The 138,745-nt window shown below is 41.4% G+C and overlaps 2 protein-coding genes across 2 annotated transcripts; one reads left to right on the plus strand and one right to left on the minus strand.

Moving 5' to 3' along the window:
- Positions 1–702: 702 nt before the first annotated feature.
- On the plus strand, positions 703–119,008 carry MCU (mitochondrial calcium uniporter). The gene is made up of 8 exons (XM_087932344.1): positions 703–1,105; positions 99,921–99,990; positions 104,548–104,718; positions 106,050–106,154; positions 109,578–109,738; positions 111,286–111,489; positions 114,708–114,824; positions 117,057–119,008. The coding sequence occupies exons 1-8, from the start codon at positions 920–922 to the stop codon at positions 117,132–117,134; spliced, it is 1,092 nt and encodes a 363-aa protein (XP_087788470.1). The 5' UTR covers positions 703–919; the 3' UTR covers positions 117,135–119,008.
- Positions 89,471–90,817, minus strand: LOC148125765 (uncharacterized). Its single transcript, XM_087932072.1, has one exon. It carries the CDS (start codon positions 90,815–90,817, stop codon positions 89,471–89,473), a length of 1,347 nt encoding a protein of 448 aa, XP_087788198.1.
- Positions 119,009–138,745: the final 19,737 nt, after the last annotated feature.

The following is a 138,745-nucleotide window of genomic DNA, read 5'->3' on the forward strand; positions in this document are numbered from 1 at the left end:
GTAGGGGCTACATCACTGGAGGTTTTTAAGAGAACATCCCAGGGAACCAAAATGAACCTTTGGAGCGACACCACATATTATGCAGGCACCTCTGGCACCTCCTGCCCAGCTCTCAGGTATGAACAATTAACCAGTGAGATAAGTTGCCTCTGGAAGCTGTGGTGACTCCATCCCTGGAGGTTTTAAAGAAGAGAGCGGACAGCCATTTGTCCAGAAGGCTGCTTGAGGAGGGGGTTGGACTAGAAGCTCTCCAAAATCCCTTCCAACTCCCTCTGCTATTCTGCATGCTGCAAAAGGATGGACAGCCCCCCTATATGAAATGGTCCAGGCGGGGGTCTCCCGCTCGAACAGGGGGCTGGACTAGAAGACCTCCAAGGTCCCTTCCAGCTCTATTCCGATTGAAATCAGTGGCGGGACTGACTTCCAGGTCAAAGTTTAATCAGGGAAGTCCGAGGTTCTCGCATCGTTCCACACCTTTTCACGTCCCCCGCCCATGTGCGAGTCTTGCGCGTCCCCCCCCACCCACCCGGTCCTCCCCTCCTCCCTCGCTGCTTCCACAGTGGCTCCTTCCCCACGGAACCGCTTTCTGAGGGAACCTCCTCGCTCGCTCGCTCGCTCTTCCTTTCCCACCAAGCGGCGTTTCCCCGGCTCTCCCGCAACCGCTGCAGCCCGGCGCCTGAGCGAGAGGGCGGGAGAGGCAGAGGGGGGCGGGCTCGGGCCTTGGGATTGACACGCCGGGGCCCCGCGCCCTGAACGCGGAGGGCCTCCTGATTGGCTGGCGCGCGCGCGCGGGGGGGGGGGATCCTTTCCCCACCCTCCCTCCCTCCCACCCCTTCCCCACCCCCACTCCCACCACCCCACCCCTTTCGAGCAATCCCGCAGCGCTGCCTGCCGGAGAGCGGCGACTTCCAGTGGAGAGATGGCGGCCACCGCGGGCAGATCGCTGCTGCTCGTCCTCTCCAGGACTCCCGGCGGCGGCGGAGGAGGTGGCGGCTGCGGCGGCGGCGGACCGGCGTTGACCGCCGCCGGCTGCTTCTTGGGACTGGAGAGGCGCCGTCACCAGCAGCAGCAGCAGCACCACCACCAGCAGCACCGGCACAGGACGGTGAGTCCCCGGGGCGGAGGCCAGAACCCGGGGACGGGCAAGCGAGGACGCCCGGTCGGGGCTGCGGGGCTTCGGGTCGTTGCCCTTCAGCTGAAGGGCTGGGCAACGCGCGTTGGGGGCGGGGGGGGGAGCCGTCGGGCGGCGCGGCGCGGCGGGGAAGCCCTTGGACGCCGGACTTCCCGGTGCCGCCCGTCGGAGCCTGCTTCCCTCCCTCCCTCCCTCCCTCCTTCGGGGCCGGGAGCCCTGCCCAGTCCTGGCTCAGGGTCCGCCCCGCCAACGGAGGGACCGCCCGGGACAAGGACGACCCTCTTTCCCGAGTCCCGGCGTGGAGGAAGGAAGGCGGGCGGGCGGCTGGAGGAGAGGAGGAACGGGGGGGGGCGGGCGGGTAAAAGAGGCGACCCCGCAGGCTGCGGAATAGGAATGAAATGCCGCCGCCGCCGCCGCCGTGGCTGCTGCTTTTGCTGCTTTGCTGCTTTGCTGCAGCGCCTTGAAACCTCTTTTTCCCCCCTCTCCCCTCGCTGCTGCTTTGGCTGCTGCATCTTTTTGGGAGTTATTTATAAAATAAATTATAATAATCTTGGTCGAGGAGCTCCGAGGAAGCAGCAGGAGCTGCCGCCGCTGAGGAGAGCCGGACGTTGGGTCCGCGAAGCGGTCGTAGCTGCGAGGAGCGCAGAAGGAATTGTGGACTCTTCTTTCTCGCCCTCAGCCCCAACTTGAGGGTGGGGGGGGCGCAAAAAAGGGGGGGGCGGGACGGGGGGAAATCCTTTCCGAGAAACACCTCGGGTTGGACTCCGGTGGGTTTGTTTTTTGTTTTGGGGGTGTATGTGTGTGGAAGTGAACGGTATTCAGACGTGCGGTGGGGTCTCCGCTTTCCCCGTCTCTCAAGCGAAGATGCGGATGAGAAAGCTTTGCCGGGAGCGATTTTTGCCCCCCCCCTCGCCTCCCCCCCCCCACCCCCAAGGCGGTTTGGCTTGTCGCGTCTGAAGGCTCCAGAGGATGACAGCGGGTCGAGGATATGTCAGGATTTACAAGCCACCTTGAATTCCAGCCAAGCGTTTCAGAAAGCCCGGCTGCTCTGCAAACCCACCCCATATAGGCTGTGGATCACAGTGTTGTGTGAACCCAGGAATCGAGTCAATAGAGAAAGCCAATGAGCAAGGGTGTCTGTCCTTCAGATACAATGAATTGGTGTGTGTGTGTGTGTGTTTATTGGAATAAAGCCCTAATAAATTTGCAAGTTGACAGAGTCATGTCACTCACAGGTGGTCTGGTACTACTTATGCTTTGGCTTGCATCAAACTGTGTAGTAAAAGATGGGCTCGTATTTAAGTTGGTAAAAATTCACTCATTTTTATTCTTTTGGCTGCTGCCCTTAATCTTCTTGAGAACACTGTTTGCAGTTTCCTGCTATCTTGCTGTGTCTTAAAATTGTAAAAGTAAAGAGTACATGTTGTACATAATATTTTGTAGAGTAAAGAACCTGGGGTGGGGTGGGGGGGGGCTCTTTGCCAACTCAGACTTTTACTATGTTTTAGCTTATTCATTCTTTATTCTTCCCACTTTAAGTTTTTTTCTTTTAGTTTCTTTACTCAAAACAAATACATGTTATAATTCGCTTTGTGCCAGAGTAACTTCAGCGTACTTTGTGGTGGTGACTTCTGCTTTATTTTTATTTTATTTTTTTCGTGACACTCCTCAAATGAAACACTGTGTGAGGCTACTACAGGTAGTCCTTGACTTACAACAGCCTGAGCTCGGAACAGAAGCACAGAAGTTACAACAGTACTGAAAAAAGTGACTTATGACCGTTTTTCACACTTACAAACCATTGCAGTATCCCCGTAGCCACATAATCGAAATTGAGATGTTTGGCAACTGATTCATATTTATGACGGTTGCTATGTCCCAGGGTCATGAGATCGCCTTTTGCGACCTTCTGACAAGCAAATCAATGGGGAAGGCTGATTCATTTAACAACCGTGTTAGTAACATAACAACTGCAGTAATTCACTTGACAATTGTGGCAAGAAAGGTCATAAAATGGGGCAAAACTCACTTAACAACTGTTCTGTTTAGTAACAGAAATTTTGGGCTCAGTTGTAGTCGTTAAGGACTACCTGTATGTAGCAATGAATTTTCAACAAGAGTCATAGCTGTAAATTTGTAACGCTTTGAATGGGCCAGAGAATATAAACTTTTTCAAGAATCTGTTACTTTAAAAAACAAACCAGCAGAACTTCTGGCAAAGTTCTAATGATAAAAAAACTGGCAATAAATTGAAACTTATATCACTGTAATTTGTGTGTGTTAAAGTTATTTCAATTTCACAAAAATCAATGCATTGTTCCAGAAAGCTGTCCACTTATTTCAAATATAAAAAAAGTAAACTGCAAAATTAATATTTTGGTGTAAAAAAAATTAAACCTTGAATTTCAAAGTGACATGACAATTCAATATTTCAGTATTTAATATTTTAACAAAATTAATATCCACTGAGCTGCATTTCATTAGAAAAATTGCTGTGGGCATTTTTGGCCGTGTTTACTTTACTCTTATTTTTACTTATCGTAGACAATAGTTTTGATATATAGAGGCCAAGGTGGAGAAAAAGAACTTTTGCCAGCGTTCAGGCAAAAAAAAAGTCTTTATAGTGCTACAGATGAGTGACTGTTTTGTCTAATATAATTTATTTTAGCAGAATATTGGTAGTCTTCCTTATCCTAGCTGAAACATACTCTGAAATGAATATTTTTCAGTCTGAAAAAGTAGAAATGATAACTGCTTATTACAAAAATAAGTTAAATGAAACACTTATTGACATAGATTTATGAATATGGTATTGATATAGTCAGTCATGAGGTCAGTTTTGTACCAGTTTGTTTGTTGAAAAATAAAATAATTTTCAGGTGCATAATAACCATGTGAAAACATTCCTTGATTCTTATACAGACACCCAAATAAGTTATATTTCTGTAACCAGGAATTATTAATGCCATGCTCAATTCTGTCATTGTGATAAGCATATTTGTTCATCCTTAAGAATTTTTTTTTAAAAAATGTTCAATGTTGCATTCATTTGGTTTGAAGGTTATGGTATATTTCACTGAGCAATCAACCTGTGCGTGCAGTAGATGGCACTGCACGATTCTGGTGGATTTCATAAGGTCAGAAATCAGGTACTTTTCACTTGTTTTCACTCCTCTGCTATTCAGTAAAAGGCACATTGAATTAAGACAGACAGTTCAAGAATCACAAGTGTAATTTATGTACAGTATGTAGAACAGTGCCCTGCACTAGTCTGGCATGCTTTTGGTGACAGAAGCATGTGTGGTCTTTTAAGCCTGTTTTATTATTTATTATATAATTTGGCCTTGTGCATATGTAAGCTTTAAAAGCCAGGCCACTCGAGACATGCCTCCATGTTCAGTTATTCATGGCACTTTTTTTTTTTTAAAAAAAAAGCAAAGTTCTCTTGCCTCCTTCACAATGAATAAATGAACTTCACAAAGAACTGGGTCATCTGAAACAGGGCAAGTTTTCTGACCTTCCCTGATGTTTACTACGATTGCTGCTATCGTTGTGAGATCTCCCCCGTGTCGTTGATCATCATCTTCAATCTTGTAGAAAGGTCAGGTGGCGGTGAAAGCATCTTAATTACATGGTTATATTACCATCATAATGATATTCAAGGTTGCCATGGTGGTAATATGATGTTTGTGTCTTAATCTGGCCCCATCACAATGGTTGTGTAGATATCGTTGCTGCTGTTGCCAGCATTTTAAAGGAAGAGCAGGGAAAGAACAGTTGCAGTAGAGAGCTTTGTGCTTGTAGAACATGCTTTTTGTTTAAGAAATCAAACAAAATAAGAAAATCTTCCTTGTCCCTGTTGTTCCTGGGTTCAAAAACCCAATACTTGATGGAGGAAAAAAATCAGTACGATTACATGGAAAATGAGGCCGTGGACTTTAAGAATTATTTGGCCTTCCATGAGTTAGTTCATGAATAAAGTCTGGAATTCCTTCCACATACTTATTGCAGAATGCATTGATCCCAGTATAAATATCCTGTGTATTAGTCCCGTCATTCAAGAAACAGTAACCAAATTTTTGCATGAACATTTCTGTGTGGTATTTTTGCCCAATTAAAGACATCACTCAAAATTTGTGCAAAAAACAAAAAAGGATTTATTTTCCACAAATTTTACAGTATTGGTGTATTGTCTAGCTTGGATCTTTACAACCATAATGTAGACTTCGTAGTTGTAAAGAATTCTTTTTGCAGGGCTTTTTATGTGTGTGTGAGCAAGTGTGTATGAATGTGCATGTACGATTGAATACCTTCCCATTTTTTCCTGTCTAGTTACAAAATTGTACCAAAAGTGAAGCTGTCGTGCAAACATGTCCTGTATGTTAATATTTTTCTAATTTTGCAGATGATTATCAAAAGTTCCACTTTACTAGACTGTGTTGCCTTTTGTTTGTCCTGTGAGTCAGTCTCCATTGCAGCCTAGTCCTTGCAGTTTCCTTGGCAAGGTTTTTTTGAAATGCTTTGCTTGTTTCCTTTTTCCTAGGGCAGAGAGAGAGGGACTGGCCTACAGGTAGCCAACTAGCCAGGTGCTTTAATCATTAAACCAAACTGGCTCATGTTGTCCTTTACTGTATGAAATGAACAATTTTGAACTACATTTGTATGAAAGATGTAAGTTGTTGTTTAAGACTATTAGATACAATTCAAAAGCCACACTATTGCTATGATTTTTTAAAAGTTCAATAAATTGGCACAAAACAAGCACATTTGCTGTTATTTAATGCCAGTGGTAGGTTACTTAATCATTTATGGATATTGTGCAGCCCTTATTTTTTCATCACTCCTTATCACTTGTGGTTGTAGGACTGTAACTTTGTCGCTTATATCCTTACAATTAATATTGACTGTTTCCTAGTATGACTTGATTGCTGATTGTACCCTATGACTATCATTAAGTGTTATACATTATGATTCTTGATTCTTAACGAATGTATCTTTTCTTTTATGTATATTGAGAGTATTTACACCAAGACAAATTCCTTGTGTGTCCAATCACACTTGGCCAATAAAGTATTCTATTCTATTCTATTCTATTTTTTTTGCACTGAAACAATTCAACATCAAACTGCTAAAGAACAGAGGCATGATTTCTTATGAAACTTTGTGGGGGAAGGAATTTGAAGTGGTAAACCTTAGATATTTTTTAGCAAACCAAGCTCTTCAAATAAAATATTTGTCCGGGGTGAAAAAAGTGTTGCATCAGCAATCTTGACATTGTTGCTCAATAGCAGTCGCTAAACAACTGTAATAAAAAGTGCAGCCACTACTGCAAGAGAATTGTCCATCTTATTTTAAGATAAGAGGAAATATTATTCCTTCTATTTTTTAAAAAATTGATCACCATATACATTCCCCTGAAGATAATTAGTTTATGTTTTTAAAAGATATTTATTGAAGTTGCTGAACAAACCAAAATAGCTTAGAGAAAAGGATTATGTGTTTCATATAAGTTCAGTAAGAAAACTGTAATGTAAACCTAGTTATATTGGTGATGGTGCATTGTTGGACAACTTGAAAAACCAACTTATGGACAGATCGTCGTGGAGAAAAATCTGTGTGGCTTCGACGTGATAGCACATAATCTGCTTAATACAATCTAATACACTAAAAATATTCATAAAAACTTAACAATAATAGCCAACTTCTACAAGGAAAAAACATTGAAGGTACAGAAGATTAAAAACAAAAAAGGCATGTCCATCCTCTGTCTAATGTAAGAGCCAGAGTGGTATAGGGATTCAAGTGTTAATATTGGCACCAGGAACATTCAGCTCCAAATCCACCCCTAATCACCAAAGCTCCCTAGGAGATTTTGTTTACTTTCTCTTTCAGTTCAGTTTACCTCAGAGGTTTATTGTGGCGGGCATAAAGACAGAGTGCTGGGTATCCTACCTTGAGTACCTGAATAATAAATCTAATATAAAATCTAATTCATACATAAAGTCTTCTTTGCTACTAAGACTGCTGCTAACCCCCCGAGGGCTGTTTGTTATTTAGCTACGTTTGATTATAAAACAAACACTAGGGATGCTCCATTTTAACATTTGAATGAAGTGCTGCTTTGAAGGCCCTCTGATGTGGTACCCTATTTCAAATTCTGAGAATGCAGCCTCCTTTTTTTACTTAGCTGTGCTCAACCCCTGGGATCAAGCTGTCTTGCCTTGCCTTTATACATTTACTAAAGTCTATTATCCATTTTTCTAAAGACTTCCAAAAGCTGAAACTCCTTTTATGCTGTATTACCTTGAAATGATTTGTCTAATGTATACTCTCCTGGCATGGCTATTTAAAAGATTTGAAGAGCTTTATTACACATGGAAACATAAGTATCCCTGCTTGTTCTTAACAACAGGAGCCAACACATAAACAAGTTAAAAGTTAAATTTTCCTTCTGGAAAATCTTTTTCAGTCTTGTAAGTTGTAACTTATACTCTACAACAGCGGTCTCTAACCAGTGGGCCACTGGTGGGCCATGAGAAAATTTTGGTGGGCCACAGAGAAATCTCACGCCCAGAGCACCCCGCCAAAGCAATTAATCCAGGCTGCGCAAAAACACAAGGCACGCCACCCACATGGCCCACAGGAACCCTCCCCGCCCACTCACTCCTTACCCGGCAAACTTGCCTGCTAAATTGCTATTTTTCCTTTTTCCGACCATCATCTGTTCTGCTGTGCCGGGAGATTTAGATTAGCTAGGAAGCAGAAATGGTTGGATTTCTTGCTTTCTAGCTAGTCTTTAGATCTTTGGCTCTGCTTTTAAGCACAGCCGAACCACCCTTAGGACTGAAGGTTCTGTTATTCAGTGCAGAAGACAAGCAAATTTAAGAGACTGAGCTAGCCAATGGCAGATAGATAGATCACTGAATGATTCTGTGAGCAACGCAATCTTCCTGTCTGCTTTGCCTGATTTTGGGTAAACGTTGCTCTTTTTATATTAAAAAAAATCAATATTTATATAAATATTTATAATATTTACATACAAGCCATGCCCAGCCAGTCACATGACCACCAAGCCACACTTACAAATTAGGCCACACGTACAGAACCAGTTAGTGGTCCCTGGGATTTAAAATTATGAGTTTGGTGGTCCTTGAGGTCCAAAAGGCTGGCGACCCCTGCCCTATAATATATCATAGCTAACTGGTTTTTAATACTCTGTAGGTACTATTGGGTAGGTTCAGATGTGATTTTTTAAAAGTTGACATCTTAGGACCAAAGAAAGAATAGTGAGATTCTGGTAAATTCAGGGTTTTTATGGATTTACTTGTCAATAAATATGGTTCTTTTAGGATTGCAAGACTTCAGGCTTGTGAAACAGGGAATTTTGATGAATAGAATCAAGTTTTATTGCAATCGTTGGCCAGGTTTTTGACTTTTTGGCTAGGATCAAATGAGTTTGAATGGGTCTGTTCATACAAATTGTTTAGCAGCAGGTCATATGAAGGCATGAGAAGTGCTACAAGTGTCGTGAATATACTGTTTATCACTGCTCTTACAGATGTAGCAACATGCTCTTGTAGTTATAGTTAGACCAGGAATTGGTCTCTATGAAGTGTTGATAATATGACAAATTGGTTTTGAAATAGTGCTGTTAGCTTTGTGTTGGTTAAAATTATGACAGTCAAGGAGGATGCGTATATTCTTTATAAAAAGAGGAACCATGAATGTATTAGAAAACTCTCTGATGTTCATGATATAATTGATTTGGCCAATTGAAGAGAATAAATGTCTTCATGTTTTTAGTCACAGCACTTCAGATAAGAAGGATGGCATCTAAAAAGCTTAGCAGTTTCATTAAAGTACATGGATCTTAATAGAAACCTTTATAGAATTAAACATATGATGCACCCAGCCCGCAGGCTGCGAGTTTGACATCCCTGACTTAGATCAAATATGATACATTTTCTATATCTACATGGATATTGAATATTTTTCATACTATCATTGGCCACCTGTGGGAACAGAGAAATTTAGATAGAAACCTTAGCTCTTTTACTAGCAAAGCTGCATATCAAACTAGAGAATTAGAAGAGGGGGAAAAAGCATTAAGTGTATTAAGATAAGAGACGAGAATGAAATCCAGGTTGTGCACCGCCAGCAACTTGCTGTATTTTGCACTTAAAAACTAAGAGGATCAGTTGAGAAAATCAGAAAGTGAGATTTGACACTTGAAGATTTGTCACAATTTTATCATAATGGCTGTTGCGGAAAATAGGAAGAAATTATGTTCGTTTGCTGCCTTGAGTTATCTATAAAAATAATAAAAGCAGGATATAAATAAATAAGCATAATTGTGAATGAATCCTACAACCCTATTCACACATCCTCTTCAAAAAATATTTTCTGTAAAACCCAACCCCTGTTATTAGATAGAACTATTATAACAAACCAGATAAAAGAAATAGGTGTTGTATTTCAGAATAAAAGCATGTAGACAGAGTAGAGAAGACAAATATATAAGACTTTATTATGATAATAAACTAAGAGAAAGAACCGTGGTAAAATATTGCATAACCATTTGGAATTATAGCTGCTCGCAGGCCAGTATTTACACACAATAGAAGAATGGGCAATGTTTAAGACACAGATTTTACCTTTGTTACCTAACAGGTAATGCAAGTGGAATAAATCAGAATGCCCTGGGAATTTAGAAAGAAGAGGAAAGATCAATCTGCAAACGAGTCTCCCTGTAGGACTGGCTACATAACAAAACACGAGCCACATTTTTTTTATTGTACCTGCCTCACAAAGGCATCATTGTTTAGCAAAGGAGATTTTCTGTGCTTCCAGCCTGCTGTAGGTAGGGGGAAAAAGACAGAGTTTTAGGGACAATGTCTGTTTGTCAACCTGCAACTTAATCTTAGAGATGGATGAATACCTTGGCAGATCCTGTTTACACATTATGTTAAGGCATGACTTGTTTAAGCGTTGAGTTTGCTGAATAAAACTTAGTTGCTAGGTTCACACATCATTGGAAACAATGCAAGCATTGTTTGCATGATATAATTATTATGGTTATTTCTTAAATTGAACACATAACCTTCCACTCTAGTGGACTCTGGGCAGCTTACAAAACACAATACAGGTCCTCGACTTTCAACAGTTCATTTAGTGATCATTTGAAGTGAAGTGAAAAAAGTGGCTTATGACCGTTTTTCACACTTACGACCATTGCAGAAGCCCCATGATCAAGTGATTAAAATTGAGACCATTGGCAACTGACTCGTATTTATGACGGTTGCAGTGTCCCGGGGTCATATCATCACATTTTGCGACTTTCTGACAAGCAAAATCAATGGGGCAGCCAGATTCATTTAACAACTGTGTTACCAACTTAACAACTGCAGTGATTCTCTCAACAAATGTGGCAAGAAAGGTCATAAAACGGGGCAAAACTCACTTAACTGATTCGTTTAGCAATAGAAACTTTGAGCTCAATTGTGGTCATATGTTGAGGACTACCTGTACAAGGTGAAAATAATTTTAAGAATGTGAACAAGATGAAATAAAAAATTATTGGATTCACACTGTACATTAGGAGCATGTATAACAGTAGTTTGGAATACAGGTAATCCTCAATTTAAGACAGTTTATTTAATGACCATTTACAAAGTTACAAAAATTTTAACTGTCACGCTTATCAACATTAATTTTGGGCTCAGCTGTGGTTATAAGTCAAGGAGTACCTGTAGTTATAAACCTAGCCTGGGTTCTCTTCTTTTGATCTTGGGGTTCTTCTGCTATATGCTGGTTTAAAGTAAAGAGATCAGGATAAACAAGCGGGATCTGCAATGCTGATGTTTGCTAAATTAGAGTTCTTCCGTTGAGATGTCATGCAAATTGAAACCTTAACCCACAAAAAAAAAAAAACCCAATATATGATCAAGAGAGAAGGTAAGAGAGGGATTCATTGATTATGTCATAAACCATGGGCATGATGCAGAATTAATTGGATTCTAGTCTCTCTTAATCAAGAGGAGTTACATGCAACTTCGACAACTTGATTTGCATCTATATCCAAATTAACAAATAAAAAAAAACCCCTCCATTTTTACTAGGCTAACATCTTCTATATTATATGTTGTATAGAGGAATGGCCATTTTCACTCATTTTCATACGTGTAGACAAAAATATTCCCTTCGAACAGGGAATTAAAATGCACTGTGTATGAATGTAATACACATTTAAACTGTTTGCTGTGTACAATTAATTTGGCATAAAAACCCTTCTGAAATGAGCATTAACTATGAAATGCTCAATTTTATGATCCTCATAAAAGTTGCAATTGGAGTTTTCTTCATTTATTTCTATATCCCAGTTACAGTATCTGCTAGATATTTTTGTAACTTTATTTATTCTATTTATTCTATTCTGTAATAGAACACTGTCAAACCAATTCATTTACACACACACACACACACATGCACATATAAAAGAAAACTCCAACTTTTTAAAAATTAACACGATTCATACAAATGGGAAAATATAGCAACTGAAAAAAGAACTCCACAATAAAAAAAAAATCAGCAAGGGTGTTTTTATATTGGAAAATCATCGTTGCGCTGAATGATTAACTAGCAGGTAGAAAAACTGCAATGTTGATTGGCAATCTCTGCCAGCTAGCATTATGCATCATTTAAAACTGCTCAAGCTGTAGGAGGAATTATCTCTTCAGGAGCTAGAACTAAAATGAAATTGAAATGAAACTTAAGCTGTACTGTTTTTAAGTCATTCTTATTTTGGAGAGGAGTGAATGCTGTTGTCGAACTTGCCACCACTTAGACCTCTAAATAGAAGTGAACCTTGACGCCATTTGTTGAGAAAGGTATAGTTTATTAGAAGCCAAGTATATTGCAATTGCAGTATGGCAGAGGCAGAACTGAAGAATCGTGTGCCAAAATCCCTTGCTCCTTTATCTATCTCCCACTGCCCACCCCGGTGTAATCAATCAGGTTCAGGCAACATGGTTTCATAACGTCCAAGCGCGTTTGGGTATTCATCTCCGTCCTTCTTCCCGCTGGGTGATCTTGAGGCACTTACTTTCATTTCCCCAAGCCTTCCCTCCTTCATTCCCCCTCCCCACTGTTCAGGGCAGTCTGTCACTGCATAGCAGCAAAGCACAAGAAAAAAGAGGGGCAGCTGACAGCTGTTCTACTGACTGACTGAGGATACCAATGCAGTGAAGTGGGCGTTGAATTTGATGACTTAATAAGAAGAGGGTTTTACAGTGACCTACTTATTTTGACCAGGTATAGTTAAAACACAAGCAACCATGTCCCCCCCAAAAAACAACTTTAACCAAGTACTTCATTGACCAGTAACACCTGAGATCCATATTTATAAAGCCTCTTCAGAAAGATTTAGAAAATTTCTGGGAATAAAAGTCCCCATTTAATTTGGCAACTCCTATTTTTTAATTTTATTGGTTAAATTTATATGCCTCATGAAATGTATATGCTTATTGAAAATAACCTGATTTCATTGATCTATAGGTCATGAAATAGATAGTTCCATCTGTCCAATGAATTCCAGAATGAAAGTCATTAACAAGAGTTGCTCAAACCAACCTAGATATCATTAGTTGAAGTGAATTACAACTGCAACTCGTAAGGGCCCCAATCAGTAATTTTCTTTTAAACTGATTCTCTGAATTTCTCTTTTAATTTAGACAATACATAACAGAGATGGTATTCAGCAGGTTCTGACCAGTTCTGGAGAACTGGTAGCGGAAATTTTGAGTAGTTCCAAGAACCAGCAAATACCACCTTTGACTGGAGATTTTACAGTATCCTTCCTCTGCCACGCCCACCAAGCCACGCCCACAGAAACGGTAGTAAAAAAGTTTGAATCCCAGCACTGGTACATAACCCTGAATTTAGCTGAATAAAAATTGTATGGACATAAAGTCAGGTGATTTTTTCCAAGTTATTAAAATAGGAGTTGAGAACACATTAACACCAGAGCAGGTTTTACAGTATGGAAGAGAGATCTGTCAGTAATATCATTACATATACTTTATCTCTTGGTAATGATGGGATATGGGTGAGAAATTGTATCTATTCTTGAAGCTATCTGCTCATTTAACTATTTAGGAATTTCCTAAAGCTTGATATGGAGCCATAGCATTGTGAAAATGTGGGTGCGATTCTCTACAGCAGGGGTCCCCAAACTTGGCAACTTTAAGACTTGTGGACTCCCAGAATTCTCTAGCCAGCATAGATGAAATCTAGGTCACGCAGCTGGTTTTGTGCCGAGGGTGGGAATAAAATCAGGGGTTGGCTACTGGGGGTTCGGGAGAGTCCCAGCTATGATTCTGTGCAGTTTGGACAACCCCCAAATCCTTCTCCTGGCTGGCCCCACCTACCCCACCCTGCCCCTCCCAGGAGTCCCCACACGCCCATTTTGGATGCAGGTAAGTGCAGGGTGTGCACAGAGGCTCGGGGAGGGCGAAAAATGAGCCTCCAGGAAGTTTGGGAAGGCCGGAAATGGGTCCGTTTCCAGCTTCCAGAGAGCTTCTGGAGCCCAGGGAGGCTGTTTCTGCCCTCCCAGAGGCTCAAGGAAAGCCTCTAGAGCCTGGGGAGGGCAAAAACATCCCCCCACATGAGGCATGATGCCGACTAGGCCACGACCACCATGGCCAAGCCCACACAGCAACCAGGCAGAGAACCCTTGGCTAAAATTTTTGAAGCCCACCTCTGAATAGAAACTTACAGTCTCTGTTCTGACCCAACCGGGTTCCCAAAGACCAAACACAGACAAAGGCAGCAGCCCCCACCTTTTAAGGCTTAATAACAAATTCTTTTCTGAAGGCTGCTTTCCACTAATTAGCTCTGACAAGAAAGAGCCTTGCCAAGTTGTTCATCAAGGCTGCCAAAAACCCAGAGATAAGAACTAATTTACAAAATTCTCCAAACACAAACTAAGATGTCCACCAGTTGAGCTTCAGAGCTTCTTTGCTGTCTGCAAAGAACGCTTTTCCAAACCTGGCTTTTATCCTCTTGAGGGAGGGGCCATTACCTTGCAGCTTTACTCCCGAGTCACCTGTGCTGCTGTAATTGTACTTTCCTCTGAGCAATCCTTTGTGCACATGCACTTGACACAGGCTCCTCAGGAACCTCCTCATCACTGCTGCCAGCCCTCACAATCTCTGAAGGCAGCAGTCCACTCCCTGATGGTCCTGGCCCCTCATCAGAGTCATCGCTCTCCTCAGCCATCTGCACCTGCTGCCGGCTAACCACAACAGTCACTCTGTTTCTAACCTGATACTTTAGCCACTATACTAAAGTGTCTCTCAATAGCATTTGGTGTACTGGTTAAGGGTCCAGGCTAGAAAGCTTGAGACCATGAGTTCAAGTCATGCCTTAGACATGAAAGCCAAGTAGATGATCTTGGGCCAGTCACTCCGTCTCAGCCCAATCCACCTCATAGGGTTGTTGTTGTTTTGTAGGGAAAGGAGGAGGAAAAAGGTATTGGATAGGTTTGCCACTTTGAGTTGTTTGTAAAAATAAAAAGGTGGGATATAAATAAATAAAATTTAGTAAAATTTCAATAACATTCATCAAAAGTAATGGTAGCGTTCATCAAAAGTAATGGTATGAGGTATATGTGAATACAATCAACAAGATGGAAATAGAACTTGGTAGTCGATTGATATTTTAGAACTGTAAACTTTTAAAATACTTTAAAAGTTATTAGAATTGGTACCTAAATCCATACCTTCTCTGGTGTGCTAAATGGAGAATCCAAGGCATGGGGTAGACTCCTCTTCTTCCGCTCGGAGACTGTGTCAATCAGGTCTTTGGACACGCCTCCTCGGTCTGAGCATGCCCAGTTTTGACTCAGTCTTTGAGCAAAGGAGATGCATGTGAGAAGTGCTGGTGATCAGAAAGTCTTTGGATGCTTCAAAAACTGTAAGACCAACTCCACGCAAAGCCATTTGCACGCTGCGAAAAGCTAATTGACTTATGTATTGACGGAGCTGCATTAAAGCAGTTCATCTACTCATTTGGGGGTGGGGCTCCTGAAGGGCCGCCTTGGCAATGTAAAAGCGCCTAGAAATTTTCGTGTCAGTATTACTACTGATACTACGTTACAGTCTCTAAAGCCTCTCATTTCTTTAATCTCCTTTGCTTAGGTGAAAAATGAAAAATGAGATTCAGCTATCCAACGATGAGACTAAGAAAGCAGATAGTTTCTTAAGGCTGACTCGGGATGGTCTCAGGAAAAACGGAGGATCAGATATAGTTAATATTTTTGTGGGAGAATTTTGTAGGTTGGACTGGGAAGTTGGAAGCACATTCTTTAATAGGGAGATGTCCAGAGCTGGCTGAAAAATGGACAGCTCTATAAATGTTTTAAATAAATAAATAAAATTTAAAAGAAAACAGCAACAAACCTCATCCATATTGTTAATGTTGAGCTTGATTTGGAGGAAGCTTTGTTTTGTTTTGAAATAGAAGTTGCAGGGCTTTATTACAGAAGTGGCCGGGTTTAATTTTTTCTTGTATCTAGTATTTCAGGCAGAACAACTGCAGGTTCCAGTCTTTTCCATAAAAGGGAAACTTTGAAATTTAGTCATCCATAATTTGGAATTGAACCATATGAAGAAACCGCTCTGTTAATGCAAAGTTTTTATTATTAAAATAAAACTTAATCTTTTTTTTTTAGAATATTTATACAGTTAGGTTCATTTAAATTCATTCACATAAAATGTACACTTTTACCTCTTGACTTTCCCTAAACCTTTAGTTTAATTAGAGAATTCATACTTTCAAGATGAATTTTGACATTGCCCATGTGATATGTTATAAGGAAGCTCAGATGCATTATGTGAAAAAAATAATCTTTCCAAGAAAATATTTTATGAGGATATTTAAAAACACGTACCTAAAATTCTTTAGGAGGGAAAGAAGGCTTCTTGTTGAAGGAATTGAAGAACTAAAGATTTGCTCAGATCTTAAGCATTACGTTTGAATTATTCAAAATGGTATTTTAAAATAAAAATTGGCTTCTTAAATCAATTAGTGGCTGCAAGCAGCACTCTGGTTTTCTTTTTCCTAACATCTTCATGAAAAACATTATGGCTGTTGAGTGCTTTTAGTACATCTTACAGTTATAATGCCAAGTTTATGCCCAGTGCCTCAGAATGTGGGAATACAAATAGTCAAAACAGAGTTGATTGAAGTGATTTTATATTATACCTAGCCTGTGCCATCTTTGCTGACAGTTTGTTCTGTTTCAGTGAAAGATTGCAGCATTGACCTTAGTCGCCTAAATAATGCTGCTTTTGTACCTTTGTCTTTGATCTAGGAAAGTTCACTGCTTGAGTTTTTGGATTCTATCCCTGGGTTGCCAGTAAAGTTTCCAAAGCTGATTGTTCTTAGAGGTATCAGCTTGCCTTTCTTGGGAGATGAGTTAGAGGTGGCTCAGTAATTCATGGTACCCATGATAGCCATGGACCTGTTTTAGGTCACATAGGACCCAAAAAGAAATAGATGTGGATTATTTGATGTGATTGAAGGGTTGGCGTTGTTAATATCTCCCCCTTATCATAGTCAATAGCCTCTGATTACTATAGAGCAGGAGGCTCCAACCTTGGCCACTTTAAGCCTGGCGGACTTCAACTCCCAGAATTCCCCAGCCAGCTGGGGAATTCTGGGAGTTGAAGTCTGCCAGGCTTAAAGTGGCCAAGGTTGGAGACCCCTGCTATAGACCAGTGAGGTGCCGTTAACCTTCATGGAGAGGATACGCCTTTAGTAAAGAATATCCTTCTCTTAAAATGGAGTCATGGATCATTCCTGCTTAAGGTTTGAGTTGAGGCAGGTGACAGTTGCATGCCAGTTTGGTATAGTAGATAAGGAACAGAGCTAAAAACTGGGAGACTGTGAATTTTAGTCTTTGTCTTAATCACAAAACAAATCGGGTGACATTGAGCCAGTCATTCTCCCTCAGCTGCAGAAAAGAAAATTTTGCCAAGTAAATTCCAAAGGCTTATCCAGGAAGTCACCAGAAATCGAGACCGATTCTAAAGGAGGGAGTGGGGGAAATAGAGAGAGAAAACATTTTTTTCTTTAAACTCAAGCAATATTTCTCTGCCCACTTGCAGTACCCTCTTCAAAAATATCCTTTTTGAACTACAGGTAGTCCTAGACTTACAACAGTTTGTTTAGTGACCATTTGAAATTACAGCGGCACTGAAAAAAAGTGACTTTTGACCATTTTTCACACTTATGACTTTTGCAGCATCTCCACAGTCACATGCTTTACATTCAAATACTTGACAGGTGTTCATATTTATGACAGTTGCAATGCCCTGGGGTCATGTGACCTCCTTGTCACGTGACTTTCTGAAAAGCAAAGTGAATGGAGAAGCCAGATTCATTTAACAACCGTGTTATTTTAACATCTGCAGTGATTCGCTTAACAACTGTGGCAAGAAAAGTCGTAAAGTGGGATAAAACTCAACAAATGTATCACTTAGCTACATAAATGTTGGGTTCAATTGTAGCTGTAAGTCGAGGAATACCTGCATTGCAATCGAGAGGGAACTGTTGTATGGTTCCTACGGTGCACTGTATGTGTTAGTGAAAGTATGATCTCAATTTAAGGTTTAACGATGCTGGAGAAAAACGGCTACAATTGACCTTTTTTTGTGGTAAAAGAGTTTGCTCTTTTTTTGAGTTGGCCTTATACTTAATGCAAATGTTAATATGCCCCCTAATATCTCCTACAAACGTGCTCAGGTAGTCCAGTTAACATGTTTTTAGTTGATTGAAACTAGAGAAGGGGAATTTTCCAGTTTGGCTTCTAGACTAAAGAATGATTTTTCCTGCGAAGTTTCTTTGTCCTTCATTTTTTGCTTCTTGCATGCTTTTTAAGGCTGATGTGCCCAACTCAGTGGTGGGATTCAAATTCTTTTACTGCCGGTTCTGTGGGTGTGGCTTGGTAGGCGTGGCAGGGAAAAGACACTGTAAAATCTCCAGTCAGAGGTGGTATTTGCTGGTTCTCCAAACTACTCAAAACTTCCGCCACCGGATCTCCAGAACTGGTCAGAACCTGCTGAATATCCCCTCTGGCCCAGTGAGACAGTAATATAACCTAACTTAGCTGATGTTAGTTAGTTAGTTTACTTTATTGTCATTGCACCTCGTACAACGAAATCAAACACCATCTTCAGTGCACATCATGACCATGACCATGAAAATAAACACAAACACACATTCTTCACACTCCACACATTGAAACGAGAACCCCCGACACCACACCATCACTGCACTATACAGCGGAATTCAACAGAGCGACTGCCCTGGGATAGAAGCTGTTTTTCAGCCTATTTGTCCTTGTTTTTATTATTCTGTACTGTCTGCCAGATGGTAATAATTCAAAAAAAGGGTGCCCAGGATGAGATGGTTCTTTGAGAATGTTTTGAATGTCAACATCTAATACGGGTGAGATCAAATTAGCATTCAGATGGCTGAAACCAGGAAAACCTAGGCTGTAGAAACAAGCCAGAAGTTTCTATATTGTCAAGAGGGCCACATGGATGTAGCCATGAAACCATTGAGAGCCAAGCTCAGTTCATGAGGTTGTGGTGGTTTTAAAACAATTTCAGAAACCATTTGGGAAGAGGAAAAGCATGCAGGTAGTTCTCAACTTATGAGCATTCTTTTAACAAAGGTTCAGAGTTACAACAACTCTGAAAAAGTTACTTATGGCCTGTCTTCAAAGTTACGACTGTCACACCATTCCCTGTGGCCATGTGATTGTGATTTGGGCACTTGGCAAATCACATTCGTATATCCAGTTCACATTTATGATACTTAACAACATACAGTTATGCAATCATGATTTTAAATTGTCCAGGCAGTTTCTGGCCAGCAAGCAATGGGGGAAGCTGGATTTAATGACCACCTAATTCACTTAATGATAGGAATGACTTTTTTAAAAAATAATTGCAATAAAAATGGTTATAAAATTGAGTCTGGTCATCTGATGATTTGCATAATGGTCAGTCACATCATGTAGAAATTGAAATTCCAGTCCCAAATGTGGTTTTAAGTCAAAGATTACCAGTTGTTTTGTTTGCCTCTATTGTATTATAGTTTTGGAGTGGCATTTTTTTATTGAATGCTGCTTTGTATCAACTCTCAGAAAAGTATGTTGTAAAAAGAGAAAGTGTGAAAGATTACAGCTTCCCAACCCTGTGGCACGCACAATATTCGTTAATAAAAAACCTGGGTTTTTCTCTTTCCTTCTTGTAATAGCAGGACCAAAAAAAGAGCAAGATTTCCTGTCCCATAGCATTTCATTGCATTAGATTACTTCTAACAATCAGTTATTCAAAACCATAGAACTCATACTTTTAAAAGGAACAAACTGAAACATCCTTTAGTCATTTGAAAGCAACATTTAATCTCTAGGGCAGGGGTCCCCAACCACCGGTCCCCAGACCGGTACCGTTCCGTGGAACAATTTCTACCGGGCTGCCAGTTTGCTGGGCGCCGCCATCTTGTTTTGATAAAAAAGTGCTTCCGGTGAGCTTTTCCGGGTAGAAAGCGGCGTTTGGGTGCTGAAAGAATCCTCGCGCCTTAGTTTCATCGAGGGGGGGCGGCTTCAAACAAAACTAAGGCGCGAGGATTCTTTCAGCATGCATGGCAAGGCGAGCCGAGCGACCGTCCCGAAGCTGTCCCGAAGCCCATCGACACAGGTACAAAGGAGGAGTTGAAGGTGGTGGGGAGAAGCAGGGGACGGCTAGCTGGCCGGTCACTCGGCTCTCCTTGCCATGCGTGCTGATGCCGGTACCGGGCCGCGGCACAAAAAAGGTTGGGGACCACTGCTCTAGGGGACTTGAGGCATGTGACAAATAGTTGCAAGAATTGAGTAAGTCTAGTCTAGTAAAAAGGACTAGGGGGAACATGATAGCAGTCTTCCAATATTTGAGGGGCTGCCACAAAGAAGAGAGCTCAACCTTTTCTCCAACGTATCTGAAGGCAGGACAAGAAGCAATGGATGGAAACTAATTAAGGAGAGGACCAGTCAAGAACTATGGAGAATTTCCTGATAGAACAATTAACCAGTGGAAAAACTTGCCTTCAGAACTTGTGGCTGCTCCATCACTGGAGGTTTTTAAAAAGAGATTGGACAACCACTTGTCTTAAATGCTATAGGGTCTCCTGCTTGAGCAGCGGGGTGGACTAGAGGATCTCCAATATCCCTTCCAACTTTGTTTTTCGGTATTCCATTATCTTATCTCTTGAGAACACATTTTAAAGTAAAAATTTAAATTTAAATGCCTTGTATAGTTGGGTTTCTTCAGTTGAGTTTTCTCATTTATAAGGGACCATGAGATTATTATTTTTTAAGATGAAGGATGTTTAACACAGCCACCGTTCTTCAGTTTTAATAATTTCTGATATGTTTTCAGAGTATTCTGCATCATATTCCTACTTGGATAAACTAAATTACTTGACACGCATCATTGAATGGAAACTGTAGTTTATCCAGATGGATATACTGAAGGAATGCAGTTCTTGAACAACTTGGGTCTTGTTGAGATTACCAAATATATAAAGAGCATAATGTATTGTAATGTCCTTGGGAATGAGATGCTGTGGAAACTTTAATAGCTTTGATTGCTTAGGCCTTGAAGGTTTATATTTACTTTTAAGCAATATAACTGCTTAATTTTACTGCTGTCAAATTATTAGTTCCTGCTCATTTCCTTTTTAAAGTGAATTTTTGGAAATAAATCACCATATTTTTACATTAAAACTTAAGTAGATGATTATAATACCATTGAGTTGTAAAAACAAATCTTTGAACATCAGTATCCAGTTTGAACGAACCATAGTTAGGAAACTGCAATTCTGCCACTGATTTTTTGCTTGGATTTCTGGACTTACAGGCTATACTAGATTAGTTTTAAACATAAGTCTAACTCGGGTTCAAATCACACTAGCTAAGTATTGCTTTATTTAATGAATGTAGAAAAAGCAGCATTCTTAGGCAAAGGAAACACATTTTTAATAATTATGATATATGGCTGTTTTTTAAATGAGAGGGCTCAAAGCATTCTTATAAAACTCTTCTCTTTTTTTTTCCTATGCAAAGAAATGTAAATAGTCTGATCCATTAATTTACAATGCAAATCACTTAATTGCTTATGTTTGGCAAATAATCTGAATATAAATAGTAAAGTAGATGGAAAATATCTGCCAGGCAATTTTTAATTTAGACAGTTAAAAATATCATGTGAAATAAATTAAACATAGGGAAATTTCTTGCATCTTAACCACTGCAATTCACCGAATCTCAAATATATTGAAATGAGGTTCAGAAGCAGCCATATCTATTTTAACATTTTCTTTTTGGAAAAAAACCACCATCCAAATGATATTTTTGGCATTCTTGGGTGTTTAGTTACAATGTTACTAGACTAGGAGTGCACTTTGAATGGTGTGAGAGATGGAAAGAAACAAGTGAGAGGAAGCAACACAATCTCACAAATGTGAGAACCAAACAAAGAAAATGTTTCTACTTTAATTAGCTCACTATAATTCTAGAGATTCAGTCATTATGGGGTTTATTTATTCTTTTTTTTTTACCTCTGCTAGGATTAAAGATACCTTCCTAAAACTTGTGTTTCTTGCTTTTTAAAATTTTTGCTGTTGGGGCAATATGCTGACTCTCTAAACCGCTTAGAGAAGGCTGTAAAACACTGTGAAGTGGTATATAAGTCTAAATGCTATTGCTATTGCTATTAAAAGTTAACAATAGCAGAAGCATTTAGACTTCTATATCGCTTCACAGTGCTTTACAGCCCTCTCTAAGTGGTTTACAGAGTCAGCCACAACAATTTGGGTCCTCATTTGAAGGCTGAAAGGCTGATTCAACCTTGAGCCTGGTGGGATTTGAACTGCCAAATTGCAGGCAGCCAGCAGGCAGCAGAAGTAGCCTGTAAAGTACTGTACTCTAACACTGTGCTATCATGGTTCTTATGACAAAACAAATGGCATGACAAAAAGTGAATTACAACCAGACCTTGTACTTATGACTGTGACAGCATCCACACAGTCATGTCATCAAAATTGGGGTGCTTGGAAATTGGAAATTCTGCTTCCAATTGTGGTTGTAAGTTGTAGGCTACCTGTATACAGAATTAGCTTATCAGAGAAGAATTTTCTGTCTTGCTGTGCAGTTGATATTTTAAAAAAAGTATTTATATTGTTATGAAACATTCAGATCCTGCATACTAAATACTGAACTGTATGTTTACAACACAGCTATATTTCCTCTCAATCCTTCCCGATTATAGGAAAAGGCACCAAAAATGAAGGTTTAGAATTTTTTTTGAAGTTTTTTACATTTCTGAAATCATCAGTGTTAATGTTTCCTGATGTGAAAATTAGTTTTTAATACAAGACATCTAATTATTAGCCCAGTGTTATATGATTTAATAGCCAAACAGGAAGTCTAAACTATGAGTGATATTGTTCTATCTTGCTATAATTGTTAAAGATATTTGCAGTCCTGAGTGCTTAATCCTGTTGAGAGTAATCTAGGAACTTAAATTTTTAAGAAGGATGACTACAATAAGTCTGAATCATTCATAGATTGCATTATTTTTTTATTTGTTCATTGACAGGGCTTTTATGGCTACCTATGTATGTAATGACTCTAGTGTGTGGTGGAATCTGGCACCGAGTTGTGTGAGAGAAGAGTAAAGATGATTAGGGGAATGGAGGCTAAAACATATAACAAATAGTTGCAGGAATTGGGCTTGGCTAGTCTAGTGAAGAGAAGGACCGGGGGAGACATGATAGCAGTCTTCCAATATTTGCGGGGCTGCCACAGGGAGGGAGGGGTCAAGCTATTTTCTAACGCACTGTAAGCCAGACAAGGAATAATAGATGGAAACCAAACAAGGAGAGATTTAACCTGGAAATGAGGAGAAACTTTCTAGCAGTGAGCACAATCAACCAATGGAACAGAAGTTGCCCTCGGAAGTTGTGGGAGCTTCATCACTTGAGACTTTCAAGAAAAGATTGGACTGCCATTTGTCAGAAATGGTGTAGTCTCCCGCTTGGGTGGGGGGTTGGACTAGATGACCTACAAGGTCCCTTCCAACTCTGATTATCTGTTTGGTCTGTCTGTTTGATCTGTCTGTTTGTCTGTTTGAAAGAGAATCATCAGCCTTGAATCATTGCTAAGCAAGAAGAATCACAGGAGGGATTTTCCTTAATTTCTTCTTAGGATTTATCAGATAGATATGCAAAAGTATGCTTTAGTCTGTCAAGATTTTGTCTGACACCGGAAGCCAAGAATAACAACCGTAAAAGTTCAAACGATTTCTTTAGGGCATTTGCCCATAGACAAAATAGATAGATAAATATAGTCTAGCACTAGGGACTCACAAAACCCATTAAAGTATATTTAAAATAAAAGCTCCTTTCCCCAGGTGCCAAACAATCATCCTCATAGCTCAACCCCAAGCTCAATCCAACCCATAGCTCAATCCAAGATCCTATCAGATGGCAATATTTAAGGGAGGGTATGAGGAGATGCCCTCAGGGAGAGGCAGTCCTGCAAACAACCGGCCCTCTGTTAGGTAAGGCTTTGAAGGCAATAACCAACATCTTGAATTGCTTCTTCCAGTGGTTTTCAATGGGACGCACAAGTTGTGAGCCTGTAGCCAAACCTGTAGGATGCTACTACATTGATTTTGCAATACACCATTGAGCAACAAACAGCAGCAGAAAAAAATGCAGTAGAAACTCTGAACTCTGATGAAATTACAGTGTGCAACTTGGATTTTGATTCTTGTTCGTGTTCTTAAATAGATACCTGGGTGGTTAGCTATCACAAATCTGACCATAGAAACACCTTATGAGCAAAATATCTTTTTTTGTTTTTAGTTTCTAAACAGTTGTCTTCATACATAAAACACAAAGGAAAAAAATATTTCTCTATTGTGAGTTTGACATTAATTCAATAATTATATTCTATTATTGTAGGATTATGAATTGCCCTCACTAGAAGTGTGTTTTAGTAGCAGTGAACTCAAGGAATATGTATAATGAAATTGACAGTAGAAAGTAAGTCATTATATTGTATTTATTAATCAGGACTTTTGTTGTTACCTTAACTTTTCTTCATCCTGTCTTTTTAAATCTTTCCTTGTCTATAATTCTCCAGCTATTTGGCTGATTTTAACTGGACTCTAGAAGATGACAATGTCTTGATTATATGAATGCTTATATCTTTTTTTTGGAACTAGGAAATAGTGAAACCATCACTAGCAATAATGTCCCATCTTATTCCCTTTTCCAGGTTGGCAATTGTAAGCCATTGTTTTATATGGTAATATTCCAGAATAAAATATAGCACATGAAACAGGATAGACCATTGCAGAACAGCAAGACAAATGTAAAAATACTTAAAGTGTTGGGTGTGAACTAAGCATTTGTACCAAGATGAAGTGATACTTGGATAGCTTTAAAAAATAGAGTTATTTAACATTCAAATAGGATATAAAAATAGTTGACAAGAATGTTAATTTGGTAGCTAGTGACCTGTTTTTGAGAAATATAATTGGTTCTTTTAAATTGGAATGTAAATTGCCCCAGAAAACTATAAATAATTAATCTTGCATGCAGTACATATTTATTTTGCTAAAATATCTTTTCCAATCTGACTTGCTAAAGATTTGTCTTAGTTTGGTAAGAGGAAGAAGTAAAGGTATGCATATACAAAATCAGACTACTATTTTCTTTTCAACAGCAATTTTCTTTATTCATCTATCTGTGAAAGAATTTTCTCAACAGATATTGGAAAGGATTTTAAGGGCATATATTACTTAATTGTATCTTGATTGCATTTATACATGTCTCAAAGGAGATATATTGAATATGATACTTCAGCAGCAAAAGATAGCATGGCTTGTTTAGAAATTTCCTGAGTTGAAATTGAGATTGTATCCTAAACATTCTTTCAAATTATTTGTTTTTGCACTTGAATCCATTTTTTAATTGTGATTTTTAATCTTGTAATGCAAAGGACTTTATTTATTATAAGTTTTGGTAATTATTGTTTCAATTACATATATAAATTTATGAAAGAGAACACTGCTGAAGCCACAGCACTGTAATATAACATTTTATGTGACCAGTTTGTAAGAATAGTTAGTATAGAAAACAGTGGCTTGACACGATGGAAAGTAATTAACAATATATTTTTTTCTCAATGTTGAATAGTCTTTTAATGTTCTTGGTGTTTAGAAATTATGTTCTGGTTTGCTGCTTTAGGGAGGGTAGCTCTGTTAAGAAAAATTGGTTCAGAAAAGGCCTTAGTTGTAAACGATATCTGTGTTCTTCTAGATCAGCGGTCGCCAACCGGTGGGCTGCGAGAAAATGCACTCCCCCAAAGCAATTAATCCAGGCTGCGCAGAAGCATAAGGCTGTGCCGTCCACATGGCCCGCAGGAACCCTCCCCGCCCACTCACTCCTTACCCGGCAAACTTGCCTGCTAAATTGCTGTTTTTCCTTTTTCCAACCATCATCTGTTCTGCTGTGCCAGGAGATTTAGATTAGCTAGGAAGCAGGAAGTGATTGGATTTCTTGCTTTCTAGCTAATCTTTAGATCTTTGGCTCTGCTTTTAAGCACAGCCGAACCACCCTTAGGACTGAAGGTTCTGTTATTCAGTGCAGACTCAAGGCAAGCAAATTTGAGAGACTCAACTAGCCAATGGCAGATAAATAGATTAGTGAATGAATCTGTGTTTCTGTGAGCAACTCAATCTGCCTTCCTGCTTTGCCTGATTTTGGGTAAAAGTTGCTCTTTTTTATAAACAATTCAATATTTATATAAATATTTACAATATTTACATACAAGCTATGCCCAGCCAGTCACATGACCACCAAGCCACACCCACAAATTAGGCCATGCCCACAGAACCAGTTAGTGGTCCCTGGGATTTAAAATTATGAGTTTGGTGGTCCCTGAGGTCCAAAAGGTTGGTGACCCTCTGTTCTAGATGTTGCCAATCCTATAAAAACCCTGAATCCCTCCACCGTAGCCAAACAGTATTGGGTGTTTTAATAGAGAAAATCTTGAGGGCAACAGACCTACTCCCTGACCTTTCTCTAAAGATTTATTTCTTTAAAATATTTATTTAATAGCCGGTAGCCATAAGTATTGCTCAGAGCTGCATCTGAGAGGAACTTGTAGCTGAATCAACAATATTTCTTAATGTGGAAAGTCTTGTATTAGAGACTAGAAGGAATCAGCAATGTAATATTTTTTAGCCATGCAGTTCTAAGTGGAATCATCAGATTACACAGGAATAAATCTAAAAACATGATTTGCAGAAAATCAGTATATAACAGAGATGGTGAACCTTTTCAGCACCGAATGTCCAAACCGGAATACGTGTGAATGCCTGTGCACATGCCAGAGCACCAGAAACCTGAAGACTAGCTGGCCGGTGCATGCATGCCAGTTTTTTGAGCATATTTGGGGCATTTTCCAGGCTGTTTTTAGCCTGAAAATGGCCTGAAAAATTGCCTGTTTTGGGGCTGTTTTGGAGACATTTACACGCTGTTTTTCGGGCCATTTTCAGGCCATTTTGGGGCGTTTTCAGGCACTCCAGTTCCCGTGAAGACCAGCTGAGCGGTGCACATGTGCATGCCAGAAACCAGAAGAGCAGCTGGCAACGGGATGTGTGCCCAGAGAGAGGGCTCTGCGTGCCACCTCTGGCATGCTTGCCAAAGGTTCACCATGACAGGTATATGAAGGGGCTATTTTCAGGTAATACCATCACTCTGTTGTAGAAGTAGACAGTTAAATGTCTCTGGAAAGTGGTGGCAGCACAGGGAGGTACTTTTGTCATTTATTACCAGCTATATTTTTGAGAAAAAGTAAAATGCATACTGCTGAAAATTGGCAATATTGCTGCCAAAGTTCAGCCATGCCCTCTCAGTGCTGGAAGGCTGCAATGATTTGTGATATATACTTCTAAGGACTTTCGGTGCAGCTGCTTTTGATATGGGCTGAACTTTCTGTTTTAATTTGGCACTGGGATTAATAGCTGTACTGCAGTGTTATGCAATAGAAAATGCTACTGTTAGGACTTTGAGTGAGCATGTATACGTTGCCCATTTTCAAACAATTGTTGTGCACAAAATGTGTGGCCATATACATTTGATTAATAAATACAATAATATATGATATTTCATATATATATATATGTATATGTATATGTATATGTATATGTATATGTATATGTTGTGGCTCCAATTCCCGAGCCTGTGCTGTTAGAGGAAGAGGACTCGGAAGATGAGGAGGAGGAACTGGGAATGCCTTCCTCCCCAGGACCTTCCTCCCTGATAATGCCTCAGGTTTCATCAGACAACCGAGAGGAACAGCCTGAGATTAATCAGGAGGAAGGCATATCGGAGCAGCCTCTGACAGGGAGTCAAGAGGAAGAATGTTGGCTTGATCCTAGGCAGCGTCGTAGGAAGAAACGTGAGCAGCAACGTAGGAGGCGTGGGGGGGTCAGAGAGTGAGCTGAGACATTGAGCCACACCCCACAGGGGATAAAAGTGAGAGTGCTGTCGGCTGGAACTTTGTACGGGACAAAGTTTAATCTTGCTTCAGGTTTTCTTTGTGAATGATTTTATGGTCTGCCTTGTAATTTTCTGGAAGTAGCTTTTTACTTGTTATCAGTTCAGACTTGGCAGGCAGAGCATGTTGGAATGCCAAGGACATTATCAGTTCCAAAGAATTAACTCTGTGAAGTTTGAGCCAGCCTGCCTGCCTGTATTTGTGTGAGTTTGTACTCTTTCATCTTTTGGAAAGAAGAAAGGTGAGACAGAACATATATATACTGCTATAAATGGGGCAGTTCTTTGTTTTTTTAATGAATGCTGACAAAGCTACTTAGTAAACTTATTAATTTAACTTAATTTAAATTAAATTAATTTAATTTAAATTAATTTAAGCTAACTACCTTGTTTTTGAAGTATTCTATTCAGAGTTTTCAGTGACATTTAAATGTGACAATCTTATCGCCAGTGCCCATCTGTTTTTCATTTGAGGAAAAAACTTCCAAAGCTTTTCATAGCTGATAAGTTTGCCCAAATTAATTGGAAAATAGTTTTACTTCCTTGCTGGAAGTTCTCAATATTGACATGCAAAGGTTGCCCTTGACACATGACCTTCAATTGAGCCCATTTTTATTGCTAAAGTTAGACATTCATTAAGTGAGTTTTGCCCCATTTATGATCATTCTTGGCACAGTTCTGAAGAGAATCACTGCAATTGTTAAGTTAGCAGCATGGTTGTTAAGTGAATTTGGCTTCCCCATTGACTTTGCTTGTCAAAAGGTCACAAAAAGTGATCACATTACCCCGGGAGACTACAACCATCATAAATATGAGTCAGTTGCCAAGTGTCTGAATTTTAAACCCATGGATGCTGCAATAGTCATAAGTGTGTGAAAAACAGTTGCAAATCACTTTTTTCAGTGTTGTTGTAACTTTGAATGATAACTAAATGAATGGTTATGTCATGGAGACTGACTCTGAGGGAGAGGAGGAACAGCCAACAGGGAGTGGAAGCGTGGCTCCAGAGATTGTGGAGGAGGCTGGGGAAGAGGCCGGCAGAGGCCGGCTGAGCAGTCAGAGGAGGACCCAGGCCCATCCCCTCTCCATCCTAGGGCATGCAGGGAGGAGAGGATAAGGGAGAGACGTGGTCTACGAGGGAGGAGAGAGCCTTGATCCTCTTCATGGGCTGCAGCTGTGACTACTGGATAAGAGGACAGACATGCATACGGGCCACTGCTGGAAACAAAGCATGGAAATATCTCTAGTTTATTGTTCCTCTCCAAGTTTGGCAATCCTTCCCAGTGTGTGTTCTGATATCTGTGGTCATCTTCAAGCCCTTATCTTGCCTGGTTTGTGTTGTTTTTCATTCTTTATAATTTAAACGGCATTTCCTCCTTCTTGTAACTGCTTGTGTGGGAGTTTTTTGTCTCCATTCAAGGATATTTGGAGCTTGGAAGCAAAGTGAAGGAATAAAAGGGGCTTCACCTGTTTTTTGTAACTGTGTTTATTTTGTATCCCACCCTGGGTCATCACAGCTTGTAAGTTGAGGACTACCTATGCTAATGACATACTGCTTAGAGCAGGGGGCCCCAACCCCCAGGCCGTGGCCCATCACTGGCCACAGCCCATTCAAAACTGAGCCTCACAAGCAGCAGGGGAGCACTTGTGGGTAGCTGCCCTCGCGTGAGCAGTGGGGAGCACACATGCATGAAGCTCCACATGCGAGTTGTGGGCGCTTGTGCTCATGTGCAAAGTTCCACTCGAGCGCTTGTGAGCGAATGCTGATTTGTGCAGGCATGGGCATCCTCCGCTCACACAAATAGAGCTGTGTGCATGTGTACATGTGCCTCAAACTCGCATGGAGCAATCCCCTCTTTCCCCCACCCTGCACTGGGGTGCCAAGCCAGAAAGGTTGGGGACCACTGGCTTAGAGAATTTACTATGATAGTGACAATTCTTACTAGACCTGCAGGTAGCTCAAAAGTCTTGAGAGAAGCATCCAAAGAACTGATGGAACTTCTGTGGTGATTCTTAATCTTAAAGACGAGTTTTAAATCATGATTAAAAACTTCAATTAATCCTGTATTTTTGCAGGTGCATTTATGTACTGAATTATCTTGATATATCTATCCAAGGCATTAATCGGACTTATTGTCTAGTATGCCTGACTGTTGGATATTTTCTACTTAACTAACAGTTGTATAAGGGTTGGCAGAATCTGGCATTGTAGATAGCTGGGCTGTTACATTGTCTAGACCAGGGGTCTTCAGCCTTGGCAACTTTAAGCCTGGAGGACTTCAGCTCCCAGAATTCCTCAGCTGGCTGTGGAATTCTGGGAGTTGAAGTCCTCCAGGCTTAAAGTTGCCAAAGTTGGAGACCCCTGGTTTAGATGATAACACAAGTCTTTTGGACTTTGATGCTCCAACATTCACAATTTTATGCAAATCCACCAGTCCAGTAATGTCTTCGTCATAACTTAGAAGAAAAGGTAACATTTACATTGATGGAGCATTGACAGTCACTGAATGCAGAACTCTTTTTCCTTTTGTTTCACAATTGCTTTATTTTCTCTCAAAGGCACATTAAAAATCCACGCTATCTGCACAGAACCTTATTTTTTCACATCTTGAGTAATCTCTGAAAGACAACTGATTAGCCACCAAAAATTAAATTATTTCAGCAATGCAGTTTACCTAGTAATTTGATTTTTTTTAACATCTCCGGTAGCGATTTTTCTTCCATTTTTCCCCCATTAATGTTTTCTCTCTTTCAAATAATTGTGGGGGGTTTATAGGGTTTGTAGCAGTGCATAGTTGGAAGTCCCTTTGTTTCACCATGCGATTCCAGACAGTATATCATGTATTTATCATGTGTTGAATCAAGAGTTTGCAACAAGAGATTTTCTACAAACAAGCCAAAAGGAGTACGGAGTAGTCAGCATCTTTGACATAAAATAAGCCAGGAAAGACGATGCCTTCAAATATGCTCAACTATTGTAGTAACTGTTCACCAACTACCATTCTATATGTAACATAAGATGAGTCTGTAAAGTTTAGTGTCAGCTAGATCGTAAGCACCTAGAAGACAGAGTCAGAGTAATAAAACAAACTTCAGCCTCAACTGCCAATCAGCTCCAAGGCCTGGGAAACTAACCAAGTTTTCAGTTACTTTCTGAATGTCACCGAATTGCACAGATTTTAAAGAGGAGATATATTCAGATGGCTGGTACTGCAACAGGGATGGTGTGTCTTCTATCCCAATAGATAACATTGTTTTATTGATTCTACCAGCTGGATACAGAATTAAGTGATTGGTAATCCTTCAGATAGCAAATCCTTAGTTCAGGGACAATTTTATATGTGGTAACCAGCACCTCAAATGGCACCTGGAAGCCAAGGAGTAGTGGAAATGGAGCTTGTGAAACTGGAATTACATGCTCCGAGCACGGCATGCTTATCACTACCCACACTTCTGTGTTGTGGACCAACTCTGTAGCTTCCGAGTGATCTTCAAGGGCAGCTCCCTATAAAGTGCATTGCAGTAGACCAGGGGACTACCAGGGGCATGAGTGACCGACTGACTGAAGAGTCTCCCAGTGCAAGAAAAGACTAGGTATTCTTCAGAGGCACTGCTGGCAACCTTGTGCCAACCAGGTAGACAAACATCATACAGATATGTAATCAACTATTAAAAGCTCCAATCCCAGGAAAAATAGCAAATAAATGATTCCCAAATGCAGATGGAAAGGGCAATCTTTTTCTCTCAAAACTTCCAATGGATTAAATCAGTCCTCAGATAAGTTTATCTATATTGGCTTGTTTCATTTACATTAAAAAAATCTCCTGCTTTTTTTTCACTTTTGTTGCCCTTTCCTTCCTTTCCAACAGGACTGTCTTAAATAGGACTGTATTCTTGTGATGCAGTAAATACAGGGAACAATTATACTTTGCCATTCTTATTGCTAAAGTCTTAAATGTGGGTTTCTCATAATTGGCGCAGGAAGAGGTTGCTCGTGAAAAATCAAATCCAATGCTGTAGACTTCTCTGAATTTCAAATAAGACTAGCCACATGGTAAAACTGTCTGGTAAGTTATACCAAGAAAATATAGAAGTTCTCGTGGGAAACCAGAGAGATCCATTAGGTTTGTAGGATAGGCCATATTAATTATAGACCCTAGTTCTTGAAAGTCCCAGGTAGTAATAATCCATACATTGACCGAGAAGTCATTTAGCCACAGTAAAGAGCTAAATATTATTATAATAGGGGAAATTAAATAGGTATTTGAATTCAGAACACTGTAGTGATAGCTGACCACTTTGGGAATACTAATAACTATAAGCAGGACTTTGTTACCTTGTTTAAAATCAAGTGAGATAATTATGTGCAGAGCTAGAAAAACATCAAAAATCTGATCAACCAACCAGGCAAGTCGTCTTTCTGTTTCTTCAGTGCTGAGATCAGGAAATTAGATTTTTCTTTTCAAAAAAAATTATACCTTTATCGTAAAACATTTTTCATATCGTAAAACATTTGTCACACTTTCATTGGCAAGCCAGATTCACTTATGGGGATAGTGTATAGTGGGAACGACTAAGCCGATCATCAGCACAACTAATTTTGACATAAATCCACTGTACCAAGTGCTGTTATGGAAGTTATGCTGGAGATAGTAAATTTTGAGTGATTTTGTGTCATGAAACTGACACTAGAGAAAAGTTTTGGAGAACTTTGCTGTCAGGTGCAAGAAATCAGGAACCCAGGTTATTCAATGAATATAAGTTTATTCCATGCTATGCCTCTCCACAACCCGGTCTGCCAAACTCATGGCGCCATGTTTCCATCATGTGACGTTTTTCCTCTTCATGGAGCTGGGGTGGGCGTGGCGTGCACATGATGCTTCGGCCCATGGGCGGCCAGTTTGACATCCTTGCTCTATAAGAATCTGATCTAATAATGATCAAGAAATTATTGCGGTAAATAACGGTCAGTGGAATTCAAGGATAGCTGAAGTTCGATCTCTTGAGAGCATGAAGGGACACCAAACTGATGACCCTCTTGATTCCTCCCTTGGGCTCAACCTGGTCATCTTCTACGTTTGCTTTATTTTGATTTTGATTTCAAAATCAATGCAAAATCCAGTGCTTGGCTTTTCTTTGTCAGCAATGCTAGCAAGCCATTCTGTTAGTTGTACATTGACTAAGAGAGGGATACCAAGAAGCCCTAGAACGTTAAAAGAATTGGTTTGTTTCTCTGAAAATAAATCTAATGATTTCATTGGGATTACAGCGGCCATGGCTGAGGATGCCTGTGACCTGGTTTTTCCCATTCCTAGGTTCAGAACCTAAACCATTATATCACAGTGGCAGTCATTTCTACCTTCTCACAGTTCTAAAATGAAGACTGGAGGGGGGGAGAATTCAGACCAAAATTTGTAATGTATACAAACATTGTGTGAGCTTTTTCCAATAAGCTGTTTTTTTCATTGAGACTATGTAACATTAAATGGATTAATGCAGTTTTGCGCTTTACTTGAAACAAACTCTGTTTAATCAATTGCCTGCTAATACTTACATTTACAGTGAGTTCATGAAGCTATCCCTGGAGATTTCCTGTTCTGTTTTTTTCTTTTTCTTTAAAAGGAAGATAAGTCTTTTCGGTTTTGCAAACTTTCCCTGTTCAAAGTTCATGCTGCAGCTGTGCCAGCAGAAATGACTGAAAGTCTGTTGAAATTATTTCTCTCCTTCTAGACTAGAGAAAATGCATTGTTTAAAATCCGTTCCCTCTTCATTTTTGTCTCTTGGATGATTTATGGAGTTCTGTGCACCAAAGAGTTCCGTCCGGGGAGGTTCAGTGCAACATTTTCTTTTCTGAAGATGAAAATTGAGAAGAACTTGCCAATATGTAGAAATAGGAGCTAATCTTTCACATCAGGTCCTAGTTCCTATTGCTCTGATCTGTCTGATCTCTTCTGATCTGTCTCAGAAACTTTCCTCTGACTTCCTGCCAAATGCTCAGGAAAGTCTTCCAAAATTATCCAAGCAACATTGAGCTGAACCCATCAGTAGGGAAATAAAATTCATTCACACTCTGCTCACCTTGCAAATGGATTTCTCCTTGCGGTCCTTTGATACTTCCAGATGTAGCTGAGGAACTCTTGTCACCATCCCAGATGAAGAAAATTCTCCTTTGTTCAGCTCAATGAGATTAAATACCTCAAATAAAGGGGTCATTAGGACCTCTGCTGTATCACAAGATAAGGTATATCTGTCTTTTGGCTTATTACTTCCTACACAGAGTGGAACAAATGGCTCTTAGAATTAATTCAGTTTTAATTCAATTGTATAAAATTGTAGCAGTAAGGCTAAAAGCAAAATATCTGTTTATCAGTTGCAACAGCTTGTATCAATCATATTTAAAAGTTTCATATGAGTAATATGACCTTAGAGTTCAGTTATGACAATAATTTCAAACATCCATTTTAACCTTACGGCTTCACTTGCTGAGGATTTTTTTTAAAAAAGAGAATAGAATAAGACGTCAACAACATGCCCTCTAAGTATTTTTAGCCACTTCAGAGTCCAATATCTATACAACCTGTATAACCAGTAACCACATTAGACCTCAATAAATGTTCACATTCTTGCTGCTTATGCAGTAGGCTGCTTTAATCATTTTATTTTCAGTTTAACCCACCCTTATCTTTTGGATTTTGGACAAGGCACATCAAACAAAAGGAAATCACTAAATACAAATTAACTTCAGAAACAAAAAATCAACTGCCAAAGAAAAACCAAGATAAAACCAAAGATTGGCACCAATGATTAGTGAGTTGGATCCTTCAGTAAGTTGGAATAAAACAAATTTATTTGTTTATGAAAATGAAATGGAGCAAGGGAGCTGGATGTACTTCTAAGAGGAGAATATAGGTAGCCCTTGACCTATAACCACATTTGAGCTCAACATTTTTGTTGCTAAGTGAGACAGTTGTTAAGTGAATTTTATCCCATTATATGACCCTTCTGGTCACAGTTGTTAAGTGAATCACTGCATTTGTTGAGTTAGTAACAGAATTGTTAAATGAATCTGGCTTCTCCATTGACTTTGCTTGTCGGAAGGTCACAAATGATGATCACATAATTCCAGGATCAAAGCTACAGTCATAAATATGAGCCAGATGCCAAATGTCCGAATTTTGGTCATGGGGATACTGCAATGATTGTATGAAAAACAGTCACAAATCACTTTTTTCAGTGCCGTTGTAAACTTTGGTCACTAAACAAATGGTTGTAACTTGAGGACTACTGTATTCCGCCAGAGGCTACTTTGACAGAGAAGATCTGTCACATCAACCATGTTCTCCAAATGTCACAAGTGGAAGAAGTCAACGACTAGACTGCATGGGCAGATTCATTTCTGACAATTTTGATAAGTAATTTGACTTAGCTTGAAATGGTTTTATTGGTAAACATGTTTGTAAATTGCTTCTGGCAGGCTTAGCAACTAACCTAAACACAGTTCGAATGTACAATGGTTTTGGTTTTTTTTTTTTAAAAAAAAGCAAATCTGTGTAAGCATATTGGGACTTCGACTTGCATAAAGCCACTCTTGCTGTATTTCCAGCTCAGACTGAAACTTCAGATTGAAAGATTAAATATTCTTTATTCTGTGGCATTGAAGCTTCTGTTTATGCTAATCAAAATCTCCGCAGGGAGTAAAGGCTTAAATTCCTCTATTCCATGGATTAGGTTGTAGTCCACCTTGGCTCCTCTCTATCTATAATTTATTTACAAAATGCCAAATTCGTAATTGTTAATTATGCAAATGGCTAATGATCTAGTTTGACTTTGCAGGCACTTGATTGACGTAATCATCATCTTGTTTCATAATAGATTGGACAATCAAGTGTTGTCAATTCACTCTTGAGTTCACAAAATTATAACACTGAAAGGAACCTTCAAAGATTCTTAGTCCAACACACTGACCAGATCAGGAATTAATAAAGGAGAAGATTTGTATCTCGGGGTTGAAATCAGAGGTCATTGGTGTTCATTGAGCTTGGTGGTTTTCTTGCAGATGTTTCATTGCCCAAATTAGGTAACATCATCAGTGCTGGTAAGGAGTAGGGTTTATATTCTAGCAGCTTGCCCTGTCAGTGTTAGTGAGGGAGGTCTTAGAGCAGGGGTGTCAAACTCAAGGCCTGGGGGCCAGATACAGACTACAAGGTGCTTAGATCTGGCCCATGGGGATGCCCTGGAAACAGCGGACTGGCCCATGGTGCCTCTGCCAGTGAAAACAGAGCTCTGGAGGGCCATGCACGGCTCTTCTGAGCCCTGTTTTGATTGGCAGAGCATTGCAGGAGGCCGTCACAGCTAAAAATGGAGCTTGGGAGCCTGTTTTCACTGGCAAAGTGCACAGGCCACCACTGGTGCCCTCCGACATGAGTGACATCGAGCTGGCTATACCCACCCTGCCATGCCCACACCACCCCCTGGGGGGTCAAACACAACCCTGATGCGGCCCTCAATGAAATCGAGCTTGACACCCCTGTCTTAGAGGTTTTTTTATTTATTTTATATATTTTATTTTGTCAAGCAATTATAAGATAACAGGTATAAGTACATCAGACCATCAATCAAGTAAAACATATGCCACTAGAATATAAACTGATAACAAACACCCTCCTTATTAGCACTGATGATGATGCTTACTTTGAGTAAAGAAATGTCTGCGAGAAAACAACCAAACTCAGAGAGCGCCAAAGAACTCTGAGATCAGGAATCGTCTAACCATCTCAAACAAACGGCTGTCCAACTCCTTCTTGAAAAATGTCCAATGATGGAACATTCCTGACTCCAGAGGGCAGGCTGTTCTGTTGCTGAATACCTTTCACAGTCAGGAAATTACTCCTTATTTCGAATTTGGAGCTCCTATGTAAAGCTTCCTTTCCATTAGTTCTTGTCCTGCCCCCAAAAGCTGTGGAGAAGAAATCCATAGCTCCTTCCCTGGGACAGCCTTCAAATGTTGGAAGGCTGCTATGTCTTCTGATACCCTATACTTCTTTTGATCCTGAGTTTAAATTTTTCATAAGATTTCACCTTCAGGCTCCTTGGAGTTTGGCTTAATGCGTGTTCTTTATTGGATTGAGGATTCACCTTTATATTGATCGTGGTGTTTTGAAAGCCTTGAAGTTGGGGTTGCTTTGATGTGAGGTGTCAAAAAAACTAGAATAGAAAAACAGTTTTAAATCTTTTGGAACTTTCCACTTTAGAATGGCACTTTCCTGTTTTCCTGTAATGAACATGAATTTTGTGTTGGATAGGAATACAGATAGTAATCAATCAATCAATCAGAATAGAGCTGGAAGGGACCTTGGAGGTCTTCTAGTCTAACCCTCTGCTCAAGCAGGAGACCCTATACAATTTCAGACAAGTGGCTGTCAAGTCTTTTCTTAAAAACCTCCGGTGATGAAGCACCCACAACTTCCGGTGGCAAGCTGTTCCGCTGGTTAATTGTTCTCACTGTGAGGAAATTTCTCCTTAATTCCAGGTTGCTTCTCTCCTTGATTAGTTTCCATCCATTGTTTCTTGTCTTGCCTTCTGGTGCTTTGGAAAATAAGTTGACCCCCTCTTCTTTGTGGCAACCCCTCAAATACTTGATTAAAAACCTGCAAAAAATGATGAAGGGACATAGCGCAGAACCAATCCATGTTAATTTCTGGCATAGTTAATTTCTAGTTTCTAGAAAACTGCACTGTATTGGATCACCTCTGAAGCTGTTCCCTTTGATTTCCCCCACAAATAACCCTCCTCACCATAGGTGTCTTTTTATTCTAAATATATTTCTGATATCTGTGATCTATGTAATCTGGTAACTATTTATTCCCTATTATTTATAGGAACTTGTAAGATAAGGTACCCAGCAGCAATTTTTCTCTGAGTGGATATACTGCAAAGCTACTATAGTTTCAAAAATCCTAGCAATGGGTGATAAGGAGTGTGGTAGTCCTTGACTTACAACAGTTCATTTAGTACAGTGGTTCCCAAATTTTTTCAGCCCACCGCCCCCGTGGTACTACAAACTCATCCTCAGTGCCCCCCACCCAGGTGTGGGATTCAAATTTCTGTGGGCGTGGCCTAATTTAAGGGTATTGCTGGTCACGTGAATGGGCGGGAGTGGTTTGCTGGTCATGTGACTGGGTGGGCATGGCTTGCTGGTCATGTGACTGGCGGGCATGGCTTGCTAGCTGGGCATGGCTTGCTGGTCACATGACTGGGTAGTTATGGTTTGGTGGTCATGTGACTGGGTGGGCATGGCCAGGTGACTGGCAAGCAAGTGGTCCTCACTTAATGGCTGGTTGTTTAGCAAGTGTTCTAACTTATGACTGGCTTCTCCAGAGATACTTGACCTGCTTTGGAAGTTTTTCACACTTGCTGTTGTCACTGTTGCAGCATCTCCATGGCTGTGTGATCTAAATTCAGATGCTTGCCAACTGGCTCATATTTATGATAATTGTAGTGTCCTGCAGTCATGTCATCACTTTTTGGGACCTTCTGACAAGCAAAGTCAATGCGGAAGCCAGATTCACTTAACAACTGTGTGGCTGACTTAACAAGTGCAGTGATTCACTAAACAACTGTGACAAGAAAGGTCCGAAAATGGAACAAAACTCAACATTTGTCTCATTTAAATCTTTGACTCAATTGTGATGGTAAGTTCAGGATTTATACTCGGGGGTGGGATCCTATTGGTTTTGTCCGGTTCTATAGAACCAGTAGCTCTGAAGAGCAGCTGACACCAAACCGGTTCACTGGGACAAGGTTTCGGTCTGCTGTTTGGCCCTCCCATTCGCTCTCCCTCTAGGCTGCCCTTTAGTGGCTGTGTTTTCCTCCTGAGCTGCTTTGCGTGCCACAGTGAGTGCTGCTCATCAGTTGGAGAAGGTAAGTGCTTGCCGTAGCACGCACACACATGCAGCGTGTGTTTGACACGCATGTGCACGCTCCCCAAACTGGTGGTTATGCCAGTTGGATCCCACCCTGTCTATACTTGTACATTGGTAAATTAGACTTAAAAATTGATAGCACCCAGTTGCCCTTGGTTGATCTCATAGATTAAGCAGGATCATGCTTGATTTGCATATGGATGGGGCACCATCTGGAAATTTCAGGGCTGTTGGCTAGACTAGGAAATGGGGAAATATAACAATACAGATTGACTTCAGTACAATTGTTAGAAGTACTGTGAGCTGATTTGATGGTATCTTTTACCTTTTTAAAATTGTTTTTGCTTTTGAGGGGACTATCTGGGAATTTCAGGGTTGTTAACTAGTTTGGGAAAAGTGGGGGAAATCCCGTATGGCAAAACCAAACCAATTCCAATACAATTATTAGGAATAAAATCACTTGATGGTATCTTTTTAAAGTGGTTTGTTTGTTTGTTTGTTTTTGAAAAGTTAGCATTTTCAGTTTAGAGTATATCTTCCATTAAATATAAAATCTGCATCTTTATCCAGAGAGGAATTTGGGGCATGGGAACTTTCCTATAATAAAATATTATAAAATGTATGCAGTAAAATCAGATATAATGTGAACCACAATATTGTTAAAGCTTTTTATCTTCTTAAGCTGTTCCATTTGTAAAGTAGTTCCAGATCCTTGCCATTCAAAAGAATATTATGTACTTAGATTCTATTGCACAGTTTGAAGATTCTTCTACTTGCATGATTTTTCCCCCACGCAGTTATATTCAGAGCCTTTTATTTAACAACATTTAGTGTTTTCTCTCATTTAGGAGGCTGTGACTTTTAAACCTGCTGAATCTCCTTAAAAAGTCTGAATAGCTAATTAATTTTTATAGCCTAGGTTGGAAGGAAATAGCATCGAAAGGTAAATAATGATTGCCTGAATATCAACGAGGGAGGATATATTTTATGCTTCTGGGGTTGCCTTTATTTTGCTTATTTATACAATTATCTTTTCAAAGGGAACATACAATTTAAAGTAGTAGCGTAACATTGATGTGAAAGGACAAGTCTAATAGAAGAATTACAGAATTCAAAAATGGGTTTACTCTTTTCTCATAGCAGATGAAACTTTATGGTTAGGAAGACTGGAAAGGATTACATTTACAGATCGTCATTCTCCTTTAAGGTAATGATGGCAAATTATAGCAATCCGTAGAAGCGACCCCTACAGGTGGGAGGTCAGAAATCAAATAAAGCACAATTATTTGCCAGTCCTTGTTGAAAAATAACACAGTACTAAAATCTCATTAAACAATCATGAGATGCAGTAATGGCAGCAAATGCATCAATTTTAATTTTTACTGTGCTAAATATTGATAAATATAACCCATACAAATAAAAGTTGCTCGGGGGTTTTCGATAATTTTTAAAAGTGGGAAGAGGACTTAGAAGAAAGAAAGTTTAAGGAACATTGTTGTGGAGAGACCACCTATTGCAAAGAAATATTGGAGTAGAATTCATATCTTAATACAGAAGATTCTCAAAGTGAATATAAAGATGAAACCAGAAACTTTTCTTCTAGGTTTAATGGAAAAAGACTTGGGAGGAAAAATAGGAACTCTGATGTTACATTATGTTGACAGCAGCAAGATCACTTTACGCACAAAAATGGAAGGACACTTTGATCCTTAGAATGGATGAATGGTTGCAAAAGTTGATGGAGTTAGCGGGGATGGCCAAATTGACTGCTTTGATCAAAGAAAAAATACAATTATTTTTGTTTCTTGGAAAACGCTTCTGGACTTTGTGCTTGAGCTGAAAAAAATGAAACTTTGATTTTGGGTTTTGCCAATTAGATAAGTTTGTTGTTATAGAAATGGCTAGTTTATATTATTAATGAAAAAGTAAAAAGTTGAAGTTTGATGTTATTATCTTATTCTACTGCACCCCAAAGGGAGTCAGAAGTCAATGCCTTTTCTTTCTTTTTTTGCTTTACCGCATACTTTTCCCTTCCCTTTTTCCTCTCCTATTTTCCTATTGTTTTCTTTTGTAGTTTTTGTACTGTATATTATAAAATAATAAATAAGTGGATGATTTATAAGGAGAGATAACCTATATTACACCATTGCTGATTCTGGACATTTAAGTTTCCCTAAAGACTGAGGCCATCAATTGTTTTATCTCTCTCTGTGTTTTCTCTCAACTTAAATAAAAATAAATGAATGGCAGCAAAGGATCAGACTGATATTTTTTGAGTATTAATACAAAGATTATGCTTAAAGCCTTATCTCTCTTCTAACAGGCTGCTGTACTTGGTTTGAAGGGAAAAAAAACCCCTCGATTGTTAGGTTGTGACACGTAACTTCATATCTTGAAGCACAATTTTTATAGACCACGTAATTATTATTGAAATGGGGGACAGTGGAGTATGTTAATGGCTGTAAAACTACCGAAGCTCTTTAACTGCTACTTTCTCATTCAGAATATTTATTTCCATTATGGTATTGGGTCAGTATCTTAAGGCAGGCAGTTGCTATCTTATTTATTTCTGCTCAGAAAAACCGTTATTTCACAAGGTTCCTGGAGGTGATTGTAACAGTTATTTGGAAGCTAAGAGCTCGTAGAATCAGCAGGATGCTGCCCACAAATTTCATTTTAGGGCTTTAATTAGGCAGCTGGAAAATCCAGTGGTTTTATTACATTTCTCTCTTTAAAATACATCCATAAACTCTATCCTTTCCTACTTCTGCAAACCTTCCCAGGCTTTGCATTTATTGGATGGGGTGTTCTCTTAACCCCGTTTTTCACTCTGCTTTCTAAAAATTAATTGGGCAACTCAGATAGGCCTTTCTAGTTGCATAATCTGACCACTTAGCAACGAACTGGAGATGATAATGTCTTGTACATTTCTACAGCATGGAATACTATTAGTATTAGGAATATGTTTTCTAAAAATATTCAGGCCCTGACACTATATGGTGCACAGTAGGCAGTAAGTCAAGAATTTTTAATCATCATCATTTTAGCCATTGTCTATCCAGTGCAGAATAAAGCCTTCTTCCGCATGTTACTTATCAATATGGTCCTGAGCTTTCTTTTGCTAGTTGGGCCCATAATACTTGCTGATGTCATTGATCCATCTTGTTTTAGGTCTGGAAATGGGCTGGTCACATAGCAAGAAGAAATGATGGCAAGTGGAACAAAGCAGTCAAAGAATGGATTCTACTTGATAAAAAGCACCCACAAAATACTTGCTATTCTTTGGGGAAAAATTTCTTCTTTTCTTCGGGATATTCCATGTAGTGTCCTTTTAAAAGGAACGCCAATCCTGATGGCTGTCTTTATGTACTTTGCATGGATGTAAAGACAAGAAACAATGGATGGAAACTAATCAGGGATAGAAGCAACCTGGAATTAAGGAGAAACTTTCTAAAAATGAGGACAATTAACCAATGGAACGGCTTGCCTTCAGATGTTATAGCGGCTTCATCACTGGAGGCTTTTAAGAAAATACCGGACAGCCACCTATCCGAAATGATATAGGGTCTCCTGCTTGAGCAGGGGGTTAGACTAGAAGACCTCCAAGGTCCCTTCCAGCTCTGTTATGATTGATTGATTGATTGCATTATCTTGATATCTTGGTGAAATTATTTGTTTTATATCTTTGTCCTCATTCAGTACCCTGAAAAATGTTTCACTTAACAGGTGGACAACTCAAATGTAAGATGCATGAATGAAGGGACATGTTTGTTGCTTTTTCATTGCTATTTGAATAAGAAATTACAAATGCAAAACATGATATTACTCCTATTGTAATACGAGACATTCATATCTCTGACTTCTGCGAAATATCTGCTACATGATGCATTGCTTGAATATAAATGATTTGGTGTACAATTTGCTAGAGAGCCTTCCTTCCTTCCTTCCTTCCTTCCTTCCTTCCTTCCTTCCTTCCTCCCTCCCTCCCTCCCTCCCTCCCTCCCTCCCTTCCTTCCTTCCTTAAGACCTTCTTTAAACTGTCTCTCACACCTAATAATCAGAGAGAAGTGGTTTTGCAAATATTCCATCCTCGTGCTTCACAGATTAAAATCAGCCACTTCAATTATATTTCCATGCCTACAGAACTACAGAGTCAGCACAGTTTGCAAAGTTGTGGTAGTCATTCAGTCATTTTATTTCGGTCACTGATCAATAAAATTATTTTTTGGGGGGAGTGGGGGAAGAATGACATTTAACACACTGAATATCAGTGCCACCTTTACAGTTCAACTTAAAACTTGACTAGAATAAAAAAGCTATACAATCGTCTAACATTACGCATTATTGCATGCCTGTAACAATCTACACCGTTGCATTTTGGACCAGTTGCATCTTATAGTAACTTTAATTTGATTTGATTTATTTGATTTGTCAATCGCTTACAAGATAATAGGTATAAGTATAAACATAGTTATGAATACATGAAATGGATACATGTAAGAAAAATAAAAAAAACACAATAGGACAGGGATGGTAGGCACATTGGTGCACTTATGCACGCCCCCTACAGACCTCTTAAGAAAGGGGTGAGGTCAATAGTAGACAGTCTAAGGTTAAAGTTTTTGGGGTTTGGGAAAGAAACCACAGAGTCAGGTAGAGTGTTCCAGACATTGATCACTCTGTTGCTGAAGTCGTATTTCCTGCAATCAAGTTTGGTGCAGTTAACCTTGAGTTTGTATCTATTGTGTGCTGTTGTATTGTTATAGTTGAAGCTGAAGTATTCATTGATAGGTAGGACATTGCAATGTATGATTTTATATACTATACTTAGATCGGAGTGAAGACGGTGTACTTTAAACTTTGAAGAGCAGCCTTAATGTGCTGCTTGGTCATTAAATAGGGGATAACCAAGGTATTAGTGATTGTGAACAAAGGCTGTCCTAACCAAACCTGCTACTTACATTTTGAGCAAGAATATGAGATTTAGAAGTATCTTCACACTACATAAATTTTGTCTAGGGAAATGTTATCCACCTACAAGTAATGTTGGAAAATACTCCAGATCTGGGGCCCTAAGACTAACAGAACTGGTTAGAGTTAAGTGAGAGTTGATTCTTCTCTATGCAGGCCAATAAAGCTCTCAGACATTTGGAAAGAACCTTGACAAAATCACTTGGGTTGACCAAGAGTGATGATGTGTAATTGAGAATCATCAGTAGGCTGATGATATTTTGCTCAGCACTGATGGATGAATTCACTCAGCAGTTTATGCGCATGTTAAATAAGAGCAAGGAGAAAATAGAGCCCTGAAGATTTCCACAAGACAAGCATCTAGGGGCAAATTTATTCACACCAGATCAACATCAAATGGAACCGGAAGAAGAAGGATAAATCTTTCAAAATGATGCTCCCCATCTAAGCTTGCTACACTAATCCTCTAAACTTGTCCAAAAGGGTACCAAGATCAATACCATCAAAGGCCATTGGAAGATCAAAGATGGTGAAATAAATGTATCCCCATCATTCCAATGGTGCTAGAGATCATCAACTAGTGTTGTCTCAATACTAGACTCATGACTGAAACCCAACTGAAAAGGTGCCAAATAATCTGTGTCTTCTAGGGACCTTTGAAGCTGCAACTCAACTACCTCCTCAAATCCAGAAATGGCTTCATAAGGAACTACATCACGAAGTGGATCTCAATACCTTGAAAAGTCTTCACAATAGTCCTGTAAAAATTCAGGAAAGGAGTGATACAGAACAATTAAAACTCGGACCACACGTTTTCTGAACAGTTTTTATCCGAGAGCTATAATTGCACTTAACAATGAATTTAAGGACCTCCATCCATGAGCTGTTGTACAGTATTACTTGGTTTGTTGTGTGAATGCTTGTGTGTTTTAGGGGGCCGGGAATTTTGGTGGGTGGGTGGGTGTTTGGGGATTGTCATATGTGTGTGCGTTTTGGGTCGGGTCTCTGGGTGTTATGTGAATTTTGTTGTATGTATATACTACATATATATGTACAATGACAATAAAGTATTATTATTATTATTATTATTATTATTATTATTATTATTATTATTATTATTATTATTATTATTATTTAGATTCTGGATGAGAGAGGCTCACCTATCATGCATGACCAATGGACTGAACTGTTACAGATATTCTACTAGCTCTTCTCCTTACACCAGGTCTGTGCCCATTACATATTGCTGTAGTGCTTCCATAGTAATTGTTAGCCATGCCAAGTAGATCAGACTAAGAAAACAAACACCACTCAGATCAAGACTACTTTTATAGTTGTTGCAAGTTCAAATGTGCTACTTTCCCCCTTCGTTATGAGAATTGTGTATGTGTGCTCTATCTGAGGCAATAAGTAATTTCCCCAGATTACTTTATTGGCTGGGAATCAGATTTCTTTTATCTGACTGTTAGTGAATTGTGGTAGCAGATCTTCCTCCTATCCTTCAAGGTCATTCACTTTTTCCACTATAAACATTTTCATAATCCCTGTAAACATGGTGTAAAGAATTGTAATTGATGCTCCATTAAACTTTTATTGTAATGTGGTTGATCTTGTATCGTGTGATAATTGTAAGAGTAAGCTTTACAGAATGCTTCTCATAAAAATGGGGTGCAAAATATTTTGGTAATGTTCCTGGTGTGATATTGTGATCAAAAAAATGATCACTGCGATCCATTTTAGTGTTTTAATAAATATCTTCAGTGCTGGTGAAGCACCAGGATGCAATCAGACTGAAAAGGACATCTGAGTAGTTGCCATAAATAGGATATCACTAAACATGACAATATTAAGCACTGCTTTGCCATAACAAATGTTCCTCCTGATAGCAGTCCATATCTTTACAATACAAATTAATTTGTCATAGCTGTCATTTACAGCACTTAAAAATATAGTCCTATAGAAGTTTGAATCTTGCAGAGAATTTTATTAAAGACCTGTAATTGGTCCTCCAGGTACATGTTGGAACAAGCTTTGAATTGGTTGCTTCATACTGTCAGTAGGTCAGCTCAAATGTGATTATCTTTATATTAGCCATAAGAAATTCTTTGTATACCACTATGTGTTAGGCCTGAGATCAACTACATGTGAGATGTGGTCTGTTTACCAGGTCTGTTGGGTCTTCTTTTAAGCTATATTCTTTGAAAATTATGTAGAATACATCAACCCTGTACTACATGTTTGAAGAATTCCATGCTTAATCCAGAATCAACTTTAAATGTATTGTTTTAAGAGAATTGCTAGCTGGCACTGAATATATTGTCTGTTCTTTCATGACATGTCCATTGTCCAGATGTGTGGCTACACAGAATAATGCCATAGTGGATTGGTTTTCCATGGCATTAGTAGAGAACCAGGGAATTTACATCAAGATGTTATAGGGCAGTAGTGGCTAACATTTTTGGGCTCCTGTGCCAAAAATTGTGCACGCACTTGCACGCTCACACTCATGTGCCAGCACCCAGAAAGCAATGTGCCCCCCCATGCCCCCTATGCATGCGCGTGCAATCTCCACTTACCCCGCTGCCCCCTTACCTGCACTGTGCCTCACAGCTGATTTTCGGCTGGTTTGAGGCCTTTTTTGGCCTCCCAGAGGCTTCAGGAAAGCTTCTGCAGGCTTTTCAGGACGAAAACTAGGCCCATTTCGTCACTTCTGGTATCTCCAGAAAAACAGGAAGTGATGAAATGGACCTAGTTGAAAAACCAGCAGAAGCCTTCCTGAAGCCTCTGGATGCCGAAAATCAGCTGTGAGGCGGGGGCATGCACAATGAGGTAAATTTTCCTGCAGCTCTTGTGCCGGCACAAATGGCACTGTGTGCCATCTATGGCACACGCGCCATAGGTTCACCATCACAGTCATAGGTGACATAGTTTTATATATTAAGCTAAAACAGAATAGTAATGGAACAGATATTGCATGAGAGAGAGAGAGAGAGAGAGAGAGTTGGGGGAGGGGGAGATTCTCTTCTAAATTACCTGTTTCAAATATCCTATGTTACTGCAGGATGTTTATAAAGGTGTTAATATGATGTTGGATGCCAATTATAGGAAACAAGAGCATAATGAAGTACAGACAACATTGGATATGTACATTTTAAAGAGGTAAAGAGATGTGGTGGTGCAGTGGTTAAAATGCAATATTGCAGGCTAATTCTGCCAACTGCTAGTAGTTCGATTCTCTACCAGGCTCAAGGTTGACTCAGCCTTCCATCCTTCTGAGGTCGGTAAAATGAGGACCCAGATTGTTGGGGGCAGTAGGCTGACTCTGTAAACTACTTCAAGAATGCTGTAAAGCAGTGGCCCCCAACCTTCTTTGTGCCACGGCCCGGTACCGGCATCACAAAGTGATCCGCGGCCCGGTACCAGCATCAGCACTCATGGCAAGGCGAGCCGAGTGACTGGCCAGCCAGCCATCCCCCGCTTCTCCCCGCCACCTTCAACTCCTTCTTTGTACCTTTGTCGATGGGCTTCGGGACGGCTTCGGGACGGTCGCTCGGCTCGCCTTGCCTTGGGTGCTGAAAGAATCCTCACGCCTTAGTTTTGTTCAAAGCCACCACCCCCCTTCGATGAAACTAAGGCGCAAGGATTCCTTCAGGACCCAACGTCGCTTTCCAACCAGAAAAGCTCACCGGAAGCACTTTCTCATCAAAACAAGATGGCGGTGTCCAGCAAACCGGCGGCCCGGTAGAAAATGTTCCATGGACCGGTACTGGTCTGCGGCCCGGTGGTTGGGACCCCTGCTGTAAAGCACTATGAAGTGGTTTATAAGTCTAAGTGCTATTGCTAAACTCTGCTGTGAAAAGATTTATCGATAGTACAGGATAGTACCAATCCACAACTTTATGTTTAGATCAGGTCTTGGATTAGCAAATTGGCTAATTGTTCAAATGCAGAGCAAGGGACCTCTAATTTTGAGACGTGAATCAAGAACTCTCCCCTTTACTCATGGTTGTTTGTTGTGAACATTAACAGAGCTGCCAAACATAGTGAGAAAAGCGGCATTCAAAAATGTACTTTTTCTATTTTGCATATGTTTCAAGTCTCTAGCCTTGGAAAAATCCACAGGGATTGCCTTACCTCGCTAAGACATAGATGAGCGTTCCCTGCACCAAAAAGGAATTACTGGACTTTGAAATAAATTGTTTTTGGTGCCAACTGGGGAGCTGGACTGGTGCCTTCTGAAGAAGGGATCCTTTTAATAATCAGGGAAGTGGAGATTCTGGTTGCTCTTTCATTCTCCGCACTACCTATTTAGCATGCAGAGGGGGTTTCTATCGCCAGCATCTTTCTGTCTCTCCTACATCACATACTCAGGAAAGCAAGGAGCCTGCGGAAAACCCTGACAGTGAAAATGCTAGTGCTTGGGGAATGACCTTGATAGCGTTGCAAGGTTACTGGCAGTATTGACGGAAACTGCAAACTTTTATTTCACCTCTTTTTTAGGTCTTGCCATCCTGTGGGTTTTTTTTTTTTTAAGAAAGCTTAATCTTTAGGTAACATCTCAGACTTCATTTTTTTTTAAAAGCTTCCTGAATATATATTAAAGTACCAAGATGCATCTGGGACTGCTGACATCTCTTTTAAAACTCAGCATATTCAAATTTTGAGTATTGGAATGGGCTTCAGGCTGTGTGTGTGTGTGTGTGTGTGTGTGTGTGTGTGTGTGTGTGTGTGTATGATTGTTACAAAATGATTTGCTAATGCTATACTGCTTTCTTCTCAGATCTTTCTTCTCAGAACTCTACAAAGTTGAGTTTATGATTTTGGTTCACTTAATAGTGTGCAGCATTTTATAGTCTAGTGTCTCACTTCCGATGCTTAATCTGAGCTGAATATAATTGTTTATATATTTCAATACTTGGCTGTCTGAACTTGACACGTGCAAATAATGTTATGTGAAATGAAAGCAACATAAGAGTTTTTGCCTATTCTTCCTAATAGTGATATTTGCTTTTTACTGGTCGTATTTTGCTGCAAGATGTGCCGTTCCTGAACTAATCTTGTTGAATTGTTCAGTTGGCTTTAGGGAATTCGGTACAAGTATATTGTTAAATAATAACATCATAAATGTTTCAGTGCATTCAAGGTTTTTGTGTCCTTTGACCATTTTCAGAGGTTCATATTCTAACATTGGCTGTCATGATAGCAATAGCAATAGCACTTAGACTTATATACTGCTTTGCAGTGCTTTTACAGCTCTAAGTGGTTTACAGAGTCAGCATATTGCCTCCAACAATCTGGGTCCTCATTTTACCCACCTCGGAAGGATGGAAGGCTGAGTCAGCCTTGACCCTGGTGAGATTTGAACTGCCAAATTGCAGGCAGCAGAAATAGTCTGCAGTACTTGCATGCTAACCACTGCGCCATCGAGGTTCATGATTGAAGAGAAATGGGTGCTCTAGCAGTCTTAAACTTGAACTTTTCAAATTTAACATTCTGCTAAAAAGATGTCATTTGAAACATGTTGAATGTAAAACACATTTTACATTTGAAACAGTTCTGATTTTTTCCAAAAGCATTCTGGATGCAGAGCTACTGTTTCAAGCTTTCCATTAAGATCAGAACAGCATTTTGGAGTTTTATAGTGAGGTTGGAATAGCCTTTTAAAGCTACACAATGTATTTTCAAACTTGAAATGTTTCAAATTCAGAACACTTTCATACCTTTAGATTTTTTTAAAAGGTAAAGATTGTCTGGAATTAAGGTCAACTCATGTAGCTGCATAGACGTTTTTCTAAAGTAGCCATCACTGAAATTACAGTGCTCACGAACGCCAATATTTTAGCTTTCCTTCAAGCTCATACAAAATCATTTATTTTGTAGAGTTGCTTTATTAATATGAGAGTACTCCTCATTAATTAGACAAAAGTTTGCTTCTGTTAAGTTTCAAATTCTGATAAAAATATCTGGCTTTTCAACTCTCACTCCTGGAGAACCACTTCTGTTCTATCAAATATGAGTCATACCAGAATTTGAACTCTGAAGGGTTTTTATCTCCTGACAAAAATACAGGTAGACTTCAACTTACAACAGTTCATTTAGTGACCATTCAAAGTTACAACAGCACTGAAAAAAGTGACTTATGACTGTTTTTCCCAGTTATGACATTAGTAGCATCCCCATAATCATATGATCAAAATTCAGATGCTTCGCAACTGGTTCATACTTACAACCAATGCCACTATAGTGTTTGTTTGTTTGTTTACTTCTTTGCAGAGTTGAATTGATGTGGCCCACTTCATATAAGACACAAACAGAGAGTTTATAAAATCATGGTTTAATTAATAGTCATAGTGTCTTGATTCATACATAACATTACACAGTAATAGGAGGGTTCATATTTTACATTAAGCTGAATGCAAACAAAGCTGATGGTCAGATTATAACTTTTTCTTTTGGTTGCCATCAAAAGTATCACATTTCTGCTTACACATACAAGTAGCCCTCAAATTACAAGCACTAGTTTAGCAACCATTGTTTGTATCTAGCCTTAGGGCCATAATACATTTGATTTTCAAAGTTACGATGGCACTAAAATAGTGACTTATGACTACTCCTCACATTTACAATTGTCCCAGCATTCTTGTAGTCACAAGATTATGATTTGGGCAATTGTCAACTTTTGCACATTTATGACAGATGCAGCATCCTGTGTTCACTTTTATCACGTTATCCCTCTTTCCAGCCTTCCCAATTGGCTTCCATTGAGTAAAGTCAATGGAAAAACTGGTATGGATGGTATTGTGATGTTTAACTTAACAACCATGGCAATTTGCTTAATGACCATGGCAGAAAGTCATAACATAGGGTGCACTCATGTGATATGTCACTTAGCACCCGCACCCCTTAATGCCAAGTCCAGTTCCTAGCATTGTAAGTCAAGAACTATCTGTATTTATCATTTAAAGTTTGGTGTGTTTATGTTGCAGGTTGGTTTGTTTTTCATTTTGATTAAAAAAAGGCAGTACAGAATTAAAAGAGTAAATTGTTAAAGCTTTAAATCAGCAAAGCTTTCAGAACTTTGGAAGAGAATTAAACAGAGCAGTCATAAAATAGTCCACTAAGAACTGAGTTGAGTCATATATCCATAAATCAGTCCGTGGTCTTCCATTGATGTAGCAAAGGGTCAGCCAGCCAGCTGCGGCACCCAAGATTTCAGCAAGTAGCAATGGCAGGATTTAAAGGTGAGATTCAGGCAATGATTAAATCTGGTCCAGAGTGTAAGGATTTGGATAAGTAACTAAAAAGATAAAAAAGACTGGTGAGATAAGCCTTCTCAACCATCTTAAATCCCTCTGTCCTCTATAATCCTCACCAAGAATGAAGCTGGCTGAAACTGAAGCTCCGTGGTGTCCATCTTATTTATTTATTTTATCAAATTTATATAGCCGCCCATTTCACAAATGTGTAATGAAATCATACCACAATCTTCTCTTCAAGTGCTACCAGGCTCTGCATGGGTTCACCTACATTTGTGTGTGTATGGGGGTGACGGGGTGTCTTCATAGGCTTGCAACTAAATTTCAAGCTTTCAGCACTGAGGTCAGGTATAATTGAAGCTGCATCTGGCCTTCAATTGCTAGTATGGGGACTTGACTCTTTAGTTGAAATGGCATGTAGGTGGCGCAATCCTGTGTTCCTGTGCAGCCTGATTTAATTGCTTTTCTTACGGACCACCAGTGGTCCCCGGCCCACTGGTTGGCGACCACTGGTCTAGACCACCTTGGAAGGCTATGATCAGTATATGATCTATCAGATTCCTTAGCCTAATTCTTCTTTCAGGAAGATTGTATGACAAAAAAATGCTGTGCCCTGACCCAAAAAATTATGTTCTTTAGGAGGACCAGCTATAATTCCGGAGAATGCAATCCAGTTGTTAGCAGCACTGGAAGAAAACCTTTTCAAACAGCCAACAAACAGGACTCTACCTGCAGTATCCTCAGGATAACTAGACACTTTTAAATCCCTTAAGTCTCTGACTCGGTTTTCCATCTTCTGTCTACAAGTCTACTCAAACAACCGAGAAAAAGCCCCCAAAACATCTCTTGTAATTGCTTAAATTGGCGGGTCAATTTGGTAAGAACTATGTCTCAACAGCTATTAAATTATTTGAAGCCAAAGTTTTGGATTTGATGCTATATGGTTCTGATTATGAATTGATGAGAAGTCTCCCAGTTCAGTAGCAAGATTCTTGAAAATATTACTACAAGTTCCTTATTCAGCTAGAATTAGGCTTGGGGCCTGATTAAGACTTTGTCATCTTATGTTCTGGCAGAATCAAGTCTGTTGGGGAACTCCTTAGCTCATCGTATGCTGCTGGATAGGTTCTCTTCCAACCTAGAAAGACAAATTAATGTTTGTTTGGCATCTTGTGGTGTCATCTGTCCCCACTACCTGCTTAGGGACTTAATAAAACCCTGGCTGAAGTAAACCAAAGTTTTGAATCTAGTTATCCAATATGACAGAGGCAAAGTCCAAATATTCTTCCTCCTTGACTAACTTGTAGATATTTCTTTAACGTAGGAAAGTACTTTGCCCTGAAGTGGGGCACTACCTATGGGGACAATAGCTGGTAGATATACAAGTCTCCTGTATGAAAAATGAACTTCTTTTCCATAGAGCTGTGTCGAGTGTCCAGGTTGGGAGGAGCTCCAGTCTCGGCTCTCACAGGCTGAGCTTGAGATTCAGGCACGCCTCTCACCATCACATGGTCCTCCGGGCGCGCCCCAGTTTTTTGCTCAGCCTCGTGGCAGTCAGGCTGGTTTTCCTTTTGCTCCTGGTCGTTCTAGCACCTCGTGTTTTCTTTTTTTTTTTTGATCAACTTGGACTCTCAGACAGCGCAGGAAACTGAGGTTTGAGCTCCCTAGGAGCCTTTTTCTTCTAAGGGAATTGTTTCACTATCCTTTTAAGGGAGAATCCAGCGCTCGAGCGCTGCCCCCTCCGATTGCTGCCTTTTCGCTCCGTGCGAAGCTGCATCGTTCTTTCCTGCCTGGTTTTGTTCTTTGGCCGTTTCCCCCACGAACGCCCTCTAACCCAGGGAGATGCTTCCCTGCCTCTCCCAGGTACTTCTTTGTGGCCTCCGGGCCTTTTAACTTCTCCTGGGTGATAGCCGCGCTGGGGATTGCCTCGTCATTGCGCCCTCCATTTTGGGCTCCTGTGGCGTCAGCCATCTTGGGAGTGGCAGGAGTCGCCGCCATCTTGTGTGTGGCCGCATGGCCGGGCGCCATTTTTCAGAGGCCTATAACAGGGTTTTTCTTAATGTTTTATAGGCAGACTCCGGACTGCCTATATCCTTGCCTGTTTGTGCTTAGTTTCTATCAGGCTAACCAGGGTTAGTTGGCTCTGTAGCCCTTCCCCCAGCAGGCGAGTTAGCAGCTCTGCCATCCCCCTTCCCCGGTCCGTCCGGCAGGGGTAGCTGCCTGGCGTTCAACTTTTGGCTAATTGGCTTCTGGGCTAGGCCCTGCTGTGCAACAGCCTCCTATTTTAAATACAAAAAAATTTTTTTGATCAAAAGGGGGTGCGAAACGTGCTCTAGGATCCCGGCCTCTACGTAGGCCGCATCCAAACGTGCAACTGTCCGAGGACCCATGATGGCACTTTACTTTAAAATTTTTGGTTGGTAGCCCCAGGGACGCCTGCCACTGCTCGAGGCCTACCTGCAGGCCGCATTGTGTTTGATTCCTGGGCAGATCCTTGGAATGTCCAAATCCCTGCTGGTACCTTGCAATCCTGCCTTGGTACTCCTCTAGATATAGGAGTCTACTGGCTACACAGTCTCTCCCCAGCACGGGAGGTAGCAGCTCCGCCATCCCCCTTCCCCGGTCCGCCCGGCAGGGGCGGTTTTTTGGCGTCCATCTTTGGCAATTGGCTTCTGGGCTAGGCCCTACTTCTCAACAACGTGCAAAGCACCTCTGTTGCCCTTGACCTAGGGGGGTGCGAAACGAGTACTGGGTTTCCCGGCCCCTGCTTAGGCTGTGTCCAGCCTTGTTAATCACCTCACGTTAATCAAGAACTTTTCCTCCTTTCTCCTCTCCAGATGGCAGACGACAATGCATCTCGTGGCACTTCCCTGAAGGCCAAGGCTAAGTCTCACCACCTGCGCAAACAAGCACAGGAAACATCCAAAGCCTCTCAAAGGGATGCCCTTAGGCGACACAGGGCCCTTGAAAAGGAGATTGACAGACGCTCTAAGGAGTCAAGCTCTGTGCCTCTGGACCCTTCCAATCCCACTCCCTCTACCTCCACCCATCCTCCCTCCTCCCCTGCTTCTGCCTCTTCATCGCAGCCTGGACAGGCCCCTGAGGCCACCTTCCCCCGCTGCTGCAGGTCTGCGCCCGGAGGAGCCTCACCCACCCCCACGGTGGAAATCCCGAAAATCTCAAACGAGCGATGGAGCTGGCCATCCGGCACGGGATAGCACAACAGTTTCAGCAGCTGACCGGTCTGGCCCCTAGGCCTGAGGCCCCCGAGGCTCGAGGATCAGCAACTTCGCATGGTCAGGTAGCTCTCCACGGGACTTGACCCTGCCCTTGGAGATGGAGGAGATGGAGGCCCAGGAACTCGGGGACCCTACCCTCTTTGGGGACGAGGAGGATCTCGAATTGGGGTCTGTCGTAGACAGTGAACTCCTCTCGGGAGCAGGCCCCCAGAAGGGGACATGTCGGAGGACGAGGGCCTCTCTCCAGGCCAGCCCGCGTTTCTGGGGCTGTTTAAACCACATCTATTTAGGTCCCTCCTGTTCAAGGCCGGAATACCTCGGGCCTGAACCCTCCCCCCACCCAACCCAGCGGCATCGGGGTTCCTCCCGACTCCATTTTCTCCCAGCCTGTGGTGGAAACCGAAGTGATTCCTGTCCCACCCATATTCTCTGACATGGTCTCAAGGCAGCTAGCCTCCTCGGGCCTCCTCCCCTCCCAACGCCCAGGACAAGCGGTTTTTCAATCTTGAACCGCAGTTCTCTACCTTGCTCGATCCCCCTGTGGACGAGCCCGTAGTAGGTCTGGCCTCCCGCTCAACTCCCAGCGAGTCCCTCGAAGCTCTCCAGCCCGAGGACAAACGAGCTGAACTGGCCCTGCGCCGCGCTCATCTCTCTGATGCCTGGGCGGTCAGGGCCTCCACGGCCGCGTCTTTTTTCACCAGAACCTCCATCAAGTGGCTCCAGCAGCTCAAGCAGCACGTCCCGCAGCTAATCTCAGAGCGCACCAGGATATTGCCAAGATCCTGGCCGCAGCCGAGTTCTCTGCAGACGCCACCTTCCAGGCTGCAAAATTCTCCACCAGGGCCATCTCGTCCCAGGTCACTGCCCGTCGCCTTCTCTGGCTCCGCCACTGGCAGGCGGACGTAAAAACAAGGCTAAGCTAGCATCAGCCCCCATCTCTGGGGGAAGCTATTTGGACCGGTTCTCGACCCATTCCTGGCCGAGACCCGCAACAAGCGCAAATATCTCCCTTCTCTTGCTAGGAGGTCTGATTTCAGAGGTTCCTCTCCCTCTTCTCGCCAAGGTTCTTCCCGCTCTTCCTCCTTCCCCAGGTACTACCAATCATCTCCCTACAGGCCTCCCGACCGATCGGAACCAGACAGGTCCGGAGGCACCTCGTCCAGGAAGCCCTCCCGGGGATCCGGGAGAGGTTCGTTCCGTCGTCCCCGATAATGCAGTCACCCCCAGGTGGCTGCCCCCACCCCAAAAAAAAAAAAAAAAAAGAAAGAAAGAAAGAAACAAGTATAAAGACGAGGAGAAGGAGAGCAAGAAAGCCAATCCTCTTCAGGCTTCTCGCCTAGTCTGGCTCCACTCTGACACTTAACTCCTGCAAAATCTCTTTCTCTTCAGCCTTGCCCAAACTGTTGGGGAAGCCTAATCCTCATATCTGCCTTACCTCTCCATACCAAGACTCCCGGTAGACCATACGGCTCCCGGACGCAGGTTCATAGTCTGGAGCACCCTTGTCCTCCTCACCTTGCCCCAGGGCATCTGGCCGGCAACACATTTATCCCCACCCCATGTTAGCTGGGGTTCCTTCTCTGGGCCCCCGGCCCACAGCCTCATAATCCAGATACACGGACCCCTTGCCCTGGTCCTCACTACTACCCTTAGTTCCCTCTGGGGCGGTCCTCGGTCAGTTGGCTCTTGAGCAGGGCCGACCGCCTCGCTCTGGGCGGAACCAAACTTGGTCCCCACTAGCACAGGTCACAGTTTGGGAACTCCTTACGTCTCCCCTCCATCATTCTGACCTGGAGTTCTCTCAGGAGGGTTCCCAACAGGGTCTATCCCATAACACCCTAGGGCGTCCCATTGCCACCCTCGCAACGGTGACCCTCCGGTTATTGAGGGCGCCTCCCCTCACTCTGGCTAGGTCTTTTCAGGGAACTTCCATCCTCGCCTCTGCCCGGCTCCTCGTCCGGGTCCCTAACAAGGTTTTGGCCGCTCTACCTAGTCTCCTTGCCCCACGGTCTCAGTAAGCATCTGTGGCATCCCGGCAGGGCTACCTTTAGACAGCCCCGCCTCCTTCATCAGGCCCTCTCGTTGAGGCATTCCAACCTCCGAGGGGTTCTCCTGTTGGGCGTGCCCTCCAGCGGGTCATCAGGGTTCCAGGAGAGGTCCCATTCCAGACGGGAGCCCGCCCGCAGGACTAGCCAAGCTTTGGTATGTCCCAACCTGGACACTCGAGACAGCTCTATGGAAAAGGGGCGTTGGTTCTTACCTGATACGCTTCTTTTCGTAGAGCTGTTGAGAGTGTCCAGCCCCACCCGTAGGCCGTCTGGTGGGAAACCCTGCTGTTCGACCGAGCAAACTAATATTTTTTCCTGAGTAAGATGAGAACAGGACCTTCCTTCTCGTCTTCGCAAAACTGGGCGCGCCCGGAGGACCATGTGATGGTGAGAGGCGTGCCTGAATCTCAAGCTCAGCCTGTGAGAGCCGAGACTGGAGCTCCTCCCAACCTGGACACTCTCAACAGCTCTACGAAAAGAAGCGTATCAGGTAAGAACCAACGCCCCTTTCAGTTCAGGACCAAAGGGTAGAATCTGTATTACACCTGTTATTAAAATGTCCACAGTGCATCCAGTGGCAATTAAGTTTAATACTTTCAATTGTTGATAACTCTAATTGCTCCAATTGTCATCGCAACCAGGAGGCTATTATTCTTCTAGGTGGAGCCAGTTCAGAAACTTCTAAGAAGGTTGCAAAATTTGCATCAGTAGCCCTAGTTGTTAAAAACTGTCTGGTACCTTCCTCATAATTATTCGCTGCTAATTGTTTTAGGATTTTCTCACAAATTTTTAAAAATGTATTTTTATGATTATTGTACTGTATGCTGGGTTTTTTTAAAAAAAAATTGTTTGGTGTTGGAGCATAAAATCAGTCGATTGAACTGGATACCTAAGCAAATAAATAACAATAGCAATTAGACTTATATATCACTTCACAGTGCTTTACTCTAAGAGCTTTACAGAGTCAGCATATTGCCCCCAATAATCTGGGTCCTCATTTTACCTAGTTTGGAAGGCTAGAAGGCTGAGTCAACCATGAGTCTGGTGGGATTCGAACTGTCAAATTGTAGGCAGCAGGCAGTCAGCAGAAGTAGCCTGCAGTACTGCACTCAACTACTGTACAACCGTGGCTCATTAAAGAGGAGAAGCCAGTTCTTCAGACAACTATGTTGTAAGCTATTTAAAATCTCGAACTGAATCTACAAATGGACCACTGGTTTATTTTTTTGTATTGGGTCATATGAACTTGCTATCATGCCACAGAGAGATTAGAATTTGTGCCAGTTAATGTAAGGGTTAGGTTAAAGTTAAAGGGCAATGTGATAGTCTAAATATGTTACAAATAGTGAAATCTTCTCAAGTCCAACTAACTCAAGAACAATCAAAATTAATGCACTAAATATAATTATGTCAACCTACGGTATCGTTTTCATCTCTTTGCTACCTGCTATTTTGAGAGCCCCACCTGAGAATATAATTTTTCATTCATAAATATTTCTTGCATATTACTTTTATCTGATTTCTGTTTGGCGTCCAGAGTCACCTCACCTTTGTATAGCATTCAAAATTTGATATATAAATGAATAAAATTTACCTTAATATATTCATTGTAGCCTCTGTTCCATGGATTTTTTTTTATTTTGTAGTAATTAAAACGGTACTCATTGAGCTTTCTGCTAAATCACTTCAGCAAATTGTTTTTGCAGTTGTTTGCAAAATAATTAGGTGTATTTCAGAATTCCACTATTTATAAAAGATTACTCTGGGACAGTGTTGAGAGTAGCCTGAGACAATTGTTATGAAAACAAAAGAAAAATATATTTTCTATGAAAGGCCCAGCTGGTAAGATTCTGCACTTCTGCCAACAAATTGGGATGCCGTAGGTAGCAAAAATATTATTTCTATGGCTGTCATCGTTACTTGTAGAATGAACTTGCTCTATGCTAGCAGGCTTTTAGATCTATTATTTTCCTTGGCAGAGGGGATAATATTAGGCAACTTGAAAGCAAATTTTGTTCCTCCAGAAGGGGGACTGGTAAAGTATATGAACTTTTTGAACTGCTTTTATCTACAATTCTGTCAAGTGATCATTCTCATTTCAGAGAAAAGGGGGGGGGGGGCGAATACACAAATTTTATGCACTGTTAAAGCTATAGTTAAAGGCTCTGGGTGACAGGTTTTGCAGAATAATCAGTCATGCTGTAATAGCAGAAAAAGTTGTACTGTTGTAGCTTCCGATTCTAAAGAATGGGATGCAAATAGACTTGCAAGATGAGAAGATGAAGCTTTTGTGAAAAATCTGAACTGCATTCCCATTTGTTCCGTGTTCTTTGGGCTGAACATCTTTAAAGTATAAAGGAAGGAAGTTTTATTTAAGAAAGTCTGTCTGTCTATCTAACGCAAAGCAATAGCACTTAGACTTATATACTTTACACTCTAAGAGGTTTACAGAGTCAACATTCTGGGTCCTCATTTTACCAACCTTGGAAGGATGAAAGGCTGAGTCAACCTTGAGCCTGGTGAGATTTGAATTGCCAAATTGCAGGCAACCGGCAGTCAGCAGAAGTAGCCAGCAGTACTCCACTCTAACCACTGTGCCACAGTGGCTCATCTATCTTACCTTACCTTACCTTACCTTACCTTATCCTATCCTATCCTTCCTACCTATCTATCACTTTAAGACTTGGGGGCTTCAACTGGACTTCCCCATGTTGCCGAGGAATTCTGGGAGTTGAAGTGCACGGATCTTAAAGTTGCCAAGGTTGGACACCTCTGGTTTAAATGATACATCTCTAAACAGAAGCATTGCGTAGTGCCATTACTAACTTTGGCACTATGAACTAATTTTTATGGTATTAAAATTGTTTATTTGCTATTTTTAAGTTCTTTTACAATTTGTTAATGAAAGAATCCAGTTAAAAAGTGTTCAGCTTCTTATTTATCATTAAATATGAAAACGTAAAGTTTTGCAATTCTTTTTCTGGAATCTGGTACATTAGAACTTTGTAATAAAACCAGCAAGCATGAGTGGTTTGATGAATTATATACAAGTAGTAAGTGAAGTGGCATTTATCAATATTTTTTGCAATCCTTTCGCACAATAACTGATGGATGGATGAAGCAAGCATGTTTAATAACTTGTATTGAGCATAGTTTTTACCCTGTATTGGCAGAGCCTGTTGCTGTTCATTTCTTGGTTCTAGGAAAACATCCAGTGTCAACATCCAGTGCATCTCTAGAGATTATTAGAGAAACAAAGGTAATTAGGGAACTGGAGGCTAAACCGTACAATGAATGGTTACGGGAAGTGGATATGTCTAGTCTAATGAATAGAAGGACTAGGAGTGACATGATAGCAGTCTTCCAATATCTGAGCAGCTGTTACTGTTCGGACCCAGGCTTCATGAACCATAATTATTCACAAACTTGTTTTAAAAACGAAACCTATTTTATTGTAACACTGGGAATTGGTTTCATTCCCAGCTGGAATTAAGCTCAAACAGTCCCCCAAGATAAGCACACACCTTTCAGTTTTGTGAAGTGCTGCCAAAACAGAAGTATCAAATTAACTAGAAAAGAAACCAACTGAAGTACAAGAAAAACCAACCAGAATACAAAGAGCTTCAATGATGATTCGGAACCGATCGAGTCACTTTGCTTCCTGCAAAGGTTTCATCATCTTGGCCTGACTTTTATCCCTTATGGAAGGGGTCATCACCTCCCAGCCTTTCTCCCAAGTCGCCCCTTTTGTTTCAGCTGTTCTTGCTTTCTAGCAACTCTGCACACGCCGCACTGGGAACAGGCTCCCTTGAGTCCTCTGCCTCTCTACTGCCAGACTCCGAAGGCAGCACCCCACTCCCAGATGGTCCTGGCACCATCCCTGCATCGGACGCAGGACCCTCGTCTGAGTCCTCTCCAAACTCCCTGACAGGTCCTCGTTCTTCCCCACTGTCCGATTCCGCTGCCGTCTGCACCAGCTGCCAGCGAACCACAACCATTATCAAGAAAAGGGGCTCAACCTCTTTTCCAAAGCACCCAAGGGCAAGACAAGAAGTAATAGATGGAAGCTTAACAAAGAGAGTTCCATCCTAGAACTTAGGAGAAATTTCCTGTCAGTGAGAACAATTAATCAACAGAGCGGCTTGCCTCCAAGAGGTTGCGGGTGCTCTTAAGAAGAGAGGCTTTTAAGAAGAGATTGAACAGCCGCTTGTCCAGAATAGTATAGATTCTTTTGCTTGAGCAAGGGGGTTAGACTAGAAGACCACCAAGGTTCATTCCAATTCTATTATTCTATATTCTATTCTGTGCTTTGCTCTGGCAGTCCTAAAGGAAGTCATATGATGGTGGGTGTAATGTTGCAAGAGGTAAGTAAACCATCCCAAAGATGCAACTGCTTCAACAGCTCCAAGCACTTATTCTGAAAGCTTTGCGCCATTTGGGTGGGGGGTTGGGCTAGATGACCTACACGGTCCCTTCCAACTCTGTTGATCTGTGAATCCCCATGTATGCACCGAAAGCCTAAACCTGCTGTTCTTTGGATACCTTTCACAGAAGGACATTCTCAACATTTCTTTGGATAACTTCCCATAAGTCCATGTGGTGTGATGTATGATGAGGTGCACTCACTGTAACAAATACACTGCCACATGTCTTTTAGAGCTAGTAAAGCAAACAGTCGTGGTAGGCTTTTTTGCCAAAAATTCTTAACGTGATTTCGCTCTTCCAGGTCCAGTACTTGAGGGGCTGTTACAGAGAGTCAAAAAAAAAAAATTGTAAAATGGGGCAAAACTTAATAAATGTCTTACAACTTGTGGTTGTAAGTCAAGGACTACCTGTAATGAAGCATTTAATGCTCCATCCCTGAAGATTTTTAAGAAGAGGTTGGGCAGCCATTTGTATGTCTGGTATGGGGACTAGAAGGCCACCAAGATTCTTCCAACTGTGTTATTCTGTATTCTGCAAGTTGTCATCTTATCAGCAATACTATGAGGAGAAGAGAAGGTTGTACTAACCTATGTTGTGTAGTAATGAGTCAGCCTTATGCAGTTGTATTACTAATCTCAAAGGGCAGTGTAACAATGCCCAGAGAAATCCATAACTCTTACTCAGAATTGTATAACTTTCTATCTCTTAAGGGATTGAACTAAGACTAGAAATCAGATTATAGGAAGAGAACATGAAATGAAGTTTATATATCATTTATGTCATGGCATTTGGTTCTATCTCCGCTCTGGAAATAACATTTTGTGCAACAGGTTGCACCAATTTATCACATTTCTTTCACCGTATTTTTCTGTTTCTGTATCAGTCACTGAGATAGGATTGGAAGTGGGGAAGAAGGTGCGACTGCTTATTTTTCCTAACCATCTTTGCAGCTAATTCATCATCCTACGAAGCAACACAAAATATGATTTCACATGACGTGCAAACTTGGCTACTGGCTGCAGAAGATTAAAGAAAGTGGTCCAATTCTTGTCTCATCCAATATTAAATTCTTATAGTAAGCTAGATTCGGCTTCTTGTTTTACCTTTATTTTTTTTGCAAAATCGAGAACATGAAATGCAGGTTGCGCTCTGTTTCCAAATTCTCAATAGAAAAATAATTTATCCCAGATAAGGGCACTTGGTGGGCCAAATGAATCCATTGCCATTAGCGGTCCATGTTTATGTGTGCTTATGTGTGCTGAGTCAGCGAGAGTAAGAGAGTAGTGCCTAATTAGAGCTCTATTCTGTACAAGCAGGCTGACGGCTGATATTAAGTACAGAAATGTCTTAAATTAATAATTAAACAATCCTTGCCACACAAGAAAGGATGGGAAATTCTTGCCATTTTGCAAAACATTGAATGGACAGAGGAAGCCCTATATTAAGCTTCGCCTGCTATCTCATAGTCTACTTTTATCTGAAGAGAACTGTTTATTTTTTCCTGACAAGGTAGCTTCAAGTAACAATTAGCTGAAAATATGTTCAAATGTAACAAAAAAGGTAACTAAGGCCACCCCCAAAGTGCTTTTTTTCAAAAGGCAACTGGACTTTCTTTGTTTTTCCTTGAAGACGTTTCCCTTCTCATCCAAGAAGCTTCTTCAGTTCTGACTCAGTCAACAATTCCGACTCGGTGAGAACTGAAGAAGCTTCTTGGATGAGAAGCGAAATATCTTCAAGAAAAAACAAGTCCAGTTGCCTTTTGGAAAAAAAAAAAGCCACCTTTGGAACTATCATGACTTGGATGAGTGAGAATCTCCATAGGTATGTAATTAAGGGCAATGGCTGTTATGTAAAATATCTGTAATGAAGTCTTGTGGGTTCTATTTTTTGGAGTGAATCCCTCACCCCAATTATTTTTACAGACTAGAGAAGCAGTGGGGGTCTGGCTTAATTGATCATATCATTGCCAGTTATGTTTCCATCAGTTTTTCCACTTGTTATTTAATATAGCCGTATCTCCAGATTTCAAGTAAACTTATAAAGAACTTTGTGCCCCAAATCAATTGCCAGATCATTTCAGTAGGTTAGGGGTATTTCTAATGCGAACTAATTTTTGAGGCCTGTGAGTGTTAAATTTTAAATCATAGATTCAAGTTAAACTGAATTAAACCACATAACAAAATGTTTGTTCCTATGGGAATAATTGAATGACTGTTTTTTTTTTCCAGTTAAAACAATATATATGGAAGAAAGCTTCCATCAAAACGTTTGCTTTTTAATATTGCTTTATAGGCAGCCAAGATTTGCTAACATAGTTTAGATGCACTTGGCTTGATAACATTTGCTTTAACTTAATATAAAATCCTATTGTAAATGTTTATTTCTTTTTTGAAGGGAAACATTTCCTTACTGCAGACATGGAATTCCCTAATGCCATTGCTATTATCTTGATGCTTTTATTTGATTTGCATTCTCTGTGAATGGTTGTCAGATTGGTGTGTTAATGTACTTAAGTATACATTACCATAGGGAACCGCATATTTTCAGTTTCATATCTTCTTTGCATTTATTTTCTCTTAATATTTTACTACTTTAGTAAACCACAGTGACAAATACCATAACAATATTTCAGAACTGAAAAGAACTTTTAATAACCTTCATTTCTACGCATAGAATCCTTCCTACAGGGGTTTATCAAAACATGTTTAAATAAACTGTCTCTGTGTGATTCCATATTTGAATGATTATCCAAAGCTCTTTAAAGAAATCTTGCGCAGCGGAGTTTGCTAAAAAGAAGCTTTGTGAATGAAATGTGAAAAATGAGTCAGGCAGAGTGCAAGCCCACTCACGCTCTGTTTACATTGCTTATTTTCCTATTTTTGCAACAGAAGTGGTATCCGCGTCAGAATGAATAAAATCTTTTACCAAATCAGTTTTTGCAGAATTAAAACTGTGTAACTATTAAGTATTAATGGGATCTCTTATATTTCATTATAAGCCCTATCAATAAGCGCATCTCGGAATGCATAATGGGCTAATATCCAAGCTGTTGCATATTGTTCTGCTGTCAATTGCTGTCATGCCCCTGTTGGAATCTGATTCCGAGGGAGGGGCCAAGCAGCTGACAGGGAGTGGGAGTGTGGCTCCATTGGCTGTGGAAGAAACTGGGGAAGGACAAAGTCTGGCTGGGCGAGGCAGGGGAGAGGTAGAGCAAGAGAGAGGGAATTCGGAGAAAGACCCAGGCCCACCCCATCTTCATCCTAGGGCACGCAGGGAGGAACGGAGAAGGGAGCAACATGAATTGCATGGCTTATGGGGGAGGAAAGGGCCCTGATTCCCTTCATTAGCTGCAGCTGGGAACACAGTGTTTAAAAAGGGAATCTGCGTACAGCAAGTTGTTGGGAGGAAATCATGAATTATCTGGTTTCATCGAGGCTTATCTGTGTTCCTGGCATCTTCCCAATTGTGTGTGGTGTGCTTTCAAGGCTGCAATTCCTTCTCCTGCCCTGTCAAGTTAATTACTACAGCATGGTTTGTTTGGATTTTTAGTTACAGTTTGTATGTACTTTATTTTCGGACTGAATTTCCTCCACTTTAAAGAGTATTCCTGGGAGAACTTTTCTCCAGCAGAAGGTAACCTGGACATTGAGGACTCTTCTTGCTTATTTGATCGTGTTGCCTTTGTGCCACGCCCTGGAACATCACAATTGCTTCCAACCCTTTGTGTCCCAGTTGGCAACATTTTGTACAGGTTAGTCTAAAGCAGAAGCCTGCGGGCCAGATCCAGCCTTCAATGTGGTCAGATCCAACCTGAAGGGCCACCCTGGAAAATGTAAAGTGTGAAGAAAAAACATCGGCCCAGTGTGGCTTTGGCCTGGTCTATCTAGTTAGAAGGGGCAACATGCCCGCAGTTTGGGGAGTGGTGTCAAGCTGGCCACCCCCACTCAATTGGCCATGCCCAGTGAGTGGCATCAAACTGGACATGCCCACCCAGTTGGCTACACCCACCTATTCAGCCACGCCCACCCGGCCCTCTGAGGTCAACTACAACCCTGATGCGGCCCTCAATTAAATTGAGTTTGACACCCCTGGTCTAAAGAATATTCTTGGGTCTTGCTTGAAAGAATTACTTTTGATTTGAGGGAGTGTCCTAGATGGTTGGATTGCCTTAAGTTTTTCTCTGCTGGGACTCCAGCTGCAATCTGCCACCTGCCTATTTATTCTAAGCTTGAAAGCAGATTTGGACCACAGGCCGTAACTTACTAATACCTAGTCTAAAGAAAAATCAGAATAATATAGTTGAAAGGACTTTGGAGGTCTTCTAGTCCAACCCTTTGCAGGGAAATCCTATACCATTTCAGACAAATCGTTGTCCAATCTCTTCTTTAAAATGTCCAGTGTTGGAGCACCCACAGCTTCTGAAGGCAAGTCATTCCATTGATTAATTGTTCTAATTTCTCCTTAGTTCTAGGTTGGATCTCTCTTTCATTAATTTCCATCCAATGTTTCTTGTCCTGCCTTTAGTTGCTTTGGAGAATAGGTTAACTCTTCCTTCTTTGGGGCAACCTCTGATACATTGGAATACTGCTGTCATGTCACCAGCAGTCCTTCTTTTCATTAAACTAGACATATCCAATTTCTTCATATGTTTTAACCTTTAGCCCCTAATCATCAGCATAGCCGATGACCTGAAAAATATAACTCCTTAATGAGGTCTTTTAAAATTCATTAGATTGCTTAAGATAGCCCCACTGAAGTCAATATTAGTTTGAAGAGTTATCAATGGGTTTATTCTGTTCTGGACACAATCCATTAATAGTATTTTAGTGCTCCAGTGACTAACTGAGGTGTGTTCCATATGAATTTGTTCTGTGTGCAATGGATTTTAAATGTTTCTGCAATTTGATGTTCTTTATAAGTTTGGTGAACTTTCAACAGTAGATATAGATTGAGTACAGAAATAGTAATTTTATGTTTCTTTATACTCTTGCTTATAAAGTTTATACAGGCTGCATTCATGTAAGGAATGCAGTGTTCATATATAGTACTTATAAATGCAGAAATTGGTATAGCATTTTTGATGGTTTCTGAAGTTAAACACAAGTTTATCTTGTGGGTATTGCTGAAGAGGATGTATTCATGTTCAGGATTAAAAAAAAACATTTGCAGTAGACTATACATAGTTGTTTTTTTTTAAATAACTCATCTACTTTTAATTTTCTTCCCTTTTCCTGCTCTCTGAAACATACCGTTAACAGGACGAAGATATAAAACATGCTTTTCTACTTTAATTGTAAAGCATTTATTAAAAAAAATACAAACCATTTAATTATTAAACACTAGTTTGCTGCTTTTGGACTTAATTCTGACTCAATGTTTATCTTAGTGTTCTGCTTCAAGGTAAATGCAGCAGCACCTAGAGCCAATGATGGAAATTATCCTAGAAACAGAGGACTTCTAGGGTCAATAGCAATCCTTCTGAGATTAATCTTTCGCCTCTATCTTCCAATCCAGCCCCTCACAGCCTCCAAACACTTCCACTGCGTCTCTTGCTTAGCCCAGGGTGCAGTAATGCAGAGGTTTCCCGTTATAGTGATAATATCTCACTTTGTGCCAAGAGATTATCTCTTCAAGCTGCTGCTTCATGCAGATGTAAAATAAAATGAGGGACATAGCTGAATCTAAGGGCACCAAAGACCTTGATTTTTTTTACCTGTCCTACCACCAATTTGGAAATTTCAACTAGGAAGGAACAAACAAACCGGCCTCTTCAACTTCAAGCCCTCCCAGGTAGTTCCGTTATATGTGGTGTATATTTGTGTATGTGTATAAGCATTTGTGTGTGTGTGTGTGTGTGTGTGTGTGTGTATGTGTACACGCACAAACAACTAAAAAATGGGACTAGAGAAGGAACTGAAATTTTGAAAGTTGAGCTGTGTCATTTTGAAAGGATAATTTAAAAAAAAAAGTTTAGGGAAGTTTTTTTTTTTAAGGTAGTGAATATGGGGAAGGAGCAATGAGAAAATGAAATATTAGAAATTATTTCATTTTGCATCACTGAAATGACTTTGATAATTTAATTATTCATTCTCCTTATGTTTTTACAATAAAATGTAGAATCAAAATTAAAACCTTAGATACCAAAATGTGTTTAAGAAGCAGTTACATTCATTTCATTTAGAGTTACTAATCCTAAATCTTACATGACATTTCCAGATCTGAACAGGGTATATTTGTTTAAATCGTTCTGTAATATATTAAACTGTAATACTTCTTAAATATTAGCAAAATATCATTTGTTATTTATGCATGCCTTTAATGATGTATTAAAGCTTAATTTGATGCTCAAGTTGCCAAGGGGTATATTCCCTTGGACTCATGGAGAGCTTTTTTGGCGTTGATATCAAAAAGACCATCCTGTTAGATAAAAGCAACTTCAAAGATTCAATTTAGTGGTGACTGTAGGGTTTATGATTGATTCAGAAAGAACTGAAAGTGGGCGTACATAGTCTGATAGCACAACACATTTTTTTTAAACTAGAAGTAACAGATTCATTAGTCAAAGGCCTAATGTTTTGATAAAAGGATACCTACCTATTTCTAATTATTATTAGTGTGACTCTCTGGCAAATCATAGTGCTAAATATGACATATCTCAGAGAAAGTAAAAGAAGCTTGCTGGGCCAGTGATTATCCCTACATGTATTTCAAAGAACAAGTTATTAAATATATTGAATGTGTTTGTGGAAGACAAATTGTAATCTTTTTCAGAGATACAGTTATATTACAAGTCTTCATTCTCTTATTAAACATTTCTCAAGGCCCCTTGAACAAGTTCGTTTTTAATAAGAAGAATAAACATTTTAAGATGTAGTTGGCTAAATCTTCACTGTTTTCTGCACTGGGCTACTTCAGTGTTTGATTGGTGTGCTCCTTGCCAGCTGTACTGTAATATACTTAGGCAAAAGAGAAGTGGATATCCAAATTAATAAGCCAGCTCTGCCTGCAATTAGGGCTCAAGGCATTGAACTAAAGAATGAACATGTGCTGATTTTCATGTGCTGTTATCAGTCTGTTTCAACCAGAAGAGGGAAAGACACTCAGTATTTTCAAAATTTCTTTCCTAGAAAGCTAAACTAATGCATTCCTAAAATGGCAGAAATGAATGCATACGAGTGGTTTCAATGTACAACCACAATTGGGACTGTAATTTCAGCAAAACTATAAAAAACACATTGTAAATTGCAACCATGTCACCATAAGATGGTGTAATGAGCAGTGGTGGGATTCAGCTGGTTTGCACCAGTTCACCCAAAGCGGTAGTTAAGTTTGTGTGCAGTTCGGCAAACTGGCTGAATCTCCACTCCCGGCCCCACCTCGCGACTCCCACAATGGCCAACCTGACCCTGGGCGAACCGGTTGTTAAATTATTTGAATCCCATCACTGGTAATGAGTCATAAATGCAAGCCAAGAGCCTGGTCATGGGATGGGGTGGCACTTGTAACTTCGAGAATAGGCCAAAAGTAGTTTTTTTAAAGTTATTAATTCCCCCCGCCCCCCCAATCAAAGTGCTCATTTTACCAAGTTCAGGATGATGGAAGGCTAAATCAACCTTGAGCCAGTCAGGACCGATGGAATCGAACTCCCGGCAGTGAGCAGAGTCAGCCTGCAATACTGCATTCTAACCCTCGTACCACCACAGCTCCTCAATATTTTTATGTTTGGTTTTCTTTTTCTTTGGTTTATTTTTGTGCTTTTTAAAAATATCTATAGGGTAGTTAGCATTTTATGCTTTGATTTCTAAGTAGGTTCCGATTTTAGGTGTACATTATTGATTATTTTGGGTATTTGCATAGTTGGAAATGTACCTCAGCTATCATCGGTTGCTCAGTTTTTCAACCATGTTAATTGTGCTACTTTCCATCAATTTGGGAAATAGCAGTTTGATCTTTACCAATTATAGCAAGGGTATCTTCCATGCATGAAAGGCGTTAGCAGCTCATTAGTGAAACCTGACTAAACAGTTGCCATTATGGTCTTAAAAGAGCAATAGCATACATACCTCAGCTATTTTAAGGTTGAGTTTATCCTGATGAGCATGTGGGTGAGAGAGAAAGAGTATGTCTAAAATAACCAATTATTTAGAGCCAGGCGACAGATAGCAGATTGTATGAGATGTTTGAACACTTTGGTTTTTTAATAATTACTAACTGAAGCCTGTATAAGCCTAACCCTAACCCTGTATTGGAGAATTTTCCCACTTCTGTGTTCATTTTGTACTCATATATTATGGCAATAGTAGTGAAAATATGTAGCTTGGGGTTGACATGTGGCAATGCTGGAGTTCTCTGGCTTTCAGTTAAGTTTTATGGTGGTCAATTACCTGCAAACTTGTCTCTCAAGCTTGTTTTTTCTTGTGGCAATATTTCATTGCCTTCCTAAGTAATATTAGCAGCGTTTTTCTTGGGGCAGTGTGTTAAAAGGGAAGGTTATGAGTTAAACCTGAAGCAGCATTGCAGTCTGGTTTTAAACAAAAATTAAGGACATTTTCCCTACATATATTGCCAGCATGTGTAAAGTATAAGTTGAAATAAGGTGAAAACTGACTATGTAAATTACATTGTAGGATCTCCTGTTTTACATATAACTCGAAGTATTTTGTTCAGTCTTCTTTGGCAAATTTATTATTGAATAAGCAGCTTACTGTTCACCTTTCACTTGTTGTTTCATTTATTAATCCAACCATTACTTTAACAACAGATTATGTGTGAATTCAGAAGTAACACGGGTTTTCTGTTTTAAAATTCATTCAGAAGAACATTTCTGAATAAGGGGATTGTTATTGCAATGAGCATGATATTCATTATTTCTTCAGGATCTATTACTCCTCTGTGGTGAAACTTGTGGCTCTTTATACATTTCCTTTTTGGGGCATAGAAGTGTACTGTGCAGCATTTCTGAATATCTTTGAATAAACTGGGATATTTTGTGTGTGTTTCATCCCTAATCTGACACTGATTCTGTTTTGTGTTTAATAAAAAGAATGGAAGTCTTAATAGCAACTTTGCATCTCTTTGAACAAGTGAATTAAAAAATGGAGAGTACAGAAGGACAATTATGTTATTCATTCATTCTTTCATTCATTCATTTAATTTATTTATTGAATTTATTTGCCACCCATTCTTGTTTTTTGTTTGCTTGTTTTAGATACTAGTTTTTCTAATCATGGGAAGTCATTAGAGAATCTTTGGCAAAATCTTGTTCATTATTGTCTAACCTAACTTGCCTATGTTTAATGGTAAACATTTTTACTTTTATCCTTTAAAGGACGGGCTTGTGGTAGTTTTATTTATAGTTCCACAGAGGAAAGTTTTCTTAGTTTTCCATGGAGCTGCTCCGAGCGTCCAGGTTGGGAGGTGCTTCAGTCTCGGCTCCTACAGGCTGAGCTTGAAATTGAGGAACGCCTCTCACCATCACGTGGTCCTCCGGCGTCCCAGTTTTTAGCTCAGCCTCGTGGCAGTCAGGCTGTTCGCTCCTTAGCTCCTTGGCTGATCGGTTTTTTTCTACTGATTCTATTGGACCCTCTCTTCACCAGCGCAGGAAAATTGAGGTTTGCACTCTCAAGGGAGTACCCTGATACAAGGGGAGAGCTTTATCGCATATTTCAGGGGCAGAGGCTAGCGTTCCGAACGCCACCCCCCCCACCCCTCCTTCGCTCGTCGTTCCTTCGCCCCGGCGAAAACGCATCGTTCCTTACCTGCCTTGACTTTCTCTTCTCACTGTTTCCCCCCCACGAACACCTTTAGCTCAGGGGAAACTGCTCCCCTGCCTCTTCCTTAATTAGGAGAGTTCCGCCGCTGGGTTAGCTCAGATTGTTTGCGGCCGCCATTTTGGGGCTCCGCATGGTGTCCGCCATTTTGAAGGTGGCCTCAGCATGGCGTCCGCCATTTTGAATGTGGCCTCACCACATGGCGTCCGCCATTTTGAATGTGGCTTCAGCCAGCGACGCCATCTTGGATGTGGTCTCACCACATGATGTCCGCCATTTTGAATGTGGCTTCAGACAGCGACGCCATTTTGAATGTGGCTTCACCGCATGGCGTCCGCCATTTTGAATGTGGCTTCAGACAGCGACGCCATTTTGAATGTGGCTTTCTGGCCTACCTTTCTTCTCTGAGGCACTCTGTTACAGGCTGCAGGTAATTGAGACTCTAGGCAGCCCCTGGGACTACCTAGACTACTGCTCGTGTTTTCCCAGGCCTCTCAAGGCTTACAGAGCTTCAAGGGTCCGTTGGCTTCGCAGCCTACCCAGCAGGCGAGGTAGCAGCATAGCAATCCCCCCACCCGGTCCGTCCGGTGAGGGTAGCTGCTTGGGCATTCACCTTTTGGCTGATAGACTTCATGGGCCAGGCCCTCAACTCGATAGCAGTTCACTAAAAAATTTTTGATCAAAGGGGGGGCGTGAAACAGTTGCTAGGATTCCTGGCCTTCCGTAGGCCACATCCAGACGTGCCAACCGTCTAATACTAACCCAAAATTCCTCTTTTTGCTCCTTCAGATGGCAGACGACAAAACACCTCGTGGCCCTTCCTTGAAGGCCAAATCAAAGACTCATCACCTGCGTAAACAAACCCAGGAAGCCTCTAAAGCCTCCCAGAGAGATGCCCTCAGGCGACACAGGGCACTTGAGAAGGAGATCGACAGGCGGTCCAGAGAGTTAGGCTCCGTGCCTCTGGCTCCTTCCGCCCCTACTCCCTCAACCTCCACCCAACCCCCCTCCCTCCTCCCGGCACCCTCCTCTCACTCTCAGCCTAGACAGGCCCCTGAGGCCACATTTACTCCCACCGCTGCAGGTCTACGCCCAGAGGAGCCTCACCCACCTCCCGTGCTGGAAATCCCGGAGAATCTCAGGCAGTGGATGGAGTTGGCCATCCGACAAAGCATAACGCAAGAGCTCCAGCATATAGCCGGCCCGGCTCCACGGCCTGCGACCTCTGAAGCGCAGGCACCTTCCGTTCGCTCATTCTCCGGATCCGAGGCCTCGCACGGGCAGGTGGCATCCCACGGGAATTTCCCCCTGTCTTTGGAGGAGGAGATAGAAACTCAGGAGCTCGGGGATCCTACCCAATTTGGGGAAGGCGAGGACCTAGACTTGGGGTCCATTTCTGGCAGTGAGCCCTTCTCGGGAGCAGACCCACTGGAGGGGGACATGTCGGAGGACGAGGGCCTCACTCCGGACCAACCCGCCTTCGTGGGCTTGTTCAAGCCGCACCTGTTTAGGTCCATTCTATTTAAGGCCAAGAATACCTCCGGCCTGACCTCCCCCACTCCTTCCCAACCAGCGGCTTCGGGGGAACCCCTCGACTCCATCTTTTCCCAGCCCATGGTGGAGACTGATGTGGTCCCCGTCCACCTATCTTCTCGGACATGGTCTCCAGGCAGCTAGCCTCCTCAGGGCCTCCCCCTCCCTCTGCCCAGGATAAACGTTTCTTCAATCTCGACCCGCAGTTCACTCTTTTGCTAGATCCCCCCTGTGGACGAGCCCATTGTAGGACTAGCTTCCCGGTCTACCCTAGCGACGCTCTCGAGGCCCTCAAGCCCGAGGACAAACGAGCCGAGCTGGCCCTACGCCGCGCTCATCATTCCGACGCCTGGGCAGTCAGGGCATCCACTGCTGCTGCTTTCTTCATTAGGTCCTCGATTAAATGGCTCCAACAACTCAAACAACATGTCCCTGCGGCCAACCTCAGAGCCCAACAGGACATCGCCAAACTTATGGCCGCGGCTGAATTCTCGGCGGATGCCACCTTTCAAGCCGCCAAGTTCTCCACCAAGGCCATTTCCTCCCAAGTCACCGCCCGCCGCTTGCTCTGGCTCCACCACTGGCAAGCGGATGTCAAAAACAAGGCCAAACTAGCCTCAGCCCCCATCTCTGGGGGGAAACTTTTTGGACCGGCCCTCGATCCCTTTCTGGCCGAGACTCGGAACAAACGCACGTACCTCCCCTCTCTTTTTCGGAGGCCCGACCCCAGAGGCTCCTCTCCCTCCCCTCGTCGAGGCTCCTTTCGTCCCTCCAGATTCTCCCAACCTCCCTACAGAACCCCCTCCTCGCAGGTCCGGTCAGGCTCGTCTGACAGGTCCAGACGAGGTTCCTTCAAGAGGCCTTTCCGGGGATCCGGAAACCGACCTTTCCGTCGATCTCGCTAGGGCAAACCTTCCCATAGGCGGCCGCCTCAAGCACTTTGCTCGCCAATGGGAGGCCATTACTACTGACGCATGGGTCAGAGATACGGTTGGTCTTGGACTGGCACTCGAGTTCCACTCCTCCCCCCCCGAATTCTTTATGTCTTCCCCCCCTTCCAGGAACCCTGCAAAACGGGCCCTCATGGAGGCCGCCATTCACCACCTCCTAGATATAAGGGCCATCCAGCCCGTTCCCTCTTCTGAACGGGGGCGAGGCTTCTACTCCCACCTGTTTGTAGTGCCCAAGAGTTCGGGGGGTTGGAGGGCGATCCTAGACCTTAAAAGACTAAACCGCTACATTGCCCCCCGCAAATTTAAGATGCACACTTTGCAGGCGATACTTATGGGAACCCGGCGAGGGGACTGGCTCTCCTCAATTGACCTCTCCGAGGCATACTTGCACATTGCAATTCGTCCCTCCCACTACAGGTTCCTCCGTTTTGCCTATAATATTTCCAGTACGTCGCGCTCCCCTTTGGTCTGTCCTCCACCCCCAGGGTGTTCACGAAGGTTTTGGCGGCCCTTGCCGCTCACCTGCGTTCCTTCCCCGTCCGACTCCACTGTTATCTGGACGATATCCTCATCCTCTCATCTTCTAGAGCTCTCGCCCTAAGAGATACCAAACTCATCCTTAATACCCTGCAAAACCACGGGTTCATTATCAACTGGAGGAAAAGTCACCTTTCCCCCTCTACCCAACTTACTCACCTGGGGGCAGTGATTGACACCAACCGGGAACTAGTTTTCCTGTCCCCAGACAGGTGGCTTAGCATCCAACAATCAATTAAGGAGGTCAGGAGGGCAAGAACTGTTTCTCTCTTAGAATTGTCTAAGTTGCTGGGGAAGCTTATCTCATGCATATCTATCATTCCCTGGGCCCGTTTCCATTCCAGGTCTCTACAATGGTTTCTACTGCCGTATCAACGTTCCGGAAGGAGCAACTCGCGACTTCGGGTCAGAGTTCCTCCGAGAGTTCTTACGTCCCTCCTTTGGTGGACCAGGCCGGCCATAAACAAAGGTCATTACTTCAAAGAGCCCGACAGGCTATCCGTCACCACGGACGCGAGCCTACTCGGTTGGGGAGCTCACGTCCTCTCCACATCATCACAGGGCAAATGGTCACCAACAGAGCAACTCTGCTCCATAAACTGGCTGGAGCTTCACGCCGTTCTCCTGGCGCTTCGCAGCTTCCTACCCCAGGTACGCGGTCGTCATATCCTGGTCCTCACGGACAACATCACCGCAAAGGCCCACATCAACAGGCAGGGGGCACTCAGTCAGCAAGTCTCATGAGAGAAGCCGAGCGCCTTTGCAGGTGGGCGGAATCAAATCTGGCCTCCATCAGGGCAGATCATATATCAGGAGCCCTCAACATTCAAGCGGACTGGCTCAGCAGAGCCACTATAGACCAAGCGGAATGGAGCCTACACCCTTCTCTCTTCAGGGAAGCAGCCTCCATCTTCGGGCCCCCCTTGGTGGATCTCTTCGCTTCCCCTCTGAACGCCCAACTACCGAGGTTCATTTCAAGATAACCCTCTCCCGGGGCAGAGAACCACAATGCCCTCCGTTGCCCTTGGCCCCCAGGGCTCCTTTATGCATTCCCCCCCCATCCATCATCCCCAGGGTGATCCACAAGTTGATCCTGGAGCAGGCAGAGATCCTTCTAGTAGCTCCCTACTGGCCCAGACGCCCTTGGTTTGCGGACCTCCGCAACCTCTCGGTGGTTCCTCCCTGGAGGATTCCCCCAGACAGGATCTCCCTGTCTCAGGGCCCTCTTCTTCATCCCAAACCCCAATGGCTCCAGCTAGCCGTTTGGAGGTTGAGCGGAGCCGCCTAAGGGCTCAGGGAATTTCTAACCAGGCCATAGACACCATCCTGGCAGCCAGACGATCCTCGACCAACCGCATATACAATGCCACATGGGCCGCTTTTCGTTCTTGGGCCCTCAAACTTCAAATTAATCCTCTTTCTCCTTCCATACCCCAAATCCTTGATTTCCTCCAGGGGGGTCTCGACAAGGGTCTCTCTACCAATACCCTGAGACGCCAGGTTGCTGCCTCGCAACTGTTGTTCCCTCAGACGCTGGGGAATCCATCTCCCATCACCCCCTTGTCAAGACCTTTCTTAGGGGAGCTTCCAATCTCCGCCCCCCAACCATACACCGCTTTCCGACCTGGGACCTCAACAAGGTTCTGGTCGCCCTTACCAAGCCCCCCTTTGAACCCATAAGGGAGATTCCCTTACAGCTCCTCACCTTCAAGACCGTCTTTCTCGTGGCCATCACATCCGCCCGTCGGATTTCGGAGTTGGCGGCCCTTTCTATTAGACAGGATCTTTGTACTTTTCACTCTGACAGAGTCGTCCTCCGTCCCGACCCCACCTTCCTCCCTAAAGTAAACTCGGCATTTCACAGAAATCAGGAGCTCATACTTCCTGACTTTTGCCCCAATCCCTCTCACGAGAAGGAGAAACTGTGGCACTCTCTTGACGTAAGACGCTCCTTGAGGGTGTATATCACACGCACCCAGCCCTTTCGCAAGTCAGAGGCCTTATTTGTGTCCTTCCATCCTGCTTCTCTTGGTCACAAGGTGACGTCCTCAACTGTGGGCCGATGGATTAGGGCCGCTATTGCCAAATCCTACCAGGCTCAGTCCCTTCCCGTTCCAATGGGCATCACCGCCCATTCCACCAGAAGTGCGGCTACCTCAGCCGCATGGGCCACGCAAGCCTCCATACTAGACATCTGTAGGGCTGCCACCTGGGCATCCCCCTCTCCCTTTATCAAGCACTATAAGATTGATATATTTGCATCCGCTGAGGCTTCCTTTGGCAGGCGTGTCCTTCAGCGTGTTATCGAAGTTCCAGAAGAGGTTCCACCCCAGACGGGAACCCACCCGCAGGACTAGCCAAGCTCTGGTATGTCCCAACCTGGACGCTCGGAGCAGCTCCATGGAAAAGGGGCGTTGGTTCTTACCTGATACGCTTCTTTTCGTGGAGCTGCGGAGAGCGTCCAGCCCCACCCGTTAATCCGTCTGGTGGGGAACCTCGCCGGTCAGCCAAGCACATTAACGTTCTTTAGTTAGTATGAGTACAGGGCCTTCCTTTCTCGTCTTCGCAAAACTGGGACGCCGGAGGACCACGTGATGGTGAGAGGCGTTCCTCAATTTCAAGCTCAGCCTGTAGGAGCCGAGACTGAAGCACCTCCCAACCTGGACGCTCTCCGCAGCTCCACGAAAAGAAGCGTATCAGGTAAGAACCAACGCCCCATTCCTTTCTTGTGTTTATGGAAAAATATGGCCCAAAGCATCCCTATTTGTATTTTTATTTACTAGCAACCTGTCTTCGTTGTTTACTTATTTGAATCTTGTTTGATCAAGTAACTAATCTGCTGCATGTTGAAAAAGTTGTATGAAGTGTGAATTTATAAGAATCCTATGTTAATGAACTACAGCTCTTTCACATTTTGTAAGCCTACCTCACTGGCTTTTATGTAATAGGTTTACGTGAAGAAAGAAAACTTTGATTTTTGCTGTAATTTATATATTATATAAATTTATAGAAAACTTAATAACTTCAACAGCCAGTTTGGTGTAGTGATGAAGGCATCAGCTAGAAACTGGGAAACTGATGTTCTAGTCCCCACCTTAGGCACAGAGCCAGCTGAATGACCTTTGGCCAGTCCCTTTCTCTCAGCCCTAGGAAAGAAGCAATGGCAGACCACTTTTGAGAAACCTTGCCAAGAAAACTTCAGGGATTTGTTCCAGGCAGTATCTGAACACCAGACATAACTGAACAGAGGGGTAAAAAAGTACACTTCATTTGACTGTAATCCAAGAGAAACATAACAATAATTCTTGGTTGTTAACGAAGTAAAAGCCTTCTTTAGGGAGAATAGGATATGAAGCAAGGACATCTTCTCTTTCCATGCACAGATGTTAGCAGCTCATTAGTGAAAGTTGACTGACCACTGCAAATGTGATATAGAGCAGCATACACCAGATATTTTTAGGATTGGGTTTATCCTGGTGAGCATATGGAAGAGAAAGAATCTATGTAAAAAATAATCTATTTTTTAGACTCAGGATATAAATGATGGATTGCATGAGTTGCATGTACATTTTTATTTTTCAGTGAATTAGAGAAGGAAGCTCACCCATGCCATCTGCTATAAGCCACAAAATGACATCAGGTGTATCATGACATTGTTGCACAAATCACATCACCCCTATTGACTTCAACTTACCTTGGCAGATGTCTTTGAATGTTGCCTTTTGGGATGCTGGTATAGTCTACTATCACACCAAAAATTAACACAACCTTCAAGTCATCTGCAATGCTGTTTGAATAGAAAGGATTGTATTTCTGGAATATCAGAAGTCACATCTTTGGGGGGGGGGACTTTAGGGTAGGGGGTATCCAACCTTGGTAACTTGTGGACTTCAATTCCCATGCTGGCTTGGAAATTCTGGGAATTGAAGTCCACAAGCATTAAAGTTGCCAAAGTTGGATATCCTACTCAAAGACAGGGATGTCAAACTTAAGGCCTTGGGGATGGACCCGGCCCGCAGGGTACTTAAATTTGGCCTATGGGGTTGCTCTGGAAACAGCTTCTGCCAGCAAAAATGGAGCTCCAGAGCACGGCTCTCTGAAGTTTTGGGGTTTTTTTGGCAGAGTGCTTGGGCCATCACAGGTGCCTCCAACACAAGTGACGTCGAGCTGGCTACACCCACACTGACCCCTCCCCCTGGAGGTCAAACACAACCCTGATGCAACCCTTAGTGAAATTGAGTTTGATACTCCTCTACTCGTTGCAGAATACCTTATGCTACCAGACTCGAAATTCTAGACCTGGAAAACCTAGAACCACACCGCCTTCAGTCCGATCTAAGTATAGTACATAAAATTATATATTGCAATGTCCTACCTGTCAATGAATACTTCAGCTTCAACCATAACAACACTAGAGCAAACAATAGATACAAACTCAAGGTTAACTGCACCAAACTTGATTGCAGGAGAGCAACAGAGTGGTCAGTGTCTGGAATACTCTACCTGACTCTATGGTTTCTTCCCCAACCCCCAAAAACTTTAACCTTAGATTGTCTACTATTGACATCACCCCTTTCTTAAGAGGTCTGTAGGGGGCGTACATAAGTGCACCAATGTGCCTACTGTCCAAGTCCTGTTGTTTCTTTTTTTTTTCTTATATGTATCCATGTATTCATAACTATGTTTTTATTTATATCTATTATCTTGTAAGCAATTGACAAAAATAAATAAATAAATAAATAAAAATAAATAAAAAGTAATAATAAATATTCATTCCATCAAATCGCCTGAAACTAATGATCAGATTATTTCCATTGATGGAACTTAGCTTTATTATTATTTGGGGGAGAGATTCATGAAATTGTTATTTTCCACATCCATTAATGGATTTTTTTCAACATCTGAGGGAATGATGTTATGATTGCCCCAATCAAGGATAATTAAAGTAGTATCAAATTAAAAATTAAAACATTTTCCATTGTCCTCTTGAGTCAAGTTTTGGTAAAAATATTTGAATTTTCCAATATCCATCTAGTGAACTGACTTTCTACCCAGAGTAATGTTTTGGGGCCCCAAGTATAACACTGAAGAGGGTTTTCTGTTGATGATAAGGGGTTAGAGGAATGAAAAAGAAAAATAGAGACAATGATTCTGCAAAGCCAAATTTCATCACACGTGCTTTAAATGTTACAATGTTATGAAATCACTGGCTAAAGGAGAGGGATGAGTTAAGACCATGATGGCGAATCTATGGCATGTGTGCCCGAAGTGGCACGCAGAGCCACTTCTGCCAGCACGTGGGAGATCGCCTGAAAGAGCCTCACTGTGAATACATGCGTGCCCCCGCCAGCCAGCTGATTGTTGGGTATCTGCCATGCATACGTGGGGGAGACATGTGCGTGAGAGATGTACGTGCATGCACAGCGGCATGCAGTGCAGGAGGGTCATGTGTGCATGTGCAGGGCGGGTGGGGAAAGTTGCATGTGCATTGCATCATGGGTGCAGGCACGTAATTGTGCACACACACACTTTTGGCACGCAACATGGAAAAGGTGAGCCATCACTGAGTTAAGACATCCTAGCATGGAGTATCTCCAGAGGGTGAAATTTCGTAGACCAGGGGAGCCTTATCTACTGGTTCCCAAGGGAATGCAGCCAGTTAGGTAAGATTCTTGTGACATAGTTGATCTATGCTTTTGCCTATTCATGAAATTGTTCTGATTCTTAGCTACTGACACATAGCCGTGTTTTTTGTTTTGGCAATGAAACAGAAGTGATTGTTGCTGCTTTGCTACAGGCTATATTTTAAATTGCAGCTCTAGCCTAGAGGAATCTGGAATTTCTTAGTGGCGTGCCACCCAAATATTAGCCAGGTTTTACCATTGATTGTTCAAGATTATCCCAGGTGGTTAGGTGTTGGTTCTTGTTGGTGTAGCAGTGAATTAATGCTTATATATGATGGAAACAGTGAACAGTAATTCTGAGTAACAGGGGGAAAGACTTGAACGAGGTACTGAAAGTTGATTTTATTTATTTATTTAAGGTGGGGGGGGGGAATAATTCATTGCCATCTTTCAGAGAAATTTTATAAATTATGGGGAAATGATCGTAGGTCACCTCTATATAAATTCAGTGCAGTTATTCACATAGAGCAGAGGTGTTAAACTTGCCTTGTCACAGCAGTGTCCCGTGATATATTGCAACTTTTCCCCCCTTTGCTAAACTGGCCGTGGGTGTGGCCAGCGTGTGATGCATCCAGCCCGTCGGCTGCGAGTTTGACAGCCCCAACATACAGCAACAGGAAAATGTCCACCCTGGTGTCCCTTTCAACTGATTCTGAAAGTTGATTAAATAAACTTTTTTTAAAAAGTATTTTTTGAATCAAATCTTTGTTAAGACTAAAAGACTAGCAGTACTATTTTGTTCATAAGTACTATTCCTAAATAATGAATGGGAAATAGACAGCGCCATGAACTTTTCCTGCTGGTTTTACCTGTAGCCCAAAACTAGAAAAAAAATGGATAACACCCAAGAAATGAACAGTAAACAAGTAGATTTGGTTATATAAAAGGATATATGACATGTGTATATAGGTCAGAGACTTAAAAACAAAAATAAATTCCTGGAAATCCAGTACCTGGTTTAAATGTTGAAAGAATCATAAGAAAAGAGGGCTCAAATAATAAGGTTCTATGCAAGTGTCAACCCTTGAATAAGTCAAAATGTTTAATTTGCATGTTCTTATTATAAGTAAAATGCAGAAGTTCAGTTCATTGCTTATAAACAAAATAATGCATAAGCTTTGGAGCACTGTTATTTAGTCTATATTTCTACATAGTCCATGATGTAACAGGTTCCTTGCCACATACTCTTATTTTAGACTTAACATTCACTGCTAAAATTTCTCCACTTCTTAAATATGATTGTTGTGTCACTTTGTCATTACACGTTAAAGTCTTTAAAACATTTACTTTCATCAATGAAATATATGCTTTTGATGTATGTATCTTTAGCATTATGGTCAGATTTGCATGAATTCATTTTGTATAGGCATGATCCATCTGTTTCCACATCAACCATGCTGTGTTTATATGTATATGTGTGTGTATGTATATGTATATATTTATATACACTGCAAAGCATGCATTTATCTACAAAATATAAACTCTTTGCTTTTATTACTCTATTTCTTGACTGTTACTGTTGATTAATCTTCTCATCTACAGTTTATATTAATTTTATTGATGTTTCTACTTTTAAAAAAAAATTTTAATTGTTTTATAATTTTAGAATTGTAAGCCACCCCAGAATCTTTTGGTTGAATTGGGTGGCTATAGAAATTGAATAAGTAAACAAATAAATAAAACATTTTGGTATATCTTTTTAAGAGAAAGTGAGTTATAAAATTGAGAGTAAAATACAAGACCAAGAGTAATTATATTGTCCAGTATAATTACTGTTTAAAACTGTGAGGTAATCCAACATTTATGTGTGCTTGAATTTAGCTAACTAGATATAAAAGTGCATTTTTTTCTCATGTGAATCTAACTATTGCGCCTGGTATAATGTAAAGCATCTTTAAATGGTGCTGTATTATCAGATTTTTTTAATCAGATTTATTTTAGGTTGCTTCAGGTAGAACTTTTCCACCATTATCAGTCAAAAGATAATGTACAAGAAATTTTCTCTTCTCCTTCATAACTGATATGCCCTAAAAAAGAAAAAAAAACCCAAAGCATTAGAGAAAATTGCGGATGAACATTCATAAATGATAAATGGTGTAATGTGCTGTTATCATCAGTTATCTGAGTATACCATTGATTCCATGTTGATGAAACATCCAAATGGTTCACACAACAGTATTAATTGTCATTAAAAAGCTTTTTAAGGCCAATCTATTTTAAACCATTTAAATGTGACTTACAAAAATACATTGATGGCTTATATCTGACAGAATATATTGAGTGTGCCAAATACAAGATAATTCCTGTTTTTTATTCCGCCATTCCAACAACTAAATGAAATTCATGTTAATATCACCCAAGAGGAACATTCTTTAGACTCAGAGACTAATGTTATATAAGGATGTTCCTGAAGCAAAGTACACTGTGCATAATAATGTAACGTTGTATATAATACAAATACACAAGAGATACATTGAATTTTATTACTTTGTCTCATTCACTACTCATGTAAAAGCACCTGCCATATTATAATTATTAATATTTCTAGACATGCATTTAAGAATGGTTCATAACATCACTTTGTCTTTTATTCTTTGTTTTAGTTTATTTTTTAAATACTTCTTAATGTATGTACTAACTGTTTTAGCTCAGTAGTACACCACCCAGAGTCCCTTGTTGGTATGTTGCTTCCATAAAACTTGTCAGTCTGCCTACTAGAGATTGTATAATGACAACTGGAATAGCTATTGTATGAAATTGGAATAAAACAGATGGATTCCATCACTGGAACAGGATAACTCGCTGCTGGACAATTGAACAATTCAATTCAATGATTTAAAATAATTTTAATTTTTGTCATTCACGCTTCATTTTGTTGTTCTTTTTGCATCCTTTCTTTAATGATTCTATTGCAACATTGGTTTGATATTAATTTAACTCTTATCTCACAAAGAGTTATCCTACAGTGAGTTGGCCAGAGTGAGTTAGCCATGGCAAGTTGGTGTGGCAAGTTGTGTGCCGTAGGTTCGCCATCACAGTCCTTAACCAAGGGTGTCAAACTCAGATTTCATTGAGGGCTGCATATCAGGGTTGTGTTTGACCTTGGGGGTGTGTGGCCAGGGGGGTCATGGCCAGCTCAATGTCACTCGTGTAGGGGGCCCCTGTTGTGGCCCAAGCGCTATGCTAGCAAAAATGGGCTCCCGAGCTCTGCGTTTGGCTGCAACAGCCTCCTGCAACCTTCTGCCAGTGAAAACAGAACTCGGGAGGGCTGCATACAGCCCTCCTGAGCTCCATTTTCACTGGCAGAGGCACCACGGGCTAGTCCTTCGCTGTTTTCAGGGCAGACGCACAGGCCAGATCTAGGCATCCCGAGGGCTGGATCCGGCTGCCGAGCCTTGACTTTGACACCCTGTCCTAGACTCTCAGTCACACTTAATGGGCATTGTCTCTTCAGTTCCATCTGTCACCACCATATTTTAGGGTTAGATCTTATTTAAGGTATCCAAAGTATTTCCAAAGTAGGAAACTTACTTGTTTAGAAAGGGATATAAAATGAATGAAGATGATTTAGTCAAGGAGGGAATTATTAGAGCTTGCAGCGTTTCATATTCTAATATTTTTTTAAAAAAAGTATTTGGGAGCAAGTAAGGACACACATTTGACCCCTGTCCAACACTTTTTTTTTTAAAGAACTTTCTCAGGCTTTGTGCTAAAATTTTGGAAGCCAGCAAAAGATACAGTTGCTGATTGATATAATATCAGTGAACATCATATATGCTAGCTGGGGAATTCTGGGAGCTGAAGTCCATATGGTATATGTTAATGTTGCCAAGTTTGAAAAACACAGCACTATGCAAATGCTCCTCCGCATGTGTGTTTGTGTGGCTTTGACTATAAAGCACAGCTCTAAAAAATTGCTTCATTAATGCTTGAATTTCCTTTCACAACTTCTTCTATATAGCTAATTACCATTTAATGATAAGTAAATGTATTGCTGCATTTGTTTTTAAGTGCTGATAAAGTAGGTGCACATTCTTACATACAAAGCTACATAAAAAAAACTATGTAAAATCCAAAAATAAACATAGGGAGTGTAGTAGGCTTATGCTAACTTGAATTGGGTGTTTGTAGAAACTAAAATACTAGAATTATTTTAGTGGTTAATGTCTGTAATTCTATATGGTTTGCTAAAACAATTGAACATGGAAGCAGCAGCATTTAGAAAGGCTAAATTGGCTTTTGTACATTGGCTCTTGGATATGATACAATTACTGAGGGCAAATCTTGTTAAAAGATTTTCTGTTAAATCCTTGTTAAAAATCTTTGTTTATGTTATTTGTATAAAAGGTGCCAAGCTATTCCGTTGCTCTGGTGATCCAATTCTTATTACAGTCATAGGCCAGTATATGTTTTTGGTATGCCTCTGTGGTTACCGAAAGTATTTCCATGACTCACCAGGTATTCTGGGACATAGTCCAAGAATAATTGAGTGTTGAAAGCTAGTGCCTTCAATCCAAAATAAAAAGCAGTATATTCTCTATTTGCAAAAGAGAGAGAAAGAGTGAGAGAATATCCCCTTAATGTTTCTTGTATAAAGAGAAGTGCTTACACTAGATATCGTCTTTTTGCAGTTTAATAATAATGTTATTAAAGGTTATTTAAGATATTAAACAGTTCTTTATTAGTTTTTTTTATAAAAAACCCAATATTTTGATTCCTTAGATATTGTTCAATCATCTACAACATTAAGAGCAGACATTGTTCACGCAATATCAGAAGCTTTAGGCTATAATACTGTACATCTTAAAAGTAAATCCTATTGAGTATAATGGGATTCAATGGTGGATGACCTTATTTGCCTCTTAGCAGCAGCCTGCAGTCATTGAAAAACTGTATGTTCAAAAAGAAGAAGAAAAGGTTGCACAAGGGTCATCAGCTTTTAAAATAAATGGTTATTTTCTAAAACTCTTTTTTTTAACCTGAATAAATCTTGAAGTGTGTTTAAAGAGAGCTACATATTGTTAAGCAGACTTGAATGTTTCTGTAGGGTAAGGACGCAGGAAGTAGGAGTACAAATAATTATGATACAAAATATGTTTCAGTTTTGGAAAACTGGAATGACATGGACTCATTAGTCTATAATTCCTTTTCGTGAAGATGTCACGAAACAATTCAGTGATTCTGAATTGTAGCATTGATAAGTACAAATTTTGTGCGACTTAATGAATGTAGCTTCCAAGTGGATAATGAGAATATAGATTTATTTCTGTTTCTGTGTCTATATCTCTAGGCAACATAAGTTTAATATTACTGAGCCGGAAAGAAAGAAAGAAAGAAAGAAAGAAAAAACTGACCCCGCCTTCACTTTCTTTTCTTCAGCAAGAATAGAGTAGATTATTTTCCTCTTGCATTTGTTGCTGTTAACAACAGTGCCCTGGAGATTGATTCAAAATTAAATCCTACATTCAATAAATTAACCTGAAAGACGGGCTCCTGAACTTAAATACTCATCAACTGTCCATGTAAAATAAGGAAGGACTAGGAGATGGCAATTCTTGTGGTAAATAAACTTCCTAAAAACACCGTGTTTCCTTGTGTATACTAAGTGATGTTTCTTATTTGTTTCTAAGGTGATTCCATGGTAGGTTTTGTACTCCATGTGTATAGTCTTTGCCAGAGAAAGAGGCTGCCATGCTAAAGAACCATCATCCTTTCCTTCAGCGTGCCCTGTACAATATCAATGAGAGCAAAATTCCAATTCCCTCTGCAAAATACATATGTCACTGTAGCTTACTGCACAAACCCAGCTACATCAACTTAAGATATTGGAAGATATATGATTTAAAATGCTTAATTTCAAACATTTAACTAGAAGCTTCGAATTAAACATGCCTAAAATTGTTTTTATTTCAATATTTAAAAAGCATGAATGGGAGAATTTCCTTTTGGCATTAGAGCAGGGGTGTCAAACTTGTGGCATCACGTTGTCACATGACTTATTTGTTTATTTGATTTGTCAATCGCTTACAAAATAATAGGTATAAGTATAAACATAGTTATGAGTGCATGAAATGGATACATATAAGAAAAATAAAAAGAAACAATAGGACAGGGATGGTAGGCACGTTGGTGCGCTTATGCACATTCCCTACAGACCTCTTAGGAAAGGAGTGAGGTCAATAATAGACAGTGTAAGGTTAAAGTTTTGGGGGTTTGGGGAAGAAACCAGAGTCAGGTAGAGATGTATCGTGACTTTTTTCCCCTTTGCTAAAATGGGAATGGACATTGTCAGTGTGTGGTGCATCCGGCCCGTGGGCTGCGAGTTTGACACCCCTGCATTGGAGCATATGTGGACTTCAATTCCCAGAATTCCCCAGCCAGCATAGAATTCTGGGAGTTGAAGTCCACATATTTCAAGTTACCAAGATTGAGAAACTCTGCATTAAAGAATAGAAATACAATTAAATCCAAGGGTTTAATTGTCTCTATGTGTCTCTAGTTTCATGAAACAGAAACGTAAACTACTTCATAATGAGTAATACAGATCTCTGTGTTTCACAGATGGGTTTGTTATTATCTTTTATATGGCTTTAAATGAGAGATGAAATAGCATACTCAAGGCAAAATTGCTTAGAGGAATATTAGCTTTCCTCTTTCAGTAGCTACCATCTGTGAACAATGTGGGCGGGTCATTCTGAGGACTCTGAATATAGCAATAATTTAAGAACCTTCTTTGTGCTTATTATTTGCTTAATAAATATTTATTTCAAGTAAAAACTAGGAGAAAGAAAAGAGGAACTTTGCACATATGATACGAAAATAGTTCCTTGAAGTTTCATTTCAATTGATAACTTCTCAAATAATTATTCATATACTGTTTGTTTACTAAGAAGAAATGTTCTACAGATAGTCCTATGATTGCAATGGACTCTATCCATCACAGTTGTAAGTCGATGGTTGTAAAATGAATCACATATGTGACTGACGCGATTTTATAACATTTTTTGCAGTGGTTGTTAAGAGAAGGGGTGTTGGTTCTTACCTGATATGCTTCTTTTCGTGGAGCTGCGTAGAGCGTCCAGGTTGGGAGGTGCTTCAGTCTCGGCTCCCACAGGCTGAGCTTGAAATTGAGGAACGCCTCTCACCATCACGTGGTCCTCTGGGCGTCCCCAGTTTTGCGAAGACGAGAAGGAAGGCCCTGTTCTCATCCTAACTAAAGAGTGTTAATTTGCTTGGCTGAACGGCGAGGTTCCCCACCAGACGGACTAATGGGTGAGGCTGGACGCTCTACGCAGCTCCACGAAAAGAAGCGTATCAGGTAAGAACCAACGCCCCTTTTCCATGGAGCTGCTACGAGCGTCCAGGTTGGGACATACCAAAGCTTGGCTAGTCCTGCGGGCGGGTTCCCGTCTGGGGTGGAACCTCTTCTGGAACCTCGATAACACGCTGAAGGACACGCCTGCCAAAAGAAGCCTCAGTGGATGCAAATATATCAATCTTATAGTGCTTGATGAAGGGAGAGGGGGATGCCCAGGTGGCAGCCCTACAGATGTCAATTATCGAGGCTTGTGTGGCCCATGCGGCAGAAGTAGCCGCACTTCTGGTGGAATGGGCGGTGATGCCCATTGGAACGGGAAGGGACTGAGTCTGGTAGGATTTGGCAATGGCAGCCCTAATCCAGCGGCCCACAGTTGAGGACATCACCTTGTGACCAAGAGAAGCAGGTTGGAAGGACACAAATAAGGCCTCTGACTTGCGAAAGGGCTGGGTGCGTGTGATATACACTCTCAAAGCGCGCCTTACATCAAGGGAATGCCACTGTCTCTCCTTCTCGCGAGAGGGATTGGGGCAGAAATTAGGAAGTATGAGCTCTTGATTTCTGTGAAATGCTGAATTTATTTTAGGGAGGAAGGTGGGGTCGGGACGGAGGACAACTCTGTCAGAGTGAAAAATACAAAGGTCCTGTCTAATAGAAAGGGCTGCCAACTCCGAGATCCGACGGGCGGATGTGATGGCCACAAGAAAGACAGTCTTGAGGGTGAGGAGCTGTAAGGAAGTCTCCCTTATGGGTTCAAAGGGGGGCTTGGTAAGGGTGACCAGAACCTTGTTGAGGTCCCAGGTCAGAAAACGGTGTATGGTCGGGGGGCGGAGGTTAGAAGCTCCCCTAAGAAAGGTCTTGATAAGGGGGTGATAGATCCCCCAGTGTCCGAGGAAACAACAGTTGCGAGGGCAGCGACCTGACGTCTTAGGGTATTGGTAGAGAGACCCTTGTCGAGACCCACCTGGAGGAAGTCGAGGATTTGGGGTATGGAAGGAGAAAGAGGGTTAATTTGAAGTTTGAGGGCCCAAGAACGAAAGGTGACCCATGTGGCATTGTATATGCGGGTGGTCAAGGGTTGTCTGGCTGCCAGGATGGTGTCTATAACCTGGCTGGAAATTTCCTGAGCCCTTAGGCGGCTCCGCTCAACCTCCAAACGGCTAACTGGAGCCATTGGGGTTTGGGATGAAGTAGAGGACCCTGGGACAGGGAGATCCTGTCTGGGGGAATCCTCCAGGGAGGGGCCACCGAGAAGTTGCGGAGGTCCGCAAACCAAGGACGTCTGGGCCAATAGGGAGCTACTAGAAGGATCTCTGCCTGCTCCAGGATCAACTTGTGGATCACCCTGGGGATGATGGATGGGGGGGAATGCATAAAGGAGCCCTGGAGGCCAAGGGCAACGGAGGGCATTGTGGTTCTCCGCCCCACGAGAGGGGTATCTTGAAATGAACCTCGGTAGTTGGGCGTTGAGAGGGGCTGCGAAGAGATCCACCAAGGGGAGCCCGAAGATGGAGGCTGCTTCCCTGAACAGAGAGGGGTAGAGGCGCCATTCCGCTTGGTCTAGAGTGGCTCTGCTGAGCCAGTCCGCTTGAATGTTTAGGGTCCCTGATATGTGATCTGCCCTGATGGAGGCCAGATTTGATTCCGCCCAACTGCAAAGGCGCTCGGCTTCTCTCATGAGACTTGCTGACTGAGTGCCCCCCTGTCTGTTGATGTGGGCCTTTGCGGTGATGTTGTCTGTGAGGACCAGGATATGACGTCCGCGTACCTGGGGTAGGAAACTGCGAAGCGCCAGGTAAACAGCGTGAAGCTCCAGCCAGTTTATGGAGCAGAGTTCCTCTGTTGGCGACCATTTGCCCTGTGACGATATGGAGAGGACGTGAGCTCCCCAACCGAGTAGGCTCGCGTCCGTGGTGACGGATAGCCTGTCGGGCTCTTTGAAATAATGACCCTTGTTTATGGCCGGCCTGGTCCACCAAAGGAGGGACGTGAGAACTCCCGGAGGAACTCTGACCCGGAGTCGCGAGTTGCTCCTTCCGGAACGTTGATACGGCAGCAGAAACCATTGTAGGGACCTGGAATGGAAACGGGCCCAAGGAATGATAGATATGCATGAGATAAGCTTCCCCAGCAACTTAGACAACTCTAAGAGAGAAACTGTTCTTGCCCTCCTGACCTCCTTAATTGATTGTTGGATGCTAAGCCACCTGTCCAGGGACAGGAAAACCAGTTCCCGGTCGGTGTCAATCACTGCCCCCAGGTGAGTAAGTTGGGTAGAAGGGGAAAGGTGACTTTTCCTCCAGTTGATAATGAACCCGTGGTTTTGAAGGGTATTAAGGGTGAGTTTGGTATCTCTTTGGGCGAGAGCTCTAGAAGAAGAGAGGTTGAGGATATCGTCCAGATAACAGTGGAGTCGGACGGGGAAGGAGCGCAGGTGAGCGGCAAGAGCCGCCAAAACCTTAGTGAACACCCTGGGGGCGGAGGACAGACCAAAGGGGAGCGCGACGTACTGGAAATATTATAGGCAAAACGGAGGAACCTGTAGTGGGAGGGACGAATTGCAATGTGCAAGTATGCCTCGGAGAGGTCAATTGAGGAGAGCCAGTCCCCTCGCCGGGTTCCCATAAGTATCGCCTGCAAAGTGTGCATCTTAAATTTGCGGGGGGCAATGTAGCGATTTAGTCTTTTAAGGTCTAGGATAGCCCTCCAACCCCCCGAATGCTTGGGCACTACGAACAAGTGGGAGTAGAAGCCTCGCCCCCGTCAGAGGTGGGAACGGGCTGGATGGCCTTTATATCAAGGAGGTGGCGAATGGCGGCCTCCATGAGAGCCCGTTTTGCAGGGTTCCTGGAAGGGGGGGAAGACATAAAGAATTCGGGAGGGGAAGATTGAAACTCGAGTGCCAGGCCGAGGCAAACCGTGTCTCTGACCCATGCGTCAGTAGTGATGGCCTCCCATTGATGAGCAAAATGCTTGAGGCGGCCGCCTATGGGGAGGTTTGCCCTAGCGAGATCGACGGAAAGGTCGGTTTCCGGATCCCCGGAAGGACTTCTTGAAGGTGCCTCGTCTGGACCTGTCAGATGGGTCTGACCGGTCATGCGAGGAGGGGGTTCTGTAGGGAGGTTGGGAGAATCTGGGGGGGTAGGCATTCAAGGAGGGGCGAAAGGAGCCTCGACGAGGGGAGGGAGAGGGACCTCTGGGGTCGGGCCTCCGAAAAAGAGAGGGGAGGTACGTGCGTTTGTTCCGGGTCTCGGCCAGAAAGGGATCAAGAGCCGGTCCAAAAAGTTTCCCCCCAGAGATGGGGGCTGAGGCCAGCTTGGCCTTGTTTTTGACGTCCGCTTGCCAGTGGCGGAGCCAGAGCAAGCGGCGGGCGGTGACTTGGGAGGAAATGGCCTTGGTGGAGAACTTGGCAGCTTGGAATGTGGCATCCGCCGAGAATTCAGCCACGGCCATGAGTTTGGCGATGTCCTGCTGGGCTCTGAGGTTGGCCGCGGGGACATGTTGTTTGAGTTGTTGAAGCCACTTAATAGAAGACCTAATGAAGAAAGACGCGGCAGTGGATGCCCTGACTGCCCAGGCGTGGGAATGGTGAGTGCGGCGTAGGGCCAGCTCGGCTCGTTTGTCCTCGGGCTTGAGGGCCTCGAGGGCGTCGCTAGGAGTAGACCAGGAGGCTAGGCCTACAATGGGCTCGTCCACAGAGGGGGGGTCTAACAAGAGGGTGAACTGCGGGTCAAGATTGAAAAAACGTTTATCCTGGGTGGAAGGAGAGGGGGGAGGCCCTGAGGAGGCTAGCTGCCTGGAGACCATGTCCGAGAAGATAGGTGGGACGGGGACCACATCAGTCTCCACCACGGGCTGGGAAAAGATGGAGTCGAGAGGTTCCCCCGAAGCCGCTGATTGGGATGGGGTGGGGGAGGTCAGGCCAGAGGTATTCTTGGCCTTAAATAGAATGGACCTAAACAGGTGCGGTTTGAACAAACCCACAAAGGCGGGCTGGTCCGGAGTGAGGCCCTCGTCCTCCGACATGTCCCCCTCCAGTAGGTCTGCTCCCGAGAAGGGCTCACTGCCAGTAATGGACCCCAAGTCTAGGTCCTCCTCTTCCCCAAAGTGGGTAGGATCCCTGAGCTCCTGAGTTTCTATCTCCTCCATCCCCAAAGACAAGGGCAAATTCCTGTGGGATGCTACCTGCCCGTGCGAGGCCTCGGATCCGCAGAATGAACGAACGGAGGGTGCCTGTGCTTCAGGGGCCGCGGACCGTGGAGCCGGACCGGCCATGTGCTGGAGCTCTTGTGTTATGCTTTGTCGGATGGCCAACTCCATCCACTGCTTGAGATTCTCCGGGATTTCCATCATGGGAGGTGGGTGAGGCTCCTCTGGGCGTAGACCTGCAGCAGTGGGAGTAAATGTGGCCTCAGGGGCCTGTCTAGGCTGAGAGAGTGAGGAGGGTGCTGGGGAGGAGGGGAGAGGAGGTTGGGTGGAGGTTGAGGGAGTGGGGGCGGAAGGAGCCAGAGGCACGGAGCCTAACTCTCTGGACCGCCTGTCAATCTCCTTCTCAAGTGCCCTGTGACGCCTGAGGGCATCTCTCTGGGAGGCTTTAGAGGCTTCCTGGGTCTGTTTACGCAGGTGATGAGCTTTTGATTTGGCCTTCAAGGAAGTGCCACGAGGTGTTTTGTCGTCTGCCATCTGGAGAAGCAAAAAAAGAATTTTGGATTAATATTAGACGGTTGGCACGTCTGGATGCGGCCTACGGAGGCCGGGAATCCTAGCGACTGTTTCACGCCCCCCTTTGATCGAAAAATTTTTTTTTAGTAAACTGCTATTGAGTTGAGGGCCTAGCCCGGGAAGCCAATCAGCCGGAAGGTGAACGCCCAAGCAGCTACCCTCTCCGGGCGGACCGGATGGGGGGGTTACAATGCTGCTACCTCGCCTGCTGGGTAGGCTGCGGAGCCAACGGACCCTTGATGCTCTTGTAAACCTTTGTGAGAGACCTGGAGGAATGAGCGGTAATATAGGCAGTCCCAGGGTCTGCCTAGTGGTTCAATAACGTGCAGCCTGCAAGAGAGGGCCTCTAGCAACAACGGTAGGCCAGAAAGCCACATTCAAAATGGCGTCGATGTCTGAGGCCACATTCAAAATGGCGGACGCCATGCGGTGCCCCAAAATGGCGGCCGCAAACTATCTGAGGCTAAAGCCAGCGGCGGAACTCTCCTGAGCGAAGGGAGAGGCAGGGGAGCGATTTCCCCTGAGCTAAGGGCGTTCGTGGGGGGGAAACAGCGAGAAAGGAAAACCAAGGCAGGCAAGGAATGAAGCGTTTTCGTCGGAGCGAAGGAACGGCGTGCGAAGGAGGGGGGGTGCAGCGCTCGGAACGCTAGCCTCTGCCCCTGAAAAACGGAATAAAACTTTCCCCCTTGTAATCAGGATACTCCCTTGGGAGTTCAAACCTCGATTTTCCTGCGTTGCTGAAGAGAGGGTCCAATTTGAATAAGTGAAATACCGATCAGCCAAGGAGCTAAGGAGCGAACAGCCTGACTGCCACGAGGCTGAGCTAAAAACTGGGGACGCCCAGAGGACCACGTGATGGTGAGAGGCGTTCCTCAATTTCAAGCTCAGCCTGTGGGAGCCGAGACTGAAGCACCTCCCAACCTGGACGCTCGTAGCAGCTCCATGGAAAATACCATGGTCATTCACTGAATACCACGGTCATCAATCAAAGGAATGGTTTACTATGGGCCAATTTTGCTGAAATCCAGAAGTAAATGACGCATTTCAGAAAAAATGTTGTAAAGCACAGTGTCAGCATTCCAGAAAACCTCCACTCCAGCAAATAACTCTGAGACAGACATCTTCTCAAAAGTTCTGTTTTAATTGGATGGTAAACTGGAATATCTGGAGAATCCCGAATCTGAAAGTTCTGGGCTTCCTTACAATAAGTAAAAACTCAAACACATCCCCTGCGCCCATCATCACATCACATGCCCCAATCACCATCCATCCCAACTTTAGACTTCCCCTTACTTATGTGCAAAACAACATGACCTTGAATTAGAAAAAGAATGTTGTTATTTGTAACTGCATACACTCCAAGAAATTCCCCCCTCCCATTTTCCCAGGCTCAAAATGTGGCAGCGTGGGAGCATCTGGTCTCAATATGGCTTCTAAAGCTGACACACAGTCATGCGACCATGACACACTGAAAACGGTCATAAGTGTAGCCACCTGACTGTGGGGGCAATAGTTGGAGCTTCAAATCAGTCATAGAAACCCTTAGGGAGGTCCATCACAACTTTGAATGGTTGCTAAGCAATTGATTGTCAGACAAGGACTATAAGAGTATGTTAGAGATTCTTCTGATCAATTTATCAAAAATGGCTGTGCTTCTCCTCATGAAAAACTAAGCATAGGTGCGATCTTCCTCTTGACTCCCCAACCCAATAATTCTTATTAATTCCATTTTTCCTATGTTCTTATTTTCACGATCTGATAAGGCATTATCCATTAGCTCAGAATATGCATTAATTTAACAGGAAAGGAAAGAGAGTAATTTCCCAGAAACAGTACTGTATTTTGACTCTACAGTAATGACAGAAGATCATCATTATCTTCTTTTAATGACCCCGTAATTCCTTGTGGGGTGAAGTCTGGGCAACTGTATGGAGCTGAGTGTTTCCTGGCTGGATGCCCTTCCTGTTGCCATTATGGAGTGATATTCAGCAGATATATTCTCAGTGTGCCCAGAGAGAAATATCTGCCTTTACCTAGGATCAAACCAGTGGTGAGATTCAAATTTTTTTTTGCTACAGGTTCTGTGAGCGTGGCTTGGTGGTCATGGCAGGGGAAGGATACTGTAAAATCTCCAGTCAGAGGTGGTGTTTGCTAGTACTCCAAACTACTCAAAATTTCTGCTACCGGTTCTCCAGAACTGGTCAGAACCTGCTGAATACCACCTCAGGATCGAACTCACAGCCTCCTGATTATGAGACTAGAGCTCCAGCTCTAGGCCACCTTATTACTATAACAGAAGATACATTATATTATATGTTGAAGTCTAAACCATCTAATTATTTAAAAGTGTCTTGTATGAATATTCCTTTGCATAAACTGAATTTGGTACTAACCAAAAGGTATGTATAAGTGCTGTAACTTAAGATTTATAAAATGATAATTACTTAGTCTGTCAATAGACTAATCTTTGGCATAAATTCTGGTAGACTGGTTCACAAGTATCACACCTTTTGCCCGAATGTGTCAGTTAGGTATACAGGAACTTATCCAAGGAATGAGCTTCAAAAATGACATCCGCATACATTACCAGTGTATCAGCAGCATAATGTACCAATTTATATTCTAATGAATTATGCAACACACAAAGACCTAGGGTATTGCTGTCCAATACCACAAACAAAGGAGTCTAAACAAATCTCAAAATCAAAGGTTCTAAGGAGCCTTATGAATATATCAGTATTGTGTATATGAAATATATATAATTAAATATTCAATATTTCCATCCACAATTACATTTGTATTGACAAAAGTCCAGATTTCATTATCCTAACTTAGTCTAGCAGCTCACATTATAGGCAGAACTTTATTGCACTCATGCATCATACATTCTGTGTTCCCACTCTGATTCCATCTTTGCAGCTTTGGAGTGTGTTTTCCTGAATGTCCGTATCGGCACCTAAACATCTCAAATGCTTTAATCTAGCTGTGTCATAAACAGTATTAATATATAAAACCAGAAGGTCCTCAGTCCTTCCTCGATAGAACATTAAGTGACATCAAAATATAACATCAAAGGAATTTACTTAAGAGTTAGCATATGTCTTAGTAGGACTGTTACTTTTCAGCATATCCATCATTTTTGGGATGTAAAACAATATAATTTTGAAATTATATGAACAGGTTCTGCAGTTATGTTTTACTTATAGCACATATCCCATTTGTTATCCAACATTTTTACCCAGTATATGTTTTATTTTGATCATGAATAAATTTCCTCTGTGTGGTGCTTCACACATAGTTAGTTATATCTTATGTAGAAGTGAAGTTATTAAAAAATCAAACTGTACAAAACTAACTTTATAGACACCATGTGTACATTGTATGTAACTATCTTTAAAATTGAACCCTTTGAAGAATAATAGGTCCAAACTCACCCCAAATATGTAATATTGGAAACTGGAGTGAAGCGATCAAAATGTCCTTAAATCCTTTTTTAGTTATCGAGCATCTTCATTACATTATTGCCACAATTAAGTTGTAGCTTATTTTGCAAGAAAACTTGGAAGAAAAATTGTAATTCTAGTTGTGATTCGCTGTCCAAATTTTTCACTTGTCCTTAAACTCATTACTTCACCTTAAATGGTAAATTCTGCGTATTCAGAGACTTGAGGTAACCAAGCTATTGGAACAGATACTCAAACGGCAAGAACTGTAAACAAAGATGGTTTGCAGGATTGAAAAGACAGTTATGTGTTGAGAATATTTTATATAATTCCTAGCTGAAACAGAGAACTTTATAAGGCATAAGAATAGGACATAGGAATCAGTATTTGAATGAGCTGGAAAGATATTCTGTTGCCTGAATGTTTTGGGATTGGAAGGAAATATGTACTCAGCCCTGCTCTCATCTTGCTGTTTCTCTATTTAAAAGGAGAATATCATCTATTGATTGTTACATGAATTTTATATTCATATATACAATACACACGCATATATAAAATATGTTTCATCTGTGTACTGTCTAGACTCTGAATTAGCAAAATTTGATCTTCCACAGTCAATGTAACAACATACAAGTGAGATTTTTTTTTTCAGGATTTTCTTTCAGATTCAAGATAAAAACAGTTTCCATATTCCATTGTACTCCAGCTATCAGAACAAACAGGTTGTTTCCTGTAAAAATTTTAACGGAAACAGGAACTGTATAATTTTAAAAACTTTCTGATTGTGTTATATTGATTTTTGAGATCTTAAATATTGCCCTGAGCTGATATAATAGAAAGAAAATAACTCCTTGTCATCGGAGCTATTTGTTGTTTAACTGAAATTCATTTAGTAGTAATTGTTCAGTTTTTTTAACTTTCTTAACCTCTATACATAGTTTGCTAAATTACCCATATTAACCTAATGACTACGACTCTATAAGACATAAACTCACACACAGACACATGCACACGAGCATGCACACAACTGAAGCATGGTTTTGCACACCATTTACTTGACAAAGATTGCTTCAGGAAAGCTTAGAGCAACTTCTAATGTTACTGGGATTACAGCCAATAGATTTTGAGGTACTGCTTGTGTGAGCCAAAAATTGATTTTTATTTCAGAGTAGAGAGAGCTTGGAAGCAAGATTTTTCTTTCTTTCCTACCATAAGCATAGCTGAACAGTAGAACTGAATTCATTTTTGAGGATCTACATACATACATCATGTTGTGATACAAATATTTTTTAACTTTCTTATCAACTAATCTTTGTCTGTAACTACTACAAGTAGAATCCCTTCAGAGGTTTGGTATTTAACTGACTGAATGCCAATGCTAGATTTTGGTCCTAAAATAAGAAATTGGAAGTGTACAAAATTATCCCCAGGGGTTTTTAAAATATGTTTACCGAGTGTGCTAAATACTGGGAGCAACTGTTACCAGCATGTACTTGCAATTACCACATGTAAACATGTAAGTTGGTTTCAGTCTTGTAAGAATGTGAATATACTGCAAAGAGAATTTTAATTCGTTCTCAGCCAGGCCTAACTCATGGACAATGTTGAAAGGCAAAAAAAACATGTGGCTTCTTTGATACAAATGCAGCATTATGCTGTGAGGAATGCAAACATTAGTTTCAGAATTCTTTGGAAATCAGATTTACATCCTGATTTTCAGTTACATTTTAATCGTGCAGTAATTATTCAGTGCAGTTCTCAATGCATAGCCATAGATGAAAATTTAAGGCAACCAGGAACAAGGCAAGTGAAGGTACTTATTAATAATATCGGGAAGTAGCATTGTCATTAGTTCCTCACACTTTGTTCAGAAAAGAAATTGAAAGTCAAAATACAGTCCAAAGCTCCTAATCTAATGGCAACCCCCAACACACACGATGTTCACATGTTCCCACTTAAATTTTATTGAGCAGTAAGACTTGCTCAACCACTTTGGTAGAAGAGATTTCCCATTAGATATCCATATTAGTTTGCTGGTCATGTGTATCTTTAATCTTTTTAATTCCAAATAACATTTCATATGGAAACAGGTATCAATATAGTTATTGGTGAAGTGAATTAATTTGCTGTCTCCGATCCAAACAGGCTTAGACTTTCTGAACTAGGGCAGGTAAAAACAGTATTACCAGGACAAAAAGAGTACAATTAGCTATGTTAGAGTATCCAACAAGAAAGTGCTCTTCTCCTAAAAAATACGTCAAGAAGCATGATTGGGAAAAGTTTTTAAAAAATAGGGAAGCTTATAACTCTTGTTAATCCAAAGAATGGAAGCTGAAAAGCTTTTAGTAGTAGATTTTGATAAAACACACATTTTTTTTATAAATCTACAAGATCTGTGCTGCTTTAAAACTGAAATACTCATTCAAAATATTAAAAAGTGTATTTTTGGTAGTAGTAGTCTTGCTGGTAGTACAGGAATTATATTTACAGATAATATAATAATTTATAAGAATAAGCATTATTTTCTCCTTCTGGCATAGCAAGGGCTGTGGCAATGAAAATATTACCTAAATGAATATGAACCAATTTATAAGTTAGCCAACAAGATTTTAAGATTATTTGTGAATTTTCCTTCATGGAGTAGTATGTCTTAGTGCTCTTCAATATTCAAGCCCACACATTTCTATACACTTTTTATATTACACACTTCTTATTTTAAACTTACTCCTCCACGAGTCATCTGGAAGATGGGATGAACAAAAATGTTGGTCAACATGAAAATAATGTAGAGATGCTATATCTAATACATTGGAGAGAGACTGGGTTTTTTTCCTCTTTGCTCTTTAGAGTCCTTTAAATTTATGCATTATCCAATTTATTGGAATAAAACAAGGGCCATTAAAAATGCAAACAAGTCCAAGTTTGGGAATCAAAGCCAATTTCCAAGGTTTTCCTAAAAGTGAGAGCACCATTCTTATCTCTCATACATTGCTGTTCCAGAGGGTGGTTAGTCCCTGCATTTATTCAAAATAGCAAGAAGATTTCACTTTGACTGCTCTTAGTCTTAGAAAGCATAATGCTGGATTTGGACAACTAGCAAATGTCTACTAAACTGTTTAGTGACAGGGTCTCACATACAGTAAAATGTGTGAAGTTCAGATCCTGTGCAAATTAGAGGAACTTTTTTTCAGTACTAAAATAGTTTCCTCAGTCCACGGAATGGTGGATAGTGCGCCACATTAAAGTACTTTTTCATAACATTAGTGTTTGATCTGAGTAAATATCCAAGGCATTTTTACCAAGACAATTTTCCTTGTATCAGATATATTGATGTAGATTATCTTAACCAAATATAAATACTGCAGATTTCAGCACAGTCTTTTTGGACTATTTCTTGAGAAGCATGGATTTCCTTAAGAAGTAAACCGTAGAATTTATCAAAGCTATTTTAATTATCTTATTTGTAAACAAGCATTTTCAAAATAGGTCTCATATCTACCTAAGAATGTTTTAAGTATGCAAGTGTAGGATTCATAGAATGGCTTAGATTGCAGGTTCTTAATATTTAAACATTTGTGTGAAAGAAAGAAATGACTTGTAACAAGTCCTGTAGTCGTTTGTTTGTTTTTGCAAAACACACAGATTTATTAACAAATCTTTGGTGGAAGGATTATTTGATCACTATCCCCAATGTATGGAAATCATGCTTTATTTAACAGATGCATATGACTTTAAAAAGCAGCACGCTTTAATCTGAATTATTTGCAAGCTCCGTATCTTTGTGATGTGGTTTAATTTAATAAACAAGGAAAGTGTGTGCAGTTAATACAGATTTATCAGTACTTCCTATAGTGTTCTTACTCTTTCCCCATTATAATACTATTTCAGTTTTGTGTGTATATATTCACATAGTTTGCTTGCATAAAATGCAGCTCACTGATCAGTCAAGGTGTTAGATATGCTGGCTGGGATTGCTGAATATACCCGCTCCTCCTCTTTTAGTGACAATCTTGGTTAAAAACCATTTGCAAATACAATGGTAATGAATGGTAATAAATCATTTTCTGGCCAATGTGCTCTTTTACAAATAAATTTCATGCTGGAATGGCTGCTTGGTATGAACGCAATAGAATTGTGGCTGTTCCATCACTGCAGATTTTCAAAAAAAAAACCTGGACAACCATTTAACCAGGATGGCTCTCCTGCCTTGAGCAGGGGATTGGACTAGAAGGCCTTTAGGGTACCTTCCAGACCTATGACTCTATGGTCTAATGCAGGGGTGTCAAACTCAAGGCCCGGGGGGCGGGGTTATCTGGCCCATGGTGTGCTTAGATCTGGCCTGTGGGCCAGCCCTGGTAACAGAGAAGGACCAGCATGCAAAGCCTCTCTGCCAGTGAAAATGGAGCTCGAGGGGGCCATGCACGGCCCACCAGGCTCCGTTTTTGGCCACTATGGCCTCCTGCAGCCCTCTGCCAATGAAAACTGAGCTTGGGGAGGCTGCACAGGAGCCGCCTGGTCTATGTTTTCAGCCACGACAGCCTCCTGCAGCCATCTGCCAGCGAAAATGGAGCCTGGGCCATTGTGGCCGAAAACAGAGCCTTGATGAGTGACGTTGGAGCTTGAGCTGGCCATACCCCTGGCCACACACGCCAACCCCCACCACAAGATCAAACACAACCCTGATTTTGTCAGTGAAATTGAGTTTGACACCCCTGGTCTAATGAGATTAGCACCAGCATAGCTGTGTGAGGGAATTTTATCTGAATGAAATGTTAATAAACAATGATCTTCACGTCATCTCTTTCTCTCTCTCAGTCATGTGTTCATTTAGTGACCATTTCACTTAATGGCCTGGTCACTGGGACAGAATGTGGTCATAAATCAAGGAGTGGCGGTATATGACTCCATTTCTAGCCCGTGCTGTTAGCGCAGCATTCCATTCTTGGTTCTGTCCAATATTATAAAATGCTTCCGTCTATGAATGTCTTTTCTCCATTTGTTAACTCCAAATAGGAATTAATCCCCAAAGTACACTTAAAACATTTACTGTTTGCCTAATTTGCCTTTTAACAATCTGACGATCAAAAATAGAAAGGTATGAGAACTGGTTTAGGAGAATAGCTACATCAAATGATGATTTTCCCCCCTTCCATTGTTAAACCTGGTTTACTATCTTCCATGATGTAGTTGTTAGGAGATGGCAAGATTAAGTCTCACGGCATGGGTCATCTGAAGCAAGGGAGCATTTCCAGTTTTAACCAAAAAAAATTGCTCTTTTTTTTTTCTAGGCACACCAAAGATTTCCTCCTTTGCAGACTGTGGGAGCTGTCTATTGCAGTACTGTAGTGCCCTCTAATGGTGAGTACCATATCTATAAACTTTTCCTTAAAAGGATTTTGGTTAGATGCTCAAGGAATTTGTTATTAACAATTATGCTTTTGAAAATGAAAAAAAAAAAATTAAAAGAGAAGATTAACTTAGACCTGGTAGAGTTCTTGGTGTGGGGTTTGTTTGTTTGTGTTGGGGGGGACCTTTTTCTGTTCAAATAAATTAATAAGGCATCTTGCTTGCTTTAGTCTTTCCACAATACTGAATTGCAAAATGCGGTGCACTGTTATTTTGGGGGAGGGGTCATTTGTTTTTCCTTTGCATGTATCTGCTTTGTTAAGGATCTTTTTCCACGGCTATTTGTTCACGACAAAAAAACCAATTGATTCCTTTTCGAAGATCCCATCTTTGTAAGCTGTGGGGAAGCTGTTTGGAGCTTCTGCTCTGAGCTTTTGTTCTGAAGGTCAGCTTTCTTTTGCAGACAGTCTCCGGCACATCTATGCTTCTGCTTCTCCTTCAAAAGCCAGCTTGTATATATTCTGCGCATTTATTACAGTTCTGCATTCTTTCTGTTTTGCAAATATATCCATGGATGAAATGTTCACAACGGGTGCTTTTTAAGACCTTTGTTTTATTTTCAGCATTTCGGGTTGAATCTGAAATGCAGATGTGATCTTAAGCTGACAGATTTCAGCTTTCTCTGCTGTGCAGAGTTCACCTCATCTATCATGTGTGACAAACAAATATTGGTTGAGTTTCTTAACCAAATTCCTTTAGTGGCATTTGCTTCTAAATACACCTTAATCTGTATTTAGGAAAGGTTGTGGTCTGCAAACCTTTGTCCTGTCTGTCTGTAACTCACCTGGTTCTGGAAAATGCTGAAAGACAACTAGGTGAAATGTGAAATAGTGGTAAGACATGGAATCTATACCTTCATGTTGGAATGTCATAGCAGATAACTTATTTTCCAAAGCATTTGAAGGCAGAACAAGAAACTAACCAAAGACAGAAGGAACCTGGAATTAAGGAGACACTTCCAAACAGTGAGGACAATTAACCAGCGGAATAGCTAGCCTTCAGAAATCATGGGCACTCACTCCATCACTGGAGGTTTTTAAGAAAAGATTGGACAGTCACTTATCTGAAACGGTGTACAGTCTCCTGCTTCAGCAGTGGGTTAGACTAGAAGAGTACCCACTGACTAGTTCACAAAAATATAAAATCCAACTAAGGAAAAAAAAAATAACTTCATGGCTGTCTAAAAGAAGACTTGCATGGTGTAGATAAATTTCTGGTTTTAAATTTCTAAACATCTTTTGAACATCGTAAGATAAAGAGGATATATTGTGGTGACCTTAAAAACTTCTTTCCACTCTAAAAATGCATTTTGAAGACTCATGTTATTCTATTAAAAAAAGAAGCAAATAATCAATGCTTAAAACTATTTGTTTTTCAAACAGATATGTTAAAAAGCTAAACAGCCTAAAGAGAATACAATGTTGTAGAAATAAATAAAAAATTGATATTTTATTGTAATTATAGGCATTGGCCATTTAAAGTATTTAAAAACCGTCGTGCTATCAATATGAGATTTTTCTTGGGGATTCCCTGTTACTATGTTACTGGTGGGATATTAAAATTAGTTGACTATCTCGTGCAAACTTCAAATTTCCCAGATAGGCAATAAAACCAGTGCACGCTAGTCTGTTGATAAATATCTAGTGGTGTGTATGAACAGCTGCCTGTTGTGCTGTAAAGCTGGAAATGAGCTCTTGCTTACTACAATTTTGAGTAGCTCCATTTAAATTACTTAGCATTCAGACAGGTACTGTTGCGATATTTCCCTTAGAGGAATATATATGTAAAATGAAAGAGTTGTACTATATTTAATTAGGAGAACAGGAAGAATAAAGTTATTGCTTCGTGTCTGAATATATTTTTTTTCTGTAAGCAACTTAGTTAGCTGGAGGATATATTTTTTTCTTTAAAAACCCAACAGATAGGAGAAGGCAGAAGTACCCAACTTTTCTGGGCACCAGGGACTAGTTCCACAGGAAGAGGTTTTTCCGCAGACCAGAGGGAGTTTGGTTTTGCACGCTGCCTGCATCCCACACTTATGGGAAGACAAATTGCCAAGTATGCAGATCATGATCACATAACTGTGGTGGTGGTGATGCAATGCTTTGCGACAACCATTTGTCCAGAATGATATAAGATCTCCTGCTCAAGCAGGGGGTAAGATGTCCAAGATCTTTCCACTCCTGTTGTTTTATGGTATTTTAACTGGAAATGCTTTTACGGGTTGGAAAGCACCTTTTCTGATGCCATTGCAATTCTTGACTATTATTAAATGAACAGTCACAAATTGGGGTCCACCTGTATTTCAAACAGAAAAATCTTACCTTTTTAAGAAAGGAAAGATAATTAGAAGAAGTAGATCTTTCATATCTTCTTATGTAATCAAATTTTGCCGCTTGTTTCAGACTACGATTGATGGGTGCTACTGCGGACGCTGCCAAAATGGCGTTGGCTAAGTTCAAGAGAGAAAATATTGCAGAATTAGAACGCAGTATATTTAAAATGTTTGAATGCAGAACCGAAGTATAAAATTTCATATGGGACTTTATATGGGGAACAGGAGAGGAAGAAGAACAATAGCACATTTTTTTTTTTAAAGGTCATTTGGTTGCTGAAGATTCAGCCCGTGTTTCCCCCCCAAGTATTTGGAGCTATTGATCAGGCCTGGTTCACTGCCTTCGCCTTTTTAATGGCACTGCTTGTGCTCTGTTTATCTCTCAGCTAAACCTAATTGGTTCACAGATGCCGAAGGCTAACTTTCCATTGGGAATATCCTTTTGAAGCCAGAGGTTGCATCATCTTGTCAACATGCAAAACCTTGTTTCAATAATCAATAGTTATACTGATTCAGGAATGGATGAATTCAAGGATGGAAAAGCAGGATGACTGACAAAATATACAAGTTTGTGACTTAGGTTTTTAATATAAAATAGTGGTGGGATGTTATGTCACCGTCTGCATATCTAACACAGATGGTGGGAAGGCTTCTTTAACTGCGTCTGAAGCAATTATTTAAATATGGTGGTTTTAGTTTGGTTCTCCAATACCTTTGATGCTGTTCATCCCCATTTCATGAAATCACATCTGCTACCTAAAGCAATTGTCTTATTTTGACCTGCATACAAAACTCTGCCAATACTTAAAACACATTGCAAAGTGTGGACAACAGAGGGTTTGCAGATCATGGAGTACCTAGCCTTACTTTTACAACCGTTAGAATGTGCTTCTGAAATTGGCAGTAAGACTGTGCTTTTTTTCCATTGGGGAATCAATTCATGCATTAAGCTGTTATGAAATATTTAGACTTCCCTTAAAAGCTATCCAGATCCCAAATGGATGAAACGGCAGCCCCATCTCTCTATGTGTGTCAGTCCTGCTAGATGGAACAGACCAAGAAATCAATTTCACATGACGGCTAAAACTACTCTTGCTTAGATTGGCTATAAGAACAGAATCTTCCAAATTGGTTGCACTGCCTATTTCTTCCTATAATTCAGTGAATTAGGGTGCCATCTGTCTAAACCAGGGGTTCCCAAACTTGGCAGCTTTAAGACTTGTAGACTTCAATTCCCAGAATTGCTGGCTGGAGAATTCTGGGAGTTGAAGTCCACAACTCTTAAAGTTGCCAAGTTTGGAGACCTCTGGTCTAAACTATTTCTCAATATTATCTGGATGTTCTGGACTTTTTTTTAAAAAAAAGCCCTTCTTGATGTTGTGATGGAGCTTGCATATTTCCCTCAAGGTCATCTTCTTTACTGTCTATAATGTGGCTCCAAACATTTTAGAAACGAATCCATTTCCCTTAATACCAAAGAACAAATTCCATTTTCTATATTCCACAGGATATAGCATTGATCTGTGAGTGGTTCAGTGGCCTAGAGGTGGAGCTCTTGCCTTACAATCAGGAGGCTGTGAGTTCAATCCTAGGTAGCGGCAAATATTTCTCTCTCTGGGCACAATGAGTATATATCAGCTGTGAACTCTGCATTGGTGACAGGAAGGGCATCCGGCCAGTAAACACTTAGCCCCATTCAGTTGCCCCAATTCCAGCCTGATGCAAGGGATTACAGGGTCATTAAAAGACAAAAAAAATAGCATTGATCTCTGCAATGATCTCCTCCCTTCTGGGACTTGGATAACATTTACTTAAAATAAGGTAGCTACTACTTCATGACATTTGTTCAGAAATGATAGTTACATGAAAACCTCTTTTCCTAGGGGACGCTTCTCAAATAGAAAGTGTAACATTGATTTATTGAAGCTTCATATAAAGAAAAAATTTAAGTCAATCTTCTAGGAATCTTAGAAGTACAGAATTGGAAAGGCCCTGAAGAAACCTCCAGCCCAGTCCTCTGCAGTGTTCAGAAAAAACAAGTAAACTATTTATGATAGGACACCTAATTATAGGAATACGTGTGCCTTTTGTCGATAGGCTTCAACGTAACACCAGTGTACATCTTAACATGCCTTTCTGAATCTGTTTCAGTTGTCCCTGTTTATCCTTCTCAGATGTTACAGTAATTTACCAAAATGGGCTACCAGTGATATCCTTGAGTCTTCCTTCTCGTCGTGAACGCTGCCAGTTTACACTTAAACCTCTCTCAGACTCCGTCGGCGTATTCTTACAACAACTCCAAGCAGAAGACCGGGGAATCGACCGAGTTGCAATTTATTCACCAGGTACTACTGAGAGTTGCTGGAGGAACCCAATGACCTCCTTCAGCTTTAGATTAGATCACTATTTCTCAACTTAAAAGATTTCTGGACTTCAGAATTCCCCAACCAGCATGGTCTTGATGGATTATTTACACTCAGAACTATCGATGTGGCTATATTTCACGCTTTCGTTGACTTTTTTTTTTTTTTTTGGTCATTGTTACATCATGCTAATACTATAGAGATTGGTGTTGTGTAAGATTAGCTGCTTCCTTTTTGGAGAAATAAAAATAGTATGTCACTTTTGGTCTACAGTTTGCTACAAACAAGCCAGAGTTCCAATGAAGAAAACGTTAAGTTGCCAAGTAGAAGTTAAATATATAATCGAAAAAGTCAACGTAAAGTATAAAATAGTAGACCTTAATTATATTGAACACATGCTCTCTGTATTGACCAAAGATTTGTCAGTGGATCAGGATAACAACAGAAGAAAAGTGGACAAAAGATATTAAAGCCATCTGCCCATTTGCCATTTCTTGCTTGTAATAGTATCTGTCAGTAAAAAAAAATATCTCTTCCCCTCAAGTCTGTTTCTGGTCTTAGGGCTCCACAGGGAGAAAAAGGAATTGAAATTGGAAAGTTGTTTGCAACTGAAAAAGGTAGGAAATAGGCGTCCTCCCACTTTTGTGCCCCTTTAACTCTCTACCCACTGATTTTGGTTGATGTTTTTACTCATGGTCCATTTTTCTCGTACACAGCTCTGCTTCCATCAGGCGGAATTACACAAAGAGTAGTTAAGTTTCTGAGATACAGGTAGCCCTCGACTTTACGGCCACGATTGGCACCAGCATGTCCGTTGTTAAGCAAGGTGGTGGTTAAGTGAATCAGGCCCCAAATTTATGACCTTTGTTGACACCGTTTGTTCAGCTAATTACTGCAGCTGTTAAGGGAATTGCATGGTCGCTAAGCTTCCTCCCGTTGACTTTGCTTGTTGGAAGTCACCTGGGAATGTTGCAGATGGCAAGTCATATTACCATGGGATGCTGCAACCATCGTAAATAAATAGATGCCAGTTGCCAAGCACCTGAATTTTGATCATGTGACTTTCGGGATACTGCAGGAGTCATAAGTGAAAGGACTGGCCATAAGTCATTTTTTTTTTCAGCGCTGTTGTAACTTTGAATAGTCTCCAAGTCAAGGTCTACCTGTATTTTGAGATTATAGATTGGAACCCTTAAAATATAGTTTCAGTTTGTTTCTCTGAGGTAGAATATACTAATTTGCAATAGAACACTGCTGAAATTTTAATAAGTCATATCTAGCTCTTAATACGTGTTTTCCCGTTTTCCTTTCAGATGGGACACGAATAGCAGCTTCCACAAGCATAGATCTCCTACTTCTTGACGAGTTCAAACTAGTAATTAATGACTTGAGTTACCACGTCCGTCCACCAAAGAGAGGTAACAGCTTCATGTACTTGGGATAGATTTTCAGAAAGTTATTTGCATGAAACTCCTCCATCTAATACTTTGAAAGATAATTTCATGTCTGTTTGGAAACTTGCATCTTCTCCAAATATACTATGGCTGGCCATCATGATATCCAGGCCAGTGGTGGTATGCTACCGGTCAGCCGAACTGGTAGTTTAAAAAAAAAAAAAACTTCCAATGATCAGCTGAGAGTAGGAAAAAAATCCTCCACAATCAGCTGAGAGGAGAAAGAAGAGAAAAGCGCAGGATTGGCCTTCCCATCTGCCCCCGCGCTTTTGTCTTCTTTATCCTCTCAGCTGATTGGCGCTGCAGGCCTCAGCTGGTGTGTAGAAAGCTGCGCATGCACGTTAGGTGCACACACATGCTCGATCACTGAACCAGTAGTGGAACAGGTAGGATCCCACCGCTGATCCAAGCTATTTCTCCAAGCTTTGAGAAATGGTCCTATATCCGGTTTCGTTGTATGTTCTCCTGAGTCTTGACTGACCTTTTTTTCCGATATGCATTCTTCTTCTTTTTTGTGCTGTAAAATGAGTTTTAGTTTTGAAAAGAGAAGCTGTTGCAAAATATCTTCAATCTGCTGGGGGTAGAAGAGGAAAGATTGTTTTGTAAAATCTGTCTGTTTTAAATGTGACTTTAATGCATGGCTTTTTGGGGACTTGACTCGTTTGGCTTTATGCCTTAATTCTTCTCCGTGCTCAAGTTGTTTCAAAGCATTGGGCTCCTGCATTTTTTTTCTATCCCTGTTGTGTGATCTTACAATCCTTTTGTCATTACAAAAGGGCTTGCTAATTCAAATTGGCCCGTGTGCTTGTTTCATTGATTTTATTTATTTATAAAGGGGATTTACATGGCCATCCATCAATAATACATAAATCCAGGCAACTGACAACAGTTCATAAACAGTGAAAAAAATAAAACCTCAAAATAATCTGAATTAAATAAAAATAATCAAAATACAGGTAGTCCTCAACTTATGACCACAAATTGGCTCAAAATTTCTATTGCTAAGTGAGAGAGCTGTTAAGTGACTTTTGCCCAATTTTACAACCTTTCTTGCCACAGTGAATCACTGTAGTTGCTAATTAGTAACATGATTGTAAAGGGAATCTAGCTTCTGCATTGATTTGGCTTGCCAGAAGGTCATAAAAGGTGATCACGTGACCCCAGGATATGGCAACCATCATAAATAGGAGCCAGTTGCCAAGCACCCGAATTTTGATAAGGTGACCATGGGGATGCTGCAATGGTCATTAAGTGTGAAAAATGGTCATAAGTCACTTTGTTCAGTGCCATTGTAAACTAAACCTTTTTTCGTTAAACAAAAGGCTGTAGGTGGAGGGCTACTTGTACAACACTCAGTGTTTTATAAAAACCTTGCAACTGAACCCCTCTATAGACTTAACTAATAACCTGGCCAGTGATTGGTGCAAGGGGTTGAGTCTTCGTAGCCTTTTGGTAGAATGGGTTGGGATGGGATGGGATGGGATGGGATGGAATAGAGTAGAGTAGAGTAGAATAGAATAGAATAGAATAGAATAGAATAGAATAGAATAGAATAGAATAGAATTCTTTATTGGCCAAGTGTGATTGGACACACAAGGAATTTGTCTTGTGCAAATGCTCTCAGTATACATAAAAGAAAAGGTACATTTGTCAAGAGTCAAGAATCATCAGGTACAACACTTAATGATAGTTATAGGGTACAATAAGCAATCAAATCATACTAGGAAACAGTCAATATAAATCGTAAGGATACAAGCGAGAAAGTTACAATCATACAGTCACAAGTGGGAGGGGATGGGTGATAAGGAGTGATTAATAGTAATAGTAGTGCAGACTTTGTAAATAGTTGGACAGTGTTGAGACCAAAATGATTGGGACCTTCTGTATTTAGGGGAGACTGTTCCATGTTATTTTTATCTTTAAAATGAACTATCATGGTCACATTTTCAGTAAAGGCAAAAGAGAAAAACAGGCTTGAAAGTGATTGTCATTTGTTATTTACGCAAAGATTTATCTTTTAACCAAAGTTAGATTTCATTATCCTCCCCGTCCCATTCGATCGTCTCTAATTTTTGGAGACCTCCTTACCCATTGTCTATAGAGGTTCTTAGTCATCCAGGTCATGGTTGTCCCAAAGGTGGTCTTTTTTTTCAAGAGGCAACTGGACTTTCTTGTTTTTCTTTGAAGAAGTTTTGTCTCTGAAGAAGCTTCTTGGATGAGAAGCAAAACCTCTTCAAAGAAAAACAAGAAAGTCCAGTTGCCTCTTGAAAAAAAACACCTTTGGGACTCATTACCATTGGAAGGGCTTAAAGAGATGTTTAGGGCTTCATAAATGAAGATACAATATCTATTTGGTAAAATGTGTGTAGTTAAGCATGAAAGCTCAAATAAATCGTCTTGCACTCTGGGGTATAAAAATGTAAATGAAGCTGTATTAGCCTGGATCAAAGTCCTGTCACTTTAGCTTTCTTGGGACTATTCAGATCAAATACATAGCTGGGAAAAAATCTACTTGTAAATACTTGAATATTTGCTCATTCAAACATTTCTTATGCTGGATGGTGGGTCCTGTCCCTTGTGTATTTAAACGCATCTTCTTATATTGTTGTTTTTCTTTCTGATATCAAAAGTTCTTGTAGGATTCAGATGGTGCAGAAGCTCTATGTTCACAGTTCAGTAGAATACTGCATCTAGTAGAAGTCCTTCTTTTCTTTTTCCAGACTTAAACTTCTCACAAGAATGAGGTCACCAGATGATCCTCAGACATGGCCCTTCTCTGCATTATAACTTGTTTTAAGTTCTACTTTTATTATTACATGAAACAAGACCATGCTTTCATACATTATCTGTTTTATGTTTATTTTGTTTTGGAAATGGATGAAAGTCATCTTCCTTTATATACAGTATATACATGCAAATAAAATAAAATAAAATATCTACCTGTTGTTTACCAATTGAGTCCAAAAGCCACTTAATGTTAAATACTAAACACTTAGTTTGAATTATTTGCTGTAGAATGGACTTTTAGTTTAATAAATAAAAAATAAAGGCAACATTAAAAGTTTGTCCCAATTGTCACATTTTAGATACTGAATTTTAAACAGAATTTTAGGCTTTCCTATTTCTGTAATATGCCAATCCAGCCTAGAAGAGTTTTATCAGTTTTAATTTTGGGAGAGGCCAGCATAAGCCAAACCTATATTAGAACAATGTTTGTTTAAAAACTTGATAGAACATGAGTTGCCATACCATGGATCGAGTAATCCAGTTCATTCCATCCTCTGTTTTATTTGGTTTTGTAAATTTCAGTCCTTCAGTAGGACATTCTTCACAGTACCATCACATTGTGAAAAAAAAGGATATTAAAAGATCTGTGTTCTTCTTCAGATCTCTTAAGCCATGAAGATGCCACCACGTTGAATGATGTGAAGACTTTGATTCAGCAGCTCTATACTACACTGTGCATTGAAGAACACCAACTGAATAAGGAGAAGGAATTGATTGGGAGGTTAGAAGACCTCAAGCAGCAATTGGCACCCATGGAAAAAGTGAGATTTCTTTCAGTAGGATTGACAGCAGAACAAAGAACCTGTATATTACATTAATGTTTTTAGACAACTCTTTTTGTCAAGGGTTTTTTCATATGTAAAAAAAAATTCATATGTAAATTTATTTCTTGGACTAATTTTAAGTCGCCAATGAATATCTATTACTATATGTATTGTAATAATTTATTTAAAAATCATATAAAGGGAAAATAGACACCCAAAAAGGTATTCTGATCTGCATCCAGCCACCCAGGCAATGTTTACAAGTGATTTCCTTGTCAGATATTCTTGAGCTAACTCTTCAGACTGCAAAATATTGAGACTTATCTATTAATACATGGGTCTAGGTCTGAGCATTTCTATTTAAAAACTGGTAAAGGGAGGGAGGAAGAACATGAGTTACTATGAAGCACTGTTTCCCAGTTAATTGAATCATGCTGTCAGGATTCTAGGAGTTACCCCAATTAAATCATGAGTCTTGAGCCTTTCCAAAACTTCAAAGGATTTATTGGGAGTTAGCATGTCTGGTATTGCCTGGGTGTAGCCGACTCCGAGACATGGTTAGTTGGTCCACAGCTAAGTATAAGATTCCCAAATACTGTTCACAAATACATGGACTCCTCTTGCATCTGTATTGGCTTTGATCGTCAATCTTTATCACAATTCTTTTCAACCTCGGCAACTTTTAAGATGGTGGACTTCAACTCCCAGAACTGTCCAGGAAGTTCTGGGAGTTGAAATCCACCCATCTTATAGTTGCCAAGGTTGAAAAACACTACAAGGAATTATTTTAATATCTGTTTAGTCCTCAGAATCTGAAAACTTTGTTTTTATAATTGTGTTAAATCACAGTTTGTGGTGTTGGATTAAACAAGATTGGTGCACAAGAGTGATATAAATGCACCATGGAAAGGGAATAAGAAATTGGGATTGGCTGTTCTTTCAAATAAATGAAAAAAGCTCAGGGCATGTAGAAATGCCAAATCCAAACCAAGAACAAATAGTGGGTTAGCCTTCTATTTGTAATTAGTAGCCAGAATCTTTTGGCTGATTCCTTTTACTACAAATAAGAAAAGAATACTAGTTCCTATTGGGAGACTCATCCAAGATGGATTATAATGAGGGAGAAATTCTGTTCCACTATTGGAGAAGAGGCTCCAGTTCTGGAATTCTGGGAGTTGAAGTCCATACATCTTAACATTACAAAGACTGAGAGACCCTTGTCTAGTCAGACATCCGTATGTTGGACAGGGGACGAAATGAAGGATTTAGTGATATTTTTTCCATAACAGAGACCGAAAGTAAACATGATGTGGACATACACTCTTCTTGGGTTTATCTGTAAGCCTTCCCTTCTTTCTGTAAAATTTGGAAGAGAGGCCACCTTACTTCAAACTATTTTATTTTAAAATGAGTAGGTCCGCCCATCTTAAAGTTGTTAAGGTTAAGGGAACCCTGGACTAGACAACATGCTTGGGTTATGTTTCAGCTTGTGTTAAAGGCTACTGCTCAATACTGTACTAGCCCTGGACAATTTTCTTTTGCAGATCAGGATGGAAATTTGCAGAAAAGCAGAGAAGAGGACAACCTGGCTACTGTGGGGTGGGCTGGCTTACATGGCAACCCAGTTTGGAATCTTGGCTCGGCTCACCTGGTGGGAATATTCTTGGGACATTATGGAGCCAGTCACCTATTTCATCACATATGGCAGCGCTATGGCAATGTATGCATACTTCGTAGTAACGCGTCAGGTAAGATGGGCTTTGCATTAAAATGGTGATTTCTTTGGGAAAAGGAAGTTGCATAGTTCAGTGCAATAACACATGGAGTGTTAATACCACTTTATAATGCCTTAGAAAGACCACACTTGGAATACTGCATCCAGTTTTGGTTGCCATGATATAAAAAAGATGTTGAGACTCTAGAAAGAGTGCAGAGAAGAGCAACAATGATGGTTAGGGGACTGGAGGCTAAAACATGTAAGGAACGGTTGCTGGAATTGGGTATGTCTAGTCTTATGAAAAGAAGGACTAGGGGTGACATGATAGCAGTGTTCCAATATCTCAGGGGCTGCCACAAAGAAGAGGGGGTCAAACACTGAGGGCAGGACAAGAAGCAATGGATGGCAACTAATCAAAGAGAGAAGCAACCTAGAAATTTCCCAACAGTTAGAACAATTAATCGGTGGAGCAGCTTGCCTCCAGAAGTTGTAAATGCTCCAATACTGGAAGTTTTTAAGAAGAGATTGGATAACCATTAGTCTGAAGTGGTGTAGGGTTTCCTGCCTAAGCAGGGGGTTGGACTAGAAGACCTCCAAGGTCCCTTCCAACTCTGTTATTCTATTCTAATTTATGTCAAGCCTGGGCAACATGACGTAGATTGACTTTGGCAGAGAGATACGCACTGTGGAACTGATATGATTCGTTTTGCCAAGAAAAGCCTGAAGGACAATGGCAACTGACTTCCAAAAGTCAAATACACAGCTTCAGAGGTCCGCCTTCCAGTTTTAGGCTGAAAAAGCTGCCTGCTCAGAAAATATTTGGGCAAAAGGGTAAGAGGAGCTGTTTTTCATCCTTCTGTCTTGAAGAGGTTTGAAGTGATGCTTCCAAGTTAAATTGCAACTCCTCCTCAAAATATCCTCCTTCAAAATTTGCTGGAAAAGACTCCTCTTCCACTTAAGGGGAGCATGATCTCAGAAAGTTAGCCCTGCAGAACAAAACCCAGAGAGGCTGCCACACAGGAAAAAATGCAAATAATCTGGTTGTTTCACCCTTTGAAGTGGGCAGATGGGGAAAAAACGTTTTGTTCCATAAAATAGTTATGAAAGGGTGCACCCTTCTAATCTTTGTGAGAGAAAAGAATCGCTCAAAGCATTGCATAATTCTAATATGTACACATGTGTGAATTGGTTTTTAAGCTTCTAATTTTGGATTTTAGCTAATTTTTTCTGGCAGTCACCTGTATTCCCTTTGAGACTTCTGTATGGCTTTCATATTATTGCACAGAAGTTCAAAAACTCCTTTAATAGGTAAAGAATACACTGAAGCTAAAGGATGAATGTATGGGGGTGTCCTCAGCTTATTACATGCCACTTTCAGACTTTTGTCTAAATTTGTAGGTTCATTTATGTTATCTTTTAAAAATGTAGGGCAGGAACCATGTTCTCTGAGACATTACAGGGATATATTTATATTTGCATTTTTTATCTTAATCACAGTAGCATGCACATTAATGGAAAGGATGCCTACCCTGCTACTACTAGGAGTGTCCCACTGATCATTGGTTTCCTGCTGCTAAGTGAATCAGAAAGTCCTATACAATAGCAATAGCACTTAGACCAGGGGCCTTCAAACTTGACAACTTAAAGACTTGTGGGCTTCAGCTCCCAGAATTCCTCCTCCAGTCATGTTAGTTCAGGAATTCTAGGAGTTGAAGTTCACAAGTCTTAAACTTGCCAAGTTTGAAGAGCCTTGACTTAGACTTACATACTGCTTCACAGTGCTTTCCAGCCCTCTCTAAGCGGTTTATGGAGTCAGCCTATTACCCCCAACAGTCTGGGTCCTCGTTTTACCAACCTCAGTAGGATGGAAGGTTGAGTCAACCTTGAGCCACTAAGAATTGAACTCCTGGCTGTCAGCAGAATTAGCCTGCAGTACTGCATTCTAACCACTGCGCCACCACTATCAGAATGGTATGCTGGTAATCCTCGACTTACGACCAAAATTTCCATTGCTAAGACAAGGCAGTTGTTAAGTGAGTTTTGCTCCATTTTACAACCTTTCTTGCCACAATTATTATGTTGAATCAGTGCAGTTGTTAAATGGGGTTTAAAGTGAACCTGGCTTCCCCATTGACTCTCCTTGTCAGAAGGTCACCAAAGGAAATCACATGACCTTGAGACCCTGCAACCGTCATCAATATAAGCCAGTTGCCCAGTGTCTGAATTTGGATCCCATGACAACGGGGATGCCACAACAGTTTTTAAGTGTGAAAAAAAATAATCATAAATCCATTTTTTAGTGCCATTTTTAATCGGTCACTAAATAAATGGTTCGAGCACTATCTGTATACAGTCCACTGATCAGAGCTGAAGAAGCTTCTTGGATGATAAGTGAAACATCTTCAAAAAAAAAAAACAAGTTGTCTCCTGAAAAAGCACTTTTGGGACACATGCAGCATAATGACTCTGTAATGCCGTAAACTCTCTTCTCTTGGAGCTTATGGGTAGTTGGGCTCCTATATGCCATTCTTCTAGACACCCCTTCCATCAAGATCTGAGTGCCGGAGACAGAACGACTTTGAAAGCTAATGGAAAGCTTGCTTCTTTCTTCCCCATTTTGGCACAATTCAGGATTGCTGAATATGAAGATATGCAAAATAGCATATGGAGCCTACGTGCCTGTTTGGCATTTAAGACCAAAATCATTGGCCGTTAATGGAGTAGCAAGTGGTGGTAATATACTAAATATCAAATAACCATATTGTTCTAGTTCCTGTCCCTTGTCCACAATAACTTACTCTGCATTATTGCACCCAAGCAGAGTTTCATATACTGCCTGCTGTTCTCCAACAAGCTAGTTAATCATTTGTTTATTTATTATAGTAATTTGTAATATATCACTCAAACTCTAAGTGGCTTAAATCACTCAACCACTGTGGAACAAAACTAAAATTAAATTGACTAAGCTGTCAAGAACTGCTTTCGGTGGCATATTTGAAATGACACAGTGTCCGTTACATTGCTCAATTCCTGTAAGTAAGATATATCAAAAAACCTTAATATAGTATCACTGTTCAGTTGATAATCAGATCATCATGTGGCATATACTGTAGTTTGTTCGTATTCCATGTTAAATGAATGCAGATACAAATTAGCCCAGAGTTGAGTTTCTTGTCCTTTCAAATTGGTTATTGATATACAAGTGTTTGCGTCTTAAGGTTTTAATTAATTTATTCTTTCATTCAATAGGAATATGTATATCCAGATGCTAGAGACAGGCAGTACTTACTATTTTTCCATAAAGGAGCCAAAAAGACACGTTTTGATCTAGAAAAATACAATCAACTCAAGGATGCTATTGCTCAGGTAATAAAAATAAATCCTTGGAGGAAATTGGGGGAAAATAGGAAATTGTCCTGTTATTAGTTCTTGAAAATTCAGTAATTCTTTGATCTGCTTTCCTCATGTTTCTCTCATTTGTATTCCAAAAGACACTGTTATTTACAGCTGATTTTATAACAGTATAGATTTCAACCCAGAAGAAAGTTGAAATAGCTGATTAAACCTGCAGCACATTAGAAAGATAAAGCACTACAGGTAGTTCTTGACTTATGACCACAATTGGGACTGGAACTTCCATCATTAAATGATGCAGTTATTAAGTAAGTTACGTCCAATTTGACAACTTTCATTATGGTCATTAAGCAAATCACATGGATGTTAAGCGAATCTGGATTCCCCTACTGATTTTGCTTGTTGGATAACTCCCCCCACTCCAAAAGGGTTGTAAATGGAGATCATGTGACTTCATAATTGTGATTCATTTATTTATTTTATCACATGACTCCCAGGATGCTGCATTGGCTATAAGTCACCTTTTCAGCGTTGTCATAACTTTGAATGGTTGTTAAAGGAATGCTCATAAAACAAGCACTATCTCTAGTGTGTTTTCCAATGTAAAATAAGCAAACATGCATTCAGAAATGTATGTTTTTGCCTGTGTATCTGAGGTCTGTTTCTTCAGGCAATTGATTATGTCTAATAATAGCAACTAAATTCCATATATTTTGTCTACCATATGAGTCAGTGTTTCTAAGGCAATAGAATATGGAGATCAAATATATAGAACAGCAATAGATAGATAGATAGATAGATAGATAGATAGATAGATAGATAGATAGATAGATAGATAGATAGATAGATAGAAAGATAGATAGATAGATAGATAGATAGATAGATAGATAGATAGATAGATAGATAGATAGAGATATATAGATATATATGTGTTATATGAAGAAAGAAGGAAAAGGAGTAGATGAAAAATTTGCAAGAGAAAAAAGTCTGTCCTTAGAGCCTCCTCATCTCTTAGAAATAATTGCTCAAAGTTGTTTTCAATGGATGGAAGCTGATTTTTAGGATTACCAACTAGCCATTATTTTACCAATCCAATGACTAAAATAGCTGCATTCCATGACTGATCTGTATTACAATGCATTACATGATTGGTCCGTATTAAATTTCAAAACTGAGCCGATATGGGTTCAGTTTCATCAGGTCCACCATGGTTTGTCTCTACTGAATATTTCCTTACGTAATTCACTAGTTTATTTGAAACTGGTAATGGCCATTCCTTCCTGTTGGAAATGCTAATCTTACTGCCTCTGGCATTATCTCAGCTTCTGGAGAATGTTACAGACTTCGTTGATATGAAAAGTTAAGCATTCATTGGAATGGGATCTACAGGCAGTACCAGCTCACAACCTTCACTGAGCCCAAAATTTCCATTGTTAAGCAAGACAGTTGAGTTTTGCACCATTTTATGACCTCCCTTGCTACAGTTGTTCAGTGGATCACTGAAGCTATTAAGTCAGTAACAGAGTTGTTAAGTGAATCTGGCTTCCCCATTGATGTTGCTTGTCAGAAAGTCGCAAAAACCTATCACATGACCCCGGGACACTGCTCTCGTCATAAATACAGGGCTGTTGCCAAACGTCAGAATTTTGATCACGTGACTCTGGGGATGCTGCAAGTTACTGTAGAAAACAGTCATAAATCACCTTTTTTCCAGTGCACATACAGTCTAACATGGTTTCAACGCTTATGTTCACCTCATGAGAAAGTCCTGGTTTTTTTTATGATGACCATTTGTGAATGTGGATATGTCGACTTGGAATGAGATTACCTGTAATGCAGCTACCCCCAACTTTTTCAATTTCAGGAACCAGTTATGAGGAGAGCAATTTTTCCTCGGATAGGGAGAACGTGGTTTCATGTGCTGCCAGCATCCCACATGGGTGTGGATGAGGCTTCTGTCGCTTGCGTGGCCTACTTCGTGGCAGACTGCGAACCGCTGCTTGGTCCACAGTCCAGGAATTGGGGACCCCTGCTGTAATGCCATACTAGAGCAGGGGTCTTCAAACTTGTCAGCTTTAAGACTTGTGGACTTCAACTCCCAGAATTCCTCTTCCAGTCATGTTAGCCTAGAAATTCTGGGAGTTGAAGTCCACAGGTCTTAAACTTGCCAAGTTTGAAGACCCTTGCACTAGAGTATGATGGAGAGAAATGTGTTACTTATACCTGCATTTTATTGATTTTTAGGCAGAATTGGACCTTAAGAGACTTCGCGATCCCTTACAGGTGCATTTACCTGTCCAACAAATCAACGATAAAGACTGATCGTCAGAGGAACCTCTGTATCTTGACAGAAGTGGCAGATCTTTTCAAGCTCTTGCCTCTTTCATTAGAAAGCACTTCAGGTGGAAGCTGGAAGGCCTTCTTGGGGTGAAGGGTTTTTAAATCATTAAAACAGAGACCTTGGCTTGGGGAGGGGGTAATGTGTTCAGTCAAAAAATAATAATAATAATAATAATAATCAGGCACTGTGGAATGCTAAGTCTTTTCAAAGGGCTTAAAGATTGTCTCATTCAAACGTTTTTTCTTTTGGATGAAAATATATATATTATAAAGGTGGGCATTTCATGAAGAAATCGTATTGGGGACATATTTTTCCAGCTTTGCAGTGTCTGTCTCTTGAATAAGCAACAGCAGCCTGCTCAGCATTTTTTTTAAAATCTTTCAAACTATTGCACAATAATAGTGCACTAAACAAAAGAAGGAAACAATCAAGCCATTTTAAGACACCAGGATTGGTGATCCAGATTTGAAGTATCTCCATTAATATGCTACCCAAGATTGGACCCAAGTGTCTCTCTCTCTCTTTTTTTTTTTTGGTTCTCTTTTTTTTTTGTAAGAGCAATGCAGAATTTCTTTTTACTTCACAAAAAACAAAACAAAACAAAAACCTACCTAAAACATTTTCCTTCCTTACTGTCAAACAAAACTGTCTCCTATACAGAAAGATTATTGATGTTATCAGTTTTATCCGGATCACAGACTGAATAATGCTCGTTGTGAACATTTGAACATGGAAGCATCCCCACATATCTTCTTCAGCTTCACTGCCCTGATCAACTTTTACACATAAATGGTGATGTTGCATGAGAAAAAAACTGTTCATATACAGTCTTAAGGGAGGAATGTTTTTTCCCCCTACTCTTTCTCCCTCCAAATAGGGTAGTCATCCGAATTAAAGCAAATCAAAAGAGTTTGGGCCTATGGTAATGCATATATGTATGAGGTAATTTGGCTTGAGATCATGACGCTTGATGAAGTCCCTTTGAAAGAGGGTTGATTAAATATTACGTTTGCCTAGCAGAATAAAATATGTCTTGATAAGCAAAAGACTACAGTTGCACTTTGATCCACAATCCCCACCCCCCTCTTCTTTAAGTAGCTTTAAAAGTACGGGCCGGTGCTGAAGGGTCAGGGTTTCTGCACAGTAGCAGATGTAGTCCCTCGTGGGAGAAAGGCATTGACCTTCCTTCCCCCCCCCCCCACCGGAAGCCCAATAATCTTGTCTGAGGAGAACGTACAACTTGTGCTAAACGGAATCCATGGCCGCCTTCGTTGTCCTGTTTGATAGATCCTGGGAAGGCAGGATAAGAGATGGAAGAAGGTCTCTAACGCTCCTTCTCGCAAAGCTTGGGATTTCCCTTCAGCTCACTCCTTTTCACTGTGTCAAGGCAAGAGGCTCCCGCTTTCGGAGGAACCGTGTTTTAAAGTGTAAAATAAATATAAACCAGTCGCCAGGTGCCTTGCCAGACGGGATGGTCTCTCCTCCCTCGCCCTCAATGGCATGTTGAGCTGAATGGATGCATGTTCCAAGGTGTTTCCCTCTTCCTACTTCTTTCCCGTCTTTCTCCTTTCAATTATAATTGTGGCAATTTTTTTTTTAAATTTTAGAAAAAAAAAAAGTTAAATTATCTGTTCATCCTCTTTGTATGCAGCGTTTTAAAAAGGAAGAACGCAAACAGTCCTGTAGCAGAATTCTCTTGTGTGTGTTTGGGGTGAGGGAGGGGGCATGGAGAAAAGACCTTAAAAAGAACAATAAAATAAAATAATGAACATGTGTACAATCCTGTATCATTTATTAAATATGTATAAAAGAGAAATGTACTTCTGGAACAATAAATAATTATTCTGTTTTTGAACTGTTGTCTTGAAATTGTGTCGTGCCCAATTCAACAGAGGGTCAAGGAATGTGTGAATTTGGGTGTAGCAAACCTCCATCCATTCTGCCTATAAACAACATTTCTTAAGCTCTTGGTGTGTCTCCATGCCTCTATTCTTGTGTTACAAAAATGCAGCACAAAAATACTTCAGTATAGAAAATTAATCCCATAAATCATGGCATATCATTTTATTTACAGACTTTTATGATCTGTTTTATCTACATTGCAGGTAGTTCTATAATGGATTTGCTTCATCTTTCTCTCTCCACCCCCCCGCCTCCTGGTTATTTAAGTATCTTTAGAAGTCATTCATATATACATGATATCTCTTTTAAGTTCTCTAAAGTAAGCACTTGTCATTAGGGATGCCACACCCTTGGCACACAGTTTTATTATCTAGCCAATTGTCAATCGAAGGGAAAAATCAAAGTCTTGGACATGGTGCCAATGACATAAAGAAGCAGGCAGGCAAATTTATGGGATGGAGACATCAACAAATTATATTCCAATACTTTCTCAATTACATTATTGCAAAATGAATTGCTAGTCAAGGGGCTGCATAACAAAAGCATAGGATTGAGGGAAAATGAAACAAAGCTGTATATCTTGTTGCTACATAAAGAATGATGTACCAAGGAAGAAGAACGTTACCCTAGAGTTATCCATAATACCACACTCTCTGCATGAGCAATTTTTAAATGCCTTTTTTTTTTAGTTGATACCACTTTCATATACAACGTGTGATCGTATAGCATCTGCAGGCACTGGGGCAAAAGTGAGAGCATGAGATGAATACTGCATCCAGTTTTGGTCGCCACGATATAAAAAAGATGTTGAGACTCTAGAAAGAACGCAGAGAAGAGCAACAAAGATGATTAGCGGACTAAGGGCTGAAACGTACGAAGAACGGTTGCAGGAATTCGGTATGTCTTAGTCCAGGGGTGGGATTCTACCAGTTCACACCTATTCGCTAGAACTGGTTGTTAACATTCTAAGCAGTTTGGACAACCGGTTGTTAGAATAAATTACTGGCCTAATCCTGTAAGGAAGGCAGGAAGGAAACATTCTGGTGTTGCTTACAGAGACTGACTCTCCATTAACCCTTATTCCATTCTTGGCAGGACTAGATTTCCTGTCTCAGGAACGTCTCTGGAGTTTTTTGCCCCTCCTTTGCTTGTGTGGAGTGACCATTCAAAGTTACAATGGCACTGAAAAAAGTGATTTATGACCCCTTTTCACACTTACGACTTTTGCAGCATCCCCAGTCATAAGAGGCCAGGCGAGGAGATGCACGCCTCGATGTGAGTGATATTGAGTTGGCCATACCCAGCCAGTCACATGACCACCAAGCCCCGTCCACCCAGTCACATGACCACCAAGCCACACCCACCACCTAAGCCACGCCCACAGACCCGGTTGTTAAAAAATTTGAATCCCACCCCTGTCTTAGTCTAATGAAAAGAAGGACAAGGGCAAAATAATAGTAGTGTTCCACTATCTTAAGAGACTGCCACAAAAAAGAAATGGTCAACCTGGTCTCCAGAGCACCTGAAGCCATAACAAGAAGAAGCAAAGGATGAAAACTTATCAAGGAGAGAAGCAATCTAAAACTAAGGAGAAATTTCCTGACAGAACAATTAATCCATGGAATGAGTTGCCTCCAGAAATTATAAGTGCTTCAACACTGGAGGTTTTTAAAAAGAGATTGGGCAACCATTTGTCTGAAATGTTACAGGATCTTCTTGATCAGGGAGTTGGATTAGATCACTAGAAGAATTCCGAGGTCCCTTCCAACTCTTATTCAATGCAGTCAGATCAAAGGCTTTCCTAATCTAACATTGAATCTCCATTATCCAGATGCATATGGAAAGCCCACAATCAGAGAAAGATCTATTTCAGAGTTATTCATAGCTTTCAGATTATCTTGGCAGGAATTCTATTAATTTATCAAATTGGTACCCATGGGCTCTGATCATGGACAGCTTCCATATATCTGTCTTCTTCCTGTATATTTTCCAGTTTTTCAATCTAGCCAGCAATTCTTCCAACTTTTTAGGATCAAGGAAGCTTGCCTCAGTGTTGCTATTTAACTGGGCTTACTGTAAAATTATTTTCAAAGCATGGACACAGCAACTAATCATGAGAAGTAAATTACATCGGATGCTGAAAGTGACTTTTGGGTTTTTTTAAAGTTGCTATGGGTGCAGTTACAACTAATTATGCAGCTGGAACATTCTTGCGGTTGTAAGTTTGATGAATGCTATGCAAAAAAGGACTTGGTTTTATATGCTCAAATTAGTATAGTCTTTGTTCTGTATTAGCATTCTTGTAGACTCGCATTCCGATTGGTCCACCCGGACCGCAACCTGATTGGCTTACTGAACTCTTGTGATTGGAGCGCTAAGCCGATCGCGGTAGATTCTTAGCGCTCCAATCACAAGAGTTTAGTAAGCCAATCAGGTTGTAGTCCGGGTGGACCAATCAGAATGCGAGTCTACAAGAATGCTAATACAGAACAGTCTTCATTGCTGTCTTCATAACAACAGCTAAAATCCTCAAACACAAAGAAAGCGTGTCCATGTGAGATTCTCAGTCATCCAGGTCATAGTTGTCCCAAAGGTGTTTTTTTCAAGAGGTAACTGGACTTTCTTTGTTTTTCTTTGAAGATATTTCACTTTTCATCTAAGAAGCTTCTTCAGTTCTCACTGAGTCAGAACCGTTGACTGAGTCAGAACTGAAGAAGCTTCTTGGATGAGTAGCAAAATGTCCAAGAAAAATTGACTCTTGAAAAACCACATTTGGGACAAGGAGAGTATATGAATTTCTTTTTACCAGCTGTTAATCTTTCTGCTTTTTTTCAGCTCTGTGTAAACATTTTGAGGTTTATAAACATTTTGAGGTTTGTAAACAGAGCTATATTAAAAGTATGGGTGCACTATAAAATTAGATAAATACAATGTGAGTTGACAATTTGTTTTAGGTTCCTAATTATGTGGTATTGCATCTTTTACAGAATGCATACATTGGCACTATATTTTCTGGAACTCTTTTGACTTCTACCATTTGAGACTCAACAATAGAACCTGGATGTTGCTTTTTAATAATTTACAAATTCACAAGACAACCTCTCTTCTTATCACATTTGCTAAGTTTGCTAATGGACTGTGAAAAGTTTTTTGAAAGTCTAAAGAATAAATACAGTGCTGAATTTCTCTCCACATGCCTATTGACTTTCTGTAGAATTCTTAAGGTTTGTGAGGTTTCCAGATGTTGCCTTGTTTTTCTTTATATCCTTCATCTTTGTACTTTTAGTAATGACTTAAGTGAGTTGATCCAGAAAAACAATTTACTTGTAATTTCTTTCATCAGTGTGGGGTACTCCTTTACATTCCTCCAGAACAGAGTGTAACATTAGAATACTGAAGTTCTTATAAAAGAGAATATAGGTAGCTCAAGGTTGAACTATGGAGTCCTTGGTGCTCTCTGAGTCATTTGCTTGCAAACAATTCATTACCTGACTGACATCAATGTTAAACAATATGGGATTTGCTCTTTGTTTACAGTTGTTTGCCCTGCCAATGTTGGTGTGTTTTTCTTTGGTGAGGGGTGGGAAAGGAGGGAAGTTTAGCACAGAAACCAATTAAAGTTCTCCAAAACATGTCAAGTAAACCAAAAGACCCAAGAGGAACAAACAGGAGTCATTTACAACATACAGTGTAAGCATTGTAACAGGCATTATGTAGGACAAACAAGCAGAAGGCTAACAGAACACATTGATGAGAACCAAGTAGCAGTTAAGACACGGTGAAAACTTATTTCCACAACTCATGAACAGACTCAATCATTTTAGTTTCAACTGGGAAACAGTCGACATTCTAGACCAAACCAAATCCCCCCCCCCCAAAAAATCAGGGAATTCCTGGAAGCTTGGCATTCAGACAAATCAGCATCACATAGAGATAAACCACATTTACAGATCATTCAGAAGAGACAATAAAAAAGCTAATGTAACAAAATGGCCAGCAGCCAACACCCAGGGATTAACATCAGACAAACAAGCAGAAAACAATTCTTTAACCAAGGGACTGCAAAGGAGAAAACCACACTCCCACCAATACTTGACTCATCAAGCTACTGGATATAAATAGGGAGTAAACCCACACCCAATTGCACTGATGATGTCACCTAGTTAAGTATTTAGTTTAGTTTAGTTAACTTTATTGCCATTGCACCTCATACGATGAAATCAGACCTCATCTTCAGTGCACATCGTGACCATGAAAATAAACACAAACACACATCCTTCACCCTCCACACATTGAACTGAAAACCCCCGACACTGCACCAATACTGCACTGTACAGCAGAATTCAAAAGAGCTACTGCCCTGGGATAGAAGCTGATTTTCAACCTATTTGTCCTCGTTTTTATTATTCTGTATCATCTGCCAGATGGTAATAGTTCAAAAAAAGGGTGCCCAGGATGAGATGGATCTTTGATAATGTTTTGAACTTTCTTAAGGCAGGGGGAGCTATAAAGCTCTTCCAAAGAGGGAAGAGGGCAACCAATGATAACAGATAATCATAGTTGGAAGAGACCTTATAGGTCATCTAATCCAACCCCCACCCAAGTGGGAGACCCTACACCATTTCTGACAAATTGCAGTCCAATCTCTTCTTGAAAGTCTCAAGTGATGGCGCTCCCACAACTTCTGAGGGAAAGCTGTTCCATTGGTTGATTGTTCTCACTGTCAGAAAGTTTCTTCTTATTTCCAGGTTGAATCTCTCCTTATTCAGTTTCCATCCATTATTCCTTGTCTGGTTTTTGGATGCTTTGGAAAATAACTTGACCCCTTCCTCTCTGTGGCAGGCCCTCAAATATTGGAAGACTGCTATCATGTCTCCCCTGGTCCTTCTCTTCCCTAGACTGGCCAAGCCCAGTTCCTGTAACCGTTCTTCATATGCCTTAGTCTCCAGTCCCCTAATCATCCTGGTTGCTCTTCTTTGTACTTTTTTATAATGTGGTGGCCAAAACTGGATGCGGTACTCTAGGTGTGGTCTTACTAAGGCTTTATAGAGTTGTATTAGTACTTCACTTGATCTTGATTGTATCCCTCTGTTAATGCAATTTAGGATTGTCTTGGCTTTTCTGGCTGCTGCTGCACACTGCTGGCTGATATTTAGTTGGTTGTCCACTAAGACTCCAAGATTCCTTTCATAGTTACTGCTATTGAGCCTTGTTTCACCCAGTCTATATGTGTACTTTTGGATTTTCTTGCCTAAGTGTAGGACTTTACATTGAATTTCATTTTCATTGTTCTAGTCTGGTCAAGATCCATCCGGATCTTGAGCCTATCTTCAAGGGTGTTACCTATTCCTGCCAGTTTATATCATCTGCAAATTTGGTAAATTCCCCTTCTATTCCCTCATCTAAGTCATTAAATGAAGATATTGAAGAGTACTGGGCCTAAGACTGAACCTTGTAGCACCCCACTGATTACTTCCCTCCATGTAGACTTAGATCCATTAAGGACTACTTGTTGAGTACAGTTTGTCAGCCAGTTGCAAGTCCATCTAGTGGTGGTGCTATCTGATCTTCTGGGCAATAACGTTAAGCCAGTGGTGGGATTCAAAATTTTTTACTACCAGTTCTGTGGGCGTGGCTTGGTGGGTGTGGCAGGGGAAGGAATCTGTAAAATTTCCAGTCAGAGGTGGTATTTGCTGGTTCTCTGAACTACTCAAAATTTCCACTACTGGTTCTCCAGAACTGGTCAGAACCTGCTGAATATCACCCCTGACGTTAACTTCTGGAGTGCTTTCCTATCTGCCAATGTACTATTGGCAAACCGTACAGAGGTGCAGTAAGTTAAAATACTTTCTATGGTGCAGTGGTAGAAGGTCACCAGCAGTTTTTCATTCAGTTGTTGTTTTCTGAGAAGTCTCAGGTAGTATAATCTCTGCTGGGCCCTTTTGACCAGAGCTGCAATGTGAGCAGCCAAGGTCACCCAGAAACTTAAAACGGGCCACTTGCTCCACTCAGTCTCCATTGATAAGCAAGGGCTGGATGTCTGATCTGTTCCTTCTATAGTCCACTATAAGCTCCTTGGTCTTATTGGTGTTGAGGACCAAGTTATTGTCTCCACACCACGAAAGCAACTGGTCCATTTCATCTCGATAGGCAGACTCATCCCCACCAGAGGTGAGTCCCACCACTGTTGTATCATCTTCAAATTTAGCAATAGTATTACTAGCGTGAGTGGGAATGTAGTCATGCACATAAAGAATATAGAGTAAGGGACTCAACAGGCAACTCTGTGGTGCACCAGTGTTAAGAATAAGGGCTGAAGAGGTATGATTACCTAATCTGACCCTCTGTGAGCGGCCAGACAGGAAATCCATAATCCAAAGCAGATTGAATTAGAAAGCCCGAGGTCCAGAAGTTTAGACACTAGTCTATGTGGAAGAATTGTGTTAAATGCAGAACTAAAATCCACAAAAAGCATCCCTACATAGCCCTCCCACTGTTCTAGATGAGTCAGAGCAGTGTGAAGAGTGATGGCTATAGCGTCCTCTGATCTATTTTTTTCTGTATGCAAACTGGTGTTTATCAAATGTATGCGGAAGACCAGAAATGATGTGCTGGCAGACCAATTTCTCAAAGCACTTCATGATGATAGGAGTGAGTGCCACTGGTTCTATTGACATGTCTGCAGGAAACAACTAAGCTCAGAGAACACCAAGAACTCCACAATGCTGTATTAAAATTCCTTATTGAAATTCATGTGATTTTTTTTCTTCCCTGATTGTTCCTTGCAATTTTTCATTAATTGATAACTAATGATAATTATGTCCAACAGGTTGGTATCAACTCTTAGCACCATACAGAAGAACTTCCATTGGGTTGATCTGTCTCCAACTTGATCCTTCAAGTCTTTCAATATTGCACCCATTGTTGCTTTAACTGAGTCTGCCCACCCTGCTGTGCCCTGTTCTCTATCATTCTGCTTTTCCCAATATTGTGGACTTCTCAAGGAGCTAGATCTTTACATTTTTTTTCTTTTAATGACCCCGTAATCCCTTGCATTGGGGTGGAATCAGGGTGACTGAATGGAGCTGAGCGTTTACTAGCCAGATGCCCTTCTTGACATCTATGCAGAGTTCACAACAGACAATTACTCATTGTGTCCAGAGAGAGAAATATCTGCTTCTACCTGGAATTGAACTCACAGCCTCCTGATTGGGAAGCAAAAGCTCCACCTCTAGGCCACCACATTGCTCTGAGCTAGATCTTCACATAATCGGTCCAAAATAAGATAATTAAAATTTAAATAATTAAAAGGGAGACCATATAGAGATTCTCAGTCACCCAAGTCACTGTTGTCCCAAAGGTACTTTTTCAAGAGGCAACTGGACTTTCTGGTTGGTGGGAATCTCTCTTCAGAGAGTCCAGTTGCCTCTTGAAAAAGCACCTTTGAGTCAATTAAAATGGGGGTTAAGATGTACTTGAATCCATCCATTGATTACTCAAGAAAGCTAGTTCTTCCCAAGATCTTTAGCATTATACTTCCATTTAATTTGTTACTATGTTAGTCACTCTTCCTACTGGTTCAAATAGTCTCAAAATTCACAGTAGATCCAAGCTGTCATTTAGGGTTAATTCTGCAGTCAGTTCTAGGATACAATTACCCTGTGCATTTGTTCAAGCCACAAGTCAACCTGAATGAAGCACCAGTGGTGGGATTCCAATTTTTTTACTACTGGTTCTGTGGGCGTGGCTTGGTCGGCATAGCAATTCTGTGAAGATGTCTACTATCTGGATTTTTAATTTGTTCTGCTCTCTAGGTTCCTATGGGATATGGTGCCATATTTGATTATTGCTTCTGTGTTTGGAGCAAACGCTTGAAATCCAGAGTTCAATGTTCTACGGTGGTATGTCATCTATCGTACAATACTGGATTTGTCAACAACCAAATACATCAACAGCACAGGTTATACAGATCCATATGCGCAAAAGTCCAACAGGTTTTCTTTCTTTCTCAAATTGACATGTCATCAACTTCCACCAGATTCATGAGAGCTTTCAAACAATCATACAGAACAAACATCTACATTCAGGTAGTGCCTGCCTTACAACCACACAATTGAGCCCAAAATTTCTATTGCTAAATGAGACAGATGTGAAGTGAGTTTTGCCCCAGTTTATGACCTTCCTTGCCCCAGTTATTAAGTGAATCGCTGCAGTTGTAAAGTTAGTAACACAATTGTTAAATGAACCTGGCTTCCCCATTGACTCTGTCAGAAAGTCTCAAAAGGTGGTCACATGACCCCAGAAGACTGCAACCGTCATAAATATGAGTCAGTTTCAAGCGTCTGAATCAGAGGTGGTATTCAGCAGGTTCTGACCAGTTCTGACGAAGCAGAAATTTTGAGTAGTTCGGAGAACTGGCAAATACCATCTCTGATTGCCCCTGCCCCCATCTATTCTCTGCTTCCCGAGTCCCAGATGATTGGCTGGGTCTTCTTTTATTGCCCTGCACAGGAGAACAGAGCTGGAAAGCAGGTTAGTGGGATGGGGAGGGAATGGGGATTTTACAGTATCCCTCCCCTGTGATGCCCATCAAACCACGCCCACCAAGCCACACCATGCCCACCAAGCCATGCCCACAGAACTGGTAGTAAAAAAAATTTGAATCCCACCACTCTGAATTTTGATCACATTGTTGCAACAGTCGTAAGTGTGAAAAATGGTCACAGGTTACTTTTTTCTGTGCTGTTGTAACTTTGAACGGTCAGTAAGTAAACTGAAGACTACCTGTACATATATAAGAACAACAGAATTTTAATAACAATATCACATATTATAAATAACAATATTACAATATAAATAAGGACAATCACCTGGGCAAAAAGAAAAAATTCTCAAAGGCTATTTGGCAAAGAAGCTTTCATTAATCTCTGGAAGGCCTATTATTAAGGACTCCATTGCTAATGTAAGCACCCACATAAATTACTTATTTTTTAAAGTTTCTCTCTTCTCTGTGGTTTCTGTCCTTTTTCAGGAAGCAAAGTTAAATCCTTGAAACTTAAGGGAGAGGAAGTGAGAATGTAGAATGTAGATTCTATTAAAGCAAGAAAGATGTTGACCTTCAGTTGACTTCAATTTGCCTCTAGCAAAACTCTGGAGGTATTCTGTTTTCTCACAAAGACTTAAAAGTGCTCTTTTGCTACAGTCTCCAATCCCAATGTGGTCAAAGTCTTTAAAACTGGTGCCACTTTCCAGCAAAATCCTCACAGGGATGACATGAGTGGAATTTAAAGAGAGCATTGAATGCAAAAATTCCCATTCAATGCATAGTGCATTGAAAATAAAAAAATAAGTATCAGTGGGTTGAACGCTTGATTTTTCCTGGAACTTCACAAACCACTATGTGCAACTTAAACTGATCGTGTTTTCCATTATGTGGATTAAATGGTGATAAGATAATAACAGATTAAGTCGGAAGGGACTTTGTAGATCATCTAGTTCAATCCACACCCCCACCCAAACAGGAGACCCTACACCATTTCTGAGAAATGGCAGTCCAGTCTCTTCTTGAAAACCTCCAGTGATGAAGCTCCCACAACTTCTGAAGGCAACTTCTGTTCCATGGGTTGATTGTTCTCACTATCAGAAAGTTTCTCTTTATTTCCAGGTTGAATTTCTCCCTGATCTGTTTCTACCTATTATTCCTTGTCTGGCCTTCAGGTGCCTTGGAAAATAGCTTGACCCCTTCCTCTCTGTGGAAGCCCCTCAAATATTGGGAGACTGCTATCATGTCTCCCCTGGTCCTTCTCTTCACTAGACTAGCCATGCCCCAGTTCCTATCACCATTCATCGTATGTTTTAGCCTCCAGTCCCCTAATCACCCTGGTTGCTCTTCTCTGCACTTTTTCTAGAGTCTCAACATCTTTTTATAGTGTGGTGACTAAAACTGGATGCAGTACTCTAGGTGTGGTCTTACTAAGAAGACAGATAGAAATGCATTCAGGTCCAGGGACTCAAGTAGCTGAGATATCAATCCCAATTAACATAAAAGTGTGCAGAAAGATTTGGATCCATTTAGTTTGCATTGAAATAAATAGAATTTAAGGCCGAATTAATCTTGCTGATATCAATAGAACCCAAGTTTATCTTATATAGCTTATGTGAAGTTTTATTAAAAAAATAACTAATCCTTACTATGTTCACAGAGATGGAAAGATTCGACATAACCTACTCTGGAGGAATGGTGAAGTTGATAGATTTTATTGAAAGGGATAAATTGACATCTGTGAATAGAGGAAATATATTTTCTATATTTATTGTTGACTGGAAACCTCTTATGGGCTTTGGGAGTAAAAATGAATTTATAATATACGGATTGATGTTTGCATAGATTAGATTATAGAAAGAAAAGTACTGTGATATAACTTTAGAGAGAGAGAGAAAATACATTTATACATATAACTGTTGTGAAGAATAACAGAAATTACTTCTTTATTATTTTGTTTTTCTATTTTTCTTCATCTTTTCCTTTCTTGTACTTTTTGCTTTTTGTTTGATTTCTTTTCTTCTTTATTTTTTATGATTGTACTCATTTTTATCTTTTTGATTAACAATCTTAATAAAAATCATATAGGAAATAAGAGAACTATGTTATAAAGGAGATATGCAAGTATCCAAGGAGGCCTCTATGAGCTTTGAAGACTCCAAAATACTCTTTTAATGTGGCAGAAGGAGAAACTATTTCTATGCAAAATCAATCAAAATTATTATTTTTTTCCCTGTTGTGCCCATAATTGAAATGCAGTTCTGGAATGACATTCACAGACTCACAGCCAAAGAAACTTTGTGTTCTTTCTGGCAACTCTTTATCCAATACTTTTTGGCTCTTTTCTACATCCTATTCAGGCTCATTGTTGTTAAAAGCTGCTTACATTCCCCCTTCTATACAAGTATTTTTCTGAAAGATTCTTATTCGGCTTTAACTACTTCAACAAAATAAATAATTTAACAGGCAAACACAATTACCATTCCAGCCACCTGTTTTTACAAAATTCTTGCCCATGATGGGTTTATATAGTGTTTCATCCTGGGTACTCTCCTTTTCTCTGTTACTATCATTTACCAAAGGGCAGCTGAGGATTCCTGCACTAATATTAGCAACAAGCAATTAAAAATATGATGTGAGTATTACCCCCAATGCATAGTATAATCTTGGAGCATAAGAGTATAAGAGTGGGTTTTAGAGATTTAAGTATAGAAGTCTAAAGGGAGGGATTTAGGGAGATGGATTTCATTTCCTACTTCCACATCTCATTTATTTCTCTATTTTAACAAAATGCTTGTTTCAATTTTATTTTTTTATACTGCTGCTTCAGCACTTTGTCTTAGATTATTTTTCCATTGTCTGTCTTGGTCTTTAGTTCCAGTAATGTTTCCGTTAAAGCCAAGTCCATTTCCTCCCCTTGCTTTTCTTGCTGTTTTTAACTTTTGTCATGGTGGAATGTGAGCTCATAGAGCTGTAGTCTCACTTTTTTTCTCTCCCTTTAATGTGATTCCTCCTCTGCCCCCCCAGTTCTTTGACCCTTAGCAATCAATTTTGGAAGTATGTCTTATCTGCAGTGTTCCAGCCTTGAAGTAAACAACACCAGGGTATTGTCATGGAAAGCCAGTTCTCGATGGCTTCACAACAGCTACAAAACGGCAATGCTTCTCAATCGCTGTTCTTGAAAGTTATTACTTTGGCTTACGACCACAATTCAGCCCAAGTTTTCTGTTGTTAAGTGAGACATTAGTTCAGTGAAAGTTGCCCTGTTTTATAACCTTTCTTGCCATAGTTGTTAATTGAATCACTGCAGTCGTTACATTAGTAGCACGCTTCTTAATTGAATCTGATCTTCCCGTTGACATTGCTTGTCAAAGGTGGCAAAAGGTGATCACACGACACAGCAACTATCATATGCCCAGCATCAGAATTTTGATTACCTGATCACAAGATGCCACAACTGTCGTCGGTATGCAAACTGATCAAAAGTTATAATTTTCAGTGCTGTTGTAACTTTGAGTGGTCACTGAACAAACTGTCATAAGTTGAGGACTACCTGTACTTAATATGGCTATTTAATATAGATGTAACACACACACACACACACACACACACACACCAGAGGTGGTATTCAGCAGGTTCTGACCAGTTCTGGAGAATCGGTAGCGGAAAATTTGAGTAGTTCGGAGAACCAGCAAATACCCCCTCTGACTGGCCCCGCCCCCATCTATTCTCCACCTCACAAGTCCCAGCTGATTGGCTGGGTCTTCTTTTGGTGCCCCGCACAGGAGAATGGAGCTGGAAAGCAGGTTAGTGGGGTGGGTGGAAATAGGATTTTGCATTAACCTTCCCCCAAGAGTGGGGAGGGAATGGAAATTTTACAGTATGCTTCCCTTGCCATGCCCACCAAGCCAGGCCCACCAAGCCATATCATGCCCAGCAACCGACACCCACAGAACTGGTAGTAAAAAAAAATGAATCCCACCACTCTCTCTCTCTCTCACACACACACACACATTAATATGTAAGGTCTGCTGCCTGAGATGCAAAATAGGGGATTAGCATCAGAAATGATCAGAATTTGCAAATGTGGATGAAGGAACCTTTAGTTGATTTTAGTCTTCAGGACATCTGCCTTGTTGTATGCTGAGAATCTGTGTTTCTAAATAAAGATTTCTATATCTGTTAGGTTTGGGTAATGAGAGGCTGGACCAGAGCATTAGTGCAACAAATACTTTATTATAACAATAAAGGACTGACCGTGCTTGCCAAGCCTGGAACTGGCTCGCAGCGATCAGCAACTGGTTGGACCCCGCAGCCTGCTTTTATAGCTGGCTGCTGGGGAGAACCAACCAATGAGTGAGGGGGAAAACCGCCCCCGCGATGTGAACGGACCTGAGTGGGAACTCCTAGAGTTCCAGGGACATAACACCCCTTCCCCCCAGATGCGAACACGCATAGTCTTTGAGGTAGGCAGGAGGTTTATGCTGGCGCCCAGAACGGCGCAGCTCTGGTGGGTTGTCTGTCAGTTCAGAGTCTGTAGGGGAAGGCAGAATCGGTAGAGTGTCACTAACGCGCCCCTCGGTTCGGGTTGGCTCGGGACTCGTAGGGCTGGTCACTGGGGACGTGCTCCCATTGACTGGTTCGGACTGGTCAGCCATCTGGACGTCGCTGTCCGTGTCCGGATTCCCTGGAACGGCTGCTGGTGTAAGCAGGTCACTGGGATTGATGCTGATGTGGGGTTGATGCTGAGGCCTCGCTCCGGTTTGTAATTCTGGGTCACTGCTGATGAGGGTGCTGTGACACCTTCGCAGCTGGTCCAGGTGCCTTCTCCATATTCGGCCGTCCTCCAGTCTGACTCGATATGACCTGGGTCCGGTGATGGCCACGATCTCGCCCGGGATCCACAGAGGGTCTCCAGCGAAGTTCCTCGCAAATACGGGTTCCTGTAAGATAAAATGTCTAACCCCGATGTGGAAGCGAGGGGAGAGTCAGGGCAGTAATGTGGGTGAAGTCTGTCCAATACAGTCCTCAGGCGCCTGCCCATCAGGAGCTCAGCTGGGGACTTATTGGTGACTGAGCATGGAGTTGAGTGCTGGCTCATCAGGAAACGCGAGAGTTTGTGGTGCCAGTCATCCTTGCTGAACCTAGCTAGGGCTTCTTTAGTGGTCCTAACGGCTCTTTCAGCCAATCCGTTACTGGCAGGATGAAATGGGGCCGTGAAGATGTGGCGGATGCCCAGGTTGGCAGCGAAACGGCTGAACTCGGCTGATGCGAACTGTGGGCCATTGTCGGAAACAATGGAGTCAGGCAGCCCGTGTGTTACAAACAGGCGAGTTAATACCTTGGTAATCGCTAGTGTGGTGGTTGTGGATAGTTGTGCCACGTCAATCCATTTAGAGTAGGAGTCCACGACCACTAGGAACATTTTCCCATGCAATGGGCCGGCTAGGTCGATGTGAATTCTGGACCACGGAGCGCTGGCGCTTTCCCACTTAGTAGGGGTGGCAATAGGAGGAGCTGGACGGGATTCCTGGCAGGGATTGCAGGAGCTTACCCATCTGATGATGTCCTCGTCGAGGCCCGGCCACCATACGTAGCTGCATGCTAATGCCTTCATTCTGACGATGCCAGGGTGCCCCTCGTGCAACGCCTCCAGAACTCGGGTACGCAGTGAGGTCGGGATGACCACTCGAGTGCCCCACAGCAGACAGCCCTGCAAACTGGATAATTCCTGCAGGCGGGTCTTGAAAGGTGTAAATTTGTTTTCAACATCACCGCCCGGCCACCCCCTCCTCACCCAGTCCAGTACCTGGGCGATTGTTTTGTCTGCCTTGGTTTTGGCAGCAATGTCAAGGGCAGTGATGGGGAGGTCCAATTGGGTGACCTCAAAGATAGCGTGGACAGGAGCAGGGTCTTCGGCTGGAGCCGGCAAGGGGCAGCGGCTGAGAGCGTCTGCGTGGGACAATGTTTTACCTGGGCGGTGTATGAGTCTATACGAGTATGCCGCTAGGAAAAGGGTCCATCTCGTCATTCTAGGAGAGAGGACTTGAGGGGTCTGTTTGTCCCCAGGTAGTAGACCCAGGAGAGGCTTATGATCCGTGACCAGCTCGAAAAAGTGGCCAAAGAGAAATTCGTGAAATTTCTTCACTGCTGCAACAGCTGCTAGAGCTTCCTTATCAATCTGGCTATAATTGCGCTCTGTTGCAGAGAGCGTCCTGGAGAAAAAAGCGATGGGAGCCTCGGAGCCATTGGGGAGCCTATGGCTTAATACTGCCCCAATTCCAAAAGGGGATGCGTCTGCTGCTAGCACTAATGGAAGGTTGGGGTCGAACTGAATAAGGACCGCCTCTGACGTGAGTAGTGATTTGACGGCGTGAAAAGCGGAGTCTTCTTTGTGACCCCAGTGCCAAGGTGATTTTTTATCCAACAGTCTGTGCAGGGGTTCTGCCACTGATGCTTTATGGGGCAGGAAGGACGCGTAAAAGTTCAATAGTCCCAAGAAGGCCTGCAGTTCAGTTTTGGAGGTTGGAGTGGGTGCCTCGTGAATTGCCTTAACCTTGGACTCCAGGGGGTGAATGCCTGAGGCGTCAATTTTATAACCCAGAAAGTCCACCTGTCTAGTGGCAATGGCACATTTTTCTTTTTTTAATTTGAGGCCATGCTGTCTGAACCTCTCTAATACTGCTCGAACTCTCTGGAAGAGTTGGGGTCTGTCCCTGGCCGAGACTAAAATGTCGTCGAAGTAGGGTACTACACCAGGGAGGCAAAATCCGCTCCATGAGGGATTGAAAAATGCCTGGGGCAACACTTACGCCAAATTGGAGACGCTTGCACCGGAAAGCACCCCTGTGGGTGACAATGGTCTGGAGTTCCGCTGTTTGGCTGTCAATAGGGAACTGTTGATACGCTTGAGACATGTCCAATTTGGCAAAAATGCTGCCAGGTTCAAAAGTGTGTAATAAATGCTGAATGACGGGCACTGGGTAAGCGCTAACTTGTAAAAACTTATTAATTGTGGTCTTGTAGTCCGAGCAAATTCTCAGGCTACCGTCTTTTTGAGGGTGTGACAATGGGCGTCTCCCATTTGGCGAAATCTGTTGGCTCAATGACCCCTTGTTTTAATAGTTTATCCAATTCTGCATCTAGTTTTGGCCGAATAGCGAATGGGACTCTACGCGGTTTTAGCCTGATTGGGACTGCCTGGGGTCGACTGAGAATGAGATAGGGGTACCGTTATAACACCCCAGCTCATCGCTGAATACATCTGAGTAATCAGCGAATAAGGAGTCAGTGTCAGAGGTTGAGACAGCATGGACTCCTGTTAGCCCTAGGCCGAGATGGGGAAACCAATCGAGCCCCAAGAGTGTGGGGAGATTGCCGTTAACTACCACTAGAGGTAGGTGACCTTTGAAAGCTTTAAAATTGACAAGGAACTTGCCTCTGCCGATTACAGGAATGACCTTCCCCTGGTAGTCCTTCAGGCTAAACTGGCACTTCTGGAGCCAGCTTGTTGATAGACTGGGCTGTAGCCTCTTGAGGGTGCTCCACGAGATAATTGAGAGCGCTGACCCTGTGTCAACCTCCATGCGACACGGTTTACCTTCTAACAAAACGGAGAGAGAGATTTTACTAATGGTATGGCAAGTGTGCTTGGCATGGTGGTGAGTGCGACAGTTCAATACTTGCCTCTGAGGTCCAGAATATGAGAAGGGAGGGTGCCTTTGTGCTGAGTTTTGAGAGGCTTGACAGACTCTCGCGATGTGCCCCCTTTTGTGGCAGATGTTGCAGGTGGCTCCTTTGAATTTGCAGGCGGCCCTCGGATGAGATCCACCACAGGATAGGCACAGGGTGATGTGCTTGGGTGGACTGATGTTTTCTTGCTTGGCTCTTACCTGTGGATGTCTGGCATTGGTGAGGCGGTGGATGTCGGTTTCATCACTAGGGGCTTCCTCTACTACCACCTCCTCGGAGTGGACTGGAACTGTCGTTAGCTTGGAAGTTGGACCATGGATTTCGGTGGCTGAGTGTGCTGCCAGTTCTGCTGCCAGGGCCTCCTCGACGGCTTGTGCGAGGTTGAGGTCCTTCTTAGCGAGTAGGCGCCTTTGGAGGTGGAGATCCTTGACCCCGCAGACTAGTTGATCGAGGAGCATGTCCTCCAGGTAGGTTCCAAACCCACAATGGAGTGCTGCGGTCCTGAGGGCGGCCATGTACTGGTTGATGGTCTCTTTGTCTGATTGCTTCCTCATACGGAAGGTGAATCGCCTGGCAATCTGTGAAGGTCTGGGAGAATAGTGGTTAGTAAGGATTTCTAACAGTTCAGACCATGGAATGTTTTTTAACTCACGTGGAGCCACGAGTGCTGTGGCAGTGTCAAAGACGATGGCTCCACAGTAGATCAGGAAATATGATTTTTTCCGGTGCTCCCCTGCATCAGCCAGCCCAATTGCGTCGATGTAATGGTTAAAGCGGTTCTTGTATGACTCCCACTTCTCCTCATCCGGTTTGAACGCTGGGAAGACTGGATTGGAATTCATAGTGAGGAAATCGGTTGTACAATCTGTGGAAAAAATCTCTCTGGGGCATCAGCAGAAGGTTTCTAGTGCCTGTGGCAGGCAAGTGATTTCAGCTCTGGAGAGGCTTTTTCACAATCCTCTCTCTCTCTCTGGGCTAAACACGAGGTTAGGCTGCCAGCCGTTGGCAGCGTTTTGAAATTCGCGCCTGCGTGGCGTCAGTGACTTGACTTACAGCACCGCGCTGTACTTTTAGGTTTGAAATTCAAATGACAGCCGTTTGAATTTCGCGCCTAAGGAAACGAGCGGCTGCGGCTCGCAGCGCTTCACTTTTCCTGTAGCTGGGCTAACAAGCGGCTACAGACGCTTCTCACTTTCGTTGCTGGCTGACCGCTTTCTCTGGCTGCGGATCAGTGTTCGCTTCTCGTTGCTTGCTGACCGCTTTCTCTGGCGGCGGATCAGCGTTCGCTCTCGTTGCTTGCTGACCGCTCTCTCTGGCTGCGGATCAGCGTTGCTCTTATCGCCGGCCGATCGTTCTCTCTGGCTGCGGATCGGCGGCTAGTGACTCAGCGGTTGCATTGTGCTTCTGGTAGCCATCCCACCTTTGTCGCCAGGGTTAGGTTTGGGTAATGAGAGGCTGGACCAGAGCATTAGTGCAACAAATACTTTATTATAACAATAAAGGACTGACCGTGCTTGCCAAGCCTGGAACTGGCTCGCAGCGATCAGCAACTGGTTGGACCCCGCAGCCTGCTTTTATAGCTGGCTGCTGGGGAGAACCAACCAATGAGCGAGGGGGAAAACCGCCCCCGCGATGTGAACGGACCTGAGTGGGAACTCCTAGAGTTCCAGGGACATAACAATATCAATAGGCAGTTTGAAGCAATCCTCCATTTGAAAGTGATCATCTTATGAGCAACATCACTCTTCTATTATGTTCTATATTTTTTCTATCCAGAAACAATGCAATTCTTAGACAATACCTCCCAGAAGCTTAGAAATCACGTAACATTTTTCTTGGACAGAATGGGAGATGGTAACTTCGCTGTTGCAGTTTTTAAAATAGGACAAACCTGAACTAGAGGCCACTAATCTTTTAGTTATATTCATTTCTCTCTGAAAACCAGAGAGCTGAACCTAGTTTCAAAATGAATAATATGAGCTATCAATATATGCTGGGCAGGGAAAGGAAAACCAAGCACTAGAATCTTAATCGGAGCTGCTATTTCAAACTTGACATTTGTCATTTTAAAACTGAAGAACACAACAGCTTTTAAGTCATTGTGACAACCAAGCATTTGCTCTATAGTTGCTTCTCCTGTATCGTTCTATCTTCACAGTTCAAAACCTACCATTTTTTCAGTAAGGGTTCTGCAGCAATGGTGGGAATCATATTTTTTACTACCGGTTCTGTGGGTGTGGCTTGGTGGGCATGGCAGGGGAAGGATACTGCAAAACCCATTCCCTCCCCACCCTACTAACCTGCTTTCTAGCTCCATTCTCCTGTGCAGGGCAACAAAAGAAGACACAGCAGATCAGATGGGCCTCAAGAGGCAGAAAATAGATGGAGGCGGGACCAGTCAGAGGTGGTATTCGCTGGTTTTCTGAACTACTCAAAATTTCCGCTTCCGGTTCTCCAGAACTGGTCAGAACCTTCTGAATACCACCTCTGGCCTCCAGGGTTTGTTAACCATTTCCAACCTCCGTCTCCAATTACTATCCTGGTTCAGTTTGCCACTAATAGCTCTTCAGTTATTTCAGCTTGCCACAATTTCCCCACCTGTCATAAGTCTAAGTCACTTTTTTCCCTTGATGGATCGAAGGATATCTGGCTTGATCCTTCCAAATTTGCAGGGGACAAACTTATTTCCCAACATCTTTAGGGACAGATGGTTTCCCATGGTTAATCTCTTTTCTTAATTCACTCCTCCACCATCGACTCCTTTCTAACACCCAACTCACCCATTATTGATCAAGACGCTTCTGAGCTTTTCTAAAAGAATAAGAAAATATTGCTTATTTCTTATAAGAGTAAGAAAAGATTTCTTTCTGAACTATAGTTGCATGCATTAGGTAGAACCAAGTAGGGCTGCCAGAGCAATTTATAATACTTGCCTCCTGTTAGATCAAATAATTACAGGTAGCTAAGTGAGTCTAAATTCACAACAAGGCATGCAGAGATCACACCTTTTGGGAGAGAAGGTGGGTGGGCTTGGAAGAGAAATGCAGTCAAAATGGGCAAATGGCTTGGTGATCAGAACAGGACAGCTCACCACAGCCAATTCACCATGACCAACTCACCGTGGAACAACTTGCCACAGCACAATTCAACAAATACAAAAGTGAAATTAATTTCAATGGAACTATGGCTAATAATAATAATAATAAAACAAATTTGATGAAAATGTGGTCACCAATAATAAAACTACACGAATGAAACAATTAATGCAATGTTGAATTGCAAATTGACCTGTGGTGATTGACTGTGGCAAGTTGGCCACGGCTAGCTGTCTTAGATTTGGTGGCAGGTTGGGAAAGTTAAAAAATACAGGTTTTTTGCTTGTTTTCCGAGGCCTAAAGCAGGCAATTCATTTGGTTCCCTTCCCTAATACCATCAAACGTTTATTATTGTGGCCTG

Source organism: Pseudonaja textilis, chromosome 4 (genome assembly GCF_049901715.1).
Source record: "Pseudonaja textilis isolate UNSWEBS1 chromosome 4, rPseTex1.2, whole genome shotgun sequence".
In the NCBI taxonomy this organism is placed as follows: Eukaryota; Metazoa; Chordata; class Lepidosauria; order Squamata; family Elapidae; genus Pseudonaja; species Pseudonaja textilis.

Bases quoted from the DNA above. Each gene is read 5' to 3' on its own strand.
- MCU (XM_087932344.1), top strand. From the start codon at position 920: ATGGCGGCCACCGCGGGCAGATCGCTGCTGCTCGTCCTCTCCAGGACT. The intron at 99,991-104,547 runs GTGAGTACCATA...TATCCTTCTCAG, and splicing joins TACTGTAGTGCCCTCTAATG to ATGTTACAGTAATTTACCAA. The intron at 114,825-117,056 runs GTAATAAAAATA...ATTGATTTTTAG, and splicing joins TCAAGGATGCTATTGCTCAG to GCAGAATTGGACCTTAAGAG.
- LOC148125765 (XM_087932072.1), bottom strand. From the start codon at position 90,817: ATGGAAATCCCGGAGAATCTCAAGCAGTGGATGGAGTTGGCCATCCGA.